At 39.0% G+C, this 144,179-nt stretch overlaps 3 protein-coding genes across 3 annotated transcripts in view; 1 reads left to right on the forward strand and 2 right to left on the reverse strand.

Moving 5' to 3' along the window:
- The window catches only part of MAP7 (microtubule associated protein 7), a 98,964-nt gene extending 91,389 nt beyond the window's left edge, over nt 1-7,575 (reverse strand). Inside the window, exon 1 of the mRNA XM_057379287.1 lies at nt 6,742-7,575. Coding sequence (XP_057235270.1) covers nt 6,742-6,871 — 130 coding nt within the window. The 5' untranslated portion in view covers nt 6,872-7,575. The remainder of the gene's footprint in view (nt 1-6,741) is intronic.
- Nucleotides 7,576-20,366: 12,791 nt separating this feature from the next.
- MAP3K5 (mitogen-activated protein kinase kinase kinase 5) lies at nt 20,367-121,129 on the reverse strand. Its single transcript, XM_057379283.1, has 30 exons — nt 120,724-121,129; nt 92,487-92,626; nt 89,760-89,783; nt 79,671-79,864; nt 79,260-79,428; nt 78,208-78,314; nt 75,640-75,810; nt 71,706-71,818; nt 64,371-64,530; nt 62,175-62,328; nt 59,551-59,658; nt 54,316-54,365; nt 50,176-50,271; nt 48,697-48,778; nt 46,938-47,071; nt 42,853-42,980; nt 41,075-41,211; nt 40,356-40,461; nt 39,233-39,390; nt 38,577-38,754; nt 37,731-37,751; nt 36,475-36,652; nt 36,206-36,374; nt 33,160-33,345; nt 29,538-29,643; nt 26,944-27,184; nt 24,015-24,127; nt 23,005-23,117; nt 22,026-22,102; nt 20,367-21,354 (listed from the first exon to the last, which is right to left on the reverse strand). Exons 1-30 carry the CDS (start codon nt 121,127-121,129, stop codon nt 21,294-21,296), a joined length of 4,080 nt encoding a protein of 1,359 aa, XP_057235266.1. The 3' UTR covers nt 20,367-21,293.
- Nucleotides 121,130-128,149: 7,020 nt separating this feature from the next.
- The window catches only part of PEX7 (peroxisomal biogenesis factor 7), a 41,066-nt gene continuing 25,036 nt past the window's right edge, over nt 128,150-144,179 (forward strand). Inside the window, exons 1-5 of the mRNA XM_057379286.1 lie at nt 128,150-128,337; nt 129,655-129,712; nt 131,127-131,277; nt 135,132-135,209; nt 135,502-135,610. Of these exons, the coding sequence (XP_057235269.1) occupies nt 128,214-128,337; nt 129,655-129,712; nt 131,127-131,277; nt 135,132-135,209; nt 135,502-135,610 (520 nt within the window). The 5' untranslated portion in view covers nt 128,150-128,213. The remainder of the gene's footprint in view (nt 128,338-129,654; nt 129,713-131,126; nt 131,278-135,131; nt 135,210-135,501; nt 135,611-144,179) is intronic.

A 144,179-nucleotide genomic window follows, 5' to 3' on the forward strand; every position in this document is an offset into this window, starting at 1 on the left:
GGGTCGGCTACATTAAATACTACCGTAACATGTCTCACCAAATAAACAAAAAAATCCCACTGCCACAAATCACTTCTGAAGAGACCGCTGATAATACTACAAGACTCTTTTGAGATACTTTCATTCAGAACYCTTAATTCTCAAATAACAGAAAAACTAGACTTCCAGTTGTAAAGWACAGGCTGAATTTAAAGAAGCAAGAAAAATTTTAAAAGGCACAAAAATTACTCTGTAGGTAGATTAGAAAGCAAAGAATGCACACATGTGAGTTTGTGCAGGAAGAAAAATCATGCATTCCCACTGATTCAGCTGATCCTAGTAATACACAGAGCTCCATCACCACTCATGGCCAGAAGCAATGCTCCAGGCCAGTGCTCATTAATTTCTCTGGAGTTCAATATGACAAGCAAAAACTTCCCCCTTAAAAATAAATCCAGACTTCTAYGTACCCAGATAACAAAGCAGCTTAGAAGGAGTGAAGAGATACAGCAGTTTCTCAGCAAGCTTTGCAAACRGCAGCAAAAGCACCAAGACTCTTAACAAAACCACAATCACAAAAATATCAGGAGATCAAACTGCAGCATATTTCYTTTAAAAACATGTGCTTAGTTATAGCCTCAATTTTTCACTGCAAAATGAAAACATGGTACTACCTAGGCATGTGTAATGCAGTACAATGGGACACAGAAATCCATTTCTTCTTGCTGTCAACTTATTCTAAAGGCATGTCACTKTGTAAAGTCCTCAAAAGAATATTATCTGCATATTTTCAGAGAAAAAAGAATGCAAAAAGACCTTAGAGAATTTCAAGATTCTTGGACAGATCTGTCACTTTCCAGGTTTCTCTCTCTCCCATAAGAAATGGCTATGAACCTACATTCCCTTTACATCTATTTTCCACACAGAATCATATTCCATGTTTTTAAAGTCATGACTTTTACRGAGGTAAAAGTAAATAAGGAAAAAWCTCCACTGCTTGCTATCAATCTTTCATGAGTGGTGTTTCTTGTACAAAGCTTTCTTGAGAGTTATCTAAAATAAACTGAACTCGTCTTTTCACWACTTCAACAAGCATCCTGTCCTGCAAGTACAGTATCCAAATGTTACATCCTGTTCACCCCAGGACAGTTCTGCTGAACASTATAGTATTGTTTAGATCTTGGTTGAAATATCCCTGTTTACTTACAAAAAAGTTATTTTGCAAAATTCAATCTTTCCTTAAAAGGAGTTATCCTCAGTTCACATACCAAGTTAAACTGAATACACTTTAACCAATAACTTAAACTTTCAGGACATTTTCTTTTTTTTATTTTTGTCATCAATGTACTTGATGTCAAAAATGCTCCCTGATCACATGAACAGACTGTTTCCCTCCCAAAAAGTAGTCATCAAAATAACTKATCACAATCATCAGTGGAAGCCTCTTCTCACAGAGTTGAGCTAGAAGTGTAAGGCGATTCTTACCGAGCACAGATAAGAACTGTCAGTAATCCCAGCACACACTTTGATGAACAAGCTATGTTACAGCACAAGACAAGTCCTCAGACCTTGGACTTTCACTCTGAAAGCCAGAGGGACTGAACAAATCAGATCTGCTTCACTGGTCTGCAGACATATTCCCTCCTATCCCCCAGACTTCCAGCACAGCCTCTTTGCTTTACTGCTAATAAATTACTTCATGTTACAATCTCTTTGTMATGGTTACAAATGCAATGTTTCCTGCTACCTGCAACCTATTGCTAGGAATGGGGAAACTCTAAAAACAGAAGCATCAGTTTCCTGAAAAAAACAGATGCTCCTTCTGTAACCCCAGCAGCAGCACGGTAAGCAATAAATATAGGGCTTTATTCAAAGAATGTACCTTCCAGACACCTTGAGAGTTGTTTTTAAAGACCTCATTGTAGTCTGCGGCTGCTGCATGAGGGGAAGAAGAGGGGCAGGCACTAACCTCTTCTCTCTGGTGACCAGTAACAGGACCCAGGGAAAGGCCTGAAAAGGTGTCAGGGGAGGTTCAGGTTAGATATCAGGAAGAGGTTCTTAACTCAGAAGGTGACTGGGTACTGGAACAGGCTCCCCAGATGAGTGGYCACAGCAYCAAGCCTGACACRGTTCAAGAACTACCTGAACAATACTCTCAAGGCCCATGGTGTGACTCTTGGGGATGATGCTGTGTAGGTTCTGAAGATCCTTCTGGGTCCCTTCCAACTCCCCTTTTTCTGTGATTTTGTAAAAAAATGTTCAGAAGAATCACAGATACTTTTGGACCCTTCTTCTCCYGGCCTTGGCTAGCAAAAGGAAAAGGGAAGCATGAAGAAGTATTAGCAGAACTCACTGGAAAGTGCAGGATGCCAAACCACATCATCCAGGTTCTCAGCCCTGCCCCTTTACACAACCAGCATCATAATGAGAATTGGGACCTTTCCTTCATTCTACTCACTCTTTCCTCTCACTTTGCCTAGAATGCAGATGGGCAAGATGAGGCTACATATTGTCCCGAAAACCTCCAGCACTTGATTTTGGTAAGCCAGTTCACCAGCCTTTAACAATTGCTCACTGTTCTGCCCCAAACAAACTGAGGTCAGCCTCCTGACTAGCATCAAGAGGCCCCACTGAGAACCACCATCCCAGGCAGTTTTGCTGGTTTAAAGTGTGGTGAAAGCCAGAGACTCAGCTGTCATTCTGGATCCAGCCTGAGGCACAGACTCTGCAGCATGGGATAAAATTACACTTCCACACCCCATGCAATACCTGTTTTGTAAGTATAYAGTTTCAGTTTCCAGGACTATCAGTTTTAATGCCCTTGAAGATGCCAAGTTCCCTTTTCTTTCAGGTGTCTTATGTTTGCTTTGGTTATAGACACACAGTAACAGACAACAACTGAACCAAAAATTCAACAATCTGAGTTTAAAAAGAAATATATATTTCACTTATATATGCAGAACATGAAGACTAAGCACTTAAACAGTCATGATAGAAGAAATCTCCCTCATCTCTCTGGAAGAMCAAATCTTTCTGTTGAAAGGAGCAGCATGCACACTGACCATCCACACAACAGTGGCAAAATCTGCTGGTGATCACTGACATCACCATCATTCACCAAAGTACTGAGAAAAGCCCTTCTCTTGTTTTCAAGATGACAAATAATCACTGCTTCTGTTCRGAAAGCTAAGACATCAGTATCTATCTTTGTATTAGCAATACTCACTCAGCTACCCTCCCTTGATCAGTTTTAAATAAGCAGGATGATGAAGAATTGCTAAGTTAATTGAGACTTTTCACTAATTTGTCATAAATGTCATAATTATTTCAGTTATTAAATATCCAAATCCATAACCCRGAAGGATGAGTAGTATTCTTCTAGTCTCTTCAAATGATAGTTTTAAAAACACATTATCAACAGTTAAAAAGATGTTGCTTCTAAGAGGAARGAAAGAAGGCATCACTTAAAAATTTCATAAAATTGAGTAAGGTTTTAAGACTACATCCAAGGCACACAAAATGAACAGGGYAGAGGAGGAAAATGCAAAGGCAATGTGAATTGTTTGTGCCTGAACTCAAGGAATGGCTGAGGCTGAATTTCACACACACAGAATGGATACCTGTAGCTAAACACTAATCTACTAAGTCAGATCTTTGTGCACACACACACACTATCTTTTGTCCCCAAAACAATACCTGTTTTACTGCGCATGATTTAAGGAAACATTGAAGCTGTTAAATGTGTGGTTCTCTTCAAGTTTTGTCTGGTTTCTTTGTGAACATAGCTGCAGAACTGCTGGAAAGCTGCTAACTAAACTAAAAACCAATTTGAGTGCAAAATAAACTTCTGTAAACCTATCAAAATARTATTTGAAGAGTGCACTATGTAGCRAAATTCCTGTAGAACAGGAAAAGTGACTAAATACCGTTAATAAAGAAAAAAAAAGGATACTCAAAGTAATTYATATCTGCACTCTTCTACTACACAACAAGATCTCAAGACCCTGCAATAGTGGGTGCCATACAGCTATATAACAAAAATGCAGGCCTTGTCCCAAAGACAAGAGGAGGAAAGGAAGTTAAAATATTTGTTGAAAAAGCAGTGAATGCAGTTCACATCAAAGGAAAGGAAGTATCAGGAGCACATGGCTATACAGATCACTGCAGGCTTTTAATATCTCCAGACTGAAAAGTCCTTAACATTGTCATTATTTGTTCACTGTAGAGAAACAAACTCATTGCCTACCAGACTTCTCCAATTACAATGCAGACAGTCAGACAAGCAAAGGAATGGCCAGCATCAAAATCAATTTACAGAAAACCTCACAAAGTCAGCCACTTTGAGACCTACATTAACGTTTGCTTCCCAGATCACAAAAACAACTCTCATAAAAAATMTAATCAAGTCTTAGTACTCTGAAAAGACCGAAACCGTGAAAAAACCTGATTATTTTAAACGTTTTGATGATATTCAAATACTCTTAATGGAAGAAGGAACTTCTTTACTTTGGAGCATCAGAGCTATTAAAGGCCTCCTGGGTTTTGAACTGCTGTACAAAGACAGGTTCAGCATGATAACAGAAACTGCWGATGAAGACACCTTTAGGCCATCTCACACAAAGATGACACTGACTTAGAATGTAGAAGAAAGAGAGAAAAAACATTGGAAAAGAAACATCTCAGCAGCTGCAGGTGCTTGCTGAGTGAACAGAATAGGTAAAAAACTAAGACAAAACAAACTCTGTAAAGTAGGAAGAGAACAACAGACACAAAGATTCACGAAAGCCCCACMTGAGTCCATCCATCACACAATCAGAACTGCACTTACTTGAGTGACCTTACTTGGTAGGTGAGAAGAACAGCACCCTGAGTACATGCATTCTCCATTACCAGGCATTCCAGCCTAAGCCACCTAATGACTGACAACATTCAAACATACAAATGTAGTTATTTACCCACTTCTATCAGTGTGCAAATGATGCTCTGTTCTAGAGACACTATGAGCCATTTTAAGTATTCAGTAAAACAAAAAGCAAATTAATATAGTTCCAGAATATTTTGTACCATTTCCTATATTATTTCTCACTAGGAGCAGTCAAGTTAAGCCAARAATTTTTTATCTTCTTAAAACCACATGCACTTGTTTGCTTGATATCTGTGCTACTGTGCACATTCACCTACTTACATTTCACAGCAACAAGAGAAAATAAAGGAWTAATCAAAAATCAAATCTCAGTTAAAACAAGAGAAACAAAGGATAATCACATTTGTATAACTCCTGCAAGTAGAAAAGAGTAGCTAAGTCAACAAGAACTTTTACCCTGGGAAACTATCAGTGCTATTGAACAAAACCAAGAAAATTATTGATTTTTAGCTTTATGGACTGTTGACTTTGGAAGCCATCCAGTGGGTAATAAAGGAAAGCAATATGCTTCTTAAAACATTAAGAACTCAATAACCTCACACTAGAGTTTAGATCTCAATTTTATACGGGCAGTTACAAATACACAGAAGAGCAGGTAACTATGTACACAAGACCCTAACACAATAGGCATGCTAACAATGACTAGCAATATATATTTTATCATGAGGCTCTAACCATTTAGTTCTTYACCATTCTGAGGAAAGAAAAAGTACAAGCTGCAAACTAAAAAAAACCCCAGCAAACAAAACTGGAGTTCTTAATTTGTTTGTACAAGCTACTGAGCTACGTTTTTCCTTCAGAAAAAGAAAATAATCAGTTAGCTGTAAATTATTCAGTTCTAATAAATACACATACTATAAATTTGCTATTTAAATGCTTTCTAGCTCTCCTGTTACATGGTAGAATGGTAACATCTGAAATTTAAAAGAGTGCCTTGAGACTACAAACTAACATTTGTTTTGTAAACAAAAACTGATCCATCCCTTCCCCCCACCAAGACCACAAAAAGGAGTGCTCATAGAAATAGAATCACTTGAACACAAAAAAAAGAATAAAAAATCCAGTCACAATTGTAAGTAGCAGAACCCCTGTCAGACCAGGAGAAATAAAACACTGGGATCCATGTGGGAAACAGTAATTACATGATACAAGACAGACAGTGGCTACACAGGCTTGACAGACCTGCTATAAATCAATGGCCATCAGCATCTCTCTGCCACTACTGCTTACCTACCTTAAATACCATAAATATTTTTCTTTAACAGTTTGTTTGGTTTGTGTTTGGTTTTTCTGTTTGTTTTGTTTTGTTATCAGACTTATGAAAGTCAGCATATTTGTACAATGTGAATTTTTCTATACTCTGCCAAAGGCACACTGCCCCTCCCACACACAAATGGAAGTATAGACAGTTTCACATCATCTTTGGTAAAGCTGTCTTCTATAACAGGCTGGAATTGTATTCTGTGCTCTTCACGCCTGCAATCACCTTGTATTTAATAGTTATTTATTCACACAGTGAACAGTAATCAGAGTAAACACACAGAAGCTCACTGACATATTTCTGATGCAGGACCCTTATCCCTACCAGAAGAAAGTGATTAATAACTAAAAAGTATGTTCTTCTTCATAGCCAAAGCAGCCGATTGCATAACAAGCCTGGGGATTTAAATACACCTATCATGCACAGCACATTTGTGAGTGCCAGCATGAACTGCCAAACTGAACCAGTCACTCAGAGACTCTCTGTAGCACACAGAAGAGCTAACATAACACTGCTGTGCTTGCTGTGCAGCATATCCCACACGCAGCCCTGATCGCACTGCAGAACAGAAACGTACCTTTCAGTCTTTGGGAATTCCCGTTTTTTTGCTGCTCATCCTCTTCATTAATGGTGAATAAGCCTGGGGGATTTGGCCTGGCACTTTTCTTCAGTCTCTCTTGTCGGAGGGCAGTAGATAAACCAGGCATGTTGCTGCAGCCTCTTGCTTATTAAAAAAAAAGTAAGAAACTCCAGCCCCTGATTAGCTGCTAGCTGCAACGCTGTCTGTTCATTTGAGCACTTGTAACAGATCCCCTATGGATAAGCAGTATGCAAACAGCTGACAAATACCAATATCCAGTCGGCAGCAAAAGGCTTGCAGTCGTTTCCTCCCGCCGCCCCCCCAACCCCCCCTTGAAGAAAAGCGCTAATTAAAGGCACATTGGTTTGGATGCTGCTGTTTGCTGTTTTAACCTGTTCAATCAGATCCGAGCCAACAGCTCCAGGCTCCCTGATGCAGCACCTTCTTCCCTACAACCCTCTTCCAGCTACAGCACACTAAAATATTCAGCACGCAAGAGGAGCAAATATGATATGCCGCTGTTAACAGTTGCCCTGACAACACTGACACATCCTAATCAAAGGAGGGTCTGTGAGTGCTGTCTCCTCAGCTGCAGCAAGCCGGCCTTGGGAACGCTGTCTCCCGCACGCTTGAGGAGAGCTGGAAGCACCTCGGCAGCAGCGGCTGCTCCTTCTTCCTCGCAAGGCAGCGGGAGAATGGAGCTGTGGTTGCACAAGCAGATGAGCATTGAGTGAAAAGAAACCTGGAAGGCTCCAGGCATGAACCWGCTTTTTGCTCAGCTGCTCTGCTTACTCAAGTTTAGAAATTTTAGCCTAACCTAAAACAATGAGGATGAGTCCTCTTCTATATTTGCATGCGTTGGGTGTCGTGTGCGCCACCGCCCCCCCGCCCCTTAATCACCTTCCTATACAGTACATACCTTATGCATTAGGAATGCAAACGCCCACAATTACAGGCAGGTGTTGGAATATTATTTTCCATGTGTGAAAACGCAAAAATCAGACCTTTTAGCTTGTGTGTACAGCATGGAACAACAAAAGTCTGAATATTCTGTACCATAACATTAGTTTACAGCACCAATCATTAACAACACTTTGCAAAATGAGCAAAGTCCGAAYAGCCCGGGTGGTTTTAGTTAATTGATTTCCCCTATATGCCGGCACTGTGGATTTTCTTTTGCCATTTATGACACAATGCTTGCTCACAAGTTTTGCASTGTGAATGTTCCATACTTCACAGCTCCAAATGCCACTATGCAACATGCCGATGTTTCACCTGAGAGACACCTTAATCTTCATCCGCTTCCATCCCAATTCAGTGTGTGCTCACCATTTCAAAATAATACCAAAGAAAAACTGCCAGCTAGAATCATTCTATAATGTTAAAAGTACATGATTTTTCCTCATTTCAGGGTTGTTTTGTTTTGGTTGTTTTTTTTTGGTTTTTTTTTTTTTTTGTTTTTTTTTTTTAAGAGAATCTTGCTGTAACCTGATCAGCCACCACAAGATGGCACAGACATGAGCTGACAAGCCCGTAGGTAGCTTATTGAAAACTGCAAGTTATACAGATGTATTTAATCCACTCAACGACACGGGTCACAATATTGAASAAGGGTCAGGGTTTATGACACAAACTATGTTGACTGTTGCAGTGTCCTGGGATGCTCTTTACAGAGGAGTTCTGGGTCATGCTCAGCTGGCAGGACAGCTCTGTTCTCACACATCACAGGCTCATGAGCCAGGAACAGTGCGGATGGAGAAGAACACAGCACCACCTGAAGGCTCAGCTGCACCCTTCTTTCTTCTCMAGCACAGGCACAAAACACCCAACCAAAACAGGAACATTTGCAAGAGGACACCGTTTCTGAACAGAGCCCAAAGCCCACCTCTGGCATGCATTTCCTCTGGGCTATATCCTGCCTCTTGGCTACACCTTGGACTCTGGGTGTACACGGAAGCTGAACACGATGACATCTGTCTACAGTTAGAGACGCTTTGTACTACAGGGTGTGGACAAAAGAGTAGGGAAAAAAAGCTCTCACACAAGCTGCTCTTTGCCTCAGCAATTTGCCGTCTGGCCTTTAGACAGGCACTACTCTTTATTCCATGAAGAGAAACAGCTTCATTCCTCAAATCCCATCCACCTAATGCCTCCCACAAATACTACRTAACAGAAACATAACACATCACCACAGAAAGTGGACAGTAGTTAGTACTATCACTAYTTTTTATACTTGCCAAGACTTGCCAACAGAACAAAAGTAACAGAAAACAATCTTTATATGACAGYTTAGTTAAACATCACTCCACCCAGTTTCGCTACTTTAAATCATTAAGTAAGGATTTCTACACTTTTAAAAATTATGTTTAATCATCTTTGATTGCTAAACTCCTTAAATAGGCATTTCAAAACATATAAGAAGTATGTAATGCACAAAAATACACCTGACTGGAGTGGCTCCCCAGCTTACRGGTGTGCTGACAGTTCAGCATCTCCACTTCCCTATTATTGAAGGAGTCAGGCAGAACTGACTTCCTCAGTCCTTGTATGATCCCCTACACCCATAAGAGTGACTTGTGCTCAGTACAAAAYGTAATAATAATGAAGTTTGATGCTTCAGCGGCTGGTGAAGATAGATTTGGGCAATGACATACAGGCAACTGAGGTGTTGGTACGTATTTCTTCCTGTTGACTTACTAATGCAGGGGTKGCAGAGGAAAAGTATCAACAGCACATTCAGCTTATGCAGCCAGATTTTATTTCAAGGTCCCTGTGGTTAAAAACTATGCCAGCTCACAACATGTTTCCAAATACCTAATAAAATGCAACCTATTACATATAAAAGACAGCTATTATAATGAAAACKACCACATAACTTTAGGCACACTTGGGTTTAGTTTGGTTTTTTTTTGAAAAACATTGCTAAAACCACTGTTTAACATACATTACAGGTAGCAACAGTGCATAAAAAAAAGACTGTACTGACAACCCCCCCACTTCAATCCACTGGTTGATGGCAGAAAAATAAGCTCCTGAGGTATCCCTAGCAGGAAAGCTTTGCTTATTTCAGCCTTGTCTCATCTACGTGGGAGCTTCTACACTAAAACTGGGATGAAAGCAACATTCCCCTGAGGGAACAAAGTGGTGGATAATTTTAGTAGCAAGGCTGTTAAATTATTTTTAAAACAAAAGACAAACCAAAAGGAACAATTTTGTTACATAACCCCTATTATTGATTTTTCCCCCTAACCATTAGTCATACTGTGTACTAAAACAATCACAGCTGAGCTCTCTTACTGATGGGGTGAGATTCTCGCAAGAGATGGAGTGAGTGCAACTGTGTATCTTGATGGCAGTGGGTCATTTCGGGGTTTTCCTTTTTCACAACACCTGCAAACTCATTAACAGACAAACCACTACACTTAAACACACCCACTTTCATCCACTAGATTCTGTAAGTATAATTACGTGCACAAAACATCATCTGATATGCAACAGTCTTAAATAGCAGCTTGAACAAGGACTATTAGGACAATTATATCATRAGATAGGAAATGTAAATATTTATGACAACATGCTGAGTGATGTTTCTGCTTTACCRTCAGGTATTAAGACTAGATACAGAAATGAAAAACAAGTGGAAGCCACTACTCATGATATCTACATGCAGTCTACTATGGGTAATCTGATAATTTGCCATGGGTGAACTCTAGATTTGTTATCTTCTTTCATTAACAGGATTGTTTCATTTCCTGTAAACTATCCCAACTGTAAATGAAGTTTGTTACTGTGATTTAGAGTAAAATGAGCTGCACRTAAGTTTATGTTCTACTGCCACAGCCTTGTGAAACCTTCCCCTCAACTTACATGTATTTTGTATCAAGAAAAAAGTCAAGTAAATATATTCCTTTAGCATACATTCCTTTACAGATTGCCACTATTTCATTGTTATTTCTGAATTTCTTAGAAATGAGAGGTTCAGGACAAGGTAGTTATCTATCTTATACGATGAGAAAGGTATGGAATTTTACTTTTATAGTCATGTTTTCCCTGCATGAAACAATAGGGTTCCATTGGGAACTAGGTTCCAAGTTAAGGTGCAGTTAAAATCTTCCATCCTGTTATGCAAAAACATTACAACAAAAAAATTTCAACTACTCAGCAAAACACACAATCGTATTTTGTACAGGCATTTTAAACACTATTCATCTACATGAACAGCTTTTTCTAAGAGCTCAAAAATTTATCATATTAGCAGTGCTAGATCATACAGTATCTCAAAATTGAAGGGATCCATAAAGATCATTAATTTCACTCCAGCTCCATATTTCTCATAGGACAATGTTGGAATACACATACACTAACTAAACTCCAAACTCAATCTATCCCTAGTTTCCTTCAGGAGTCATATGTCTGTTTACTTTCTACTTCACTAGGTTTTAAATCACAAAGTCAGGCCAAAAAGATGGAGAAAGTAGGACCTCCCCCCACCCCCCATGTGAGAAAACRGCTATTTACTCAGCATCAAAGGACTGGAAACCTTCTTTTCAATGGCATGTGAATCAAGGTTAAAATAAACTAGCATTAAAAAGACAGGCAGGATTCCACCCCACAGCTGCTTTTGTGGTTTTTAACTTACTAAGTTAACTTGAAAATAGCAAAAATAGCCACTGTATCAGAAAAAACACTTGCTTCCATTAAGTCAACTACTGTCTCAAACACCTATTTTTTTCCCCTACTGGTATTTACTCTTCCTTCTACATCTTATTTTCAAAAAAAAGGACACACAATAGGACACAAATAACCTTGTCATCACAGAGGTTTCTCAGTTTATCTTCAACAATATCTGTAAAGCCTCACTTTTACATGTATAATGAAAGACCTGCCGATAATTTCTACTTCAGTAATTGATTTTTTTAAAACAACTTTAGTACATAAACATCTGATATAATAACTGATTTCTTCTTTTCACCTTCTTGGAAGAACAAAATTGCCCCTTGCATTAATCAGTAAGTTAGGCTAYAAAATGCTAGAGAATAAGCAGGGAAACCTTCCCAGTTTGCTGTCCATCTGACRTGCACAGTGCCTACACTGGACCAAGGGCTGTTAATAACTCCTCAGAAGTGACTAGACAGAAAGTAAGTGTTATCCATTTTGCCTTCTGTAAAAGAAAGCTAAACCTGTGTGCAATTCCATGCATAGGAAAAATTTAAGAGAAGGCTGGAAGTCCTGCCCTATTCAAGTCAAACTCATTCATCAGCACAAAAAGGCATATGAGCACACGGAGTTCATCAAGAACTTAATCAAGAATCTCATTATTCACAAACACTTTGCACACACACACAACAATAAAACAGTCAAATACAAGCCTTACATTAACAAGTCTGTTACATTTTTAATTAAATTGATTTGCACAGTATGAGTAATCATAAACATTGCACAAGGCATAAAAAAACATATTAGATCATTCTTAGTCAACACTCTTTATTCATATATAACAGAATGATATTGGATCGGGCCCCACAGAGAATGTATTGTGTAACTTCAACCCATAGTCAGTTAAAGAACGAAAGGCAGGAAGGAATCGGAAATTCACAGGACGGTAGGAAACAGGAATTCAGTAGAAGACAGAGGTTATCAATTCTAATTGCCCTACAACCAACAGCCAGGGTAATGTTGCCACTGCTTCTGTCTAGGGGAAAAAGAAAAACCAACCAACTTGTTTTTTAAAATACCTGGATGTTACACACGTCAAGAGAACCAAGCACTTGTATAGCACTCAAAATTAAGAGAACTTATGTACATACTAAGTTTTCAGTAGAAATGTGAACTTCAAAGARAAGGCTCCAGGCTTTTCCATGGAAACACAGACATGAAAGAAAAGGCAATAGGCCAAGACCAAATTAAAATTGTTTTCCATTGTTGTATTAYTGACAGTATCTGATGGATGGAATCCTGTGAACTACCTCATGCCTTGTTAATTACCAATGCTTTCCTGACATCTTAGTTCCCAACGTTTCTTAGAAGGTGACCAAGATGTCTGACTTTTGGATAGAGGAGAATAGAGTTTCAGACTGAGACACAAGAAATATTTGGACACATCAGTACTTTACTTCTCCCCTTGACAATCACGGTGATGCTCCTCCCACAGTGTAAATCATTCCATCACCTCCCTGAAGAATCTCACTATCAACAAGAGTCAGGGTCTCAAACTCCATTCATCTGARCAGTGAGGCAGCCTAGTCCTGCATGCCATCTTAGCAGACAATTTATGGTTGTTTTCCTTGAACTCTGGCAGATCTCCTAGAATACATACTTTCAAGATTTCACCCTAAAGCCAGGGAGAAGAGTATAAATATACCTTCTACTTGTTTTCATGGAAACAAATATGGCATGACTCCAGAATCAACACTCAGGGAGAGCTGCAGAATTAAATTTGAACTAGTTTCACAAATACACCACTTCTCAGGCACGTATAGGGTAAAAAACAATACAATATACACCTAGCCTGTTCTGCCACAGTTCCTAGCAGGCCACTGCATTTCTCTAATAGAAATCACTGCAGGGTGATCACCTTTCTGAAGGAAGGATAGATATGCCAAGAGAGCTACCACAACAACAGCAGCAGCATATTGTGGCTTGTATTGTAGACTTACACACACTTTTTTCAAGTGGAAAAGAAAATATGTTGTTGCAAGGTTACWCTGTATTTACATAATTGAGGCAATTATTGCTCTGATCATTTAATTACCTTTAATACCACATATAATTTTCAGCTGTAAAGTATTAAATTTGTTTATCTGGGATAATAATAAATCATGCAAATAAAATACTAGCCATCTCAGACTACTGTCAATTTACAATTTTTTGCTGTTTGAAACAGCACATGCACAAGTACATCCCGTTCCAAAATTAAGCCCAAGGAATACAACAATGCATATTACTTTAACTGAATTAGTAGAAGTTCTCTTCCGGTACTGGAATTACCACACAAAACAGCTTCAGTATCACTTAACAGGCCTGATTTTTCATGAACTCAGATTTTTTTTTTTTGTGTATATGTCTTTGGCTTTCTGGGTTTTGGGTGTGTGGAAGTACCTTGGTTTTAAATCTTTTTTTTTTGCTTAGGATTTTTTTTGGACAGGGTTGGATTTTTGTTGTTGAGTTTGTGCTTGTTGTGGTTTGTTTCAAACACACCCTTTTTTTTTTTTTTCCCACTAGCAGTGCTGGGTGTGGGTGGGTGGAGAAAACCTAACTCCCATTACACAAGAAGCATATCAAAAGGCTTGTTCAAACTTTTTGACAGTGTGTAGGCCTTGCATACACTTTACTTGACCAATAAGAGACAGCAAGACACAGTACTTGAACAGCTTTCTAAAGTTGAGGGATGGCTTCTATGATGACTTTAACTTAAATTTAATTTAGTTGTATCATTTTCATTCTACCRGGTACTGATAAATCTGAGTCTCTGTGCATTCAGTACCGCTTCAGAAATTATCACTGTGGAGCCAAAGATACAATCATAAGCTCTGATACACAATTTCAAAATCTGAATAGGTTTAATGAAAGGGGGGGTGCCAATAGAAGAATTAGAGATGCACAATTTTTATGTTAGAAGATGGGAAGCATTCACAATGTACTAACGTTTAGATAATCATGGATGGAAATTAAGAGCACGCCCACAACACACAAGCTTCAACACTTCCAGCATTTGTAAGCACACGCCCATGGGGCAGCGTATATTTGGCTGCAGGTTCCCGTTTCCTCACGACACCTGGCAYTCCCACAGTCCCTGTTTACAGTATGGATGAGCATAAGGAGCYGTGGCCGGGGTGACCCTCGGGCGGTGCCACAGCCTGTGCTGGAGCACTGAGACATCCAGGCAGTGCTGGTGGCTGGGCATAGTCCATCCCCTCCCCTGGCCACAGCGACAYGGGAACACCGGTGCCCTGCACCTGGCAACTCCCCTTGGAAGGAATATGAATCACCTGARCTGGCCAGAGAGACAAAATCCTTGTGTCACAACACCATCATGTAATTCCTCCTCAGCAAAACATGCTGGCACTGCTGGGAAAGGGCCCTGGGGAACCAGAGCATACCTTCAGTTCCCACCCACTGCATGCTTTCTTTACTTTCGTGTTTTCCCTAATAACTTATATATTTGTTACAAAAAAATAACACAGTAAGATGAAATTTGATTTATTCTCAGACGGAGATAATACCAGTGCAAGCAAGCAACAGATATAAAGCCCCGTTAGCAGTTAAAGAGCAAACACCTCAAGTGTTCGGCTTTCACAAACCAGCTAGCACCGACATAATTTAAAGTGCAGATTTGTTTTCTGCAAAAAGAACAGAGTAATATTAAACTCCCKCAGAAGAGAGCACTAACTACAACAGTACACAAAAACATGGCATTAAAGCTTCTTTGCAGCACTGCAAACACGTTGCTTTCTCCGGTATCCCAGAACTTAAGCGAATTCTTACCTATGCACAGARCTGGCCAAGGCAGCCCAGAGCACGTGTGGGGAACTCTCACAGGCAGAGGCATGCCTATGTTTACGGATGGGCAGCCATAAAATGAAGTTCCTCAGAAGCTTCTCCGTGTGGCATTCCCCACAAGAGGGCCCCTCTCATCTCAGGAATCACTGAAGAGCTTGTTAGCTATTTGACGCTCGAGTAGCTGTGACKGAAAATTTCTGACTGGTATAAGTTAGTGTATCCCTGRAGCACTGTGCTCATTTTGCCATCTATACGTTTATGAATGGCAGACTAAAAACAAAACCCTTCACCCTGATAATTAAGCCAGTTAAGTACAGCAGACCATCTGCCCAGCAACGAAGGGAGCCACTTGTAACAGCTCCCTGCAAAGCCCTCTTGGTGTTGTTAAACCTTTCCCCAGGATCATCCCTAAAATATCCATGTGTGTAGCCACAGAAGGCAAGGACAGAAACAAACCAGACACATACCACAGTACACACACAGAGCTTTGTTTTTTAAACAGAGGCAATAGCTCAGCCACTAGGTAATTTCACCAAACATGGATGGGATGTTGACCTTCCGGAGGAGCCGGATCCAGACACAGGTGTTCTGCGTGAGGAGCAGACGGCAGCCAAAGCCATCTGYACGGCCCTCCCTGGGCACACACATCTGCTCACTCACGGGTGGACCAAAGAGCTGCGGAGYTCCCTGATGTGCTATGAGGTTGCTTCTGTTTGTGAACGCCTGGAAAGCGGCCCCTGTGATAATTCAGAGGCTTAAAAGAATCTCAACAGATGACAAACAGCTTCACAGAAGTTTAACTGACATTTCACACATGAGGAAGTTTCCAATGAACTTTAACAGCACAAAGCAATTTAAATTCAAAATACTCAAAAACTCATGCAAGCAGATCCTTCTGTCTACAAATGTGTCCTGATGGGTAAAAGTTCAGCAGAGCAGCATAAAATAAAACTATAAAGCAAACTCAGAATAAATCTAGGCACAGAAGTCCTTTTAAAACTGTACATATGTAAAATACTTGTCACCTGTTGGATCATTTCCAGTTTTGGTAAGCAATTAGAAAAAGACTGTTAATCCAGYTTAAGAAAAATCACATCAGCAATGTAAGGTAGAGAACTTAAAAAGAGTTTGTTAGAAACGGATTAAAAAAGATACTGACAGTCAGCTCTTCCCGAGGAAAGTAAAGTCAATACAGCTGAAAACTCTGAAAAACATAGGAACCYAGATGTATATCCTTTATGAAGCTGAACTTTAGTGATGCTGGGAGTGACTTGTTAGGATTTCTGAACAAAACCACTATATTTCTGTGTCTAATGAAGACAGCGCTTTTTCTGATGGGTCTGCCCACAGTCATTGCTTGTGACTGCATGCTTGCGTTATATAAAGCATGTATTAAAAATATTATACTGTCGAAACACAATCCATTAGCCAACAGCCATATGGCTTATTCATATGCTGTTTTGATAGAAAAGCTCACTCTTTGATTTAGAGATAAACTTGGACATATGYTAGTGAAGGACTAGCAAGGATGAGTGGAACTAGACTGTGGAAAAAACGGAGAAGACAAAGTTGGAACCAGACTTCACAGTCCAGCAAGCAGCAAAATCTGTGCCTGTAACAGTGGTACAGCGGTCGATCCGCTTGCGTAAGCCAAAATCTCCTCCCTGCACCCTCCTCGCCCTTAGGGCCAAAATAAAAGCGAGWTAAAACGCTTTCGCAGTGTATATACATCCCTCCTTAGAGGAGACGCAAGGACATCTCCCCGCTTTCCCTRTAGGAAATCAGGGCTTGCAGCAGCCCATCTCCCGCACGCGTTTGAGGCGCAGCCGAGCCCCGGGGCCCCGCAGCGGGCCTCGCTCGGCGCCTGCCGGGGCGCAGCACCAGGTACCTTGACCCGGCCGAGACGTCCCTCCGCCCCCACCGGGGCTCACCCCATCCCCTCAGCGGCGTGTTGCGGGTACCCACACACCTCACTGCGGGAGCTCAGCGCTGCCTCAAGCCCCGATCAGAGCCCGCAGCCCGGCGGCCGCCCCCTCCAGACCCCTTCCTCGCCGGGCGGCTCGGCAGCAGCGTTAGCCCCGCCGCGGTGCRGCCGCCCCGCAGCATCCGAGCCCTTGCAGGGAAGGTTTCAGAACAACCAGCGGCGACCCGGGATCGACRACGCAGCCCCGCCGATGCCGCTGCGCGGGGCCGGAGGGGTCTCGCTGCTACTGCGGGCACGGTTTGGGCGCGCTGCCCCCACCGGCGCAGCTCTGCCCGCTGCCCGGGCCGACTCTCCGGCCGCTCCCGGCCGGGTGTCGGTGGGTGCCCGGGGGAAAGCGGGGGCGTCCCGAACAGCCGGGCGGCCGCGGAGCGCCCCCGCACCTGTTGCGGACGAGGCCGCCGCCGAGCCCCGCCGCGCTCCCGCTCCGCACGGCCACTCGCAGCCGCCCGGGTGCGCAGGGCCCCTCACAGCCGCGGGCCGACCTTCACCGCCACCCGCCCTCCCCCGCCCGTCCGGCCGGCCGGCGGCAGCTGCTCACCTGCGGGACGCCGGCGCCCGCCGCTCCTGCCCGCGGCCTCCGCCATGTCTCCTCCTGCTCGCCGAGCGCGGCTGCTCCGCCCCGCGGCTCCGGGCCCGGGGCAGGTGAGCGCCACGTCCCCCGCCCCCGCCGGCGGCTCTGCCCGGCAGCAGGTGAGGGCGGGCCCCGCGGCCCGGGAGCAGCCGCCTCTCGCGGGCTGGAGGCGCTGGTGCGGCGGCGGTGCGGGGGCGGCTATCCGCACTCCCGGCTATCCGCACTCCCGGCCCCCGCGGCGACCCGGGCGGCCGAGGTGCCGCTGTTCACACAGGTGCGATTTTTTTTCTCAAAGCGGCTCCCGCCGCATTGGCACAGCTCGTTCGGTACCGGCGCGGAGAGAAACAACAGGTTTGGGGACGCTCGCCATCTCGACAGTAGGTGGGAGGAGTGGCGGCCGCCTCGCAAGCCCGGGCGATGCGCCGCATCGTGTGGGAAAGAGCTGCACTGCTGTAGACTCCTTCCCGCGGCACGTGCTCTTACACAGCCGGTTTTAAAGCTGCCTGCAACGCCTTGCTTCCAAAAAAAAAGGGCTCTGTGAAGAGCTGTCGATGTATCAGTTCTTTCTGTAAAGGTCACGGCACTGTCACCTTTCGTATGAGTTGCCTCAGCTTGCTTTATGCTTCTTTCCAGGGTCATAAGAGTCTTTCTCTTTAAAGTGTTCTAGTCTGCATCAAAACATAATTTAATTTTGTATCTGCTTGTAGGTAGCACCAGGCATCAGAACAACAGTTGAAGAAGAGTTAATGAATTGGGAAACTCATGGGATGCAGCTGTGGATGGAGGCAAGCAGGTGGAGRGGGGCAGTCTGGTGCGCTTGGATAAAGCCAACATCAGCCACCATGCAGAACATTCTCCTTTCACAAGCTGCCAAGTTTAGACCATGAGGTCTTCTAGAGTAACGGAAGATTAATATTTTGTTGCACCAAGAGCCATTTTGCTCTAAAACAAGCAGTTTGGGGCTTGGGTGATAAAAATGCCCTGTGGCTTGTGAGCAGGAGAGTGTCTSTAATAGAGGAATAGGCTGGGCTCTATGCTGAAAGGTGCAAAAGACAGGAAAATCAGCACTGCCTTGATCGAATCTTCACTTCTGTGTTTTCTAAGGGAGGTGTAAAGGTGTTTCTTGGTCAGCCTGAGCTCTAGATTACAACAGCACTGATCAAGGACCAAGAGCTTATCCAAAGTCAAACCCAATGGAATGCCCTATGGTCTAAATGTTGCCCTCAGCAAAATCCTGCACTAATGTAATCTCAAATACCTCACTTGTGCTCCATGTAGCCATCCACCCCCCAGCATATTCTGGGAGCCAGGATGAAGAATGCCAGACTGACCTGTCGGATGCACTCCAACCCAAAATGTTTTCTCATGTTTTGTCCAAAGAAGTAATGTGTCCGGCATAATCTACATATGAAGTAGCCTGTGTGGGGATGTTACATAAGCTTTGGTGCACAGATCTAGCACCTATATGGATAACCTGTGCTGCTCAGGGAACCACATTCAGACCAGATCACAACTGCTCAAGGAGCATGGCCTGGCCTGGGCATGGATCAGACTGGAYGGAGTCTCACCATGGAGAAGACAGAACTGATTGCTGAGCAACTCTGCAGAAGAAAGCTTGGGTCTGCTGAAGCAATGAGCTAGAGGAGTTAATTTCCAGCTGGTGCCAAGCTAGATCTTATGGAGACACTCAACTGAAACCTCGATCACACTCCCTCCTGTTATACATAGCTGGCATTTCTGAGCAGCCTGAGTCATAGAGAACAGGCTGCATGCTTTCAAAGCAAACAGAGCAATCCAAATACCTTCTATTCCTACTGCATGGAACCAGAGGTTTTCAAACCAGCACCAATACAGGATAATGCTTCACACAAAAATCAAATTAGGGAAGTTCATTSTCTTAGGGTCATTTTATAATGGGTAGAGTTTTTTTAAGTTGTTATGGGTTTTACAAGTCAACCTCCACCACTGGTCTTCCTAGCATTTAAAACAACCTTGAAAATATACTGTTTTCTGCTGTAATAGCAATAGAAATTGGTAAACAGGAGCTGTATTTCTTGGAGTGTACTAGTTATGTTTCRGGAAGGAGTTGAATATATCTGTGCCCAAAAATCAGTGGAACCATCTTCAGAGTAAACAAAATCTGACTAAAACTATTTTACCTACTGTTCTTTGTTTAGCTTATCCTTTTAATGCATAATGGTTGCATTTTAGTCAGCAAAAGTTACTATRTATGTGTTAGAACAACATGTTTATGTTTAAAGAAGTATTTAGTTTTCTTTGAAAATATCTGCCAGCCCTGAAAAACTAAGAGGATAAGCCTTTTACTGGTTACCAAAGCTTATGAAGAAAGAAGCAGCTTGTCCAGGCAAGTCTTACTCATAATGGAATTTTCTGCAGCTGCCCCAGAAGAATCTGTTGATACCCAGTGCTAGAATGGAGTGGTAATGACAGCAGATGGACAGGGAAAATCCACCATGTGGATTCCCATGAGAAGAATCATTGCGTAAAGAAAAAACCAAAAAGAAACAACAGGCCACAATGACTMTTTAGTGCATGGAGGTAGGACTTTTCATTTTTCAAGACAAGTAGAACACCCAGAGAAGAATTTTGTTTAASCTTGGCTTATTAGTACAGGAATCAGACTGAATAGAAAAACCAAGAAAATACTCAAWGTTATGGTTATCAGACTCAAATCCCAGTAAGTTTAGGATGTGTGAGAAAGGTTCCCTTGATACTCAGTATGAWTTTTTTCTTTTTTTTTTATTCCAATATTTTCCAGTTCTACACCATTATCATTTTAGRAGTTCAAAAATATAGGAAAAAGTAACTCTTAGGTTATTTTTATTTTCAATTGTRTATGTCAGAGATAGCTTTAGAACAAGCTAACATTACTGTGGTTCAGGTGTATACAACTGGTACAGTTCAGTAGTACATRAACAACTCTAAAACAAATGCACCATAGAACTTAAATTACCAAAAATAAACAATATTTAACTATGTAGGGCAGTAGGTAAAAACAATTACCTTTAGGTCTTGCACACTAGAAGAAAAATATCTAATTATGGTTGAAATTATGAAGCTCTACTACAGATAATATTGAGATATATTACAAAGAAATTGAAAAGTTGTTGTCACATTTTGGTTTTGTTCCAGTGATGTACAGTTACATGAAATCTTACATCAGTGTTTCATGAAATTAACGTCTGCTTACTTTAACTATAATGTATAATGAGTTTATAACTTTTTATGCATGTTATGTGTTTTCTAAAAATTTTTTAAAAACTTGCATGTAAAAACATTTAAAGTAAAAGAATGTTGCAGGTTGTTTACAGATTCCTTATGGATTATAGGAGTAAAAGCAGTCAGGAAGCTGCAGTGTTTTTAACRTCGGTAAACAAATACTGGATTAAAGTGCAACAGTCCTTCTGACAGCACACCTGCTCTGGCTGAAAGGAAATCTTTTCATCTGCAGTGAAGCAAAGAAAAATTTCAGTGTCAGGCRTGTTTCTCTCGAAAGTCAGTGATGGCCTTCCAGAGCGTACATAGCATTCCTCCTCTGTAAAGAAAAATCATAAAGACACTCAGGTACAAAGATACTCTCTAGCCTGAGAGCCTTTCAATTTAGGTGCTTTCTGATTTTCTGCTCTGGTTTCRATTAATGAAATTCAGTGGGAAGGCTGATCAAAGGTGAAATTCAACATGCTTTACTCAAATAGGGAACAGAGTCCTTCTCTGATTACAGGGCGATCTCYCTACTTGGCAGATGCCAGCTGTCTGGAATTCAGACTTCTGGTCCAAAGGACTTGCATAACCCACATCTGACTTCCAACATGATGCAAGTTGGTGACCCACACATCTTGGCATAATTAGGTGAAATGTAGTGATACTTGCAGTCCATGAGTAACCTTTCTGAAGTTTGATGATAATAGACAACTGAAAGTTTTSCTAGCTTTACCTTTTTAAATAAAAGCAAGACTCTAATAGGGATATCCAGTATCTCCAATCGTAAGGTAAATGCTTTACCATAAAATTTTGCCTTCAACAGGACAAACTTATTTTAAAATTTAAACAGTATCAGTTTTTTATCAGGAATGTATCAGCATACAAAGACATACTGGAAAGTGTTACTTATTTTAAATAAATACTACACAATATAATAAATAGAGGCTTAGTATCACTTATTTTTTCTTCTTACAAAGCACTGTTCATTTAATTGTGAAGCATTACCTCAGTCTCAAACATTTCAGATCATCTCGTGTAACATAGCAGAGTACATCCGTTAAGGTATAGTCTTCAGCCAAGAACTGCAGAAAGAAGTTTTAATAAACATTTTGTTAGAAATATTATTTAAATTCCTAAGCTTATCTTCCTAGGATCATCTCTYCCGAAAAGATAGAAGGTTAAATCTGAGAGAAATCTAAAACTGGGCTAAAATGTGCTACATGTATATTAATCCACATTGTTTCTACAAATGAAGATAAACTACTGAAATTTTACACTGTATACTCTGCATAGGCATACTGGGCATAGCTTGGAAGGTGTAATGGTTTTACAGCTACTCAAAATCTTTGTCAACTGGCATTTCTGTTGTTACCACTGGTATCTCAGAATCACAGACTTCACTGAGCACAAATTAGACAGTAAATAATACCACATTTAACCCATGAGGAAATTAAAAGCAACAGTTAAGACCTACCTTTTCAAAAATGTCATCTAAATTTGATGTAATTGAACTTGGAAGAACCTTTGATCTGATCTGTCTGATCTGTAGGAGTGATAACTACATGCAGGTATTCCTAAATTAGCTGAAATCCTGAGATGTTCAACACCTCTATGTTATATAATTTGCTGCAGAGCAGACTGATCTACTTCAGGGTATTTCACTATAGCACAGTTAACTAAGGGTGAACACATATCCTGTATCCAGGGTATCAACAGGAACTGCTGCAGTATGTAAAGACACTAAAAACCCAAGAGCATCTATTTACCAGGATATTTTATGGCTTTATTCATAATCAGATTTAGGAACTATTAATAGTACTGTATATTTAGGAAGGCCCTCATATTCATGGCCTTTTCCTAACCTCTGAAAACAAGTTAATCTCTCAAAATGTGCTAAAGTAATTAAAAAGGTTTGGTATCTTCTTAAACTGGGTCACAAAATGGTACTGCTACTGTGCCAGGCAGTGAATAGGATCATTGCTACCTTGTTTATCGTGGCCTCATCAGCTCCATGAACTCTCAGCCAGTTTATGAGATCAGGGTCTTCGGTCCCTGTGCCAGTGGAATGACGATGACAGACAGACAATCCAGGAATATCTGGAACAAGCATTTTTTAGGCAAGATTCTGTGTTGCCAAAGCAACCCTTGTCATTTTTSACTCCTCAAGCACTTTCGTCACTGAGCTCTCCCTTCAAGCTTAGGATAACAGTATCCCCATAAATAAAGATAAATGCCAATTCCCAAAGAACACACCTATTTACAATTTATGGACAGTTATGCACTAATTTCTCTGCTTGGTTAACGGTACAGTTAGAGTAGTGTGAACATTGATGAAGATAAGGTTTTTCTGCCCTCTTCTGAAAATGGCTTTACTAGTACAAGGCACGTGAATTTCACTGTCAGTGTTTCTACACTAAGGCTGGTGCATCAATTAACTGAACTGTTCAGTGTAACTCATACAATTGCTGCACAGGCAATGCCTTCAACTGAGGAACATCTGCTTTTGGGGAAGCATCATTTAGAAGCACATTACACAGAAACAGCAAACTGCATTAGCACTTGCACTTTCTTCAGAGCAGATACAGTAAACTCAGCTTCCCTCAGGAATCTTTAAGTTGCATTTGCATCTCACCAATTAGATCCTCTTGAACTTTCAGTGTAACAACTGGAACAGTGTGTAATTCAAGGAACACATACCTAAACAGAATAGCTTATCCTCTTTAGGAATAATATTTATTCAGTAGGATATGAGCCTTGTACTCTTCCATATAATCACAAACAAAAATATTTAAATCATGTCATTCCTTGTACTTTGAKTAACAAATCCAGTAATTTGTTTCTGCAATGTACATTGTTGCTTCAGAGCGAACCCTACCAGAAGCWGCACAGTAAAGCATCTTTGCTGAGAGTGGCTCAACAAAATGGACAGAAGTTTAGCTGGAACTTTTTTGTCTAAAGCCAGTATGRGAATTTTTCCTTAAAAATTCTTCTCACCTATTGGCTGTGACCTGAGCTGTAGGTTCCTGATCTCTTGATCTTTTTCTTCTATAGCTTGATGTAAGAGGACTTGAAATTCTCTCTCCTTTTGAACCAACTCTTCCAATAACCTGGGAAGTAATGGGAAAAAAAGTGCTCATTTCTTTAAGTAGCTTCAAATTTTCAGGAAAGGAAATCTCTTATTATACTTAAACTGTAATCCTTCTGACAAAGACAGACTTCTTCAGCTTTCAGGGGTATATTCTTTCACAATGGATTTATTATGACCTTTATCAAGATATAAACATTCATTGGTCCCTACAGAACCTCCAAACACACCAGCCTCCATATAAATATTCACCCACTAAACAAGTGGTATGGTGGAAAATTTCAGTGAAATTTCTACAGCCCATGCTCTGTTTTAAACAAAACTGGAACTGAGAATAAATACCGAAGTGGWTCATAAACTAAGGGCTAAACTTTGTAATGTAATCCTTTCTAAAGAAAAATGCCAGGTCACATTTCTCCAGCAGATATTTTCAAAGGTATGGAGAGGGTAGAGCTGTGATGAAAATGTGGTGAAAACATATGGCTGCATTTCTTGAATATGGAATATACATTCTCAACCACACAAGGGTTGTCCCTTCCTCACATACGAGGCATTTTGTGCYTGCCCTCCTAGGCTATATTAAGAGTGAGAAAAGAGGAAGCAACATTCTTGCCTACTCTCCTAAGCAATTACTTTTGAGAATGTCAAGCAGAAGTAAATTGAAACTCATGTTTGACCTTCTTCATAACACAAATCCAGAGAGAAACCTGGAGAGATTCAGTGGCCAGTGCCATTTAAGCTGATCAGAAGAAAACAGTCAGAATATAATGGAAAATCAGCAAGTAAAACTGCTGCAATTTGTTCTTTTAGAAAAGTGTTCTTTTCTTTTAGAAAAGTGGGTCAGTAAATTGCAAGATTTGTGAACATTATGTTGTCAGGAACTTGATCAGAAGTTGGACATGGGGAGCACATTCATAAACCTATGACTGACTTTTGAGTCTTCAGAAGTTCTTCCCTGGAAGGACTGCAGCATCTTCAACCCTTCCTTGAAACCTCTGCCAGCCTGAGAACTATGCAATACTTGTTCCATTTTAGCGTGTTTTCTTTTATTTATTCATGTATTCATTTTTTAAAAAATTTATACCAGTTGACCACGGCTACTTTTTTTCTGAGACACTGAAAGACAGGAATTCAGTCAGAAAATGTGCCGCAAAAGCCCCTGTCTTTGCACAGGGTTAAACTGAATCCCAAATGACTGCTTTCTGAAAACATCTAGCCCTACTTCTAGCTTGCATGCAGACCCACCAGCAGCATATTTGCACTGGAGTGCTTCCACACCAGAGCTAACAAACCACAACAAGTCCACCCGCACGGGAACAGAGCTGCTTTGGGCATCTACACAACCCCAGAGCTTGGTTATTCTCTGTGCAGACTGATATTCTGTCCAGACAGGTCACCTTTTCAGTTAATTTATTCCTAGTCTACGTATTCTGGTAGAAAAAAGCCTTCAGGACCAATAAAAGAATCCATTATTTTCTCCTGATAACTGCTTGCTGCTTATGCCAATAAAACTTTCATAAATATTTAAACATCTGTCTGTATTATTTATCCCAAAATTTGTGCATGAATGACTGGAAGGGATTATTTGGCCAAAGGTTTTGCATTTGAGAAATTTACGGAAGCAAAGTGCTAGCARGAAAGTATCTCTACAAAKTGATYACTTCTGAGGYTATTCCCCTCTATGAATTTGTKRARTGAAGRGASTCARTCTAAAATATTTATGTATTTCTTCMGATATATCAATAAGACAATAAAAATATTTCTCAGTGGTCACAATTAAAAAAATTAATGGCAACGTAATAATCAAAACCTAATGATACTTTATTAAAAACAGCTCAGTCCAATGGATTACTCTATGGCAAATTTCTTAGACACATTTAAAAGTAAAGTGCAATTTAACATTTCAATTTCAATTGGAACTGTAGCTCCAAAGAATGTTCTACCAGCATAATAACTGCCTTATTGAAGACGTGCTCTTTCTATCAAAGGCACATTGAAAATTTACTGAGGTCTGTAGGAAATCCAATGTCATAAATCTGATGCTGAAAAAGCTGATTATCTACTTTAMCCAGACTGTTTGGTATATTTTAATGAAAAGAAAACAAAATAAATTTTACAKAAGATCATTTGGATAAAATAATGGAGACAGATTTTTATCTGATGTTTCCTAAAAAGCTCAAACAAATCTCAAACAATCACTTTTGAGGTTTAAAGTGCAACATGTRTATTTCTGAAAAAAATACAATAGCCAAATTTCTGTCTCGTTTCTTCTTTTAAATAAAGCATCTGTTTTGTTTTYCCCATATTTCTGTGATGAAAATAACTCATTTAATAAAAGGGTAATGGCTACTGTAAGGACAGATCCTGCTTGCAGTAATGTCGGTGCACAAAACAAGTCTGAAGCAGTTTCCTTGTGGAGTTTCTGTGTGGCTGTCTATTAASTTGAGTTCACTCCCCCAGAATAACTCTATAGAAAAGAACAGCAAGTTCTGCCTTAATGGAAACAAAACATAACACCATTCATCAGCAATACAGAACACACCAAGTAGAGAAAAAGCAGAAGTTTGGCAGCCAGTCAGTTTTTTTCAGAGCTTCCTTGAAAGGGCACCTGAAATCAAGACTGACCTTAACTTGCATGACTATGCTTTAGTTGAAATTAATAAAACTATGTAAGTGATCAGTCACAGCTAAACAAGRATTGTCATTAAAATGAGCACCTTGCAGTGCTATGGAATTTTGGCACTGTCACTAGTATTCTAACATATTTACTTTAGAAGCTAAACAATACATATTGCTATAAGCAGGCAAGTGTCCCTGTCTCCTGAGGTGCAGGCTTACCTGTTTGTCTCTAATTTTAGCCTGCCCAGCTGGACACTCAGTGATCTGTGAGCAGCCTGGGAGTCATGGGACACCGTAGAGCTGAGTGTGCTTACACCTGAGGTAACTACTGCATCTTCCAAGACAATGCAAGGCTGCTGGATGGTTGGATTCTGAGGCTGTTCATCTTGATCTTCAACTTCTATATCATCTTGGTCAGCTGTATCACTTTCAGATGCAAGACTAAAATGTGGCCTCAATTCTATTAAAATAGAAGCAAAAGAAACAGCMCTGAAATGTTCAACATTCATTAAATATTAAAACAAAAGCACACCCAAGGGACTATTTACAGATGATCCTATAGCTCCGGTTACACAAGACCTGAAATTTCTGCAACAGAGAACAGATGATATTTTCATAGGGGTTTAAGATCATTCAAAATATAACAGCACCTTGGTTTATGCAGATTCTTATTCTGCCTATCAAATGTTCAAGRGCTGTAAAAAACAAACATCTGGATGAATATGGTATTATTCCAGATTTAGCTAGCATTTCATGCCATATTGTGCTGAAGCATTATGTAGAACAGAGTTTCTTTTGCTTAATTCCATCCYCAGTAGTTTGTATTTTCTTATATGTCTGACTTGAAACATTTTGTTAAACAAATAACCATTATTTCTTTTATATTCAGCTATTCCTGGTGTTGCTGTTCTGRCATATTTGGCATTCTATCATTATAAAAACACCATGTTTACCAAAAAATTGCTCTCTCCTCTCTTCAAAGAGASAGAAAAAATTACAAAAAGGCCCATCTCCCAAAAATTAAAAGCAGCACACTTCCCTTCTATTTTTCAGAGGGAACACTGCCTATTTTGCAATGATGCACATCCACAAAACTGCAAACAGCAGGCTATACCCTGGTTTCTGTTGTTGCRTGTTTAAACTACCTACCAGAGCATACCTGGTATGCAAGATACGTACACAAGATCTGACATTCCTACACAACGTATTATTTAACAACATCTGTTTGTTAATTCTAACTAATTAATATAAATCTTCCTTCCTTCCTTCCTTCAATTGTGGTTTCTTACTGTTAAGAACTCCCTCTAGTCTCCTCACCAGAAAGGATTTTTTTTTCCTGAATCACACTTGATTTATGCCCTTTCTGCTGAGTAACTAACAAATATGTTTCTCTTCTTTACAAAAGAAACATTTGCTCCTTGATCTATTTCATGTCTTCATTTCAATGCTACATACCTTYTTCAAGGCTGAACATAGTATAATCAACAGAACTGTGCTTCCTCTAAATTAAAGAAAACAGATTTATTATACAGCAGTTACCCAAATATTGCTAGGTAAACGTGTCTGAATTTGCTTTGAACTTCTGTTCTCATTAGCATGTTGCAGAAGTTCTTTGCCACTGTTCACCACCAGGCAGCATAAAATCAGCACTGTGCCATTCCTTAAATATCTCATAACTGTTAGAAGTGTTAAGACCAGAGACAAATCTTCACCTCATAAAAAAAGAAATTTAAAGGAAAAAAAAAAAAAAAGTGAGACAAAGGCAAGGGAAAGCAATCAGAAGTAGGSTAGGGCAATTAGGGAAGTGGCAGATGATCGGTGCCCGAAAGCTACTGGGGCACAGAGGCTTTTGTTTAAGGTTGACCATGTACAGTTAATGCTGACACTGAGCTGTATGGGGAAGAACAGACTATTAAGGAGTAATTCCACTTCTGCAGTTAGTCCTGTTACACAGCAATTAAGTACCTACCTGTTAGAGGTGTTCAGCATTCTAATCAGAAGATAGATTCTCTTTGTGACTTGAAACTAACACAGAAACCCTATTTATATCTTGCTGGCTGTGTTAGGGATATGGATAATAAGGAGAATAGGAAGAGCTGTAACTTYTGTTGGAATTTTCAGATCCCCTTATTGACAATTTAAGACATAACCCACTGCAGAAAACAGGAATGTAACTATTCTGACTTTAGACTTAAAGCATGAAATGATATATTTGAAAATATCACCATTAGTTCCAGTATTAGAAGTTAAGAAGYAGCAAAGAACTAACTCTGGAAATAGGTAAAGAAGTCACAGAATGGGCTACAGTTGTGTCTAAACAGACTCCTTCCCCCAGTGAAACCACAAATTCTCATTACACATTCAAAACAGTATACACAACATTCAAAATCCAGTATACAAACTGCAGGCACTGCAGACCCGTTTGGTTAGTATTGGCAGTTTCAAGGGTTTAGGGTTGTTTGGGTTATTTGGGTTTTTTTGTTTGTTTTTGTTTGTTTGTTTGTTTTTTGTTTGGTTTTTTTCAGACAGCCTCTGACCATAAGCAAGGGGCAACATTTTGCACCTCCAAAATTTAAGTCCCAGAGCACCTTAATCTATCACCATATTGCAGAACCATTTAGATTGTGGAAAGGTGCTTTCCAAAATAGATTGAACAATACATAGATTAATTTTTGAATTGCAAAACAGACAGTGAACAGGAAAAAGGCCACTGCTGATTTCAAAACCTGAAGTGAAGCATCATAATCACAACTCTAAAGCATGTTTAAAGAGATCAGCTGATAAACATTTGCTGAGTATTAAGAATGACTCACCTGGGACCAGAATTGTAATAGCAGTCTGCACAGCTTTTCTGATTATGCTGTCCAGTGCAAACATCCAATGTGGCTTAATATTATGATTTCGGAGAACTTTGTTGACCTAGTAAGAGAAAATTCAGTTCAGATATTACATATCCCACAACTTAAAAGGAGAATATAAGTCAGCATTATATAAAGTGTTTAAGCTTAAAGATGCTGTATCCAAGCAGACAAWTACAACTATTTCTTGATAGCAACCTTATTAGCTTCATCTATTTTTTTAGATGTCATGCAATATTTTGWATTTTTCATCAAGTACTAGCTCCTGTATTAGATAACTTTTGATSTCTGTGATACTTAGCCTACATGGCTGTGGAGAGAAACTSWAAAAGAATGTGAGCAAGACAAATAACAAGGACYATGTTATGAAAGGCTTGTAGCTGAAGCTAATTAATCTTGTTACTTTTTTGGCATCAGTTTCACTGCTTGCTCTGAGCAATTCTTGTCTTTTCTAAAATGCAATTGCAGGAAATATCAAAGAACTAATGTAATGCTGCTCCTACTTAATTCTGAAAATAATTAATGTTAATGTAAGAAATTAGGGGACTTCATTTGYGTGCTGTACAATTTTCTCTTTCCATCAACTTCCTACTTTGTACAATCAGATGGTTCTCTGCACTGGGTTGCTCCTAACTGCCTACAGGTMTGCTTTCAAATCACTTTTAGCCATATTCTCAGATGCCTCTATGAATGCTCCATGCCACTTGCACGTAYATCTTTACCACAGGGGAATTCCCAATTCTCAAATGACAGGGAAGAAGCAGGTGAGGTGACAGTGCTACAATGAAATGCCTTGTCAACAGCAAGCAGCAACAGCACAAAACTCAGTGCTGTTCTCCAGGCACAGAAGCAATCCAAGGCAACAAACTCTGAAGGAGCAGAACTGAAACGGTTGCTGGAAGCAATGAATATAACTGTGTTTATCAGTTATAGCCTCACAAAAAAAGGAGCAACTACTGATTGCCAAAAAGTGTGGCAAAAAGATATTATACTCTTCCTAAAGAAAGGATTAGTTCAGTTCCCTCATATTGTGATAACCTCTCTGAAAAAAAAAATGACTGAAGTTACACAAATGATGCCTTGAGAGGATATGTAAAAGTTATTAGTCATATTGTTTTTACTGCCAAGAAGSAATAATTTTCAGCAATGCAGTAATTTATGCAGATACCTGCACTAGGTTGGGTTGGGATGGAGTTAATTTTTTTCACAGCAGCCCAYATGGTGCTGTGTTTCARACTGGTGACTARAACAGCCTTGAAAACATAGGCATGTTTTAGGTACTGCTGAGCAGAGCTCACGCACTGCCAAGGCTGCCTCTGTTTCTTACACTGCCCCAGCAGCGAAGGGGCTGCGGGTGGACTAAAGGGTGGAAGGGGACACGGCTGGCACAGCTGACCTAAGGAATAGTCCCTTCCATTTAAGGCCATGCCCAGCAATAAACTAGGGGCTGCTTTCTCCAAAGGAGCTGTTGCTCAGGGATTGGCTGGGCACTAATCTATGCTAGTGACTGAGCGCTTCGGCAACACATGAGTTTCCCCCTCTCCTTCACTTATTAAAGTTCTTATTTTGGCCCGTAAGTTTTCTTAATTTTGGTCCTTCCAATTCTCTCCCTCTTCCTGCTGAAAGGAAGTGAACAAGTGACTGGGTAGGGGCTTTCCTCTACCTGCCCAGCCAGGGTCAACCCAGCACAGCAGTACCTCTGTCCCCTCAACTCTATCGCCAGTGGCCACGAGATGGCACTTGGACACTGTGTTTGGATTCGGAGAGCTGTGCCAGGGGAGCTGCTCTTGGACCTGACACCCGCACAGCAGCTGCCCAAGGGCCCCAAAGGTTTGCCCACTGCCCTCTGAGGCAGCACAGGTCCCTTGTGCAAGCACTTTGCACCTTCCCATAGTGACTGCTACCAAGACAGTGACGGTTTAGCTAAGTGCAGCCTTTYTGAGAACTGAAGAGGCATAATGTAACTTTGTCAAGATAACAACAATCCATAGTAATGCAGATTAGCAATTTATATTACATCACAAAATTACTTTTTTTTTGATTGGTCTRATGAGGATGTTGTGATTATTAAAGATGGTAACATAAGATCACCTTGTTAAGTCCCAAGAACAAGGCGACTACTTTCCCTCACTTTTAGCAATACAGTCTGTGCAGTGTCTGAGGTCTCGATATTGTTCTGGATTCCAGTGTAGTACTACAGAAATCCACTGTATGGCCAAAAGAATTAAGATTGTAATAAACATTGAAAGSAAAGTTTTAAAGTTTCTGTGGATTTAGTTAAATAATAGACAGAWAGTAATGAAAGAGACTTGTATCAGTTAAATACCAACAGCTTGTAATGATGAAGTTAACAGAAAGTAAATTTTTTATTGATCAGAATGCAGCCCAGRCAATTATCTCCAAACTGATGCTCAGCAACATCTCTCTCAGAACACCAATACAAGTATTTGTGTTATTAGTCCCTCCATTTTCTTGAGCTTGTATGCTTGTTTTTTTTCTTCCAAGTATCAAAAGAGTATTAATGTGAGRCTAACTACAAAGAGCTGAAAGCATTCTCAAAAGAATCAAAGAAAAAACTTCTGAAACTTCTTGTAGAAAGACCTCTTTCACAGATTCATTTCACACTTTTTTTTTTTCATAATCAGCATCTAACTCTTGTTAGTGTAGTCTATGCAACATTTTAYGTGCTATGCCATCCTTCCTGACAGCTCTTCTACTTGTCAGAGTGCCTCAGGTTTAAATGTTGAAAGAATCATCCATCTCAAATGGCTACCTGCATTGTCATTTCATTTTAATTRCATGACTTCAGTCTGGACAAGCGGTACCCAGCACAGCTGCACCCTCCCACGATCATTATTCATCTTAATCATTAAGCCTAACTGCCTGTGAAGGAACATTTAACTACATACCTTAAGAAGAGAAAATATTTGCTTTTCATAAACTACCTCTTTTAAGGCTATCCATTGCGTGTGTTTGGYTGCTCAGTGTAGGAAATGGTAAATCTTGCATTTATTATTGATAGAAAAGTAGCCATTTTAATTCCTTCTTATCCTGCTTATTTTAAATTGAAATGAAAATTTCTAATTTGGCACAAATCTGTTGCTAACCAAAAATACTAGAATAAGAATACAACAGATTATTGCAATGCACACAGACTACTATTGGGGGTAATGCATTAGTTTGTAAGAGAAGTTCAAGAGGTATGTATTATGTAGGATAAKCCTGACATTCCATGTTGGTCTTATTTACCAGAAAACCCTCCAAAATGAGATCTTTTAAAAAGGCTTTGCTGCTTTACTATTATGACACAATATTCACACAATTATGCCAAACCTGCTGTGTCTTTAATCAGCAAACTCTCAGTAGTGTTCAGGATCTGTGTCCTGCCAAAAGATCACAAGGCAACCAAACCAAGTCACTGCTGTGAGCTCAGATTTTGCTCTTACAGGTTCAAAGCCCTCAAATATAATTACTGCAGTAACTCTGGGTGGAAGGTAAGCAAGTTCTGTTTGCTCCTGGTTTGTTTAGGTTTTTTCAGTTTAAGTGCACAAATTTCTTAGAAAAAATGACAACTTACAGCATCTTGAAAACCAAACAGCACGAGCTGCACTTGACTGATACCATGGCTGTCAAAGTCTAACTCCAGCTTCAATTTTGAAAGAGTGGTTGCGATGATTTTGCGATCAGTGGACCGTATAAACTCTCTGAGGCTGGAAACAAGCGTTGTGATATGTTCCCATTTTAGCTTGGGTTCTTCAGCTCCCTGGTAGAAGAGAGAGGAAAAGAAATAGTTTTGATATTTTGAAAAAAACACCCAGAAGGACTTTAGCCAACAATGTCAGCCAGCAGTATGGATTTTCTTCAAAGCTCTGCTGCTATGGTTAAGGGAAAGGTGCAGCTGCAGATCAGGTAATGGTGGCAGCATAACTGCAGCATCACAGAGCTCTGTGGCTGAGCTCGCTCCCTGGTAATACAGGGAGTAACTCGATGAACAAGTAGCTGATCTCATTTTACATCAGTTGCTGAAGAATTTGTGCACCCTGTAGTGTGTATGTTTCTTTGTACAGTAATGAAAAGACACGAATAAATAAATATACYGTGCACTGGATACTAGAAATTACTCTTAATTGCAAACACATATATACTTTGCAGTGCTTCTAATTTCTGCATGTCCCTCAGAGACAATGTGCGAAGTCCTACAGCAGCATTTAAAAGAAGGGATCAGTGAAAGTTATGCAGGAGGTTCACAAAGGGACAAGTTGTTTCTTATATAAGTTCCTAATTTCCCTTAATACAGAACTTCTACACTTAGCTGTTCTTAGAGCAGGTCTACAAAGATCTCACCTTTCCAGTACAAATATTAATTTGCCTATTTTGAAAAGCTTTTATGTTTTTGCATGAGCTACCAAAGTAGCAAAAAGCTCAAAAGCGTTCACCAGAATAACCAGCCAAATTAACTAGGAAGCAGAGCACTTTATTTGCTTTCATAAGTAAAGTTACGCCAATTGAAAACAAATTTCAATTCCTAATCTTAAATTAAGCCAGACTTGTTGTTCAACATGAAGTATTAGATGCTTATTCTGAAGAAAGTTAAGTAAATATTTATACAGACTAATGATATCCAACATTGATTTCTGTAAGAGAGGGACATAAGGTGTTTGGTTCTATTGCATTTGCTGGTTTTATGCCATGAATGCTATGGCTGGCCAGAAACCAAGAACTCCTGCTTGCCAGTAATGCTGAGCTTTTAATGATAGTCAGTTAATTCTGAACAGGATGAAACAAAGAGAATTTGATTCTTGAGAAAGAAACTTGAAAATAAAAGCAAAAGTTCTAGAGCAGTCAAAGATACCACTGACTAAAACAACCACCTGAGATAAAAGATCCTAGCCTCTGATATTATCTGCTTTGGAGAATCCACCTGGTGATTTTCTATATGGAACAGGATATTTCACTGTCCTGCAGGAGCCAATCTTCTTTTCATGTAAATAATTAAAAAGCCATTAGGGCAGATATGTAAATACACACTGTAGCCCTGCAGTAGAAGATCCAAGTCCATCAAGGCACCAGGCACTATGGGGACAAGACAAACAGTATGACCTGCTAACTAGAATCAGGGACCCATTTTGTGAGGGGCATTTTCCTCCCCTAGCTCTCATATCAAATGAAATTTTTCTTGTGGAAAGTTTTCATGAAGAGAAAAACTCTTATCAAATCCTAAATCCTGACGATGCCTAACAAGCAAGCCAGGCTTTTTCTGTTAGCAATTTCTCACATTTCTCAAGGGAGAAAACAGTCTTTGGGACTCAGAGCTCTGCATCCTTTTGAAGGGTAGCCAGGCCCACAAACATGAGCTTTGAACTCTCTGGCTCTAAAATTTTATGTCTYTGCTTCTCTCTCAGGCTGTTCCAATTCCAGCTGAGAAAGGCATGAAATACCAAGCACACTCTCAGGATTTGTGATTGAGTTTTGGCCTCTCACAACCACTGATCATTACTTGCATACACATGCAAAAACTTGCCTGTTATAGCAACACTCTTGCAAAGCACAAATCAGAAGTTTCTCTCTCTCTCTGCCTTATCTTTCAATACTTTCTGTAGTTACAAGGACAACTGCAGGATATTCTCTCCCCACTCCCAAGAGTTAGAAGCTSTTTTTATTTGCATGGCAGCAATTTCCAATTACATTAAGTGTAGTGCATAATAATCATACTGGTTTGCATCAGTTTCTAAACAGTAGGATCTTTAGGATATGAGTTGTCTTGTTTTATACAAATATGCTTTAAAGCAGCAATATTTTGCCTTGAGAAAGAAGTGAATCAATTAACTACTAGCACACACACAAACAAGAACAAAAAATCCTGTCATCCAATTACAGTGTTGCAACATTTAGCAGTGTGGTCATGACCTGTTATTTATTCAGTGCTGTCCTGAGCTGATACATCATCATAATGAATCATGCCCACAAAGGAATGCCAAAAGGKCATTCTGCAATTATTTTGTTGTTTGCTGTAGCTCCTACCACTACTGTATATTCCCTCCAAATGAGCTCCCAAATGCACTGAAGAATAGCTGCCATTTATTTTCTCCTCAGCCCCCTCTTTCCCTTGTTATGGCTGTTGGCTGGAAGGCAATGGTGTATCCATCAGCCCCATTTTTTTTTTCTACACAATAGCCTAACATAGGGCCAGAGCAGGCCAAATGACCTCAACCTCCCTCTGTCAAACCAGTCAGCCAGAACACGGATCTTTAAAAGGGAGTCAAGATAATCTGCTCCTTGAGATGATCTATCTTAAATGAGTAGGCCTCAGTCCAATTCAAAAATCACTGGCAAAACAGAGTATCATGAAAACATGTTTTGCTGTTGTCTTGCCAGTAGCTAATACCCAGGTATACACATAGAAATTAAAAACAACAGAAGGCCTAGGTCATGCAGCATAAACAATTACAAAGCCATTTTTAATAGCCTAAATAAATCAGTAACTGTGAAAGGTGTATGCTTTCTAGTTTAATCAAACTTTATTTTTTAATTGCTTTACTATGTTTAATTTCAAGATTTCTGGGTAAATGCAGCAAAGTCTTAAAATCCCATAAAATTCCTGCTTCCCTCTGAAATTACTTTACCTGAGTCAAAGCTTCCATCAGGTTCCTCACYACCTGCTCTTGGTCCTCAGTTAATATTCTGTGAAGGGTGGCTCTCCTTTCACTATCCTTCTTCAGCATGAAAAACCCAGAATCTTTCTCTTCAGGTGAAGGAGGTGCACTATGATCCTCAAAATGTTCATCTGGGATGCTGAATGRAAGACACTCAGTGAAAAGAAACATAATAAAAACCATCCCAATGCGCACATTTCAAATCGACTGAGTAACAAAAACACCAGCTAGCTCTTTACCTCAGAAAAAGGGACCGGATTCCCTTCCCATCTTTTTCTCCACAGGATTTGGCTCTTGTTTTGAAAGAGAATGGATCAATTTTTAATTCTGTATCAGGTGAGACAGAACCATATTCACTGCTGCTACTCGTATCTTCCACCAGAACAGGGACAGGTAARGATATGCTCCGAAGATACTCTATTCATATAGGAATATTCAGAAATTAGAATTTAATAATACCATCAGAGTTTTGAAGTGAACACTATTTTTTCAGAGGAGACAGAAAAAACTCCAGTCTTCCTACACATCAATACAAAATATTAGAAAAAAAATTGACAAAAAACTCCTAAAGGTTATTCATCTGGAATAGAGTTATCTTTCAGTTATATTTTTAYCCCTGAAAGATGGAAATGCTGGGCTTCTTCCAAGTTCACTTACAGAACTTCAACACTGAAGTGAATGTGCATATCATGACTTTCAGCAGTAGCAAAATGTTTTTATAGCATAAGTCATCCAAGCACCTTCCAAGAYCTTAATTYTAGGGGTGTATATAAATAMATRTATRTSTMTAYATATATGTCTATATACACTRCATATAAGTATATATAACACATATAAGATACATTTCTTCATCAGATTAATTTGTACAATTTTAATTAGTTCATAATCTTTGAAAAATAATGATAAACATGCAGTTAAGTCAGAAGTTTTAATTTTAAATCCAAAGCACATATTACTGCTSCAGGAAACTACTCGTATCTATTTCKCATGTGCACATTTCAAAATGTACTTTGATACTTTGATACCAATTTAACATGAAGGTAACTATGTGTATSTTCAGTTCCCTCCTGCACTCTTTCCGCTCATTTCCTGAAACAGATGAGTGCCCTGTATCCTGCTCTGACAAGGGGTGTCAAATGCATTCTCATTTTTCAGTTAATAGAATTTAGTCTAATAAAAATCTAAGTTATCTTTCTCCACCAACCTTGGCTCTGTTGCTACTATATTGGTTTCCATCAAATGTCCCCATAATGAACAGAACAACCCTTCAAGCCTCTAACACCCACCTGCCTGGACAGTTAAGCCATAGTCTGGTAGGACTAAAAACAGCAGTTTAGATATGCACAAGGAATTAGATGTTTCTAACAGAGACAGGTCATTTTCATAACTGAAACCACTTCTCAACTTTTCAGTGATGACAAACTCTACCAGAATAAGTGATAACTGCAGTATCTACACAGGTATGTTTTTGATGGAGARGTATGTTAAAACTCACCGTTTGTGTTAGCTGAAAGGACTGTGTGAGAAAAGCAAAGAAAAAAAAAGAAAGTTAAATATGCTGAAACTAACTGAGAAAATAAGCATAGTCTAAAGGRTAACTTTCTATTTTTATGGACTATCTCAATTCTCATATTTGCAGTCTCCAAAACTTTAATTTATTGAAATATAATTTTATTCTGAGGGGGTGGAAACCACATTAAAAGTGATCCCCCAATAACATCTCCTTTACCTGATATTTTTATTTCTTTAAGTATGCTAAAAACATACAGAAGATATTTTCCTAAATATATATCCACACACAAAAGAATATGTTATTTGTGCTCTCAAAACTCSTTCGCTACTTTCCATAATTTAGAACACTACAGGAAATGAACATTTCCTGAAAATGAAACTTCATGAAACAAAAATAATGCAGCATATGCACATTTCTTATGAGAAAAAGGTTCCTTTTTTCATGTAGAAAACTCCATTGAGGTTTAATAGCATATTCTAGGCTTACATAAAATATACTCTATATAAATACTCTTTCAATGAAAACATATGCACACTAAAAAGCAAACAAAAACAAACAAACCCCAACAACCATAAAAGCTGCACAAAATCACAGACTTTTAGAAACCTTATTAGAAGTATTTACAAAAATTTAATTCTGTGCCAATATGATAAGAGAATTCTGCTACAGCATTGTTTCTTGCAGCAAGCTGCTGGTACAGAAGGTTACAACTGAGCATTCATCTGGGGTGCAGATCTGCTGTGTTCACCTTAAAGACTAAATCAACAGTTTCAGGAAACAGTAACTCAGGCAAGAGAAAACTTCCAGATTGAATTTAGCAGTGCTTACCTGAGAGCTTTGAAGGGGATTTTCTTTTCTTGCTTGAAACCTTCAAGAATTCATCTATAAGTAGTTCATGAGCAAAAGCTCGTTTATCAGGATCTGGCTCAAAGCAACGCAATATAAAAGCCTTGGCTTCTGCAGACATGGATTCAGGAATTTCTGGGTGTATTTTAAACATTCCCACCTGAGACAAATAAAGGGAGAAACAATGGCCTAAACTGTTCTTCCCCCAAACACTAGACAACATAAAAACCTGTTTAGATAGAAATGGTATATAAATCTCAAGATTTTGTATTAACTTTATACCACTAGTTTATTAATTCAGAGGAAAAGAAAACAACCCTATTGCAAACTGCATAAACAAGTACATTTACAAAAACCCAGAGCTCACAAAGCAAAAAATGGTTTCTTCTTTCGTTCAGCAGGTTGGTGTTGCTTTTGTCTTAAATACCAGGCTGCTGAATAACTGCTTTACTAATCCATTCAAAAGTACACAGCACTCCCTCTCAGCTGAATCTGATTATTATCCTTAACATCCTCACAATTGAAACACTTCCTTTATCTACTTTTCTTGCAACCTCTAATTCCAGCTTCTCCAAAACAGTCATCAGCTTCGTGTATGTACAAATACAACTCTGAGCTGTACAAGGAAGAAGTCTGACCTTAAACATGGCTGCCTGTGGCTCTCCCAGTTCATAAAACGGGGGTTTCCCTGTAGCCATCTCGATGATTGTGCATCCCAAAGACCAGATGTCTGCAGCCTTCCCATAGCCACGTGGCCCTTTGTCTATGATCTCTGGTGCCATATACTGAAGGGTACCTGTTTAAAACATATTCTCTTTTGTTTACTTAGGTGTATTAAWGCTGCAAACAGACAGCTAAAGAGGAACAAAATCATGGACAAGTGAGCAATATCGGAAGAGTTAAAAAATCCCCTTTTTATTATTCAAAATTCAAATTTTCCATATGCGTCCTATACAAAACTCAAAATACTACTTAAGATATTAAAACATTTGGCATCATCTACTGATCTGGATATTGCTTTTCAAAGTCAAAGACAATTATTAAAAGTTTTGATGAGCTTTGGATCAGATACAGCTTTCATTTACTCTTTTAGTATCTTAACATTAAAATATAAGACAGCACTCTGAATTGTACCCAGACAGGAAAAGGAAGAGAAGCCTGAAACCCCAACCTAAAAAAGCAGGTGATACGAAGATATGTATTTTTCTGAAGTAAGGGAATCAACCTGACACATCATTCTGCATTCTGTTCCTTTTACAGAAGCAATGGAACAGCAGAAGATGAAATTAAAATTACAGTCACTTCTCATTTTACATAGTTCTTCACTACAGTGCCACTGCATTTGGATTTAGCACCCAAAGCATACTATGAAACAGAAAAAGGAGCAAGTTAATGACAGGTTCGGTAGACAAGTGATTCTGGAGATGAACYCAGGATGTCCAAGCCAATCATGAAAGAAATAAAAATCAGCAAGATGAAAAAGACATGCACACAAAGGAAACAGACTCAAGTAAAGCACAGGAGAGACACAGCTCTTCTGTTGCAGGGGACTTTGATGTCACAAGTGGAACATCCAAAACGGCATTCTCTTTGAACAGTGCACACAAGTACAATGTATATCTGAAGATTATGTATCCAAAAGTTATTCTTCCAGTAACCTTTTATACTGATTTAAAGTCAATGAAARTTCAGTATTTCTGGATTCTGACCCCACACACACAGTTCGAGTGAGGATAAGAAAAGTCTGCTCTGGGAACATACCAGTGAAAGTTTCAGTACAAGGATTGATTCCYGCAAGTCTCTTTGAAGTTCCAAAGTCCGAAATCTTTAGCACTCCACTGTAAGTGTTGATAAGCACGTTATCACCCTGAGGAACAGAACATGCAGAGCAATTATTTTTGTCTGCAGATCCTTCATCTATGACTTTTTGCATAACCTGTTCCTACAATGCACTCTAAGCGAGTGACTTCTTAAACGAGGAGATCAAAGAGAAATCAATAACGTTCCTTCCTTATGCAATCCCATTAACATAAACTTCATCTCAAAGTGAACTTCCCCTCTTACTACAGGAGACTACAGGAATTCAGTTAAAGAATACTAAGAGTAAAAAAGCCTTTTTTTAAAAAAACAACCCAAACACTTTTCATCTAAAATCTCCATGGAAAAGAACTTGCTAATTATCCCATCCACAATCTTCTTCATTTCTATCAGATTTTATGAAAGTTTGTTCACATCTTTGAAAACAGAAAAAGAGATATCTGCTTTGTAACATTTTAAGTTGTTATATGTCAATTCTCCTAAAATAAAAAAATCCCAAACATATTTTGTTGGTGCAAATTGAAAGCAACAATGGCTCACCTACCTAACCCATGGTTCAGAATAGCAGAGAGCTATCAGAAAAAAGTTTTTAAATTACAGGACAAATAAATGGTTATGCAGTTACATAACACTATCAGGCTTAATTATCTGCAAATTCTTACCTTTATGTCTCTATGTACTATTTGATTATCATGGAGGTATTTTAATCCTTCAAGAATCTGCTTGGTGTAAAAGCCAATTGTCTGCTCATTATTTTTTAATGGTCCCCATTTTGATCGTAGAAGAGCAGAAAGACTGCCTATAATTTTGGAGAGCAAAGAGAGAGAATAAAAATCCAATTAAATTCTGCTTTCTCCCCCGAAGGAAAAAAGTAACAACAAATATAAATCCCAGTACAAGATTGGGCATCTCTTTATTACCAAAGTCCTCTCCAGTTAGATGCTTACTTGGATCACCACTAGCCTGAACAATTAAAGAGAGAGTGTGAGTATCATCTGGCTGCTCTGAGTTCTTCAGTAACAAACAGAAGCACCAATGACCTATCTCCTTTCTCRTGTTATGTACCACTGGAGACTGCCTGCAGTTGTTCTGGTGGGATGAGCACAGGCCATTTCTATCTTGTGTTGGATTTGCAGAGAAAGTGCTTGGTAGCAGGAAAGCTATCGGGGGTTGGGTGGGGGGAGTCTGTGAGAAGCAGCTGGAAGCTTCCCCTGTGTCCGACAGAGCCGATGCCAGATGCTTCCAAGATGGACCTGCCACTGGCTGAGCCCATCAGCATCGAGGCAATGCCTCTGGGGTWACAGATGGGAAAGATGTATATGCAACAACAATCACAGCCAGAGAGAGTAGTGAGAACATGTGAGAGAAACAGCCCTGCAGACATCAAAGCCAGTGAAGAAGGAGGGGGAAGAGGTGCTTCAGGCACCAGAGCAGAGATTCCCCTGCTGCTCATGGTGAAGACCATGATGAGGCAAAATGTCTCCCCGAAGCCCACAGAGGTCCCTAAGCTGCAGCAGGAGGCTCCAAAGGAGACCACAGGAAGCCCACATGGGAGCAGGTTCCTAGCAGGACCTGTGGCCCTAAGGGGAGAGGAACCCATGCTGGAATAGGTTTGCTGGCAGGATTTGTGACCCACAGTGGACCCACACTGTTCCTGAAGTACTGGACCTCAGGAAAGGATCCACACCTGGGCTGTTCATGAACAACTGAAACCCATGGGAAGGTCTCACATTGGAGAAGCTCATGGAGAACTGTCTCCCTTGGGAGGAACCCCATCCGTGCTGGAATAGGGTAAGGAAGTGAGAAGTCCTCCCCTTGAGGAGGAAGGAGTGACAGTGTTTGATGAATTGACCRCATTCCCCATCCCCCTGAACCACTGGCAGGAGGAGGGAGAGAAAATCCTAAGTGAATTTAAGCCCAGAAAGAAGGGAGGTATAGGGGAAAGGGGTTTCTAAGATTCAGCTTTGTTTCTCATTATCCTACTCTGACTGGGTTAACAATGAATTAAATCAATTTCCCCAAATCAAGTCCATTTTGTCTGTGATTGTAACTAGTGMGTGACCTGTCCCAGCCTTACCATGACATATGAGCCTTGCGTTCCATTTTCTCTCCCCCACCCAGCTGAGGACAGAGTGACAGAGTGGCTTTGGTGGGCACCTGGGATCCAGCCAGGGTCAGTCCACCACTGATCTGCAGGTAAAAGRAGCTCACCTGCTACAGCAATGATCTGATCTCTATCTGTAGCACAGCCTATCTGACTACTGCAGGAGATACATTTTGAAGACACAGCTTACCCCACTGATTTTAGAAATAGACATTAAAAAATACTACACCTGTATGAAATATGTCTCGTGGCCATATTATAGGTTTTTATACTTTTAAAACGCTAAAAAAACAAACAAACCTCTAAACCACCAAACCAGTCTCCCCCAAAACTTACCACCTGGCACTTGTTCCATGAATATTTTGATGAAGCCATTCTCACTAAGAGAACCTAAATACTGGACAATGTTCTTATGTTTGAGATGCTTATGCAAAGCTATTTCTTCATGGAGAGGTTGAGAGTACCTGGAAAGCAAAGAAGCAGTTTATTCTTCATCTTAGTTAATAAAGCCTTGAAACAGTTTACATTGAAAATGACTATTTGTTAAATGAGTTTAACAACAATGGTTGTGACCACCATATCATGAAATATTATGTAATCATATGTAAATAACATATATAAAATTTATCTATTATTGTGTATATATACATGGCGGTATTGCGTATATATTCATAGAGTACATAGAGTACAACAAAATGTGTGGAAAATAAACTCCACTCTAGTCTAACTCCAAGAGAATAAACAGTTGTGAAAGTGATTGGATTCATGTTAGTGCCAAAGAGAACTAGTAAACTATAAAGCTAGTATATAAATAAAAACACCTCAATAATTAAAATGAGTCACCATTTAAATTTTAATTAAAGCAGAAGTCTTTTCTGAAAGTAAGATGGGATATCAGAGCAAGAAAACAGAAAGCATTTAAAGGATAGATACTTTGAATTGACCAAAACAATTTCATCAGTTCAGTTTAGTCCAAGGCAAAATATTTTTAGAGATATGCTTTTCAACAGCCTTTTTGCCAAGAAAGTTTTAAGGAGTCAGGATCTTTCTCCAGGGTGGAACACCACYAGAGCTCAGCAGCTGATGTGCGGATCTGATGTATAAAGTCCACCCTGACGCTCTTCCTAACTTAGGCCTGATCTAACGCTTCCTCTTGGAGGTGGGTCAGCTGCCAGATTCTGTGTATTTCAGGCAAAATGTAGACAATATGCTGACAGTCTGTAGGCTATCTTCTCTAAAGGACTAACATCTGTGGCCACACTCTCAGGGTAGCAGAAAYAGATGAAGGACACAGATTTCCTTCTGTCAGTCCAGATGTGAGAAGCAGCTGCAGCATTTACAGYTGAAGTTTACAGAACAAGTACCCGTGACTTCTACTCCCTTTTGGGAGCAGGCAGCTATCAGCTCTCCCTAACAAAAGCATCAAACTACCAGAGGAGGCTGAACTCTTAAAGAAGTGGAGGAAAAAGAAAAAAAAAAAAAAGGTCATTTGAAAATCCCACTGGGGAACAACTGCTGCAGAAAATAGTCTGATTATCTGGTTAATGAAAAGTATGATTATGCAACTCTGAGTCTATTTGCTAAAAATTAATTTGAGTTTTGGCTTACATCTCCACATTACTATAAAGATTCTGACTACATGATTAGTCATACAGAAACGCAAAATCAAAGACTGTATTCCCGAGTTCWGTTAATGAGATTTTAATTCTGAGCAGCAGCATGACCATTATAATTCTTCCTGCACTTTTAAACTGCAGAGTTAATTGAGACTTGAGCAAGTAAAATAATTTTGCCAATAAAACAGAGACATAAAGAAAGTTTTTAGTGGGATGAAACATTTGTTGTTTTAGAACTTAATCACTAGGAAACTTTAAATGGTACAAAGAAAGACAAATTCTAAATCATCCTCATAAAATCGTTTGAGTTAAGGAGAGACTTTAAAGCTCCAGCCCTCCTGACATGGGCAGGGACACTTCCCACCATACCATGCTGCTCAAGGCCTTATCCAACCCGGCCTTGTCAGTCACTCTTAACTTATTTGCCACTGCTGTAACCCCATCACAGAAGGCCACCAAATTTGTTAGGCATGATTTGCCCTTAGTGTGGCTGTGCCTGCTGTCACCAATCACCTCATTATTTTCCATGTGCCTTAGAACAGGTTTAAAGAGGATCTGTTCCATGATCATATCCAGCACTGAGGTGAGACTGACTGGCCTTCAGTTCCCTGGATCTTYCTTATTCCCTTTCTAAAAACAGGGGGTTTATTTCCCTTTCCAAGTCAGAGGGAACACATGCACGAATCTCTTCAGCCCTATGGACTTGTGCATGCTCAGGTTTCTCAGATGGTGTCAAAGCTGATCTTCTGCAGTGGGTGGTTTTTCACTCTCCCAACCCCTGCCTTTGCCTCCTGTGACTTGGGCCRTGTGACTGCAGCACTTGTTGAAGACTAAAGCAAAAAAAGCTGTCAAACACCTCAGCCTTCTCCATGTCCTGGATAACCAGGTCTCCCATTTCCTTCTGGAGAAGAACATTTTCCCTAGCCTTCCTTTTATCACCCACATACTCATAGAAAGTTTTCATGATGTCCTTGACATCCCTGGTCAGATTTAATTCTATTAGGTACTTGAGCTTTCCTAACCTGATGCCTGACTGCTCAGACAATATCCAATTTCTCTGTATTCTTCTCAAGCTACATGTCCTTGCTTCCACCCTTTGTAGCCTTTCTTTTTGTGCTTGAGTTTTCCAGGAGACACTTGTTCCTTCATRCAGGTATTGTTTTTTTTTCCTGATTTTCCCTTTGTTGGAATGCAGAATGTGTCTCTGTAGTCTAACATTTCCTGACAAGTAAATTATTCAATAGCTTTTATTCAACATATAGCAAAATTGCAGACTTACTGCTTTTTGCATAGAAATATTTTCATTTCCAACCCTGCTGTGACTCAGAAYTTGAATATTTTTTGCAAATTCAAAATATGGTAATTCTTACTTTTAAAATGATASAAATTAACTTCAGAGAATGTTTTCTTTCTATAGACTTCTTTCAAAGTGCAAAAAGATCAGGTTACAATTAACCAGAAGTAAATTAATAAGTATTTCTTACTTTGCCGCTAAAAGAATACTTGAAGTTCATTCTGAAAGCCTCTAAATGTTTTTGAAAGCTCAGATGAAAGACTAACAGCTTCCTAATAATGTCTTTCACGCTATGCTTTGCATACTTGACCTGAAGCCTATTCCATTGAAAATTCTTTCAAACTGTGTATTGGAGAAGAAAACTCTAGATTTTTTCTTTTTWCTTTAAAGTAGTTACTACTCTATTCAAGTCATCTTTCTATCAACCACAGTTGTTTCAAGTGAAATTTCTTCTTAGCACATACTTGGTGTAAATTTCTACTTACACACACAAAACTTGCAACTATTTTGAGTCCAGTGACTGTTTTATGTAATGGGGCCGTACTTTCCAAGGAATTACTACATACATTGAAGTTTAATTTGGAATAACTTTATAGAGGATGGAAGGGTTCCCCCCTCCATAATCTAAGTTCTAGTATCTTTAAAATACAATGAGTATGGAAAAAAAATATTAGACCAGACACACATCCATTTGAACAGCCAATCTGTAAATGAATTCCAAAAGGCTTAGAGTGTTAATTTTTAAACACCAAAGAGAAAAACAAGTCAGCACAGAATAACCAAAGCAAAGCACACAAGACAGACCCATAAAAAGACACTGAGCTAAGCTCAACTGTTTAATAGTCAGTTTCACTTGAAAACTCTTAACTTTATAKTTCATATCACTTCTATCAAAATATTTGTGGAAAGCTATGTATAYAAAATAGGATATACTGGAAGCTTTCAGATACACAAATACTAAGGACATTAGGTGCCTGGTCCTTACATGGCACCCTTTATAAAGGAGAGAGGGTTAGAGATCATTCCACAAGATGTACTCTAATGTTATGAGGCTTCAAAATAAATGGCTCAAAACCAAGAAAATAAAATGTCTTTATYAGCAATTTAGGCTCAGAATTTTACAGGGCTGCATAAATCATGAATTTCAATAGGTCTTTTATAAGGACATGCCTGAGAATGTCTAAGTGAACAGGGATCATCACCAGTTATTTGAGTGAGATTCTGCACTTCACTTTTTTTTTTTTTTTTGTGTTTGCCTTACATATTTTTAAATTTAAAATAGTAGTATCAAACCCAGAAAATATTTAATATGTCAGTTGCGATCACAATCTACTCCACAACTTGGAAACATCTAGTTACAAAAACAGGGAATACCAGTATATATAACAGACAGGTAATTTATTGGCAGCTTTGTAGAAGAGGCACCCCTTGATCAGCAAATTGATTGACCACATTAATGATGAAATTATTATGTAATGCACAAAATTTGTATTYAGCCACAGTGACTATACCTGCTGTCTCTCTCYGGGATTTCTTTAATAGCAATTCTGACTTGRTTGCTCAGATCTCGTCCTGCATACACAATGCCGTAAGTTCCTTTTCCCAGAATGACTCGCTCACCATTCTCATCATACTCATAATCATACTGCAAAGCAAACAACAACATGAAATGCACCAGAAGGACAACATTTATTCCATCTGACTCTGTGATCATAACTAAGGCATCTAGGATGCTAGTAGCTTTCTGCAGAACRCAGAGGAGAAAGAAAGAAAAACACTTCAAGACGACAACACCGTGCAGGTATTGGGATGCCGTGGGATACCGTGCAGACACGCCTGTGTTTGCCCACTCTAAGGCAGCTTTTCAGGGAGGTGCTTAGCCGGGCTATGCTGGCCTGTACCTGCCAGAGCAGCTCCCCTTGTGTCCCCGGGAGCAGCACCCGCAGCTCCGTGGGCAGGCGCTGCACAAGCAGAGCCGACGGCAGAGGGCACTCYGCGCCAGACGGAGAGTCCGGCTGCTTCTCGGGCACAGGGAGCACGGCAGGACAACGCTTCATTCGTCCCAGGGGCTCTCCTGACCTCCCCACAGCTTCCAAAACCAACACAACCTCAATTCTGACACTGCCAGGTCTGCCAGCAGACCGCGCCAATAGAGGTTAGTCAGGACTGCGTGGTTTCGGCTGAGTTTGAATCCAAGAGAGTTGAAGGCCAGTCCAAAAACACTTGTTAAAGAGATGACCTGATCTGTCCTCTTGTGCAATGCAGGCATGCAATTTCACAAGCTCACTCCTGTGCTAAACCCAGTAGCTTATGCCTAGTTAAAGTATTTTTTATTTTCTTCTGTATAAAGATGGTTATTTTTTTAAATAAAGGAGAGAATACACTACTTCTTTCAATAGTTTGTTTCAACAATTAATTATTCTCGTGGTAAATTCTCGCCTCTTAATTCAATTTTTCTAGTGCCACTATTTAATTAAATTTTTATTCAACAGATTAGAGACCATTAGCACATTACTATTTTTCCTGTAAAAATACTCAACCACTGTGATGAAGCCACCCACTGCTTTTCTTTTTACTAAAATAAACAAACAGGCACCCTAAGGTTCTCAATAGATGCTCTTTTTCTATGCCACAAGTCACTCTGGTGGTTTCTCTTTGTCTGATCTCTGATTTCAGACGCGTTATAAAATGTCARTATCAAAACTGGGACAGAGGGCTGTCTGTACTGGTTACACAGCACTCTCTCAGTTAGCTATGGATGTCTCTAGAGCTTTGGGACACACAGATTTTAACCTGATAGGGGTTTAGGTATTCTCTCTTGTTCCCTCACACCTCAAAGAAAGCCTGGACACCTTAAGTGCTGCATTGAACCCTACCTACTAGACGTTTGTAGGTGCCTCTACTCCCTTTCCAACCTTTTAACGTGAACCGTGTGTGCTCAGGTAAACTCCAGGTGAGAACACAGTGTGCGTCAGTGCACAGCCAAGCTGTAACCTTGCTGTAGGGGCACCCAGAGCTTCAGAGGGGGCTTGTGGGATAAGGGTATGAAGACTCTCAGCAGCACCAACATCATCATCTGATGTTGTYCTGCTCTTCATTGCCATGCTGCCTGCAGACAGTCACCAGCCAGGAAAATTTTATTAGAAGATAAAACTGTGTAAACAATAAATTTACTAATTTCTACCAGAAAAGGGGTGAATAACTTCAGTGAAGTGCCACACTAGAAGCGAAAAATTTTGTATTTTGGGGGGGAAAAAAAAGCACAAATACCTCTAGAGAATCTCCATCACATTCCCCTTCCTCTGTAGTCTTCCCTATTTCTTCAGTGATACTATTCACCATGTCAAAAAATCTGTACAAAAAAAAAAACAAAAAAAAACAGGAGTGAAGAAAAGCAAACACACGCTCGAGACAGTAACCTGAGACAGTTTAGKAACAAACAGAAGGCTTGTCTCTAAATTAATAAACAAACCAAGAGAGGACTCAAGTACAGTAAGTATTATTTTATATAATTACATATTATGGAATAATACAGTGTATATATAAGTATATAYATATATGTGTAATTTATACAGTAAATACAAATTCAGTGTATGTTTGCTGGTCAGAAGAAAAATTTACATGGAGATTTAAAACTAAAAATCTGCAGTTTTTCTACTTCTTTTGTATGTATAAGATATCCGTGATATCTGAAATTATTAATGGAATTAACATTTTAAAATCTACAGCTTGTTTGAAATCCTCATCCTATATCACCATGCCTTTATATCCATTGAAAGCACTGAAGCATCATGAGAAGTGCAGGAAAGCCGGGTACATTTGGAAGTTTTTGTAATGTAGGAATGCTAGCTCCAAGTTTTTGCTTGAATGAAAAGGATGTCTATTTTGTAACTTTTCATTAAAAAATACTCTTATATGTGACTTCTATCCTTTTGAAASAATGCAAGTACAAAACCCATGTCATGCTAAGGTACTGCTTATGCATCTCCTAATAAGAACTCAGATGTAAAAGGGAATGAACAAGGTAAAAGAACCTGTATGAACTAGAATGCATGAAAGAACAAGCTAGAGATTGGGCTGTAAGAGGCCCCAGTCATTAACAGAGTGTACTGCAGTGATTTTAGGCAATTTTTCAGCCTTTTTTAGCACAAAAAGATAGGACATTTTCTCGGTGAATGCCTCCAGGATCATCTCAACACCACAGCCTCAAGCTTATGGGGCAGAAAATGGGACATCCCTAATTTTATCCAACAAACCCTTGCCAAATTTCCTGCAGGGACACAGGTACAATCTTACTTATGTAAACACATTCTATTGTAAAGGAAATCAAGTGTGCTTCTTCATAATTGTAAATAAAAATGTATTTACACTTATAGAATAATCTTGACCACACCTTGTTACTCCAAATGTTTTCACCTCAGAAAGTCCTTCTAAAGTTTAGGATGCTTTGTTGAATTGGGGGCACACATTTCTACCAAGCCTTAATATGATCAATACCAGAAAACTAATCCCAGAAAGGYGTGTATAAAAAATAATGATATTTGTAATTATATTTGTTTTTAATGTTTGCCTGAGCTTGCTCTTTAACCCTTCCTACATCAAATCCTCAGGGAGTTGTGTATTAAGCTTTCATACAAAAGATGGTGATCACTCACRACACTCAGACCAACTTTCACCCTGYTGTGCATGCAGACACCATCTATCCCATCACAGGCCATGTTCTTTTCTGAAATAACAGCAGTCACCCACCTTCTACAATGAAGTTCTGTGCAGAAATAGATTTGAAAGTCATCCGAGTTGTGCAGCACRTACAGGAAACAACATCGTTCTTCAAACTTCGAAATGCTGAAAGAAAGGCCAAGAAAGTTTTTGGAAAGATGCATTTAGACTTCTGCCAGCTTTGTCAAACCATACAGATCAACCCATTTAACAAAATCCGATAACCCACAGTTTTTCCTCATTGTAAAATCACTSTCTTGTACCCTCCAAAGCTGACATTCTAATGTTTGCTATCATTCAGCTTATCCATCACCCAAGAGAAGAGCAGGAGCAAAGAAATTCATACGAATATTTCCATTAACTTGTGACATTTTTATCTCCAGTGCATTTAGAAAAGGCCCTTAATTTTCWCTCCTGCAGCCAGACTGAAACATCCTTTCTGGATCATATTAGAAAGCTGGACTTTGAACCCAAATGAGTTCTTCCTGCTTTAGGTATCAGTCACAGCTCAATCTTGAACACAAAATTTTCTGCTCAGTTCCTTGTTAATAGGTACATTGATAGTATGTTGGAAAAATATTTTTAAATTAAGTCAGCATCTAAATATGAGGTGAACWAAGTTACTACCCTTGCCCACTCACATCTTTTTCAGTTTTGGTTTTATCTGCTATAACTGTGGAACAAAGATAAAGAGGAGGCATGTGTGCCATTTTCTTATGGATGCATAGATGTCTTAGTGGAAAAACAAAAGAGGTACAAACTCTTGCACAATTGTCAGTTTTCCACCCCAAGTAGGCAKCAGTTCGTGCAAAGGTATTAATCCACCAGAACTGCTTTATATGCATGCCATTACTCTGCTCTTTGTAGAAAATATTAAACATTATTTGTAATAGCTCTTTCTGTAACTTAGTCATTATTGAGTGCCAGCTGTCAAGCTGATGCAGTATAATTGATTCTTACTACATTGGACAAGGGCAGGAGGAAATGGCTAGGGGTGTTACAAGGGAAAATAATGCACTATTTGAGAAACCAAGACAAATTAAGTCTCCTTATTAAGCTTATTCATATACTGGACAAAATCCACAGTCCTAGTGAAATCWATCTATTTTAGCTGGATCAAGACAGCCACCATGTTCCTACTTGATTTGTATCACAATAAAGTAGAATTATGTATTATGCTCTGCCAAAGCATTGCCAGTTTGATTAACGTAACAGTTCTTCTTTAAGTATCAGGAAATACTTGGAATTTTTCGCCTTTAATGGGTGACTAAAATTGACTGATCCTCGCTCTCCTTTATGATTCTTSTATTGTAAAACCCTGTAAGTTTTGATAAAAAAATGACTCTTTAGACAAGTTGGGTGGTCTACCTTTCATAAAGCTATTATGAGAAGAATAAGCTCCATTATAAGAATATTTATCTCTGGGTGGGGTGACTCATTTATTTTTAAGTTAGGAAAATTCATAAGTGCTAAGTAATGTACATGTTTGGGAAGACAGTCACTGTCTGGAGTTTATAAACCAACTTTTAATTCAAGTTTTTCAAGCATATAAGTAAACTCTAGATATGGAGTACCTGATATGAACAGAATTACTCATTCAAGTTCCACGCACAATTAAACATTTTACTGACTAAACTGTCAGTTGAAACCTGACATGCCCAGAAACCACTGACTAACAGAGCAGTGAATAAAAGGGTAAGAATGTGGAGTGTACACAGAGGCCAGGCAAATTCATAAATATTTAAGACCTTTAAATGAGAGTTTACATTGCTTATATATTGCTTTCCTCCCTGAAAAAAAAACAAAATGTAAAGCTAAAAAAAGACAGACTGAAAACCACCCAAGTTATAAAAAGAGWCAGGGTAATTTGCTCAGGAAATGCCTCACTGACAGTGCTCAAGCAGAGCTAGTACCCACTGATGTCAGCAGAACYGGGGCTGAATTCGCCCCAGTTTTTGTTTTTTCCAAAAACAAACAGGGAAGCACAGGGTAGTGCGACCTTGTGACCAGCTCATGTACATCCAAAACTCCCCTTAGTCAATAAGAAACACTGCAAATGCTGTAACTACTGATTACTTGTACTTCCAGATAAAGCCGCAGATGGAACAGGTGAACACTCGCAGGAATCACTGAAAAGCARCTGTGTGGAACTTCAGTGTATTTTCTAGAAGTCTAGCAGTATCTAGCAGACATCTCTCATTGTTTTAATTATGTAAATTCCAAGCTCCAAGAACGTGGGATGGAAGATAAATATCCTCGTCTCAAGCTTGTCTAAGTTCTCAATCTATGACAAAAACTGGATGCTGATCTAAATCAAACCTTTCCACTGTTTCTAACACTACATTAATCAGGATGACCTCTGAGGCACTCTTCCATGGAAACAACATGAGCAGTGGTTATTTYATAATCCAGGACTTCTGAACAGTGAGTAAAAGCTAACTTGCAGTCCAGCAAACTTGAGTCTGCCACTACAGCTTTTGTTTATAAGTAGGAAAAATAAAGATGGTATCTTCTTGCTCATACGATGTCAACTCTGCAGAACAGGAGGAACTTTTCTTGATAACCTAAGATACAAAGTACCTTGGGGAAACAGTCATGTTCCAGAAGCTCTGATAAATCCTTTAAGAATAACAGCACTTTCTAGCCTGATTCAATAAGAAACAWTTTTATCTAAGAGGTCAAGAAGGCATATGGCAAAAGCCATATTTACCTTGGCACACAGATCACTCATCAATGARTTTCTTACGCTAAAGCCAATTCTTATGACTTGTTGCAGAGAGAGTATGATTTAGCACAGTACTGCTCAGAGAGCTCTACATACTTGCCAAGCTGCTTTGCAGTTCTTGAGAGCTGAACCCTATTATTTGTGAAACAAAATGCTGATTACACTGGCTGTTGCACAGCCCACAGAAGTGACCCTCTGTCGCTGCCATGAAGTATTTACCAAAAACTTGAGCCATTTCAATCCTAGGTGTCTCTTCAGACCTGCTGTCTCCTTACAGAATGCCATAAATATTTAGGGTGGTCTTTCTTGAAAAAGCCTCCAAGATCATGTACAAAGATTATGTTTTGTACATTAAGGCTGCATTTCTAAAGCTGACTCTTATTAGCCAAGAAGGGCTGAGGATCCTCATAAAGCTGGGAACTCTGCCYTCCTAGATTGCTTTAAGTCTAGGAGCCTCAAAGTAGCCAAAAATAATCTTGATACAAAAATAGATGAGAAGCAGGCCTAGTTCTGAAGGCTCAGCCACTCCAAACAATACTTGCCTTCATAAAACTAGGGAAAAAAACCTCATAAAACACTGAAAAAATAAGTGATCAGAAACCTGCATATATTTAAAAGAAAAAAATATCCCAACTTATTCAGCTTCATGCTAGCATAAGAGAAATCTTTCCCTCTTGCAGCTCCTCATGGAGGGAGCCAGAGACTTCTCTAAGAATTCACAGTGACTCTTGGCTCACTATAAAGTCATCTGAGTTGTTTTGGACATCTGTTCAGATGAACAGATTGGAAAACCAATTGACAAATCAAATTATAATTCACAGTTTAAATAACAAATGCAGGAGATTACACCAGAAACAGTACTGACCACAACACAGTTTAATAAGGGGTAGGAGAAAGGAAAACTCAAAAGGACTGTAAATAAATAAATTCTTTCTTCCCCTCTTTTTTTTTTTCAGCAGCACACCAAAACATACTGTAGCCAAAACCCAAACCAGACTGAACTAAGCATATCATTGCAATTTTTGCTTAAAATAAGCTGAATCCCACAGGATTTCATTTTTGTGCCTATTGATAGTTTGATGTTTTTAAGTTACTTTTTGGAAGGAAAAAGAATCATCCATCTATGCAAAAACATCCTGCAGACATAGCAACAACTCTGTATGGAACAKTTATTATTAGAACAGAGCAATGACTATTTAGAAAACTAAGTTTTCTGGACCATTTTTTTTTTTAATTACACTGAAAGGAAAGTGGAAAATCACAGGATAGCAAATATAGATAAATCTTAAGGAAAGGAACAGAAGAGACTAAGATGAAGAATAAATGTGAAGAGGTTACAGTAGTGATAGAATATCACTGTCACTCCAAGGTCCACAGCAGAAGCTTAATACAAAATTTATCCAATTACTCCTTTCATTTTAAGACAAGAAAGGGAAACAGCTTACCTTACTCCCCTGATAGAAGCAGCACTGAAATTCCACTCATGGATACCTTTCTGTAATACACAGTAAAAAAAACACAAATAAGCAAAACATTCCTTCTTATGGATGAAGTGCCAGTAGGAATATCTTCCAGAATGAAGCTCACGAGATGGAATGGGTAACACTCAAATTACAACAGTCTATTTATTACCTGTTAACAGCTATTTTTCAGGGCATTCTTTTTCACCTGAAACCAAAGCAACRTAAGTCCTAGAGAGAAGTTTTGGGTTATTTCTTCACTGTTTATGCTGCAAACACAATTTATTATCTTAGAAAACATTGAAAAGAGCAGATCTGAAGAGATGCCAGTATAGTCTTGTTTGGACACTGAACTTGGAATCACATGTGATGCTCTGGAAAGGAGGGGGAAAAATATTCCACCTCWGAGAATAACAAGAGACTGCCCTGCACACTCAATCCCCTAGTGTGTGGGAAGGCCTGGTGGAGAAGCAGAAAGTGTAACGCAYGAGAGCAAGAGGGAATTTCTTGAAAAGTGGGAGGAATTGTTCAGGGACGGAGTAAATCTGAAGGCAATGTGTCCAAACAAACAGAAAGGAGACTATTTCACTAGGAATCCAGAAGAAAGCAATAAGAATGTACCAAAACCCCTAAGAGCTGCTGGAGTAAAAACAGAATGGCTGGAAGAAAGAAGTCACCCTATGAAAACACAAAGGTGCAGGTGTCCCTTATTTTCAGATCTTTTAAATTTACAGCTGTCACATTGAGCAGAATTAAGTTCTCCATAGACAGTTACCTTACTCTTTGTTCATGTTCTAATAAAACTTTACTGTAGCAAAGAGAAGCCTTTTGTATCTTCTAAAGAAAATGTTCTCCTTTCAGGAAAAGGTGGAACTACACCACCTCACAGCCCTGACAACATTGGGATCCCAACACAATGAGCCATGTATTTGAAGAGCCTTTKCTTTCTGCAGCTGAATTTGGCATTTTAGTGATCTGAGCAAGGATATAGTGTCAAACAGAAACATAATCAAATGTATTCCAAAAGAAGACTCAAAAATGCGTAGCTTATAAAATGAACAGTGAAATATACAGAAGTCAGAGCAGATACACTGCTGAAGTAGTTGCACAATGGGCAAAAAATGACAGTGGAAATTACTCTCCCAGCTATAACAGCTTTCTATAATGAGTCCTACATCATTTTTTTCCTCCTCTGTAACACTTTTCTTTCTGCTCAAATCACATTAAAAGTTGTGATGCTAATATGAAATGCCTAACACAATGTACCAAAAACATGAGCAAACATGTTTCTTGATGCACAAATTTCATAACTATTRTAAGTGTGAAGTACAAAGCAGTAACTTCAATCTCTCTTCAATGTTAAACAGGGTAAGGGTTTCTTTGGTGGGGTAAAGGAACAGGAGAGTAGCCCAATATTAAGAGAAGCTGGAATTGCATCTTGCAGTGGAAGTACTGACTGATGACTAGTTATGGTGTGTTTGTGAAACTACTACTTGAGTTGCCTGGTTCTCTTGCATGGAGGAACATCAACTCTAGCCCTATGCAGATGAGGAGGGGTTTCTGCATAGTCTTTTACTACTCCCTTGATATACAAAATCTGCTTTTCCATGCTTAGAAACTCTTCAGAGCTTAGCTATTGGTGCTTGTCCAATTCCCTCTATTGGGAATAATCTAAAAGTTAAATAAGTTTAAAATACACATCCTGAGAGGCAGAAATGCTCAAGAAAAATAAAAGAAGCATAAGTATTGGTTTTCTACCTGTCATCTACACTCAACTAATCTCTTACATCTTAATTAACATACGAAGTTCTCAAGCGATGAAATAATATACAAGCTATGTCCCTTGATGGTCTTGCCAAGTTTTGAATACATTGGAGTAAATATATCAGGCRTGCTATCCAAATTCAGCATCTGTTCCTTGGTTAGGGAAAAAAAAATCATCAACTACCCAAAACAAAACTCAAAATGGATTCAGAAGCCAAAGCAAAACAGAGACAGGCTGTTCTATTTCAAACTTACAAACAGCACTGCTGCATTCCTCTAACCCCATGCGGGAAGGGCTGCTAAAATTAGGGAACTGCAAGGCAAAGGTAATGTGTATTCTACAAAATAAAATGCTGTCTGACTTTTCTAGGCATTTGTTTATCTTGAACTCAGTATTATTAAAGAGATAAATGTTAAAATACATTGSTAAAAAGGAACAGGCTTCATTATTTATCCTGGTATTAACTGTCATTTGTTTAATACAAAAGTGCCAGCTGCAGGCTCCACTGAGTTTCAGCTTGGATTTGAAATGGAAATTCAACTTCTTTGTGCATGAAAGGAAGTTCATACACTCACAGACCTTATTCTTGGAGCACTGACTGAATCCTGGAAAAGAAGTAGAACCATTAATTGATGTGCCAAAATGAACTGAAATCTGAAGCATGAATTGCTAAAGCTCTGGCAGACCTATGGCTGGTAGACTGAACCTGGATAGATGAAAAGGTTTTCACACTCTGTGGTCTAACATGCTTTGCAGTAGAGATAGGTGACCTTTGCTTGGCAAACAGCCCCTAAAATGCTTGTTTTCAGGCTACTAAGGATCAAAGTATGAGTCTTCCTCTGTGCAGTAGACTGACAGATAATACATCTTTTTCCTTCACAAAATCTCTTAGCAAAGACAAATATTACACTGGTTATATTCAGCTGAAAAGGAAGCTGGTGCCTCCAAATTTTTCTAGTCTTTTTTCTCCCTGTAAGGTTTTTGATGGATTCTAAGGGCTTTGACAAATTGCAACAGGCTATAATTGTACAGCTGAAGGGGTAACTACCAAATTGCCCAGTGCATTCTTTTGATSGGTCTGATGGCTCACAGAGCAAGGATGCCTGCACAGAGCATCAGTCAGATTCCTGGCTACTCAGTAAGTTCACCACAGTAAGGATTCTGGCCTGAGCAAAAGTATTAGGGAGTGCACTTRGTGTCTAATGCCAATTAGATTAGAATGAGGAAAGAAAAAAAGGAAAACACTATTCTGCAGAAAATACAAAGATAAGCTCGTCGTATCAGGAAGGAGGAAGGGAAAATGGAAAGAATTGTATAACATGCTATAAAGAAACACCTATCTTCTGAACACCRAACAGGTATAGACCAATACATCCAAATCCCTTTCCCAGCCAGAGGGTAACTGGCCAGTCAAGTGACACAGCTGTGAAAAATGCCACTGATGAATGTACMAAGCAAAACACCCCAATAGCTAAAYSATAAATGGATGCAGCATGGAATACACTTTTTGGAGTATGAGTGCACATGCCCAAGTAAGGTTAACTCAAACTGGAACATAGAAAGTCATGGCAATGAGGTGCCCTGTGTCACCAGTATATCAAGCCTAAAAAGAAACTACACAAAACCCCCACACTAAGAGATACCAAAATACTTACAAAACCTGTAAAGTAAAAATCAGAGAGAGGAACCACTTAATATAATCACTTTGTTAACAAAAAAACAAATGTGTATGAAATGACAACAAAATTAAAATTGAAAACTAGAAGATTTAAAGTAMCTCTTTTCTACTTCACCAGCAATATTTCACTCTTGGCTCTTCTAGACTTGCAGTGGAATTCTCAAACCACTTTTCTGCATAATCRGTCAACTGTGAAACCTACACTAATATTCAGACAGAGCTTGATCACTTTATGTGAAACATTATATGGGGAGAGTGTCTGCAACAGAGGTGAACAGGACTCAACAGTCCAGAAAATTCCTTCTAGGCCTACGTTCCTTCATACACTGCAGTTAACAGAATGGAAAGTATTGTTCAGAAGTGAACTAAATATACACACAAGAGAGTCCACAAAAGCAAAAAAAAAAGAAAAAAAAAACCATGTGCAAGTAGCCTCTAAAGAGACTAAATTCTGAACACAGAAATACTTTGAGAACAGGTATCTTAGAATAGCAAGAATAAATCTGTAGTACTGACAAATAATTATTTACTGTATGGCAAATTTTTATTTTGCCCAAGAATTGTGTAAATTTATTTTTTAAATTATTCTCAGAGGCTGAGTCTAGTTCAAAAAACATCAGTCAGAATAAACCATAAATAAATAGAAATGTATTGGTCTAGGCAAACATTTCAGTTTGTTCTCCAAATACACTATTTCAGCTGCCATTTACATTTGCTCATGTACTCCCAATAAAAATTCTAAGCAGTACAGCCTGACTGTTCACAAATGTTCTAATGTTCTAAGTACAGCCTGACTGTTCACAAATGTTCTAAGCAGTACAGCCTGTGTTCACAAATGTTTCTCCTTTTACAGACTACTAGCAGGGAAGCTGAAGATTACACTTGGTGATCTCTAAAATCTTTTTCAAACTGACCAGTTCTATGATAAGCTGAAAAACAGGTGTTCATTGTCTTATCCTGCAGGCAAACAAAATGCTGCCATGGAAGAATGAACAGTGCTAGTTGTCACCAATCACAGCCTCCCCCAGTGTTTTGCCTCCAGCTGTCTCAGTCTCCATTCACTCTTCATATACTCCCTCATGTTCCTGTGCTGACATCCTTCTCCAAGGTTATGACATCCTCCCTGTCTTCCCTCTTACCAATATTTTGTTCTATAAGCATCCCAGAATATAATAACCATTCTAGGTTTTCCTCTCCCCTTCCATCTCCTGATTTTCTAAGCTCCTTTCCAAATATGTCTGGCTATCTCACACCTTGACATATGGACTTCCCAGATTTTTCAGTTTCTAGAGCATCCATCTATGATTCTGCCAAGTACTTCTTTGGTATTTGATTGATTCTGCTCCCATTTGAAAATACCAGTCTCTATTACCTTCCTATTAAAGGACTATTTATCACAGCTGACACATAAAACTGCAAGTACAGCAAGAAGGTAGTTCTGTTAGTGCAAGCAATTCTATGCTATATTATTGGTATGATGACAGCAAATTGYAAATTACTCATGAAATCTTAAGCAACAGACTTGTTTTTTATTACACACCAGCTTAAAACAACCTGAAGGAAGATGCAAGTTATTTTGAAAAATGATGGGAGACAAAAGTTCCATTGAAAATCAGGACAATCCTAAGCATGGCAACAAATCTCAGCATCTTTCTGTGTTACTAAAACACTTTTCTGCTTTCCAGAATCATAATCAGATGCAACTGGTCACATTTTACATGCCTTCTGTACCATGTGTAATTTAAAATTGTGAAAAAAGTTACAACTACAGACATACCTTGTCATCAGGCAGCACATGCCAGATCGATATTGTGTTTTCCTCTGCTTCACTGTTGATGGAGAGATATGAGGGCTGATAGATTTTTGTTGGTTCTAATATTAAAACCTTGTAGAAAAACAATTTTAATAGTTAGTGCAAAACCTGTAGAACTTCAAAAGGTKCTGTAATCTGTTAAAACTATTCTTTAATCATACCATAGTGGGAAAAACAGGGGAAAACAATGAAAAGCACCATTTTAGGTACTGGGCTAGTTTAGCATGGCTGACAGTAACTTCAGATTAAAAATAAACAGCCAACTATTGGGTGTCAATTGGTACAMAGCATCAATTTTACAATTTTTTTTTTAAACTATCAGGTTTTGAAATCTTTCTGTCACCATTCAGGTAATCTTTCTGTCACCATACCACAGTGCCACTCCAGAATGCCTATCTCTCATGTGGAGAAGCCTCATGATATACCTTTATCATCTTTTGGTAGAAGCATATTTGGGCAAAGCAGAGACACAGATTATCCTAGAGCTAAACTGAATTAYGTTTGATTTAGACGACCATGAACTGCAGCCACCACATCAAATKATTTTCTTAAAAACTACAAGCACCACTGCAAGCGGCTGACAGCTAAAGAATACAGAAAATTATGTGGAATAAGTGAAACAAAAACTAGAAGCATCATTTAAAAGAATGGGATGCAATGATGATACACTAGGGCAAGGTCTACATCTATTTAAAAAGAAAAATATAAACACCCAAGTAAAAAGACTTGGAGAGAGCCACAGCTTCAGAGCAAAATCGAAGCCCTGTCTCCTCCTTCAGAGGAGACAAGCACATAGCTGGAATATACACTGGAAGAAGCACAGGGCTAAATTCTAAAAAGTACCTACACATTTAACTCTGTAAATGATAACCAGTGTGAATTAAAATATGTTACTTGGCATCTCCAGACACTTAACATTTGTAAAATCTGGTTAAAATAATTTCAAAAATTAGTGTCTTTATCCTATAACAAGTTATCCATGCACTGTGTCATTTCTCCCTCTAAAGGCCAAAACCAGGATGATGACACTGATGCTACCAGATAAAAATGTAACTAACAGCTAAGCTAGTGTCCATGGACAGTAGAGCTCTTAAGTTCAAGCTCTCAGAAAAAAATCACAATAAGGAAATATGAGAAAAGCTTCTTTAAGAATAAATTAATTGCAATCTGGGAGAAGGGAGGGAAAAGAAAGTTGCTACTTTTCATTTTGTTGACTTGTTGAACTGTGTGATTTTCATTCTGAAAAAGCACAAATAGAATTTTTGTATTATGAGAAATCACACATGTCTATCTGCAACACCAGTGTAGCTGAGTGAYGGAATAACAGAGTTGTCTGAGTTGGAAGGGACCCAGAAGGATCACTGAGTTCGTACAGAGATTGAAGCCACAACCTTGGCATTAACAGCATGGTGCTCCAGCTTCTGTACACCCTCAAACCATGTAGACACTGGGTTTATCTTTTGACTTATGGTATTGCCATTATTAACTCTGGATTGTCTCTTAATAGTAATAAAAATTCAAACCATTTTGCTTGGGCAATTTTATAAATCAGAGCCTACTTTAATTATCTAATTGAAGTATTCCATCATTTAAAACCTATAAGGATTATGGTCTTGTCTCATACAAAACCCAGAAGATTCAAAACATCTTTTGTTTCCCTGCAAAACTTTCTCCTCAAAAAAGGAAAATCAGGCTCCATAGACAGTCTTATGTTATTTTTACTCCACAGCCTCAAGGTCTTGCTGTTTAACAGTGAAATCTTCCTGATGGTTTATTATCACATCTACAYGTGGAAGGTAAAAACTATACAAAACGACCTGTATGCACTTTAACTATCTGGGAGGCAAATAGAAACTGCTGTTTAAAGTAAAAACCTGTTTYTGCTGATAATTAGCTAATAGGAATACCCAAGACATTATTTCCTGGACATATATAGTTAATATGTACAGAAAGCATAGATGTTTTTACAACACACTTTCAGGACATGGTACAGCACTGGGGCCTTTAATAAAAATTCTCAGCAAAATTTTTGTGAAGGAAATCAGAAATAGGCGTATATATACACACTTATAGTGCAATGTTGTTGAAATGCCTTTTCTAGTACCTGGAACAACAGATTTCTGACTGTTTGGGCTGATTTTTAACCTCCAAGAGGGCACAGTCTTAACTGGCAGTAGAGGAGGCAAAGCCTGATGAGCTAGAAAAAGACTKAAATTAATGAAATATCTTTTCTTCAAAACATAGTATAGTTAATGTATTATCAGGTGGAGTACACTTGCAAATGTTTGCTTTAGAAGTACATCCATTGGTATAGAATTGGATAGAAAATCTCTGTCTTGACTTTTTTCCTCATTACTTTCATATGGAACACACTGTGCAGTCCTGTTGTACCCTCATGCTTTCATTTAAAATCAATCTAATATGCAGGCCAAACACACTTCTGGACAAGCAGTTTAATGTCTGGCCACGTAAAAAGAAGCAGCGCTTTGTGCTCATTTCYTTTACATCACCATTTGTTTAAAAAAAAGACCCAAGCTCAAAAAAATTACCAAAAAAAGTCTTCAAGAYCCAACAAAACAACCACTTACTGGAAATCGAACTACAGTCACATCTGTCTTTGTGGCTTCAACAAGGAAGTCCATCCAGAAATCCACAAGTTCCTGTTTGGCCGTATGCTGCTCTGGAGTCAGTTTCTTAAAATGTTGATATATTAAAAAAGTCTCTACAATAGACTTCAGGTACCTGCGATCATACAAACACACGGAGTAAATTTAATACCGCTTGTAAGTAATAATGTCTCTACTCTTAATCACAACTGAAATATYCACCATTTTAACACCATGGTTGCCAGTAATATTTTGCTTCTCTCAGATTGCATTTCATAATAAAAATTCCTAATTAGAATTGGAAACATAGCTGCACATATTCCTGATATTATATAGTGTCTTCTATTCTAAACCGTTAAAAGTTCAGGAAATAGCTAAATCTGCAACCTAAGGATCAAATTGAGTCTATGTCCAACCTGTTTCAGTAGTGACCTACCTCAAATAAAAACTCAGGTGAAAAGCCCATTAGTTGAACTTTCTGCACTGTTCTATCTTCTACATTGAAGGTAATTATTTAACATAGACTTCTAAAACATGACGCTTCTAGAACTGATTATCCTACAAAGGTGRCAACAGTTAGACTAAGGTCCTTTTGGCTTTGCTAGGGAAAGACAATAGCAATGGTGAAAGTTTCCCCTAAATGCAGCTCATTGCTGTCTGTGCTGTTCTACTTTTTTGGGGACTGATTTATGGGGCTCCTTCATAACGTTTTCTCTTGGCATTTTTTGGGGAAAGAAAAAGTAGTCGTAAACACAATCTCATGCAATTTTCAGGTATACTACAGCAATAAGATATACATGCTAAAAGAAGATTTATTATTGCTATCACGTTACCACAATTAGGCTATTCATGGAAACTTGTTTCCAGGAACATGACAAGAAGATACAATTTAAACTCAGAGGGTCTTGGTGAACATTTCCATAGCTGTCCAATTTCCAACCATCCTTCTGAGGCTATCAGGACCGCTAGCTTAAGGTACTGTGTCTACTCCCATTTTCACTGAGGGAGCCTTGCTATAAAGCAGCAACAGACTGGGAAGGAATTGCTCATAGGAGAAATTCTTCCTGAAGCACAAATGAGTAGGCTGTATTTTCAGAGTTTAATCCACAGATTTAAACCCCAAAGGCACTGAGGCACATAAAATCCTCACAACCAGGCATTCATAAAGTCCAGAAAATTCTATCAAGAGAATTCCAGAGAGTGCTATGCAGTCCTTAGTAAAACATACATATAGTAAAAATGGATAACCTTGCAAATAAATAGATTTTAAATAATATTTATGAAATATTTTGTCAGAAGATTAGAATTCCGAATTTTGACAGTTTCTATGCTATATTAATGCAGAAGTTTAGCATTTACATGTTTTAGCATCCCTCTGATCACCTTCTGGAGACATTTTCCAGCCTTTAAAAAAAGATAAGAATACATGGGCTGTACATTCATCTTTCATTTGGCAGAATGACAACTTTTTAGTCAGAGTCTTGATTCTCCCCAGCTGAGACAATCCCAACCCTTAACAAGGAGGAGACGGGTCCTTAATTACTGCCCATATCTAAAGCAGGAGCTGGGAGCCTGCTGTCAGAGYACACATCCCTTGGCCTCTGTATAACAGATCTTGAATCTATGGGGTTGCCCTTAACCCTGGATTTATAGCCTTTCTGTTAATTGGACTTTGATCTGCAGTCTTCTCAATTATTATGAGATGCAGCTTGCACAATACAGCTCATGTGTATTCAATTCCTAAAAAAACAGTATTTGCCTACCTRTAACAACATTTAAAGGTATATGAGGCCTCTCTAGGCATTCCCCAAACCTCCAGGCAGTTATGACTAAACTCCCAAGCCACTACCACTTCTCGCCAGCAATGTAGTAGTATGGTGCCTATAAGCAACTCCTCCTTTCCTCTTTGACYTCGGAAGAGCCTGAGGCCAGCAATGAACCTGCCCTTCTCACACATCAAATTAAAGACCCATATCAGATCTATCCCTGCATAAAGACAAAAGGGGAAGAGAGTCCCTTCTCTGGATAAAAGTGCAYTGAAACAACACACACTGCAAAATCTGTTTAAAAACCCCCAAACATATCTCTTGTCAGCTAAACAGAGAGACTAATTTGAAAGCTGAAGGAGCCCAACATTTTAAAACACAGCAATGTACATGGCCTTATTTATCACCTTACCATACTGGTGCCTTTAGTCTAAACAGCTTTTCTGAAGCCTGGATCACTCTTAGATGATCATTAGCCAACATACTGGCCCCCAGGAAAGATCCCACTTCCCAATAGCTTTGCAGTTTCTCCAAGCTCCCCTTTTTMCCAAGCAGACTGCTGATCTTTACTCCTGTAGTGAAGAGAATAACAAGTCACAAGAATTTGTATTAATGTAATTTGAAAATAACTATATCCCTTATTTGAAATCTATTTTGCTTAAATTATTATACCTTCTCCATTTTGATAAAATAACATGGAAATCATACTTACCAGTTAATGTTATATGCCTTCTGAAAGCCCTAAGAGGTAGAAGAATTTTTTTTCCCCACCCCCTCTTCCTACAGGCTTCTCAAGAAAGGGACTTTACATCATCACTGTCAGGACAAGGCCACAGTCGGATTACCTATGTTCTTGCATGGACCTCATCTGTAAAGGTAAATAGGGGCCTTAGGCTACACAACATAGCTGCAAAAACTTAACAGATGCTGAATAAGGCACCTATTATGTTTTTTTCTGCTTTGTTTTTTTGACTTACAAGACCCAAGCCCCAAACTTACCTTTATAGACAAGGTCCCATGCAGAAGGAACAGATGATCCACTGGGCTTCTTCCAGCAGTGATGCTCTTTTAACTGCCGCAAGTCCTACCCCAATGAAAGACATCTATTAATATTAAAAAGTCCCTCAGCAACTCAAGATTTTGGAGAGCCTAGGTGGGACTGCTGGGACTCTCTCAAGCTTAAATCTTGCCCCTACTAGCAGCTTGGCACTGAGCCAAGAGATGCTCATCACCAGAGGTGGCACAGATGACAAAGGGTGCAGTTGGCAATGTTGGCACCTGTTAAGCACTGGATCCTGAGATCCAGGGGTTTAGCTCAAGGTTGTGTTACTCTGYCTTAGTGCAAAGGAGAAATGCCCACAAGGTAGACTCAAGAGGTGAAAATCACACTGAAGTTTACTGGCAAAAAATACTAAAATTGAATGACAAACTCAATGATCTTTGCCAAAGGATGAAATACAACACTTCATTCAACATAAACCCACTTCTCATAGCACTACGTAGTGTTAATTTAGCATTTACATAGCATAAACTGAGCCCAAACATTCCAACTTATGAAATGCTATGCTACCCAACAGTTCCGGGACAAGAGATTTAGGGAAAGAAAGAGAGGCAGAGAGGAAGAGGCATAGAAGGAGAGAARAGATCTAGAAAAACACACAGAGAGCTCCCATCTCCTAGGATTCCAGTGGGGGCAGGACAGGAACTGCATGCAGGGTTCTAGGTGGTGCTGACCATGTGCTGACCTCATACTCTGTCCTTTAAGCCCCACGGCCATTGTGTGCTCTCCCCTGAGGTGGGACTGCCCATGGTTTCACCCAGGTAGCATCACCATGCCAAGAGTCCCTGACTGACAGCTCAGGCGGGGCTTGGGGTGCATAGCAGGGTGTTTAAAGCCTTCCCTTTAGCAAAGCCTGGCCAGTCCCTCCCAGGACACACAGGCATTGGCATTGCAAGGTGTTTCAAGACATGCAACATCCAATCTCTGACAGCAGCCTGGCGTGCTGGCCTTGCAATGTCTTGTCTAATGCCAGTGTCCCCACAGCTGTAGGTTCAACACCTCTCTGAAGCCTAASCCTAACCTGTAAACCTCAGGTTTTATTTTGATTTGCTAAGTTTGCTGTGAACTATAGGCTTCCCTTTGGCCTTCAGGAAGAGTTTTAGCTCATAGGAGCTGCTCATATAGCTAACATGAGATACSCTAAACCATCCCCTGCAGAAAAACCAATTTACAGCTTACACAAGAAGCYTCTTCACCACTGTAGTCTTTTTTTCACTTTTCCCACACTACTCCACTATGACAGTTTCCCTCCTACATCATCTTCCATTGTCCTTGATATTCTGGCTGAGTATTCACGAGAAATTTCAATGCAACTGTTTTTCTTGTTTTTTTCTTTAACCTTCCTTGAGTAGCTAGCAGACTACACTTCATGGTGGAAGCAGCAACAAATATCAAAATGGGTTCATTATCATTACATAAGCAACATTTCAGCCTACAAAGTTTATCCTGTTTTATCACATCGTTCACATTTTTATGACATCAATGTCAGGTAATAAAGGCTTTTAAAATATGAAATTGTATCCAAGTGGCCTATAGCTTATTTCACATCTGTATTTTGTACTTTTGCTCTCTTGCTAACAAGAAATTGTCATGCTTGAGTAACATACAGAACAAAATAGTCCTTTTATCATAAAAAACATTATTTGGTTGCCTCTTGGGAAATAGGTTGTTGCTATTCCTGAAGAGAAAAACAATGCCATAGATGTTATGAAACGTCTCTGATCTGCCTGAGAAAAGTCATAATGTACATCACCTTTGTCAACTCCACAAGAAACTGTGGTGACCRTCTCTGCAAAGCTTTAAGCCAGGGTGTTACATACATTCACACTCACAGAGAGATTCCTTGAAGATGTACACCTGCACTAGTCAGTGAAGGATAGGGAGTGGGAATTTGTGTTGAAAGTGCTCAACTTTAGCTGGGTTCTAGAGARCAAAACTGAAATATCCACAAAACATAGTCACTGGGAAAAACTAATCTCCCCCAGGACTTTGGAGTAACACTCCTCAGCAATATCTTCAAAGGCCAAAGGGCTCTACTATATTATCTAAAACATTTGCATGTGTGGGATAGCACACRCAAGGAAAGACAGACACCTACTAACTTCCACAGGTTTTTACTGTGACCTCATCACAAGGGAAGTAAGGAACTGGTATCACAGGGATACAYGGATCATTTCAGTTGGGTATGCCTTTGCTGGGAGGAAGGGGAAAGGGAGGAAGTTACTGTGCAAAGGGCCTTTGCTAAGCACTGGGTAGCGGCACACACAGTTGCAGTGGCCACTGACCAGCTATCACAAGCCATTTGTCACAGCAAGCAGCAGCAATGGTCTTGGGTTCCCCAGGTGGACATGCCCTGCCCTGCTCCACTGCAGCTCCAGGAACACACCCATCACAACCCTTCCRTGCTCCAGATGTGGGAACAGAGCTAAAGCGAGGTACAGACTGAGTGTGGGTTTGATGAAAAGTACAACCCACATGGGGAGGGACTGGCATCACTGGCATGGCAGGGAAAGGTGTTTATCAGGAGGGTAGGACTGGTGACAGCAACCGAGTCCTGGCTTAGTAAGGGAGACTTACAAGAAGATAGTGGGAAAAAGGAYGGATGTGTAGCAGTAATGTTACCTGAGGACATGGAGTTTGAGAATCATCACTGTTATGTAACCTGGATAAAATGGACGTTTCACCCTAGTATTCTGTGAAATGGATCCTATTACCTTAGAGAAGACAACATCACCCTCTCATCAAATTCTTCTGAGAAAGGTGAAGTACTTGGTGCTAAAAGTCACTTTGGTTTGCTGMCCATCCTCTGCGAAACTCTACAAAGTTGCTCATCCCTGAAAGGCAAGTTACTTATCCCTGAAATGCAGCTGCTATGTTATGACATTAGCAATAAGTTCAAAAGACTATAACTCCAGTTTAAAGAACTGGGGGGGAGGGATTGTTTTGAAAACTTGCAAAGTGAACCTTCATGAATTTAATTCTGAGTCTATGGTCTCCTTGTATAATTTCCCTTTTCTAAGTTTATTTTTCTTTCACCATCTTTAAAAGATTTTTGAGAGTATAAGAAAATCCAGGCAAAGTCAAGACATTCTCTCTCTTTTCATGATAAACTAGGCCTTCACAAGGGGAGAGAAAAAAGCAGCAGCAGAATTCCAGTATATTTTATCAAAAATATTTTGCCTTTAAGAGAAGTGAGCCAAAATAGAGGAACCATTAACTACAGAAAAGCCATTGTTTTTGTAACACCAAGAACATATACACAGCTTGTGACAAAAATAACATACAGTAAGTAGATATTACCAGTTAAATATTACCATAAAGGCTTTATAAATAAACTGCTTTCCTTGCTCMAATATTGACAGAACAATTCATATTACAGGATCCTTTGTATGTCAAAATTGCACAGCCTGCAGAGATCATTACTATCAATGCAGAACACTGCACTTCTGTTCTGGTCTCRAAGTTCTTTGTATGGTTAAGAAAGCAATACTGCCCAAAAAACAGAAGGAGGATTTTCGTTAATGCTGCATTTGATCATTTAATTGTGAATTATTATCTGACAAGTACAGGTAGGAACTTTTAGAAGGCAAATTTTCTGATCTGATGCAGATTGGTAAAAATTCTCTTGGATTTATTGTAATTTTTACTGGAGTTATTACAACATTGCCAATGTAAGCGGATATGCATCTTCCAAGTATAGTCTCATGCACGCTGTGAAGAACTGCTAGTGCCCACATCCTTTCTTCAACTTTCCCAGCCTAACAATATAATTTCCATATAACCTGGACTGAACTTGACCAATTTGGTTTTGCTTCCCTCCTGATCTCCCACCAGAAAGCATAACTTGTCTGATTTCTATGTACTACAGATAATGCTGTTCGGGGGACACCAAACTGAAAGCCTGGCAAATCCAACTGCTGCTAAAAGAAAGAGGTGATATCAAAAGAATTACACACATGTAAGAGATGCTTAGGACCAGAAAAAACCCAAAACATTTTCCCATACAATCTCTGTGATTTTGCCTGGTTTTGTCTAAAATGTTAACTTTAACACTGGACAAAGAAAATACTGAATTATCCTCAGAATCTAGCACAACTCAAACCATCTTAAAAACCTCATACAAAGACCACTGTAAGGTCTTGCACCTGGGGAAACAAAATCCAGGAGTGGAGCACAGGCTGGGATCTACTCCACTGGTGAACAGCTCTGTGGAAAGCAATCTGGGAGTCCTGAAAAACAAGAAGCTGAGTGAGCAGTATGCTCCTTCAGCAAAGAAACTGATTGGGATGTTGGGACGTGTCAACAGGGGCATCACCAGCAGAGATAAAGAAGCCATTATCTATCCCACTCTGTTCAGTGCTTGCCAGGACACTCCTGGAATACTKTGTTCAGTTTTGGCTCCCACTATACACAAAAGATACGGACAGGCTGGAGAGGGTCCAGACAATGGCCAAAGATGAACAAAGGACTGAACATCTGCCATATGAGGAAGAGCTGGGTTTGTTCAGCCTCGAGGAGCAGACTTAGGGGAGGTGTTATCACCATCCAGTGCATAAAGAATGGCTACAGAGAAGATGGAGACTCCCTTTTGACAAGGAGTCACATGGAAAAGACAAAGGGTAATGGGTACAAGTTACTATTGGGGACTTTCCAATTGGACATAAGATGAAAATTTTTCAAAACTTGAAGAATCAGCCCTTGGAATCATCTTCCAGGGAAGCAGTGGATTTGCTGACATTGGACACATTTAAGGTTCAGCTGGACAGGGTGTTGGGCTATCCTGTCTAGACTGTGCTTTTGCAAAGAAAGTTTGTAGCAGATGATCCTTGAGGTACCTTCCAAGCCCATGCTCCATAATAACTGTGAATAGTGACTACAGTCTCATCAACAAGAAATAAATGACCAGTGACACACACAGAGTCTGTACTATAAATGTATTTGAAAACATAATTCAAAATAGCTGAGACAGTCTGAAACTGAAAGTATTTTGACAATATTCCCTGGGACACAAGCAGCTAACAGGAGGGGTTGCTGTATCAAGAGTTTCCAGCAGACACCAACTACATGTTAACATAGGGMAGGCAAATAAATGCACAAACAAACCACCAAACGAGCAGGATACTTCTGCACTAAATAATTCATCAGCTGTGGATGRAGTCTTATGTAATAATGAACATTAATTTCGTAATGTTCTCGATAGGGAAAACAACACTGGAAAAACRAATAATAAGATGACATCAAAGAAATACCACAGATTTCCTCAGTAAAATTAATTTGTACAGATCTAGTTGGCTGTAGCCTGTATGCAATTGAGTAGTTTCTTTAAAACTGAAGGATTCAAATTAAACTACACAAAAAATATAGCCTGGCTCAATTAAACTATCTAGTTTAAAGTCAGGCCAGCTAAGTGAGTATTTGTAAATGCTATGCAATATGTAGAACACATATTTTTACCTCCTACTCTGGCACAAGAATTCAAATTTCAGTATAGGATGTAAAAGTATTCTACGTGAACCATAAAGCAAAATCTCACTCACTCACAGAAGTGCAAACTCAGTAGTTGGGGCAACTCTATGCAGCCTAACACATCCAAATTAATACCTTCATTCACACCTGAGAATTTAAATTTCACTTTCGYTATTTATGTGAAAGTAATCATCTCACTCTGACCTTCATACTCAAAATTACCCAGGAAATTACTTCCAGACATACAGTGCACACCTAACTTCTGAACTAGAGCAGAGCCTGAATACAGATATATTCTGTGGCATTAAAAAAATTGTTTCTTTCTCACTTGACAACCTTCTCAGGAGAAACAAAGATACAAAAAAACTTTAGAGAAAGTCAAGAATTATACAAATTCACAGAGAACACCACCAACTCCAATGCATATTATAACATTCAGTCCTTTTTCCCAAACCTTCCCAGAACGTATTACTGACTAATCTTGAGTTTTTGCTCTCCTCAAATCAACAAAATCGCAAACAAAATCACGAACAAAATAGTCACCTTAATTCTTCCCTCTTAAGTAAGATACCTTTTATGGTGAGGGTGGCGAGACATTGGACCAAGTTGCCCAGGGATGTGAATGCCCTGTTGCTGGAAGTATCCAAGGTCAGTTTGAGCAACCTGATCTAGTGAAAGACATCTCTGCCCACAGCAAGGGCTTAAACTAGTCTTTAAAACGTGCCTTCAACCCAAACCACTCTTATTCTATTTTTCTATTAATACAGACATTCAGAAACCTCTAAGAATACATAAGAAGCGAAAGATTCTTCTTTCAACCCAACCCAAGCTCAAGTCAAGTGCATTTTCCTCCGTCTTAGGATAGACTTCTTGTCCCTATTCCCTACAGTGGTTTTTGTTTGTTTTAAAGAGTGCTGGCTGGAACTGGATTCCCCCTTCAGGTGTTCCAGTTTCATACAAACGATGCCTTCACCAGGAAGCTTGGTTTTCACTAAGCTCTGATAACCATTTRAGACCTTGACACTGAAACCAGGTCTTCATGACAGCACTCACCTGCAGTCAGGTGGGATCAGAAGTGGTGCRAGAGACCAACTTAAATAATCAAATGCTCTCTATCAAAATCTTTCATGTACAACCATCAGATTTTTTCCCTATAACAGTGGGTGGTAGTGTACTTTCACAAGAATGTGATTTCACTGTGAATTTACAAGTTATAATTACCAACTTTCCGCAGCTCAAAAGAAGTATCAAAGCAATGTCCAGCTGCCAGGAGGAGCACTGCATAATTAATTCCTGATTGCAATGTTGGCTCTGACTCAAACGCTTTCTTGAACCTAGAAAAACAAACATTCAAGTTTACTTTCTAAATAATGCAATCTAGTTGGGGCATCATTACAGTTTTAGGTACTTTAAGTGCTTATCTTTTGTTTACACAGCAAGAATCMATGGAAGCAAAAATATTTTACTTTTTTCCACACATTCCTTGTAGTTATTTTTAGGCATCTGCTATTTATACATCCTCCTCCCATTTCYCTTCTCCCCACACAACAAGAACAGACCCTATCCATCCACCCTAGTAAAGTTATGGTATCTTACAGTATTTTTTTYAAGATCAAATAAAACAGAATAATGCTATCAGATTGTGAAAGACCTGTCTCGTAGTTATATTTATTAATAAGCTCATTAATTTGTTCTTTAACATATGAATTCTCATTGTCTTGAAACCTTAGATTATATTGCACTTTCTGTACAATAGAATCTGCGACAATGGCACACAGGGATATCAAAATGTATAAGCACAGAAGCAAGTGATATAAGAATAAACCTCACAGTTAGCTATGGTTTCAGCTACTCCAAATTTTATTCTTTACTGAGTGTCTTATTGACACTGTCCTTRTGAGTCTATTCAGATAAAAAAGGCCTATGACAAATTTCACTCTCCTCAAGAAGAACTGAGCAATCAAGAGAAATGGCAGAAGCATTCACCTATTCTCAACCTTGTCTTGAAAGAAGTGGAGGTGCTTCACACCAACACAGCACACTCTATCCTCATGCTAGCAATGCAAGTAGTTGTGACAACAGCAACACCAGTTCTAGAGCTTTAAAATTATTCCTCAGAATTGGAACACCTTTGGTTGCACATATAGACACACACACCCTCTGTAAGGAGAGGCAAAGACTACTTGTGTATGTGAGTTAAGAAGCACAAGAGATTCAGTCAACACAACTCACTACAGTAAAAGAAATGGAATTAAAAATTACTTTCTTACAGACGATAAAAATACAGACAAAAAAGGGAACACAGAAAAAAAGTATTAGGCTCCAGGGTTAGTATATAAGGAAGGAAAGAAAAATAACCTATGCAAAACCTAAGGATTCTAGACCATGCTTTGACATGAAAGCAAAGCTAAGGCATTTTGATCCAACTAAGCCAAAAACATGGCTGGTTTTTGTTTGTTGTTTTTTCTGCTCTAATGATTCATGGCTTTCCATCCTTTAACATAAGCTCTGCTCTCCAAAACTGTAAGTCAGGCTTCTCTTCAATCTGCTACATATATTCACTTTTTATAGTTCAGTTGCCCTCCTCCAAGGACCTTAATCATTAGACAAGAGTCTAGTCCTCCTAAAAAACCCAAGAGAAGCAGAGAGTACTAGATTCTTTTTCTTCCATCATCTGTACTGTGAATTATAACAAAATGAGGAAGAAAATACATACGAACTATTTTTGTCTCACTTAAAGAAACCCAACCAAAATACACATACATACACACAAAGAACAACCAACCTAAAAACAAATTAAAAATCCATCCATATAAATTTGCCAACCAAACAGAGCAGCAGTCTCATTGATTCTAAGTATATACATCTAAGAGGAGCCCTGTATTGGCATTATCTGTTTGGAGACATATTGATGTTGGGAACCAGACTACCTTTTTTGCCCTAGAGATCTCCCATGTGGAAATTCTCATGCAATAAGAAAAGGAGAGAGAAAAGATTGACAGACGAAGAAAAAAAATCTTGGAAATGAGTAGTTTTGTTCCAATACAAGAAAGACAGTACTTTTGGAAAAATGTTGCAGTTGCTGACATTTGAGAAAACGTTGCAGTGCAGACACTGTATTAGGGAGGTAGCAATGAAAAGATGTGAATAAAGACTTGGTAGCTTTGGTAAGTCTGATTCACACTGTCAGTGYGAAACAAGAAAGTGACAGTTAATTATTACACTTTCATCTACTCTYTCATATTTATATGAAAGTCTTTTATCCTGTTTTCTAATTGTCAGAAAAGCACATTGTTGTGTTTTTTTTTAAAAAACTGGAATAGACCAAAGTACCTTGACATCACTAGTTGTTGTATGACCAGTGCTTTGGTTCTCCTGCCAAATTCTCATTATCTCATGCACTTCACTATACTTCTCTGATCCTCATTTCTCTGAGATAATAACCTTTATCTCAACATAATGTAGTACTTCCACAGAGGCATTGTTCCTTCACACACCTTGTCCTGTTGTGGCCTGCTGGAGTAGGCCTGCTCCTTTCTAAGAGCTTTTCACTGAGTTGTGAGTCAACATTTCATCATGTCAAGCTTGCTGTATGACTAACACTAGAAATTCAAATCAATATCCAGTATAAAGTTCAAACTAAAAGCAACTGGACCATCCAGTACAGCTTCCGGCCAAACTCCAGCTTGATTCAACAGAGATGCCTTGTTCTGGAGGCAGCAGGCACACAGAGCTTTCTGTATTGGATCTCATTTGCCAGAGACATCAGGGATTATTTAGGGGCTGGCCAGCACCCTTCCCTGCGCAGGAGCTATCAGCCTCAGCCCTTTCCTAAACTCAAATACCTGTAATCACTGTAAACTTGCTGAGATGCATCTATCTGAAGTGTGTTAAAATGGCTACATGAACTCATCACTGTTATAATTATCCTCAGCTCAACTATGTTTGATAATATCAAAGTTTATCTGTTCATAAGGCACTATGAACGAGGAGAAAGAAAGATCARCAATAGCAAAAGTAATTTTTATTTCATTTAGCCTGTAGTAATGCCYAAGTTTTCTTGTTATCTTGTTCATGATATTAGCAAAATACAGTGTTTACAAAAGACCCCTGAAAGTTTTTATGGGCTTTGCCTTACAGGAAGTGCAGCTTTTCTTTAACCCAAAATTATGCGGGGAGGAATGATAATAATATATTGCATTCCTGTTATTTCAACATCTTCCAGAATTCCAGTAAGAACTGCAAAATTGTAAAGCATGACCAGAAATTATCAACTGCACTTGTATTGTGAGGCCATAAATGGTAAGCAATTACATCTTATCTTTTACAAGAGACAGCTCTAAGCTGAATTTTACTGAAAACATGTGATAAATGACAAAGGAAGAAGAAAGTTTTCCATTCTAAACATTTACTTYAACAGGCAGCTGATGAGCACAAGACCAGAGATAAGATGTGATGTGCAGGACACATAAACACAGCTTGTCTGTATCCTCATCTGAAGGCAGAAAAGCAGCTCATCCTGACAGAAGTCTAGGATGGCATCCCGTGTCTTTTTTTTTTTTAACCTCTTCCACATAATAGTGAATCAGTGCATTTCAAAAGCAGTAAAAAAACCAAGATTCTTGTGTCTAACATGAGGACAAGAACTTATCTATTATTGACTGTGTGCTTCTTTGACTACTGCTGCCACTGAAATCCACTTCAATATTCATATACTACATGGTGATGCTGGGCTGATACGTTTGGAACAATCACATTGCTTCCGAGTTAAACCTCAGCACCTCTAAGCCTACCTAGCTGATATCTATCAGATTCCAGACATGCCAATYGATTCATGACTGATTATTATCTGGCCCACATTCCTAAGAATAATAMAGTAAATACAAGACTTCATATTGGAAAAAATGAGGAAAATGCACTCTGATGAGATACCTAAACTACTAAGTCTCTGAGGCACAGCAGTAACTCTGCAGAATGAGATGTGTGAACAACACAGATCTCTCATTCGTGACAAATAAGCAAGGAAGTTTGGAAGATTCGTTCTATCCCCTAAGGCGGTCAAATATTTGGGAAGAAAAGCTGTTGTATATATTCTTGTTTGAGGAATATTTTCCCAAAGCTAACAAAGGACATAGACCAGGAAAACAGTACTCACCAGAAYGTTGCTTTGTCCCTGCTTTCCGTATCTATGAACCCAGATTCCAAAAACATGTCCTTGTAAATTCGACCAACCAGACAGTACATATCTGAAGCTACTTGGTCTTCTTGTTCTACAAGGGGAATCATAATTTCTAGAGCTTTCTGTCTGTCTCCAGGCAGATTTCGTCTATTGAAAATAAAAATTTTTATTAAAAAAATGAAGTTAACAAGAAGTACTTTTTTATGACCCCATTTTAATACAGACGTATGACTTTATCCATGTAAAATGATGGATAGACATAATGGACTAAGTTATTAAAACACATTTACCCTCTCCTTCCTTTTTTTTCCTTTTCTTCACATCATGGGAAACCTTTAAAAAAGCCCCCAAATATAATTTCTCTCTCTCACGAAGCATCTGCTAGAGCAAAGCACTGAAAACAGCAAGAGCCTCCAAGGAAATTCTCAGAAAGATCATGTGTTAATTCCTTATAAAATAGAAAAATATGAACCTTGTTTTCCCATCTAACAGTTCTTTCATGCTCTAAAGGAAAAAAGATTCAACCTTGTCTTWGTGATTTTTCCTTTTATACACATTTTGAATGTGAAGCAAAAAGTCCAAAAAGTGCAAACCAGATGGAACTCCCATGATAGGGAAGGTTTAGGAGTAAAGCCAATAAGGCAATATTAAAAGAAGCACTTCAGACAAATAAACCACGTAACTGCAAGCATTAGACACTTCCTGGTGAGTCATAGTTTGGATACATACATCATTCAGTATCAAAAGTTTAGAATTGTAATGTGTTTGTGTACTGAACAATCAAATTACTCCCTTTTCAACACTTCCACATCTTGTATCGACTATCTCTAATCCAGATTAATGAATTTAATGAGAACAAAACCAGTACAGGAAATAACGCTTTGCAACATGGATTATTTACACTTAGCTAGTCTTCAGACACAGAGGTCCCTACTTTTATTTCTGTTTACTTTTCCATCATCAATGCCCTCACACTTTCTTGATTTAGGTCAGACTAATCCTGACTAATTGAGCCGCTCCATCCTTCCGTACTAGTGACCTGGATTAGAAGCAAGAGATACATTCTTTTTGCAGCAAAGATTCCRAAGTGCAGAGTATTCGACACCTGCCTTAGCTCACAAAACATCCTCTATACTCCCAGTAAGGAGAAAGTCACAATTAGCCAAAGTAATTCCTTCTTGGCACACTAAAGCATGAACATTTTCATGCCTGTCATAGCTTCTAGTGTTATGTTCAGTCTGGAGAAGAGAGGAATTGGAAAATCTCATCTGAACTCCTTTGCAGGTACTGGGTACATCTTTTGTCAGACACCCTCAAAGGCCACATCTTAGAGTCACACCTATGCAAAATTTCAGTCTGCAAGAAATCCCAACACAACCCATGAAGTATAAGGATATGCCTGAAAAGATTATACTACAGTTTTGCTGTCGTAAACCACATGTTAAAACTCCAAGGAACACACAGTGAACCTTGTGAAGGCTCTGTAGAAGTGGCAGATAGATCCTGGATTATTTTAATCTGCAAAACTTCACATATTTATATCAAAGTGGAAAACAAAAAGGGAACAATATTTATACCGTAATATAACTGCTATAAAAGCACTAGAAATTATCTGGACATTTTATTCAGATTTTAAAAAAGGTCAGACAGCTAGTTTTGGGGGGTTTTGTTGGTTTTTTTTTTCTTCAAAATTCGAATTTATTTTTTCAACTAATTACTTGTGACATGTTTTGACATAATTTTGACATGATATACAGTTTTAAGCCTCCTCAGTGAACCTGAATTACAAAATTCAAATCTGTGAGAAGCAGAACCATCTGTAGACATTGTCTATATTTGAGAATTTCAATACCTGCCGACACCTGGTCTACTTCTCTAAAAGTCAACAGCAAATTGTTCACTCTGAAAACAGCAAGGGAGCAGAGAACATGTGTAATTTCCTCTGAAAAAGCTCCCCTTTTAGTCTCTTGCCTAAATGCCAGTATCCTAGAAAGAAAATCTAGGCTTGTCTTTCATTTAATCCACAGAAGCAGTGTGTGTTGCTCCATGTATGACATTTTGTCCATGTTATCAGAGAACATGAACATTAGTTTATTATTATAATACAAGAAAATCTTCTGATGGACATTTGATTAACAGTCTGCTACTGTCTCCTGACATATCAGATCTCAGACCTGAATATGATGATGTCTTTGCTAGCACAAATGATGCAGCACTGTCACTCACACAGCAGTGTTAAGTGTATTTTACAGAAGGAAAATAGCTAGGTCTTTATTTGCTCTAATTTAGGTACCGAAACAAAAAACAATGCAAACCTATGGAAAGACAAATGTGCTAAAGGAAAATGAATAAAATTTGACAGTATGAGATAAAAAGAAGCTTAGATTTGTCACAAAGCTCAGAATCCCCAAAGCTGCCTCCGTCAAAATCACAGAACTGTGTATAAAGATTCCAGTAGGAAACTTCACACAGGATTACCCACCCTTTGTGAAGTGTGACGTTTTGATTTACTGTTCCACAGCAGAAGGAAGAGTAGATTCTTACCTGTTTAGTGCAAATGCATAATGCAACCTCACATGGTGGTGGGAAGCCAAGTCAAAGGTGGGCAGTTTTTCTAAAGTTTTCACCAGTTTCACAATGGAATCATAATCCTTCCAAAAAAGGGAATAATAAAGTTTTAAGTGGCTGTACTGAGGTATATCTATATAAACCCCTCTTYGACCTAAGCAGATATTATTTCAGACTAAGAAGTATTTTCAGTCCATTAAAAGTTTTATGGTTTTAAGTTTCTTCAGTCTCAAACTGTAAATAGCGGGACACTAATCAGAGATGGGAATATRCACAGTATTTAGCACAACTGGGATTCCTGTGCTGCTTCAACATGGTCCTGTGGAAATACTAATGTATCTGTTTCATGATTGAAGATGACTTCAAAAACTAAACACATATYGGTGTTCATATTGTGCAGACATTATAAAGTTAACTGTATCTGAATTAAGGCATCCCAAACCTCTGAGGCACGTATGAGCAACAAAAAGAAAAGACTCTTCAACACCTCATTTTTTAAAGCAGCTTACTCACTGACATATTAAAGAAAACAAGAAAAAATTTAAAAAATCAAACTCATACCACTTCATAATGTTAAGGAGTAACAGCAGAAATTATGGATAACRAAGTAAACAACTACTAGCATCATTCCAAAAGCTGAAATGCCTGTGAACTATTTATATTTCCATAAGAAATGTCACAAGCTTTGGTGACAAAGAAAACATTTGCCTGTCAATTGGAGAATGCTACCATAGCCTTTAACTAGGACACACGACAGGATGTTTGCCACACAGCAATGCTGAGATGGAGAAGAGTTATTACGTGTCATGTACTTTTTAGATACTGTATAAAACAGCTCTATGCTATGTAAAAGCAAACAGTGAAGCTAGACAACAAAATAAAAACATCAGAGAAGACATCATAAATGATTTTTATTAGTGTGCTTTATCTACAGAATTTGTTAATAAAATCTGTGCAAAATGCACTAAAAAATTCTGTGAGAATGTAATTTAAATGTTTTTACTCTTASCAGTGAACAAAACTCCTACCTGGATGTCTCTGTAGGACAGCAGCAGGTTTATTACAATGTCAGCAGACAAGACTTCAACGTTATCTACCCGCTGTCGAATCCTTGCCAGCTCTGCTGCAAGCTCTTTGCCCGTGTAAAGCGTACGGGCTTTCCTGATGTCATTCAGAATGGATTCCCGGAAATACTGGCTGGAGAGGAACAATTTCACATCAGCAACTTCAGACAAGTCCCCTGCATTTTTTTTCTGGCCCCACAGCTCTCACACAATGTGTATGCAGAACATGTGTTAATAGAGCAGTGTCAATGGAGATATTTGGTCAAGCTAAACTATTAATTATCAGCTGGTCTGAACAGAAGGTGAACGAGCATTACATTTACCTTGCCAACAGGAATATATGTGTTTTACTGGTTGTACAAGAAGACAACTCACCTTGAACTGGCCTGTGCCACCTTCAAGAGCTGAATAAATCGATCCACCAGAGGTAAGCAGATAGGCCCAAGCAGAGACTCCAAACCGGGCGGCATCAGCTCTGTGAGTCCCTTCATGAAACTGCTGTCACAGCAGTACACCTTGTTATGTGGAGTTATCATGTAAGGGACAAATATGTAGTTCCCAGTGCACATCTGCAGGGAAACAAGGTGCAATACTTAGGGTAATTATGGCTTGACAAACCCAAGTATGAAASAACTGCATAAACTACCTGCAGAATTCCACCTGTTAAAGTCAAAGGGAGACATGCTGCTTACTTCAGCAAGACTAAATTTTGACTCATAAATTCAGTTTCCACATGAAATGTATTCTTTCAGGTTTCTGATCTGCTTCCTGTAAAATCAGTCTTTTTAGAAGTATCAAGTTGACTTTCAAATTGTAATTGGCACAAGAGCGAAACAATTCTAAGGTTACATCCTCACCACCCCGAAGGGGCAGATGGAATCAAATGAAGCTGAAGTGCACTCTTCTCAAGGTGGCAAATGATCAGAAGAAAGCAGTACGGTTTGGCTCACAGATATTTGAAACAGTAACACAATCTAGTTGCTCCACAAAAMGAAAACCAGAGAAAACTAATCATCATATGGAATACAAAATTACTTAAATAGTTTAGCATAAAAAACCAAAATRAAGTCCCTACTATGTAGCAAATATTTGTCAATAGGACTTAAAATCATACATAGTTCAGAATAATCATTTATGGAGCATCTTAGCATTGCTAAACTGTATTGATTTTTAGGTATCAATGTACCAGACATACTTCACCAAAAAAAAAGAAAAAAATTAAGTATCTTCCAAGAAAGAGGGAGGCAAGATGTTTGGTAACTGTGGTATGTGTGTGAATACAAATTTATACACAGAGAAAAAGTTGCTGGATATTTGAAGTTTAAAAAGTCTTAACTATGAGACCGAATACCAGCAAAATCAGGAGGAGTTCCTTCATTCATCTCTCAAAGCTCAGACTTCATTACTGAAGTGGCCCAACAACAAAAGCCTCAAGGCAGCAATTCTTGAGATTCATAATTTTGGTACCCCTAAATTACTTCCACAGTTAATTACTTTCTGGTCAGCTGCTTCTGCTCTCCCAAAAGTCAATATAGCAATGCCAACATCACTTCAGAGACTCCCCTGCCTAGGTGAGCTCCACCCACTGAGAGGGCAGTGACTGAATAATTTTGAACGCACAATAGCAGCTGTGTGCTGAAAACATGCATTTTAACATTTTTAAAACATGGAAGGATTGACTCAAGTATGCAAAATGTATCTGCACAGATATGTCAGTAAACACGTCTGTGTACTGACGTGTACAGGAATTATTTCTAATTGCACCCATCATACATGRTTTTCTTACATGAAACTGTAAGACTTCAATATAAACGTTATCCCATTGCAGCTTCTGAGTGATTTGTACAGTCTCTGTAAAATTTAAAAATAATTGGTGCAGACATTTACATAAGGTCCATTGAGTTCAACTGACACAGAAGTTGTTTGGAGATTACTGCAGACAGTGCCTTAAACAAGGGTTTAATTTAGTCTTCTTTTCCCAACCATTGCAAACTACTGCAGCTGAAAACCTAGGGAATATTTTTCTCTATGTGACTGCAGCAATTCCAAAGGAAAATTGGGAACTGGGAAGCATTTGACAAATTTTTTAACAAGTAAGTAAGGAGTGGGATGCCAGAACCCAAACTGGTTGCCTGTGCAACAGAGAAGAGAACGGATACTTCTATTCAAGAATATCTGAGCATGTAAGGCAATTACATGCATTCAACAGTGAATGGATGAACTTTTTATCCTGCTAAAATCTAATGAGCCCCACAGTCAAAGGCAGAGGGAAAATTATGAATTTGCTGGAACTGGTTTCAGCAATTACAAGAGATGGGTACATAGTGACTGGCACAAGAGTCACCATTATGCAAGGCAGACAATTCTCTGACTTTCCTTTTCTAGATAAAAGTGAGAAAGTCTGGGAAGTCAGAGTCAAGAAAAAGGGTGAAGATATCCAGAGGCAAGCACTTTACTTCCTAATATTTATTCAGTGCATTAAAAATAAATTCCAGACTGCTTACAGGAAGGCCTTCTCAGACCTCTGGCACACTGTTTCCAGTGCTCAGGTCTTAACTAAAAATCAACTCTGAAAATGGATGTTCCCATCCTTTTAAATTCACAAAAGCCAAAGTTTACCCTGGCAAAATGGTCAGGCCACCTACAGAGATAGAGCCTTAATTTTTAATTCTACAAGCAGGAAAATTACCCTTCCTGCAGAGGCCAAGTGCCCAGGTCCATTACTGAGCATGCGCTCTTAGAAACTCATCCAGAACGCATCCTCTGTAGAAGAACATATCTATTTCAGTGAAACAAGAGAGCCAGCAAAAGTTAGTTTCTATGCATTCTTCCTGTTAGCTGAGGGGGGAAAAAGAAAAGTTGGTTATAATACAGAGCCTGGTATAGAAGACATGCAGACTGTTGGGTCAAGCAGTTGGAAGCAGTGGACAGGGAAGAACTTAACCGTAAAAGACAGGAGAAAACACTATGTGGGAAGAGAAAAAAAAAAAAAAAACCTCACAGTTATTCAGAAGGCCCCCAGAGATCTCAGGGAACTGTCTCAAGGTACAATCTCACCCTCATATTCAGTAACAAGTAGTGTGAGAACACAGCRGCCTTTCCCTCAGCCAGGGCATTAATTTGGTTCTTAACCTAGATAGTTATCTTTTGTGGGAGCTCTGTATCTCTGAAACCTCTCAAATTTGGCTGAAGTTCATCAGACAGACAAATAGGCAGATGCAGAACAAAGGTGGAGGATAAAAAAAAACAGTACAAGCTCTAAGTTTCATTTCCTTAGGAAATACACTTAAAAAAAAAGTAGAAAGAACACACATGCAATAAAGCTGAGAAACACAAGAAATATTGACCTCAGTTTCACTTCTCTAGCTAAAGAGTACAGGAGATAGGTATTTAACAGCTGAACCTAACAAAGGCAGACATGCAGTAGCTCTGGTGTCAAAAGAAAAACAAAAGAATCAAAAGTTATACATTATTTACTAAAGGTGGTGGTGGAAAAAAGATAGCAGTGACGGCAAAGCTGCTTTTGTGTAACAAAGTCTGTAGTCTCCTACTGTGGAGAAACATACTGTGTCACCATCACAAATTCTAATTGCCAAGAGCCCAACTCCAACTGTACTTGGGCTGTGATTAGGGTGGGAGCCCAAGAGGACCAAGTTGTGGGAGAAGCAGCTGTGGAACTACTCTAAATGTCAAACAACTCTAAACCATTTTCCACAAAGCAGTGTGTGACTTGCTTCTTTGCTCATTCCCAGGCAATGCAACCTGTCTCCATTACTTATACTTCTTTCTTGTCTTTTTTCTTTTGCCAAAATATAAACTATAACTTAAGTCAGAAAGGATCAGGTGGTCTTCCTGACCTAGGCTTCCCATCTGTTCACACAGTGCTTCATATTTTGACTTAGTGCATATTACTACACTTGAAAGATTAAATATATTACATTTATTCTATTAAAATCTGCCCAGAAACACTCCATCCCAACTCTGATCCCACATAATCTGRTATTTTTCCTAAACCTAAATGACTTCACTCTATATTTTAAGTTTGTTAAGCACACAAGACAAAATTGTAGGTTTACTTGATCCATTCTTGTGACTAACCATCTTATATATAATGAAAGTAACAAAAAGAAGCCTTTCAATAAAACCAGGATATTTTTGAAAGAGTAGCATCTTAAATCGAATTGTTATATTCCATTACATCAACTCCCTTTAAAAAACATGGGTTGAATACAGGGGCTTCAAAAGTGGGTGGGAACAGACTCCCTAATCAAGAACAGGTGCTGCAAGTTTCATTTGACAACCCTCTTTACAAAACCCTCATTATTTAAAGTCCAAAAGCCCAAATTGCACTAGTGAAAGTTACAAAGGGCTCACAGGGCACCTAASTTGGATGTTGAAAGGCATTACTGAGAACACCCAGGGCTGGGACAGCCCAWAAGTGTGCATACAGAGTTACATTAGACAGGTAATCCTGGCCTCAGCTCTCAGATCAGCTGAACTACTTTTATCTGGAAGATAGAAACATCTTTGAAGGCCTTGGGCCAGCACACTCAGTACCTGGCAACACCAGGTCATTTTGTGACAGACTATCCATGTACGCCCATTCCATCAAATCACTCAGAAGGCAGAAGTGCTGGCTGGCACCAGTTATACACACAAATGCTTACAACTAAGTGACAGAATCTATAATTCATTTTTGCGAATGTTTTAATTTTTCTGTATTTTCCTAATGCGCATTCCTCACTTACTGAGGATAAGTTTAACAATTCCAAAGTGTGAGTAATTTCAGTTAAATTGAGATGTAAGATCATCTTAATAGCACTATAATTACAGAATTTAAGACAAGGCTGCTTMTAGCTAGACCTACTGATTACTGGAGAACTGAACACCTCTTTCTTGTTCAATATAATTTCTCAGCTTCTGAAAAGAAATTAATACAGCACCTACCTATGTTCAAGAGATAATAAAAAAAAATAGCATATAGTTATATTTTAATGATCASAGTAGGAACATAAACCAGCCCTTCTTTCAATATTGCCCTCTTTCTACAGAACTGCTACTTGTGAAAAGGGCAGCCCTTTTGGACTTGAATGTGGAGACCATGTCTTCTTAGAAAGAACATCATGCAGTATGATAAACACTGTTCCCTTCCTTTGCAAAGAAGTCTGATTTAATATAAAAGATTTTTTTTTTCTGAAAGTTGCACAGATTAAAAAGACAAGGTGCTAGACTAAGGGGCATTTGAGTTCTGGCCAATTCATTCTCATAYCTTGAATTTTTCTTCAAAAAAAAGGGAAAAACTCTAAAAAATCCCAGGAAGTCAGTGATGCACAATCCTTTCAGTTCCCTAAGGCTCTTTACTAACACTGCTCCACTGGAATCATTTAACAGTCAAATCTGCAAAAACAGAGGAAAACTGCCTTTAAAGTCAAGAAATGTCAAAGAAAACAAAAATTCTCCCCCCCTTRAACTAAACCCATTACACTTTAGCCATGGATGGGACAATCTAGCACAATCCCATCTACTTGCCAAAGCTTCAGGTCAGCAGCTAATATAACTTTAAAAATTTAAAAAATAAAAAAAAAAAAAAAAAATAACTTTAAAAATTAAAAAAAAAAAAAAAAAAAAAAAATCAGCTGAATTAATAAAAATAGCCATATCTCTCACAGTAGGAACTGTTCTTCCTGCTGACACTCCTCTAATTAAGGGAGCTTTTTTCTGTTTCTCCCACTCACCCTTTTGAGAAATATCTGCTTTTATTTCACTTCTTCTGGGGAAGTTRTTTAAGTAATTCTCTGATGGCACATGGTCTTACATGTAGCAGATGGGAAAATCTTAAACCAAGTTATTAAATCTATTCCTTCCATGCCCCAAAACACAGTAAATCAACATGCGCTGATGTTTCAATGAATACAGACTCAGTTTGGGTTTACTTCAAATCCTACTCACATGAGTTATAGCCTTACTACTGATTTCAAAAGGAACTTAAGTCAGCCTCACACCTCAAATGAACTGAAGTACAGAGATTGGATTTACTCTGACAAATACAGCATTCTACTGCAGCCATGCTACATCCTAAATGCTTGTTAAAAAACACCCTATATGGTCCTTTCATCATATTCACATAGGAAAAAATGGTTACCAACTTTTTCAAATRAAGGTATGTGTCAAATATATTAGTSAAGAATTCAAAAAATTAAAGAACAAGGAAGAGATAGTGTTGTACCATAAATAATAAATACTGCAGTTATCATTATCAACAAAACATTTACTGAAGGTTACTACACAGCATTTTTATATACTTGGATATCAAAAATCAAACAAATCTCTTGTTGGCTAGATGAAGAGTATTAAAAATATTTACCCCTATTTCCATGGTGAAAGAAAACATTAGTTAAACATACCCTATGGCACAGTTCTAGCAGCAACTATAAGGAGATTGTGAGCTTGCAGATGCCTCCAGAATGCCTCATCTGGAGGCACAGAATAGGTCAGGCTGGATGGAACTACAGTGGGTCATCTGGTCCAACCTCCCTGCTCAAGGAGGGTCATCCTAGAGCACATGGCACAGGATTGAATCCAGGCAGTTCTGGAAATTTCTCCAGCCAGGGAGACTCCACAGCCTCTCAGAGCAATCTGCTACAGTGTACGGTCAYCCACACAGTAAAGAAGTTCTTCCTCGTATTCAGGTGGAATTTCCTGTGCATCAGTGTCTGCCTGTTATCTCTTGTCCTGGTCCTTGGCACCACTGAGAAGAGCCTGSCTCCATCCTCTTGACACCCTCCCTTCACCTTCAGACACTCATAGACATGGATGAGGTCCCCTCTCAGTTGGCTCTTTTCAATGCTGAGCAGGCCCAGCTCCCTCAGYCTTTCCTTGTAAGAGATGCTTCCGTCCCTTCATCATCTTTGTTGCCCTTTGCTGGACCTGCTGAAGGAGCTCCATGTCTCTCTTGCCCTGATAATCCCAGACCTGTATGAATTCTCGCACTCACATTAAAGGAGTGCTACACCACACTGTCTCCCAAGCTACACCTTAAACAAGAGGCAGTTACGAATGGCAGTAAAAATTACAATCATAGAATCATAGAATGGTTTGAGTTGGAAGGGACCTTAAAGATCATCCAGTTCCAACCCCCATGTCATGGCCTGGACACCTTCCACTAAACCAGATTACTTAAACCCCCATCCAATCTACTTTAAACACTTCCAGGGACGGGGCATCCTCAGCATCTCTGGGCAACGTGTTTCACTGTCTCACCACCCCACAACAAATAATTTCTTCTTAATATCTAATCTAAATCTACCTTCTCTGAGCTTGAAGCCATTGCCCTTTGTCCTAYCACTACAATCTCTGGTCCCTTCAAGTGTTAGAAAAGGAAAACACTACTAAGGGTGCCCAGCCATGAAACACTAACCCTGTTGTTAAATTGCTAATGCCTGCGAGTCAGCTGCCCAGCAGAACAGTTTCCCAGTGCCTCCAAGGGCCCTTCTGATCAGGCCAGCAGCTGCACTGCAGTCTCACACCATCCACTGCTCCAAACTGGTGCAAGCAAGCAGCCCGAACAGAAAGATGTGCACTGTGTCAAGGTGGAACTTACTGCGATGGATTGCAAACCACACATAGAATACATGCACATTAAACACTCTCAGATTCATAAAGAAGTCAAATTTAAAAAAAAAAAATATTTAATAGACCTGAACTGTCCTCTAAAAGTGGTAAAATTTAATCTGTGGAGAAATATGATGGCATAAAAACTGGTTAGCTAAAACTAGCAAAGTAGTCATGAACTGTAACCTTTATAGCAACATGACTGAAACTCTTTACTAGTAATTTCTAGAATGCCTCTGCTGCTTGACTAACCTCAAAAATCAGATAACAGCAAAATCATAACTTAAGCTTTCAACCAGCAAAGTAACTACCTCCTGTTAAGGTGTCACTCCCTGTAAAAATGTATGTTTTTGGTATTACTGGAACATTTGGAAAAGGTCCAACTAAATAGCTATAAAACCACATATAACAGGAAATGAGCCTATCTTATCTTGTACTACTCTGCCCAGACAGGCTCCAGGCAGCTTATCCTAGCTATACAACATTGTATTGACTATTATTAGGAGCCACAAAAATCCAATCAGAAGAACAAAAGAGGTGGCAATGATGGGTTTTTTTAATCCCACTTTTTTTAGGGATACAAGGTTCAGGAARAGCAAACACAAGGCATTTCAGTTAGACATATATATATATAGATACACACACACACTTGTTTTGCAACCTTTTTAATCCCTGGTCCTGCTATGGGTAATGTTTGCRTGCTATTAAAAAAACATATTCTAGAACAGCAAGACTGAACTCCTTGTATATTCATACATTAATTTCTTTTTTTTCATATTAGAAACCTCACAGGACTATTTTTGGTAAGGGTTGGCATCAGAATCACGACTTCTCAAGAAGAGAACCTCTGTCACACCCATTTTTCTAAGAGTCTTATAATTTATGAAGAAATACGATTTTCATGAAGCAGGCATTATATTCAATAGTTAAGCATGCACCAACATTGTAAAAGTCTACTTCCAGGTAATTTGGCTGACATTATGCCAAGAAAATGAGGAAAAAGAGAAAAACAAAATCAGTTGCAGAACTGCTAAACCCGTTTCACTGATTTCCCTGTTCGAATCCCAGGGAAAATACTTCCTCCCAGAAAAGATGTTATGTGGGTGTGCTTGAAAACATCTGAGACTTTCAAGGAACACATTCTTTTTCTGGCATGCACTGAAACATTTCTAAAAGTGATAAATGACAGTGTCACAGTCACCTATCCAAATTTAAACAGAAAACAGAACAATCCTTTCTGAAACAGAAGAAGACCAAGTTATCACACCACTCCTTGAGCTTCAGGGACTGTCATCTAAAAACAGGACAGGACGACATCTCCCCTTCCATCTATTATACCAATCATCTCCTGCTGGTTTCCTGCTAAGAGAGCTCTTCCCCCTACCCTCCCAGGAACATTACATTAGTCASACATCATTTTCCCTAGGTCCTGGGCCACCAGAACAAAAACACAGAATGTAATACATTCATTTACAAGAAAGGCCTTACTGTTCTCTTTCATTTTATGTAAAAGGCCTAACTGATCATTTATCCCACTTCCATTAGAGAAAGGCAAGATATTTTTTTGTCTAGCACATCCTTCACAGCCTTCTGTGAGTCTCTGAAAAGCAGTTTTTGGTTAAGAGCTATACAGAAATTCTACAGGGAAACCACTTTGCTTTTTTGGTTTTTTTTAACCAAAAAAAAAAAAACCAAAAAAACAAAAAACCAAACTGTAATTTAAAAAGCAGCATTAGACCAAAGCACAGACTGGTTTTGAAGCCATCTTTAGAAACCCCATGCAGAGAAAAGTTTGCATCTTTTTCAGAGAGTCATATTTCATACTGGCAGAAGTATTTACTTAATCCATTAATTTCACTATTAAATAAAGAAGTAAAATCAGGAATGCTGTAGTTTTCATAGCACTGTGGAAAATAAAACCTGGCCAATTTCTGAAATAAAATACTTCATATGCCCCTTAGAAAATTTTTTTCAAACATATGGAATTGTACAGCATACAMATAGCACCTCAAGATTTCGGCACAGCACTGACTAACCTCTATGAAATTATATCTTAGCAAATGTGGCTACCAGTAAGTCAYGAAGTGAAGCCAAGAACAACTCTACATGCCAGATATATATTCTGACATGACTGGCCCTGCTGCTCCAGAACAAACCACACTGAAAAACAGCGTTCTCCCAGCCACAAGTTTGCCTCCCTTGAACTTGGGAGTGAAAAAGGGAAGGGAGAATCGCACGGTCAACCTCAGTAATCGGAGAGATGCCAAGATGCAGAAACCTACAGTTTAATGATTGGCAGTCAGACAGACCACAATCTGCACTGCACTCAGATTAATAGGCTCCAGGACTCAACTTGTAGAAATGAATACACACATATTCTCCCTTTATAAATGTACTTTATACACATGTATATACATACATATAGATATACATATGTATTTTCATAGCTACAGCCATTCTAAAAAGAGCAACAGTTTCCAAATAACTCCACTTTCTAACAGGCTATTTCTTAAAAACACCAAAGAACATTGTACAGAAAAAGGCAAGAGAAAAAAAATATGTAATCAAAATGAAAAATGCAAATGRGTGCGAAATAATATGACAGACAAGTAAAGGCAGCAGGGAAAATATCACTGATAGATAGAGACAAGGTAAGAAGTGAGCCTGGTACCTAGCAACCAAGTGATATACTCAGATTTGCTGCTAGAATTTCCAGAATTTTGCACCTAACTCTGCAAAATACAGTAGGAGAGTGTTAAATGATTCAAGTGGAAAACAGAATATAAACAACATTAAATGAAACAGAAGCTTGGAATGTTTATAATTCAACTGAAATCCATATATCATACTTACATTATTCTTCTGGCAGATAATTTCCTGAAACAAAAAAAGAAAAAGAAAATAATGTTGATAGCACAAGGGAAAAAATCTAATTAGTATGACTTTCTAATCTTAATGTTTGCATACATAACAAGAAAAGGTTTGTTGACAGATGTTTTCTATGCCTGTCAAATCAACATAAATGAGGTACTGTCTCAGAAGAGACAAAATTGCTATGGAACCAAGTAGATAGATACAACTTATATATACATAAGAGCATACATACTATCTGCATGGGTATGTACATATATATACATATACACATGGCCCTCCATTTATAAATTTTCCTAGAGGGATGATGTCCAGAAGTTGTCTATTAATAAACATCCATTCAGATTTCAAAAGTCAAATATAGTAAGTAACATTTTGCTACCAGAAGAAGCAACCAAAAAGAACAGTAAAAGCAGCATTCATGCAAGGTTTTAAAATATTCCAAAACTGCTTGAAATTCATTTGGCTCTAATAATCAGATGCAAAGAACATATCTTCACATTTTCAATGTGAATTTTCAGACAATGRGAAGCACATGCAGATGGAAAGAGCTGATTCCTGCACATTAATCCAGGTAGTACAGGACAAGTGTAAACCACTTCTGAACAATAATCCTATTTCTGGCAAGATTTCTCAGCAAGTTCTGATCCCAGGAATTGATAACCATAACCGATTTATCAAACAACTATGCCTCTGCCACTGGTACTGGTGAGCAGCTTTACCAGCAGAAGARCATTAAAAACAAGAACAGCATCAAACCAAGGCTCCTCAGATTTTCCATGTTGCTTAAGTCAGGCTTCAATAAAACTGCTCTTCTCCATGTTGAGAGGGCCCGTTTCACATATGACTGTTTCTAGCTTTCCAAGTGTCRATCATAAATATCTGGTCTAATCCCCCAGCACGGGCAGGGACRTCTTTGACTAGATCAGGTTGATCAAAGCCCTTCCCAGCCTGGCCTGAATGTTCATACAGAAGAACATTTCACCAGCAGAAATTTACTCACATTGCTTTGCACCCTAACTAAACCATGTGCTGCAGCTCTATATTTCCTTAATTTTCAGTTCTTGAACCACCCCTTCTATACCAGATTAACAGTGCACATGCTCTCCTGCATTGCTTCTACTCTTACCTGCAGGCTGTAACAAACACAGGAACAAACACTGCCTCAGAAGATGCCCTGGCATGCCCATGACTACCTTTCCTCAGGCAGTTACTAGATAGTTTGGAAAGGATCTTGCTCTTTGATGACTTTTCTACAGACTATCACGAGCAGAAACACAGGCCCAGTTCAAAGCTAAAGGAAATGGCAGGGAGCCTTTCAGYTGGCAGAGTACTGGCACCTGTGACATCCACGGCTCCGTGCACAGAACCGGGCTTCCACTGATGCCAGTGGGAATCCAGAACGTGACCCATTACAAAGTCCAGCTTCCAAACTAGTAAAAAGTTCTTCCAAGTGCCCAAGAAAGCCAGCTGCCTCACCCCAAGTGATTTCTCAGTGGGAGGCTGGGTATTTGGCTGGTTGCCCAGTACAATAAAATTCTTCTTTGCATATACTGTAGAACATTGTACTTACACAATTGAATTCAATTCCCAGATACATCTTTTGTCATTCGCATTATTTTGGGGGCTTTTATCTGTATGCTCTTTGTGTTGCAAAAAGAAAGGAAATAACTGTATTGCAAGCAGTCCAGTTGGCTGAGAATATTTGGAGGGAAGAGCAGGGGGAAGAAAGTGAGTTACTAAGCATGTCTCTCCCAAATAGAGAGCCAACCTGGAAAAAATAGGGACAGAATCAAAACCAAATAGCCTGCACTTGCCAGAAGCAGTGGAAGCAAACCCTTCCTGAGAGCTGGTGGTGCCCAGACTGCAGTGTGACTCACCAAGCTGCTCACTCCAAATGTTTCTTCTCAGCAAAGCCCAAAAGGGAAGCGCAAGAGCACAAAGCACCTCCTGAGCAAAGCCATCTGAGAGAGTGGAAGCAACTGAAAAGACTGCCATCCAAGTTGTCTATTCTTTCCCATCATGGAAGTTACTAAACCTTTTGGATAGTTTCAGCAGGAAGCAAGTATCAACTCCTTGGCTAACACAATTCACAGTCCCATAAGATTATCTTAAAAAACCCTATTGCCTTAAACCAAAGTACCATTCTGTGCACTGAGGCACGAGTTCTGTTTTTACTGACTCCATTATACTGCTGGTAATCTCCAGCACAGCAATCCTGCAGGTACTTGAYGCAAACAATTGTAACTCAGCAAGACCTAGCAGAGGGTATCTGGGGGCCCCATAAGGTTTGGCAGAAAACTCCTAATTCAGACAGAAGCTATGCCTAAGGATTATTTTGCTGCCTACACACTACCACTCTCACAAGATTATTACTKTAACAATTTACTACAAACACCAGTAATTCCCCTGAATGACAAAGTCACGCATTTCCTCATCTCAAATTTGGCAAAATTCCGTTTCAGTAAACAGCCATTTAACATGTAGGTTTTTAACTGACTGTGATGAAGTAATCTAAATCTTCCCCTTTAGAAAACTAAACCGAGTTCTACAGCATTGCATTGAAGAGATCTTTGCCAGGCTCAGAATATTTTTGCTATTTTGTTCTTAACCATAAGTGATATCTGTATTTCTTCAAAAAATAACTTACTTCAAGAGTTAGACCAGCTGTGACTTGCCCCCCAAGCCCCCTTTTCCACCCAGAGCTACCTTCAGTGACTGCAGAGACTCAGCATTGGTGTCACAGTAGAGGATAATGTTGTTAGCCATGCTGAAGCTCTCCCTGACTCCCAGGTGGTAGAACAGGGAAGGCTGACGGAAMGCGTCACTCATCTCTACAACAGCAATATCTGCAGAAAGAAATGAAAAAAATTGTTGTCAATGCCACACATTTCTGACAGTCAAATACTTTTGCGCCATAATTCTTCACACTATTTATTTTTATAAGATGACCTGGCTTTAGGTAGGAAATATGAGATCGGAGGGATTTCCCCATTTTAGCAATTATGCCTGAATTTTGAATATAGTCAGCAGGATGTGGTTTAGTTTTTTTCTATTTCACTATTACTGCTCTACTTTTTTTTTCATTGAATGAGACCTTAAAAGTGGTAAAAAGGGATGAACTGCTAATCAAGAAAAGGAAAAAACTGAATTTGCTGTCTTGAAGAAGAAAATCTGCCTGGTAAATCTAAACAATGGTGACCAATAACCTTAGGGAAAAATTAAAGAAAAAATCTACATATGATGTGTTTTTACCCTCTGTGCAAGTTGCAACAAAAACTCATGTAATCTGTGTACATCACTGTGGAACATACTGTATAGGTCTGTACTAGCACTTCGGAAGAAAAGAAACTGAAAGGTAAAGTTTCCAATATAAATTACCATTCGGATCTGTTTTGATTCATATAGAACAGTAAGAGACAGAATGAGATAAGGACAAGGTACAGATGAAGAGAAGCAAAGAGGGAGTGAATATGTAAAGCCAAAGACACCACTATATAAGTATAAACTTTACTGTGCAAAGAATTCTGTTCATAGTAWATTTAATTTGCATGAATAAAAGCAAGCACATGTACAAATGCTTACTGAACAAGGAATGTAGTCCACAATTTCTCTTAAACCATGTGTTTCTCTTGATTCACAACAATGTCAAAGTATAACAGAAGATGACTTCTGCTGACTCTTTGTAAGACTTCTGTTACACCTAGCAGCATTATTTCCACTGCAAAAATCTTGTGGAATCAAGAGAGCAAAACAAGAAAACAGAGTCATCTCCACCTCTTCCACAAACACTTTYCTGTCTTTTCACCCAATTAATTTTTTTCTTTTCTTTCAGAAAAAAAACAAAAACACACAAAACCAAACCCAAACCAGAGAAATATGCTTCTGTTAAGAGTAGAACAAGAAAAGCAGCCTGGTTTCCAGTATCTCTCTATGCTTTCTCTTTCCTTTGGATGCTTTCACAACTGAAAACATARATAGCAAGACAAGCTCTGCAGGGAAAAAGCTTGTGTACACTCAAGTTTCTCTAGTCTAATTAATCTAATAAGAGATTCTACCTCTAACCACAACTTTTCACCTCACCTATTTACTTAGATCATCAAAACTGAAATGAAGATATTCTATAAAAGATAAGCCTTGTGGCTATGCTCTCAACTGGGGAGGCAGTGTCTCTCCAACTTGTTGAAAAGTAATACCTTGGAGACATCTCCTCTTCAGWAATGTTTTCCTGTAACTGGTCTACAGGCTTATAAATTATTAAAAACCTGAAGGAAGGATAGAGACACTCAGGGGAGAGAGCTAACGTTTGCCTATACCAGCTTAAGCTCTTCAAGAAACAAGACAAGAGAGGTGACTAACATGGTACAAAAAAAGAGATACTTTTCCCCACTTAAAAATCTACTATTAAATTATGTTTTCTAAAAGATTCATAATTTGTGTCCTAAGCATCTCCCTCTGTCCAATTTCACATAAATATCTGAACTATGGATTCCATAAAATTTTCTTGAAGTAAAAAAGGCAGTGCACTGCTAAGACTACACTCACTTTCATTAATTCTAGGAAACTGAAACATCACTGAAGCCAAACAAGAATGACAACACTGCTACTATACTTTGTTCCGGTGAGATTAGGTTTATTTYCTTCAGAAAGTTGCCATAATACAAGTTATATTTTTAACTGCTCTTATTCACATAAAATTCTAATCTTGAGCAACTGTACATCTATGGTGCGTATCTGTTACATCACGCAGGAGGAAAATTTTTACAACTTGCCATGACTTAATTCTGCAGTCTTGCAAGACAGTGTGCTATCTTTAGAGCAGCAAAACTAAGATTAAAAGAGAAATACTGCTTTAGATGGAGCATGTTAAAAAAAAAATCACTTGAGAAATTCTATGTTAAAATGGTGAGTTCCCATATCATGATGAAGAAAATAACAACTAAAATAAACGGTACGTATGTATATATACTACTGTCAAGCTGGCCAAACCCACTGAACACAGTCTGACTCAGGGCCACACTGTAAGAAACATTCTTGGGTCCTGTACCATCCCTTTCATAGTAATATTTTTTTAAAAACAGAAACAAAAACAAACCATATAAAAACCTTGAGTTACTTACACAGAAGAGGGAAAGACCATCATTTGTAAGAAAAATACACTGAGATACTGGTTGTATTTCTTACATAACTAAAGAGGATTTCTTTCCTTTGCATGTCAAGACTTTTGTAAAATCCATGTCTTCTAGATAATCTCATTGGATAGATAAAGCAGTGTCTTCTGTCAAGTTTTCCTGCTCACTCTAGCAGTTATGTATTTTAACATGAAGTCGTCACTCAGAGTACAAAGAGATCAGATTTCTAAGATTAAGGTAGGTCTCAGGGCTGGTATCACAAGTTCCAAGGGGAACAGCCCAAACCATACCTGCAATGCCAACAAGCCACAAAAAGAAATATGCACTTTTGGGATCAGGTGTCTACACAAGTGAAAAAAAAACCCCACATATCCTAAATTAGCTATTCTGAAAGACCTATTTTTATCTTCTTTTACAACATCAGGAGCGAAAGTCCTCTGACCAAAAACGGATCAGTGTACAGTGCACCTGACAAAAGTATAGAAGTCAAATACTATGTAGCAAATAGAAGCTCATTTGGGAGGGGAAAAAAAAAAGCAAAAACTCACCACCAGAAATAGGAGTGGTAATGACTCCTATAAAGCACCTGAAGTGTACTGTCAGGTGCACTACAAAACAATCATATACTATATTCAGTTACATGAAATATCTTCAGAAGTTTAGGAAAGATGAACAAGACTGATGATTTTTAGCACAAAACTAAGTAAAAATATCCATACCTATATCAAAATTCTCTGTAGTTTGAAAGAGCCAGGATTCAGTTAAGCCCAAAAGAACTGTCTGGTCATCAATACATAAACAGCCAGAATCCTGTTTATCAGGTTCTCACTCTCAATTTCCCCCAGATGAAATTAATCAAACATTCTAATGCAAGAGAAGATAAGTCTTCCATTCACTGGAAAACCAGTTTCATTAAGTATTTAAACGGTATTTCAATACAGGTGGACAAATCAGCTCTACAGTTACACTGGAACTACCCCCCTTACCAAAACATCTGGTGGTTTGAGTTTCAGGACAAGTAAAAACCTGATCAAGCACAGGAATCAGAGTAGAGCTCTCTCAACACCTAAGCACTCAGGATGAAGCACTGTAAAGACCAGGAACTGACAACTGATCTCAAACGCTCTTGCACACCTCCAATGATGCAGCAAAGAAACCCTGTTCAGGCTCCAGTAGARTAATGGGTAGGGTGGGTATGAAAGCACACTGTATAAAACAGGAAATAAAGACAGAAAAATGGAAGAACAGCAATTTTACAACYTTACATGTTGCATAAAAGTGAAATTTTATCTTGTGCCCAAGACCAAAGTAAGACATAAAATCTACTCTCTCTCAACTTTCTCTCCCAACCCTTAGATGACTGGCATGCCAAGTGTATTGTGAACATGAGACTAGAGCTTCCTTCACTCTGCCCTAGGTAGCAAAACCAGCATAAACACAGCAGCAGGCAGTTAGTTCGGTGTCCATGTCCTAAATAACCCTGAGCTCTGCCTGCCTGCTGACAGCAACCAAAGTGCCTCTCATGAAGCTGCCTTTGTACACATGAGCTGAGTAACCACACACTAAGCTGCAGACACACCAATGACCACTGAGCTGCCACAATCAATGTCATCAGGCTAACTAACATCTACACCAACAATAGCTTGAAAAACACTGCCATTCAAGGGATCAAAATATCACTACAGTAGTAACTGGCTTCTATTACCCTAAGAAACCAGATTTGTGAGATGGAATTGGAGGCAACTCACTTGACCCTTTTTGCCGGAAAAGCACCAGAGAAGCACACACCTCTGTGAAGTCTGGCATATATTAAAACTATATTACCAATCATTCTTACTTGTGATGTAAATTGGCTTAGTTCTTTTTAAGCTATCTGTGCAAAGACTGAGAATCTTACATATAAAATCTCTACTAATTAACTTGTCTTTTAGAAATGGTAAAAACTTAACAGTATACACATCAACACAGCCAAAAAAGGTTAAGTGTCCATTAGTGAATATGAAGCCCTTTGCTCTGGGCTATTAGCCGTGCCTTTAGTCACCATGACAGTGACAAATGAAATGCAGTGGTCAAAGTTCATCTCCTATTAATTGTTTTAACTGTAACAGGGCAAAGAAGAATGTTTAAACAAGTGCTCTGAGATTTCATATGCATACGCCCTACTTTTTGATACTACCTGCTTACTACAGTGCCGCCAGRAAAAACAATGAATACAAACAGAGCAGCTATACAACCAATTAATGTTTATGTTTGCTATTATCTTCTGATTAATTGCTATTAAACACATGGCCATTGCCTTACATTCATTGTCCAACAATTAATCAGGGAATAAAGGAAGATGAGAACGGCAACTTCTGAGACCAGGATTTTGTGTTATTTTCCACTTGAGGGTTAGAAGAGTAAGRTACTGTACTGACAGAGATATAGAAGAAAAGGAATAAGGACAAAATTTATTTCAGTGCAAGTCTGAACACTAAGTGTATTTCACACTGCAACAGGAGCTCTCCATCCAGCATGAGAACAATGATATGATGATATTTGCTATCGGGCAAACTTTCAGAAACAAGYGAGGAATATCCTTGTCTACTTCAASTTCTGCATGGTTCTCYATGCTTGGCATAGATAGCTTCCTGTTTACCAGACACTGCCTGCATGAGGTAGGAAACCTGCTTTGGCAATCCCAATGCATCAGYACAACTTGGTATTTCTGGTTCAACCGTGCAAACCACAGTGTCACTGACTTGTCAGCAGCACTGGAAMCAGACATTTCCTGTCAAGAGTGTCTCACACGGCTCCAAGACTGGAAACTATTGATGTGAGCCACTGAGGTGAGAATACCTAAACACAGGAGAATGGCTGACCTCCCAGGAAACCAGTCCAGCCAAGCCAGTCTRTTGGGAGAGGCTAACCAAAAAACCACCAAATTTATAGGGGTGTCTGAAGATTGAATATGGGGAAGGAAAAGCAGGTAATGATGGTACAGGCAAGTTAAGTATGCCATAAACAAGAGGAAAAGCAGGGTTTTTGTAGAAGCTAGAATTGATGTAAAGTAGGTTTAAGGGCACCAAGACAAAAACATGTGATGGACATGGGCTAGCTCTTATCTAGTGAAAGGCGTCATGACTTAGGAATCTTAAGTAATCTTGTCTTGAGAAGTCTCATTTTTATGCAATGGAAGCTGAGATCCAGCACCAATGAAGTACAGATCAGAGCCTCTCCTGAAATCTACTCAAAAGAGAACTTCTGAGCACGAATTCCCAGCAGATACAACACAAGCCCAGCTGTCTGGTGGGTGGTCCCTTACCAGATGCTGCACAGCACCAAATAGAACTAGAAGTAATTAGAGAACTTAATACTTGCCCAAAAAGCATCTATTTACCTTTAGATGCAACAGCACCATTTTGTTGTTATGCTCCTTGAAYAGCTAAACTGTGTTGAGTTGCTCTTGAATTTCCAAGTGAACTTGTACACCTAGACTTATAAGGAAAATGGTATGATTTCACTTTAGACAAACTCAACAAACAGCTGTTACTGTCTGGGGTGGCCCTGACCCTCTCCAATGTTTGTATCAGACCTAGCGTGGTCAATACCCAGTGAGACAGCTCAGTCTGTTTGCATGGAGGGCTGGGGTGAGCGTGCAGGATCAGTTCACTCCTGGATCAGTTAGATGATCTCACTTTCTACCCACACAATCACTAGGTCCTATATAAAGAAGGCACCAGACACCACAGTATCGGCAGGGATGCAACTGAGTACCAACTTACTTCTGCTTGAGAGTCACATATTGTTCCAGTGAGCAAGTAAATTTTAATCTCCATACAGACATGGATGCAACATTCTCTTGTTCAGGAATTCCATAAATTCCATAAACTCAATAAGAGTTCCTTGAGGAACAATACASAAAATAAACACACTACACAAGCCAACTCATTGCATTAGGCATCTATAGCCATACTGATAGACCATATGTGACTTAATAGATGCTGATTTCTTTCTAGTTAAGGTAAGAAAGAAGAACTACTTAAGTTAAATGACAACAATGTGCAAGAGCAAATGTAAGTTGTCTCTGTACACTCTGTCCCCAGAAATCACAATAAAATTCATAATCTACAAAACACAGTGTCCTGGAGCACTCCTCCCAAATGTTTAACTGATTGGTGGTGAACTGCTGTCACATAGGAGCATTGCAAAACTTGCACCCTGTCCCACAATACATCAAGGTGCTCCTTAGTAAAACTTGTGCAAATTGATTGACACCAAATTTTRTAGCTAACTGGCTCAGATCATTGTCACAAACTCAAATGCAAGAGTTCACCAAGTAGAACCATCCGAGCAAGGAGGAGAGAAAAAACAAGTTACTTTTTTGTTACAACAACAGCATTTTAAGACCAAGACCAAGATCCTCCAAAAACTCTGGCCTTTTTGTCTGTACTGTGCTTCAAAGATCCGGAGGGAAAAGAACCTCTTGCTTCTGTAATCAAAAGCTGATGGAAGATAAGCCCAGGGCAATTACCAAAATAAAACAGCAGAAGCCGGCCACGAACTGGTAATGGAAAACAAGTTATAACAGATGTTAGAAAAGGAATGAGACAGGAGAATACAGATGACAAAAAATAAAGGGTTGTGTAGGAATGAATACATCAAACTCTACATCAAAACCTATATTACCATGTCAATGATCTGAAGACAACTCAAACAATATAAAAAGGCTAATGAAGAAAAAGAAAAGAGAAGAAAGCTTGAGATTCAAAAAATCCACTCTCTCTTGGCTCCAAAACAGAATTGTAATGTTATCACATGATTCCAACCCCCAACAATTCAAAAAACCCACTTTCAGCTTGATGCATGTGGGAGGAACTCGGGATTAGGCAAGAATAAAAGATGACAAGCAAACAAAGAACCATTTATTTAAAAATAACCTCAATATGTTCAGGCTCACTGCATCTTTATCAATCCTAGTGAAACAGGCTCTAGAGTACTAATAACACCAAATACTAAAGATTATCTTTGAACTTTGCATCAGAAAAAATACTCAGACCTCAAAGGGGTAACTACTGAAGCTAAAATGAAGGCTGGAGCACATTACAGGGCTAGTGTCAGAATCTGTAATTTGTACCAAATGTTATTCAAGCAATCTACAGACACAACAGCAGAAGTAGTCAATGAAGACATGGCAAGCTGTAGCAAATCAGTACTCCTGCATTTAGAGTTTTGATCAGAGGATCTTCATCACTGTGACTTTTTACAAAGACTAAACACTTCTTTGGCCTGGACAGAATCGTAAGCAGGCAAACCTCCCTAGATAGATAGATAGATAGATAGATAGATAGATAGATAGATAGATAGATAGATAGATAGATAGATAGATAGATAGATAGATAGATAGATAGATGATGTGATCATATTTGTGCGATTATTTTGATTTATGTTTCCATGTTACGTGCCTTTGAGATGCAAGATGAAAGAGTAATTATTCATTCTCTAGAGAAGTGACTGAGCTTAGCTAAGAAAGAACTTTATGAACACCGGTGTGCCAACAGGAGAGTTCAGAGAAGAAAGCAGAGTCCTATGAAAATCAAACAGCCATGTCTCGGGGTGGTGGAAAATTCTCCTRAAGTCTAAGTGAACTTTAAAGTTTGCTACAGTTTCAAAGTTGCAGAGTTCATTAAAACCAAGGTAGGAAAGAACAATCCACCTCAAGTACAGGATGTGCAGGAAAAAAGCTGATCAAAAGGGCTTCWCATTCCTATCTTTTCTGTTCTGTTTATTTCTTATTTAGTGAACTGAAGTTTTCTCCATCCAAGAAGTCTTCCAGTTTATTGGTTGGTTTTTTTTTTTCCCTAAAATCTGACTATTGTCACTTATAACACAGTTATATATTTGGTATCTTTGCTCAGCTCACTGTGACAAAAATGTCTAAGGCAGATCACCTCCAAGCTTCTTAAAACAAGTCTGGGTTTCAATGCAGCAGCTGGAGGGAACAGATGAAAACCGTGTAGCTCAGTATTTCTTCTCTGCCAGAAGCCAGGAGGCAATGTTGCAGAGAAAGTAAGAATGGGGCAAATAAAGAGTGAGCTTTATTAGACAACAATCCAGACACATTTAGAGAAAAATGYTGAGCTACCTAGAAAGCTAAATATCAACAACTAATTTAGTGCTCAATATTATGTGAGCAATTAGAGCTATTTTTCTTGATATTTGTTACTTTGCATTCACTATTAATAAATTTCAGCTGTCCTTTACCTGCTCATTTGCCTGGTACTGCAATTCTTTATTGCATATTCTTTTAAGTTTTGACTAGCCTGCACATTAGCAAACTTTACCATTACCCTTTTCACCAGCAAGAAATTTCCAGACCRGACGTGAAACTTCTGGAAAACCCAATTCAAAAAAGAAAGTACAGAACAATCCTGCTAACAGACTTYTTTTCTATTGACAACCTTGCCTTATTGCAAAACTTATCTTCTGTTCCTTTCCTTTAAGAGTCCACTTATCTCAAGGGTTATRAGGATGTCATCTCCAGTCATTTTGTTCCTTTAACAGTATTTGGTAAAGTATCCCATTCCGACATCTCAATATACAGTCTTAAATGGATCACCCTTAAGTACAGGCTCATAAGAAGAGTGCGATTTCCTACAAAAAAAGCCACTTCAACTCCTCCCTACKGCCAGATTTTACCCATGAGTAGCAAAGAACACAATGGATTCTTTATTTCTATTTTTAAGCCATTTGCCCATACRTAATACCAATATCATCTCCCTCTACTATGCTGCCAAAATCAACTRAAGTCAGAAGTCACACACCATAATTATCATCTCAGCTTGTTTCAGTCAGAGCTCCTTGAGAACTTTTGAGTCATCTTCCCATAGCTCCTGCAACTTGCTACTGTTCATTTTATCAGGTTTTTTTAAAACCTCTAATGGAAATTTAAGTCTGAGGTAGTTCCTTAGCTTTATCCCTTTTAAACAAAGTCCTTATGATAATATCAGGAAAGATGCATCATTCTCAAGTCTTCTTTTTTCACCTTGACTGCTTAGGATCCCTATTTTGCTCCGTGTTGAAGAAGCATTTGAGAAAGACAAAAAAGAAAAAAGAAAAGCAGTCTTCAGCAGGTATTACTCAAATTCTTCTGGAAACTGTCTTACTAAGGTTTACATGTCTTTTGACACATTTTTTAACTTGCTTCCTTATCTGAACAAAAGTTGGTCTTTCAAAGGGCATCATTSCATTCCTTCATGATCTTAGCAATGCCACCTGCTGTGGATCACTTTAAAATTTCTGTYRATAAATAGCATACCTTTTCTGCAAAGGAGTTTTCCTTAAGATGTCTTTATGCTACCTGAAAGCTCTTCCTCTTTTTAGTTAATCCTTTCAATTCATTGTTAAGAAGTTTGCTCATTCTTACACAGGTTCTAGTAGAAATGTGGCCTGCACCAAGACAAGCTAAGTCGAAGACTGACTGCAGACCCTCTCAAGAAGGCCAGAGCCATGCCCATTAAGCCACTGGAAAAATTCTGGAAGTGTTTCTAATTCAAAGATGTACAACTATTTCTTATAACATTATTTTCACGTCARGAGAGTTAATGTTTTCCAATTCAGWSATACCAAAAATGGTTTAAACTTAGAAGATTCATGAGCAGCAAGTACAGACTGAAAAATAAATACAAGCATTTCAAGGTTATGATGAACAGCATCTGGAATGCCTGTAAAAAAATGGGAATATTCCTAAGCTGSTGAAAATTTTGAGGCAGAATTTTTTCTGAGAGTTGTAAACAAACACATTTTTTAAATGTCTTTACTTAGTCATGGAAATCTTTCCATTCTAAGAAGAAACTATTCTTCATAAATAATATAGCACTTGAGAATTTTAGACCTCAAGTTTCATTATAATCAAAAAAATACACCGACCACTCCTGGTTCTCACTATCCTCTCCCATAAAAAGCTCTACATTGCAGCATTTTCACTGCTGTGTCCAGTGCTTTCCCATGAACAGAAAGGCACCCAGAAAACTAATTGCCCAAAGGCTTTGGAATCCCACATGCCATGTTTTCTGATAAAAAAACATCATTGCTTCTTAAAAAGCATGCACATTTTTGTGAAAAGGAAAATAAAGCAACTGCAAAGCCACATGGTACATCCTAAAGCATCTGAAAACTCAACAGACTGAAAAGTCTGCAGGTCATTTCATACGTACACAATATATAACAGGTTTTAGAAAACCCATCCCTCAGGATTGTTAGTCCTTTGGAAGAATATTTAMCTATGTCCTTGTATGGAAAAATGCTTCTTTTAACTTCTTCTAAAACTGACTATAGATAAGAGACAGAATGTCAAAAATAAAAAAGGAGTTATTACCCCTCAATAAATCTTTCCATTACTAATTTTAAATTACATCACCTTTCCCTTTGCTTTTTTTTTCTGTAAAGACCATATCTGATCAGTCTCCATCTGCATCGGAACAATTCCATGAATGATTCAGATAATCCATTTTTCCCTTGTCTGTGTCTTCCACCAAAATAAAAATTCAGTTTTTCAAATGTGACAAGCAGAGATGCATGTAGTGAAGATATGCCCCATCACACATTTATACAGCAAATGACTCTTCTAGTTTTTCCTTTCTTTATTTCYGTGTGACTCCTGACAAGTTTATTACCCCAGTGAGGTTTTCAGAAATTTATTCAGAATAGCTCTAACCTCTATTAGACATCTTAATAGATTAAAAAATAAGCATACCTTGCAGTGTTCAGTTATTTTGCATCTGTCTATTCATTTGGTTTTAAAATTGATCTAGTGAYAGCACTGACCAATATTTCCCAAAACAAAGCACTAGTTTATCAAATTTTTAATTGCTCACAGATTTCTAGGTAGCAATGCACRTTCTTTTCCTATGAGCACAGCAATAAATTTGCTGTGGATCACTTTAAAATTTCTGTTAATAAATAGCATACATTTTCTGCAAATTCATTGCCAGCACCTGAATTTATTACTTATKGCATATGTGCAATGTCGTAAATATTTGTTGTTTAAATTTAAAAGATTATGTCTACTTTGCCTATTCATCCCCACCTTGCAAAATCAATTTATGTCCTGCTTCAAAGAAATCCTTGAAAAAAGAGAAACACATATCAGTATCTGCTTCCATCCCTCATTTACCTTATCCACTTCCAGCTCTTCCTTTTAAAAAACAAAATGAAACAAAATCAAAACAAAAACAGAAACCACCACCACTTTCTTTCATCAAAGCAAACTGCAGAMTTACAGTTAAGCTGCTTTTTCCACTTAACACTACTACTAAGGCTTCACAAGTCAAACATGATTTGAAAGCAGTTAGGACAATCTTCCCAGGGTTTGGTCAGACCTTAGTGATCTGTAAGTCACAAATCCAACACTTGCACGCAGACCTCCTTTGTATTTAGCAGGAAAATCCCACCTGCAGCATTSAACCGCACAAATCAATTTACTTCAGTCAACACAGGTAAAGTGCAGAGTAAACAACACACACCTGATTACAATTAATTTGAAAGATTCCTGGGCTCCACCAAAACACAGCAAAAAAATATTTACTTCACACAGAAACAAAAGGTATAAATTTAAAGATGGRACTATAGTTTGGAGTATTCAGAATTTCAAAAAGCAACCCTCTGTCCAACCAGACATATGTCACTAACAGGCACATGTTAATTTTCTTCTATTGCAACGATTCACAGAAGGATGAGCCAGAATTGGTGTCCTGCTTTGCAAAGCACTCTACAGCTTGGATTTAGGTAATCTTGCCCTGTAATACAAAAGTTTCAAATACTTTTTAAAATTTGAAGTGCCCTGTTAAAAGGTAACAAGGAGGAGSAGTTTATCTCCAGCAGAAAGAAGCRAAGTTGCAGCCTYGCATACAGCTGCAGACATACAAGATTACAGTATTGTTGCCACGAGAAAGTGTATAATGGCTGTCCTTTTGTAAACTTTATGTATCACCAGTTCCCAAGAACATTAATTCCAGAAGTCTAGGATAAAAGTTCAGACAGTCACAGATTCATCCACGTTGCTTTATTTATCTGAAGTTCATCTCCCTTTTGGACAGACCAAGCTTGAAATTAATTTCACAATTTGAGCTATGACTCTTTGCTTTAGCCTACTGGAGCACAGATCCACAGATCACAGAGCTACCTCTCACCTTTCAAGACTGTCAGAGTAACAGTGAAAGTATCAGTAAAGGGAAGAGGAGGTAATACACAAATTATTCTTATTAAAGAGGACAAAACCTCCCACACTAGTTTTCTACCAAAATAATGACATGTGTGCACATAAGTAGTTACTTGGGATTTAAATTACTGGAATGTCATGCTCAAAATTCCTGACAAGCTAAAACTAATTTGCAAATTAATACAGAAAATACTACTGCTCACACCACCCCACCGTCTGCCTCTAAGACAGCACAGACTGCCCAGCCTCACAAGTAAGTGCACGGTTGCATCCCACAGCAGAAAGCGGATATGACTCATCTGAGTTAAATTCTTTAACGCTTGACATGATTGCTGCTAATTGTTGCAAAACGAGATTAAACAGATCTGATAAGCAGGTCTGCCTTTGGCTTTGTCAATGGTAACTCCAGGTGGCCTGTGATAGCTATGATTCCATCCTCATTAGGTCCAATTTCATAGCAAAACAACCRGCCTTGGATTATTGTTGCTTGTCACTCTCTGTATTAATATAAGATGCTCAAACTTTTCTTCCAAAGGCAACTCATCTCTGCATAGGATTCCAGTACCAAAAACTACTTTTATACRGCTACAGCACTTCTTTAGAATTACTGCAGTACAATTTAATATCCAAGCACCATGTAAGAGTGTTTTAAATTTCTGATTTGATGTTAACTATAATGGATGTTCTTGTCTTCTTAACAGTAATGAGTCATATTTAAATCACCAGTGATCACAACAGCAGCACATCTGATCTAGCCAGCAGCTCACAAACTTAGGAAACCTGTGTTCTCTCCTCACCTTTAGCTATGGTCTACTGCCAAACCTCAGACAAGTCACTTATGCTCTATCCTTCTGGTTTGATTCTCCTGAAAATGATGTGATTGCTATCTATTCYCTCTATAAAGTGCTTTAGCATCTCTAGATGAAATCCAAAAGTAAGCACATTATCCAGCTGGCAGAAGCAARATAAAAGACTTCAAGGTAAAACAGTTGGAGCACTATAAATGTTGAATTMGATTCTGAAGTATTTTTATATGGACATTCACCAAGATGTGACAGTGCTGTAYTCCATGTAGAGAAAAAAAATATATTGTACCAGTAGCACTTTTGAAGCAGAACTAGCACTACAAATGAGGTTTCATAAGTCTTGCATAGGATCATATTTTTGAGTAAGAACAAGGACTACAAAACAGAAATACAGTCAAACATTTTACTTTAAACATTTTACTTTAAACATTTTACTTTAATTTACAAATTAATCCATTACCTAAATATCTTAAATCACAGTAGACAGCAAAACCTCACGCTAGCTAGCCAAAACAGAACCAAGAAAATTATATTAAAAGAACCTTATGAATTCCAACTGCCTAAATCAGTGGGGTAAGAGACAGTTTGATGACTAGCATGGTTTAGTAGAGCCAAAGTGGTAGGAATTACCATCTGCATATATAGCAGGTGATTTACTTAATCTTATATTCCTATTCCTTGTGTACTCTACGTACAGGTAAAAATGTTTTCATTGCAAGTAAATTCTGGAATTCCATTAGTGTTCCACGTGTTCTAGTATCATTTAACTAAAGTAACAGTACACATGAACTCACTGCAATAATCAACATAGGCTTCAACCTCCATTCAACCWGCAGTGCTGATACGGTAAAGATAACAGTCATTTATGCTAAAAACAGAATACTTTTTTTCCTAAAGCAAAAGCTACAGGAAAGCTACACAGATGTAAATCTAAATAATTGCCATCGAAATTAATACTCAGCTTTACACAAACTAAATAACCCACACAGATGGTAGGAAACCTAGCTCAGTGTGCATTTGTAACATATAAACCCTTAAATTCTCATGCTTCAGGCTCTTCATCTTCTATAGAGGAGAAAAAKAAACATTTAGGATGAAGAAACACTTGAGACAGTGGGAAAAAAGGTGACAGCAGCTATCATCTACTCATACATAGATTTTTAGCAGAGTAATCACTCTTAAATTTAGCTCCTGAAACTTCATTTGTTTCTTTTGCAGTCAACCTTCTTAATTTTCCACTGCAGGGTTTTCAGTATAACTGCAGGGCAGTTACATTTAAGGAGAAACTAATAACTGAAAAATATTACATCTTTTATCAAAAAAAAAGGAACTGTGATGCGCTCTGTGAGCTATGCATTAGAGTTTGACTGAAAATTCAAATGTATTAAAACGGAAAATGAATTTTTTCCATCACATTTAGTCATGACATCTTGTACATTTCATGCAGGTACAAAGAAACTGATGATCCATGCTGGAAAAGATGCGCAAATGCTGTACTTGCAATCTAGTTCTATATGATCAATCTGAAAGATTCTTTTTAACACACAGCACATATTAGCAGGTTATTTGCTGAATGACTATTGAGGCCCAATACTTGCAATAGCTACCCACTGCCCTTCACTCAGTTTRAGGGCCTCAAGAAAGGCTAAATTTGGAAGCTAAAATAGATGCTGGGGGAATYGTGCAGTCACAAATGCAGTATCTTTAACCATATTCCTGAATAGATACGGCACCACAACCACACTTCCTCAGYTCTGAACAAAGGCTTCAAAGAAATACACTTCTTACACCTAAACTGGGAAACCAGTAAAGCAATGCTGACTGATTAAACATGCCCCAGGTCCTACTTCTGCATGAGGACCAAGGGCTTGGAATGGTTTATATCCATCTTAAATTCTCCTAGCCTCAGGTTGCTCCCTTCAGACTGGTCACTGGGAATGCTGCTCACTCATTGGCACAGGCCAAAAGCATGCCAGAAGTGATAACAGCTTAACAGCAGAGGCCACTGAACTCTGGTTTCCATGTGTAGAAGCCTACAAGATAAGGGGACTAATGTGTATGTCTCCAAACACCAATAGCCGGATAACTGTGGAGCCAACCAAGGATTGTGAGAAAGAACAGRATGTGGCTGGAGAAGGGGGCCATATAGAGGTAGGGCAGCACKTTTCCAGGACAAATGTCCTCATTCTGGCTCCTGGAGATAAGCACAACACYGTAYAGTGCAAGACCAGGAAAGAGGTCAAGAAGTGGGCATGTACTGTAGGGGGAAAACAAGACCACCAAAGACCTCCAAAGCTCTCTGACCCATTTCGAGAAATGCTAAAATGAATGAAYTGTGCATTATAACTAATCTGCATAGAAAATAAGAAACTTATCTCCAGGGCAGGAAAAACTTATCTACAGAAAGGTACTCCCTCAAGTTCAGGTGCATGTGCACCCCAGAACCTTGGCCACACTATCAGCTGGATCAAGACTGCTGATCTCTCTTCCTTTCTTTCTCTCTCCCCCTCCTTAACCCATCTTGCTCTCTTCCTTTTTACTCTATCCCTTTATCCAAAACGTCCTACTAAGTGCTCATACTGGGAGACAATGGACAAACGTACCAATTCTCATTGGTATATCAAAGTGTATATATTGGCAAGTGTATAATCTAATAAAACTTCGTAAGCTTTTGTGGACCCTCTGACTTCTGTCATTCTTTTTGACTATGAGCACCTATGAATCTCGGGTGCTCCCCTTAACAGTGGGATACCACACCACAAATACTCATTTGCTAGCAAAGATGTAGTCAAAATTTCAATTCAGGTGGCARAATCTTTGAACTTTCAGATGATAAGTCCTCAAGTTTTTGTTCCCATACAGAGCAAGACTCACACGATCTTTTCAAACCTTCCTGTAAATTGCAAGTATGTGAAAAACATCAGACCGAGAGAACAAACAGCTGGCAGAGCCAACGTGAAATATGTATCTTAGCCACCCTGACCGGAAGAGGRAAGGATATGAGGCAACCCACAAGGAGACAAGATCAAGAATAACATGAAACCACACCTTTAGGCAATCTCAACAGAGGTTCCTGCAGTCCTGCCTTCGGTCTGTTCTCTGGAATTCATGCTTAGCTCACAGAACTTACTCAACAGAAAGCTAACCAGAAGAAAATTAAGGAGTGAGTTAGCAATCAGGCCAGCTCTCTGACCTACCTCATCACATAAGCCTCTGAGCACTGAAAGCAGCACCAGGGAGAAGCGTGTTAGTCCAGTTTCTCATCCACTTAAGCTGCCATGGGACTGCATCTCAAAGGACACAATATACTCAACTCTTCCAGGAGTCCTACTTAATGAGAGTAAGTGCGTGGAAAAATTGATTTTATTATCTTCTTAGCCTACTTAGCACTGCAGCTACAGTGAGGCAGCAGTATACTCTTAGTAGGAGGGTAATTCTCTTTTCTGATATTGATTTGCATATTGCAGTAACTGTCACTGTGCTTGTACTCATTTACTGGCATTAAAATTATTGGGAAATATGCCATGTCAACTAGGCCTTTCAGTGTTAGAAGTCTGAGACAGTTCTACTGCAAAAGGACTTGACATTACTACAGCAGTGGCTCTAAATCACAGAATCACATAATGGTTTGGGTTGGCAGGGATATCAAAGATCACCTAGTTCCAACCCTGCTRCCCTGGGTAGGGATGCCACTCACTAGATCAGGTTGCTCAGGGCACACTCAATGTGGCCTTGAAAACTTCCAAGGATGGGGCATCCACAACCTTCAGGCAATCTGTTCCAGTGATTCACCACCTGCTGAGTAAAGAATTTCTTACTCTAAACCTGTCCTCTTTTAGTTTGAAAACCAGAATTTCTTATTCTAAACCTGTCCTCTTTTAGCTTGAAAACCAGTTTTAACTTCTCAGTTTAAAAACAATCCCGCTTTTCCTGTCACTATCTGCCCGTATAAAAAGTCCTCTCCCTCCTTTTTATGAGCTCCCATAAAGTACTGAAAGGCCGCATTGAGGTCTCCCTGAAGTCTTCTCCATGTTGAATAACCCCAGCACTCTGTGCCTGTGAATCAGTATCTTCAATTCATAATAAGGAATACATAATTTCTTATGAAGTGAATTAAATCTTGAATACAGGCATCTGCCAGTTTGCAACCAGCCACAGCCTAAAACGAAATCCRCTAAGGTTTGCTAAGTCTGCCTACCTGGAAATTTTTCAACTGAAGCTACTATCAAAGTACTTGAACAGAGAAGATACAGAGACGAGTATCAGGTTGACAACACATTGATCATTCAAAGCAGAGACACTTCTGGGAYGCTGCAGAAAACAGACGAAAATACAAGCAGTTAAGAAACAAAATAGACTGGAAGTTTTCCAGTTCCCACCCATTTGGCAAGGCTTGCTGAAAAAGCTCTTGCTTTAGCTCAGTCTATTTTCCCAGTGCTTTTATTGCATTTTGGCCCTCTTGCATCAGCTGGAAAAGGGAGATCATGGTTTCTGGTAACAGAATTACTGGCAAGAATCCTCATTTTCTTGCTTCTTTAATGGAATGTTTTTAGAACCCATACTTTTAGGACTTTCTCCATTTACCTCAGAATTGTGAAATACACCCAAATRTGTTGAAGTATTTAAACCATGTTAAATCCACTTCATACTCAATGACCTCCACAAACTTCTGGTGTTATTAAGCCTCAGTGGAATAAATATATTTGAGTTAATCTTCAACATGAGCTCTTTGAGTGGCTGTTAAAGCCTGAGACATTTCTCATCTGCAAACAGAGCCTTCTGCAATACACCCCAAGACTGATCCAGCAAAAASCTGTGAGCACAGCTGTGCTGGGCTGCATCACACAGTCTCAACTCTGGGCAGCGCTGCCCATACAGGCTCCAGCTTGTCCAGAAACAAGCATACACCACTTGTGCTCAGCTCTAGCCCAGGTCAAAGGGCTTCCTTCCTTATCCTGAGAGGCTGATGAAGTACCTTCTCTCCAGCAACAGATCCACACTCAGCAAAGCCTTCATGAGAAGTTCAGACTTCACYACTGGAGGTGGCCTTTTATGGCTGTACCAAGTCAGAGTACCCAACATGCTGCCCTTGGCCAGTGGCAGCAAGTAGAAGAAAAAAAAAGCCACCTCTCCTCACTCTGGTAAAGGGGTAGAAAACAACATAATCCCYCAAGAATAAACCAAAATTGGGACTGCTGCAAGATCCCAGCACTTCCTTAAAGATAACAGCAYTGGTCTCATCAGGCTGCTCTCATGGCAAAGGAAAGGCCTTTTCTCCCCTCCTCCCATTAGAGGAGTGATGTGCTCCTCACATCACTAAAGAACACGCTCCTTCCCCCTTTTATAGACATCCTTTCAAAGAAAATAATAAAAACTGCTTGTACAGCAATGATATAACTGTACAGGATATTTTGGAAGGGATACTTTTTTTCTGGCTTGCCCTGCAATCTCTGCCATGCTTCATTTGTGCAACATCYACTATACACAGAGCTGTTCTCCTAGTTAATAAATCAGGAAAATTCCAAAAATAATAAAAACTCTGAAAGACATAAAAGGAAACTAGGTTTAGAGTCACAGTCCCAAAACAATTAAAAAAAAAAAAAAAAACCCCAAACCTTCTTTAAGAAGTTCTGTTCCTTTAACATGCAATCATATAAAATAGTTGCGGAAATTGGAGTCTTCACAATCTTGAAATGTAAATAATATACAAATATCAAATGAGTTAATCAGGGAAGGTTACCTCCTGAAATAAGTTTCATCATCATCAGCAAAAGCAAATAGTTTCTGCACAGCAATTTGCATGATTTGCAAGGTCACTGAAAAACCGTGTAAGAGATGACGTATTGAAGGATTCCAAGTATCATACGAAGTATATTTATTTTTACATGAATTAGCAGTTAAGTTCAGCTCTGCAGAAAACAAAAATTGAAACTGATCTCAGGGAAACAGAACATAAATACACAGGACTTCAGCTTATTTACACAAGTAACAATCACTTCTTTTCTATTGAAAGTAATCAGGATGGTGTCACTGAGCCTTTTGCAACTGCATTTGACCCAGGAATGATGATGACATTCAGAACTGACAAAATTCCTCTCCCAAGGAGATTTGGAATGATGCTCTGCTCTTCATACCAACTGCCTAGCAACAACTTCTCATTTCCAACTGTGATCTGGAAGACAAGGTTACAYTCAAGAGGCAAATGGCTTCTCCCCTTCTCCACAGATGCCACATGTCACTTCCACTAATGACAAAGAGCTGCAAGGTGTGAGTGAAGACAGGATGCAGCACACATCCAAAAACCTGGCTTTCATGATCATGCCACATTATTGAAAGCATAACCAGTAGTCAGCACACATACATTTAGGTTAAAGCAAATTAATTTCATGCAAATTAGCAATAATGCTCCTGGAAGAAGCAATGTCAAGAAACCTTACCTGAGATAACATTGACCATACTGAAAGACAGTAATAAACCAATAAAACACAAAATTATGGCAGTCACACTAGGGAAAAGCCAGTACTGTCATGCTTTAAAAAGTGTGTGTAGCAGTAAAAATCATATTGAAGGTGGAGCAGTGGAAGTAGGATCATTTAATCTTATGGGTGTGCCACTATGGTGGAGTTTAAAGCACTTTGCTACTGTGTCAAGATAAGAATAAATTCATCCCACGCAGGAGGGSCCCACTGCAGAACCACTAATTAATTCCTACAGTGGTACAACTGTTTCTTCTGATACATCACTGAGTCTTCCTTGTTTACATCAAGGTCTTCCTGGGCTAGTCAGATGAGTTACTTGGGCACTTGTGCACACAGCAGAATAGAATTCTGCTGGAAGTTTAACTTGCATCTTCACACTTCATAGACTGCGGGTCTCAGACTACAGTCCCTAGTAAGTTAGAAAGACTCTAATGAAAGTGCATTAAAACTTCATCAGACAGGTATTGCCTGAAGAGAAGAAAACCAGATAAAGTCTGCAAGAACTGCAGATAACTCTTCTTTGGAGATATCACTGAAAAACTGTCTTCAACACTGAAAGCACCAGATGCTTACTCACCCAGAGTGCACTYTCTGCAAGAGACACCCACTGGCACAACCAGCAAGAAAGTCCCAGAGCAACTCATTTACTTTATTACAGTAAGGGAGAAAAGCAGAGCCAAATTTTTATAAAAGGACGTCTAGCTCTTAAATCAAAACATACATTTCTTGTGGGATTTGAAAGAGCACTGATTCCCACTGGCTTCAAATGATTCAGACTGTGGGAAATCTAAGTGCTATGCTGCATCTAAACTCATCCCAATGTTTATGAGTARAAGTAGACACAATTGAGAACATAATTCAACTCTGGCATGCCGTTGTTAATAGCTGATCAGCAGCTCTTCAAGAGCGAAATATTATATCTGCATCACTCAAGGCATAAATTTGGTCTCAGATGAAAAAAGTAATATAAACTAAAAAAGCAGCCTGTGCTTGTGTGTCAAGCTGAGCCTGAGGTTTATGTTCCCAATTACAAACTTTTTACAGAAATCTACCCATCAGTGATTAACAGAAAATTCTCCAACTGTCAAAACAGATTCTTCTGTCCTCTGTCACATATACATGTTCTGCTGTATGGGATGGCTTTGCTGACTKCTACAGATGTTTATCTCATTCTAAAAAATGCTGTACCTCTCAGTGTGTCTGAGTTGCTGAGTATAACCCCCCCAGAGAAGCCACACCAATGCAGCAGTAGGAGACTACAGCGGACAGTGGACGTCTGGAGAAAATCTAGAGCAGGGAGCATGAAAGATATGAWTCCCAGCAACAACTTCCATTTTATTAACCACAGACTTGCAAAATCCCTGCTGTTGTAGAGCCACAGAGGTTTTTCAATTCTTTTGGGTTTAACTTACAAATAAACTTGCAGGTTACCTATGCATGCAAAAACAACAATTACAAATAAAGACCACTCCTTGGGAAAAAGAGGAACAAGTTTTAAATTATCAGCCCAACAGAACAAACTCAAAATTCAGCTGTTCTGTACTGAGACAAAAGAAAACAAACCACCATAAAACTGAAATTTTCACTTYTTTAACCTAATTTTACTTAAGATGCAACAGAGGGTGAAATTTTCAGGACAATGGTGCTAAATTATATGTATAAGGCCTCTTCTACTTTTCACTTGAACCTTTAGGCTTTGATACTGCTTGTTTCAGTTGTTGTCACTTGCCACATTTACCGCTTTTTGTATCATGCTTCTTTACTTTAGAAAGCTGCTAAAAAGAGAAGCCAAATTATTATCATGACTGCAGCAAATTCAAGAGTCATTTCTTTATGACACATCCTGTTCAGAGTTACAGAAATGCAAACTGCAGAAAAATCAGTCACAAGCTTCCTACTGCATTACTCAAAAAGCATTCATCTAGCTCCATTCAGCATTTTTGCCAGTGGGGAATACACTTAGATGATGTCTGCTCATACAGATGCCTCATGAGTTTTACATCTTTATTGTATATTTTGAGACCTACTGTATTTTTTTTCATAACCTTCATTACTCCCACTACTTCAAATACCATGAAATATTTCTAAACTAGCTCTATTACCCTGATGTACTTAACAGAGAAAGTATCCTTTCAAAATCCAGCTTCTAGTAACTTCCACTAACTTCTAAATAATCCARCAAAAGCCTGGATGTGAACTGCCTAGTTAGCTGTTTCACTGATAACACTTTAATAAATAAACACTGCAAGAGCGTACCCTTAGTATTATTTATGTTACAGACATGGCTGGAAATTCACACCCATGGCACCCATAGTAGATGCTGTATAAACCTTTCAGCTGTGGGAGAGGCCTGAGAAAGCTCTTTCTGCACAGCAGAGCTACAAACTGCTGTGACAGGCCAGTGACAGAGTCTGAAAGAGAACTCAGCTCTCACAGCCCACATACGTGGAGTGGGTGTATCTGCTGTGCTCCTCCTCTTACAGACAGAAACTGATGGAATATTTGTTTACCAGTCACCTGTTGAAAAGCAGCCTGATGAGACCTGTGCAACACAGTACCAATATTGGAATCTGGTTAYAAAAACCTACAGCTGGTCCAGCAATGGAAATGTTTGAGAATATGTTGTTTCAAATCCCACAATTTCTTCATAAATTAAGTTCTCCACTAGYACTATGAACTCACAAACTTTTTATCAGGATTACAGATTATTTTCAGACTCATCATTTTTTTAGATGTAGATAACATTCACATGCTTCAGAATTAAATATTCTTCTGTGTTGAAGCATTTGGTTTGGGTTTCTAATGCTGGTTCCTTAGAGAGTCTGGAATCAACATCCAGAATCAAAAGGAGCTTTATAACCCACCTGACCTAAACATTACAATAGCTGCTAAGCATTTTGACACAAAGATTCTGTACTCATAATACTTCACATCCCTGACATGACCATAGTCATACCCCCAAGACAGCCATGAGCTCAAGTCTGCACACCACTACTAACTTACTTGGCATCTCATGCTCCAAACCATCACTGGCATCATATTGCTGCTGAAATACAGAATTTTTCAACATGAGTTCCACTGGTAGCGGGACTAAACTTCTTTTTATTTTTTTAGTAGTTGTCCTGGACTCTGAAATTGGGCAATAATAATGCATCAGTATAATTTCTCCTGCTACACTAATAAGAACTACCATTTGATTCTCCAATCACGATGCTATTGAAACTGTAGTGGGGATGCAGCAGCACCTGGGGAGCGGGGGGGGGGGGTTGTTAAAAAGAAGTAAAATAAGGTATGAATGTATGTGCTGCATAATCACAGAAAGCATGTGCAGTATTTCAAGCGTATGACAAAACTCTGCCAGTGAAATTAAAAAATGCTCATCAGGAAGTACAGAGAAAAAGGTGGTGAAATACACCTAATCGTTCTGAGGGACAATRTGGAATAGAATAAAGCTTCCAGAATACTTTCTGATGTAATGTTGGTTTTGTTTTGTTTTTTTTGCTCCTACAAGCAGTTAATATGGCAGGACACATGCTGCTTTTTATCACAGAAAATTCTTCCACCAACTTATAGAATCAAGAACATCAGTTTTGAAAAGAATATGACCTCCTGTGGGTTTAAGGGGAAAGTCTGCATTAGTGTGTCACAATCTCAAACTTCAGGAAACTTATACAAAGGCATAAATCCCACTTTAAAAAAATAGCATCATAGAATTTATCGTATTTAGAGGAAGAAACCACAAGAATGCCATTGAGCCCTGGTACTGCTTTACTGCATTTCTGCATGCCTGTCAATGTTTCTAAATGCACAACCCACAAATGTTCTGGAGAATCTGCAGAAAMAATTTAGGTGCAAAACATCTTTAAAGCAAATTTCAATTTCACACAAGGGACTGGTGGTTATCTGAACTTTTTGTCATTTTGTATAACCAGAATCCCCCCAATCACATTGCACACTATGTTTCTAAACCCAGTAAGCCAACACTGACAATCTTGAGCCCAAGCCTACATGAATTCTGAAAGCAATAGTGCTGAATTCCAGAAATAAAGATAAGATACTAAACCTACTTTATTATCTCTTATTTCATGAACTGYATTTTAGTCAATCATTGCTGTTCAGGAGAATTATCTCAATAGCCCTACAACAGTGTTAGTAGAAAATGCTATCCTAAGGGCCTATTGGTTGATGAAACYTGAGTATAAGAAACTTATGAAATGGAAATTCCTCATTATAAGACAACATAAAAGTTAGAAGGACAGTTTTATATGAAAAGCACGTCAGTCAAGCTATTTAGCTTGAGAACCTAAAACAAGTAATTGCACAGATTAAAAAAACCATATTCTTCTAAGTCACTGTCTGTGTGCTTTCTTATCTTCCACCAGTCCCTCTGAGACTGTATTTAAAAGACAGAATGCACAATACCGTGCATCTGGCAAATTACCATACAAATCCCCATCTGATTCTAAAACCAYGTGTGAAAAGATTACCTTGACTTAGAGCACCTCCCTCCCATGAAGAGCTGACTCAGATTACTGATTCATGCAACTTTTTTCCTTTTATGGGACTTTTACCTATTTTGTTTTTCTCAAACACTGTTCAGCCAGACCTTGATGCACTTATGTAATACAAAGAGACTATGTAAAGATTTGCACAAAAAGAAAATCATTCTAACTCCAACTGCCAAAATAAGTTGGAAAAAGAAAGAAAAAAAACAATGCTTACCTAAGCCAAACAAACTCCAAGTACTCTACACTCATTTATAGCTGTTTCTGAAAGRAACTAAGCAATTAAAGGAAAATCAACAGGATATGCAGATCTGGTTATTAAAATGTAGAAAAAAATACCATTTAATTACAAATATCAATGGTTTCAACTTTKAAAATACCATGATCATCTACTGCACTGTAGAATGGTGTCTCTGATATATTTTGGCATATTTGTAATTGCCCAACTCGTAAAATATTCCTGAAATGTTTAGAAATTAAATTGAATTTAAGAGATACCTGCAATTCACCTGCACCAGCTTAAAATTACTTGGGGGAAAAAACCCAAACCAAAAAAACCTCCAGTTATCCTCTTTACAAAAGAAAAGTGCCCTTAAGACAGTTGATCAAATGCAGATACATCAAGTTTTGCAAGAAATTTAATTTTCCTATGTTTTCCTCATCTTCCTCTTTAAGTRGAAGAAAATGTGATAAATACTGAAGTTTCTGTTTTTGTCAGACACTTCTACAACAGTTCTTCATTTAACACTTGTTTCTCAAGAAACAATTTTTAATTTTTTTGCTGAAATCAAGTGTAATTTAAGCCATGCAATCAAAAATGCTAGACTAGGCTCATTCTTAATATTTGGTGCATGCATAGTTCAATTATACATAGCTGAGACTTACMCACTAAATATGCACTGCTAATTATGTCTCAGCATTTAAGGGCCATAGTTGACTGAAGCTGGCAGAAGGAGATTATTAGTAGGATAATCTACATTTAGAGCGGATGATGAGTATTTTCATCTAAGATATTTTACTTAATACTCCTTCAGGTTCTCTTTGAAGCAGTGAAAGGCATGAAGCAAACCTACATCAGAAATCACCAAGAGTTCAGACTATGACATACAAAGCAAAAATAAGGCTTTAAAAAGGGAAGCCTTAATGCTTTAAAAAGGGAAGCCTTAATGATGGACAGTATGTTATACTGTAGGTCTATCCCCCTAAATCATATTTGATTTACTTGCATTATGAGAGTTGAGAGGTTTAATGTTTTATTTTACTTCATACAAACACAGTTATAAGCTTGATATTCCAAACCTTCATGAAATCACATAATTTCTTACTCCTGTGACTTTGTTGGCCTTTACAATGAGTCCAGGAAGACTTCATACCCCAAAATATAACCAGTTAACTATCATGAAATTTTAAACTTTCACTGTTGAATTTTTATTTCATRCTCAGTCATGTTGAGCTATTTTCATACACTACTTTTTTAAGGTAACATAGTGCACAGATATTCTTTTATGGTATTACTAATATCACCTTTGATCACTGAAAGCACACAGCAAAAGAGGACAAGAAGGGTAATAGAAAAGGAGTTTAGGTCACCTACAAATGTTTKGTCCCATCATCCCGTTAAATCAGTAAAATTATATCTGTGCAATAGCTACACACTCCATGGCCATTTTGGTTTTGTTCCCTACACTGTTCCCCATTTGCATTCTACTACACAGCTTCTACTCTTTAATGTTGTCCCTAATCTGAGCAGGACTTTTTCAATATTTTATAGYTTCTGGAGAACAACTAATCCTTAAAAATAGAGAAAGTGTAGAAAGTACAACAGGGAAAAAGAAATAAGTATGAAAATAAGTATGAAGATCCCTCGAGACCTAAGAACAGCAGCATAACCCAGCTTTGGGACTGTGGCTGGTTTATCACTGGTCAGACAGTAGAGTATATGTGGAGCAGACAAACTTCTRCACTGAGCTCTCTTCAGTCCAGGCACTGGAAGTGATCAACACTCCTAGTTCTTTACATGTTTATTGACTTTGCTACTAAAGCAGAATGACAAAGTATTTTTTCTGGTTTGCAACACTTTCATTCAATTCCAGCCAAASAGGACAAAAGAAGAAGTAATGTTTTCACATTTTCAGTTTGCTGAAAAGCCACTGAAATAAGCAAATGATATTACATAAGYGTGCAGTTATGTAGCACTATAAGCCAGACGCCTACTGCCAGAATTAAAAGGGGCCCACTTCAAGTCAAATCTCCCATTACAAAAAAAGTGTCCATGAACTACCAAGACCCCGCCTTTTTGCACAGCTCAGAGTCTAGAAATTAACCAGCATAAGAGGCACAAAAACAGCAAGGATAATTCAAGTTCGTGAGCGTCACTACACAATAGCTTCCAAAATAGAACCAAAAGACTCTAAGGTTTCACCTGCCCTGGAATGAAGAGATRTCAGGGGGCTTGAAATTTCTCCAAGAATGCAGAGAATATAAGGTCTATAATGAAACTCTATGGCCTTCCTATTTCCACCTGTAAGGACAGCTCTTCAGACTTCTGAGAATTGTTACTTCTAAGGACACGGCTCTGCACCGGGCAGAAGGATTAAGCTGTGAGTGCACACTTCAGAATCGCCCACCTCACTGAACTGAAAGCAGCAGTACGTGAGGCAAAGCTTGCAATGTTTCAAAGAGGACACGGGCATGTGCATGCCTGTGTTGAAGTCTTTTGTGGGAACTAGTTACAATACTGCCAGGAAGGTTTTGCTTGTTTGTTCGGAGTTTTTTTCCCTTTTTCTTCACCCCTCTCCAGGAGAGGACGGGAAGAAACTACAGTATCTGGCAAAACTTGTTAAATGCTTWTTTTTAGCATGTATTTCATATACACTAAAGCTGCATCACACAATAAGCCTAAAATTGCAGGTCAGGTTAATTTCCTGCTTCTGATTTTTTTTAAGCAAAAAGCCATTACTTCAATACTATGGCCTTAGTTGTATGCAACTTTTTCTTTGAAAATCTAGCAAGCAGGGGTATTTTTTATTCTACATTCACATGTATCTGTCAATCAAATTTTAAAAAAGGGAAAAAAAATTTGTTAGCATTTTTACAAATGGCGCCAAGTACATCACAACATAGAACCTCAGGCCACCACACCTTCAGTTGAAGGGGCTGTACTTTTATCGCCATGCAGCTGATAAACTGGGGTGCAAGGATGCAGCCCTGGGTATTCCTGTCAACTAACTAGATCGGTGTGTGCAGATCTGTGTTCAAGCACATCCATCGTAAGTATCTTACACAACCAATACCAAAAGCACAAACTTCCAAGCACAAACACATGGAGCGCCCCAGATACTGTGTCAGCACTAGGAAATTGTCCAGCTGTACGTCTGGTGTCAAATCCGCTTTTCAAAGCTCCCGTGGCCTCGCGGCTCCTGCCTGTTTCTGCCACACTCGTCGTACTAGTACAAATTTGCATCCCTGCACTCTGTTAGACACCGAGAGAAAACAGCYAGGACACAGTTTAACCCGCTGGTASCAGACACAAGCGCTGCTTCACAGCACGCTTGCTGRCATAGGGGTTTCTTCTCCAGAACACATAGCGCGGGGGACTAAAGCAGGCTCTGGAGCACTTTCGCCTCCCCAAGAACCCGTCGTGGCCACCCGAGAGGTGTCACTGCAGCCGAGGGCACCGAGGGGACCCGGGGCTCAGCCCCCGTAGGGGTCAGCGGCCGGAGCTGCTCCCGCCGCCCCGCGGTGAACCCGGGGCGGTGACGGCGAGCCCGGGCCGAGGCGGTCCCGCGGCGGCGATGATCAGCCCCGGCCGGGCGGTCGCTCTCACCTGCGTTGTAGAAGCGGTCCAGYACCGCYGTCTCGCCGAAGTCCAGCTTGCCGAAGTGCAGGGTCTCCAGCGCGGCCCCCACCGCCTCGCACGCCTCCCGCAGGCTCTGCAGGGCGCCGCTCTCCGCCGCCAGCAGCGGCCCCTGGCTCGCCTCGTTGATCACGTAGGTGACCGCGGTCCGCCGGCCGCCACCCTTGGCCCGCGCCGCGGTGCTCGGGCAGGCGGCGGCGGCGGCGTCCTCAGCCCASAGAGCGGCGGGCGGCGGCGCGGCCAAGTCGGGCGGGAGGCTGCGGGCGCCGGCGTCGGCCCCGGGCGCTCGCCTGCCGAGCACCTCCTCGCAGGGGGTCCCGCCGCCGGGCGTGCCGGGCACCGGCAGGCTGACGATCCCCTCGCTGCTGTCGCTCATGCCGGCGGCGGAGGAGCAGCCCCGGGCTCTGTTGCGCTGGCCGGGGTTAGGCGGATGCCATACTGCGCCGCCCGCCCCGGAGCGGTCCCGCCGAGCTGCTGGAGGGAAGAGACAGCCGGGCTGAAGCGAAGGACTCCCACTCGGGCGCTAGCGCAGGCTGACGGAGACGGGGAGATGAGCACAGCCTCCCTCCGTGCCTGCCGCCGGCACCATGACGCGCCGCTCCCTTCTCCCCCGCACCTGCAGGGACTACCAGGCGCGCCGACCCCCGGCAGCCCAGCCTCCTTCTGCTGCCTCCCCCGACTCCCCGCTCTCCGTCCGGCCGCTTCGCTACAGAGAAAGTCCTCGGCCGCGAAGAGGAACCACTTGTGGGATCGCTCTCCGGCGCCCCGACTCTAGCCGAGCGACAGCTGCCGAGCCACTGGCAGCGCGGGCTGGGGCGGCCCCAGCTCCGAGCGCCTCCTCCGGCCCCGCCTCCGGGCAGAAATAACCTTTACCGCCCCCCTGCTCAGCCTTGCGGCCCCGTCCCTAGTGGGAGTTCTCGAGGGAGTCACATTGTGCCCTCATGGGCTTGCCAGGCTGGAGGGGCCCCGCACCCCTCGGGAAGTCCCGGTCCGAGCACCCGCGTTCCCCGGCGCGCCCCGGTACCGGCTGTTGGAGAGGGCCGAGGGCAGCCCTTCCCTGCCGTTTCCTGCGGGGATTTATTTTGTAATATCCTCCCCCCTAACACAAGCGCACGGTCGGGCTTCAAATCTGTGGGGTCAGGCTGCGCCTCCCCGCCGCTGACTCGCCCCGCAGCCTTCAGAGGTGCTTAGGGTTCACCTGAAGGAGTCTGTGTTTGCAAGAARCTAGGTCCTGTGGGCAGTTCGGCACTGAACCTGGTCCTGCTAAAGGGATTTTTATCRTTTATTGCTTTGTTGTTTGTTTTTACTGGCACACATATTCTAACTAGCTTGACAGGAGTAAATGCTTTGAGTGTTTGCAGTGAGTTGAGAGCAGCGTCAGGATTGAGTAATCATTAGCCTTTGCCTTCTGCTATTATCCGCCACTTAAACCTGCCTCGCTCTGTGCTCCCGAACGGCTTCAAGTTCACTGAAGGGTTGATGGCTGCTTTGAGAAGGATCAGCCTTATGCTCTGCAAGTGCTGCACTTGGAAACTGGAAAACTACCCCTGTATGTTGATTAAATATGTCGGTTTCTTGCATTTACCTACAATTTACTTGTCAAGAATACTTGAAAGCTTAATAATTATCAAAAATATTACCTCACAGAGAAGAAAACTAGTAGGAATAACTAGCACATAGCCAAAAGATGTGCTAACTTTGTACAGTATAGCACCTAATAGAGGAAGAGATCCTTTGGCATTTGACATAATACATTGTGTGAAGAAAAGATACCCCAAAATTTTGCAGCCCAAGAGGGAATCTCCAGGGACTTCAAAATAGATTGGAAAACAAAATGGTATTGAGACTTCTGCAGTCTTTATTGGAATATAAATACTGTGAAATTGGGTGATTTATGAACAATCTCTTTTTTAGAGGCTTCTATTAAACAGGTACAAGAGAGAAGGAAAAATAGCATTTATGTTTATATGTTATATYAATAGGTCTTCTCCTGTTAAAATTGATGTTAAGACTAATCCACTTGTTGGCATGAAGCCTCCTCCTGTATCATTGTTTTCCATTACTTCTGTAGACAAAGGATCAATTCTGGAATAATTAGAAAAATTAGTCACTGCAGTAGCTTCAGTAGCTCTGTTTGCTTTTGCATTGAGCAGTCCCCTTTCCCAACAAGATATGCCTGGCATTTGCTTCTGCTGATAAGGAATCAGTAAATGGGGTGGGAAGATGACAAGCAAACTAAAGACTAATTTACAGGGAAAAGTTAATATTTGCTCATCTGCCAGATACAGTAGGTTATTGTTTCTTGCTACAGTCTCAATGGCAAACAGTGTTTTTCTAAATTATGGTATTTTCCACAAAATGCAGAATTGTGTTAATCCATTCAGCATTGCAGTTACATCACCTTACAGGAAGCAAGAACAATATGTCTCTGTTGTTCTCGAGAACAGCCCGTGTTTGTCAAGTGCAGAAGGAAGTCATGGACTCAAAGGAGACGGAAGAAGCATGCTATTCCACTTAGCATTACTGACTCGAAAGGTTTGCTTCGTTATTAGCATCATGCCTATTCCAAATACAAGTTAGTTCTACTGAYTTGGCTGTGAGTGAGGTTGGGTGCTAAACTGGGAAAAAAATCAAAAYGCTGTTGAATAGCAAAAACAAATTGCTGATGTTTTCATAAAGYGAAAACATATCTTTCAATCTGTTAACTCTCTGAAGCAAGCAATCAGGCATTTAGGAGCTCTGGTGTTTTCATGTTTGATTAGGAGACAATTCCRAAGATTTTTTTAAAAAACTGAAATAACAGTCCATTTATTATTAGAAGTACTCTTACCTTGTTCACTTGTTTGTCAAGGGCTGTGAAATTAACATCTTTAACACCAGATGGTTTGTATATAATCACGATTCAGTACCATCCTGTTCCAGCTCTGTGTTTTTCCGAGACAAAACAGACAAAAACTTGTAACAAGCAATTGGCTGTAGACTTGTTGAAATAATGACTCTCTCTTAATTATGTATTTCTACAGCTATAAATAATTTTCTTCTGGTTTTAACCATAATTGTGATTTTAACATCCAAGACTTTGCCAATTTTATTACTTGCAAATATAAGTGCAATTTTTGATGAGTTACAAAGAGCACATGACAAATGTCATAGGCTTGATTTAGCTGATACAAGTAGTGTAAACAAGATSCAAGACGAAAAAAGACAATTCCATTGCATCCTGATTTATAGAGATTAAATTTAAAACATAACTGTTCAAATGATATTTTTCATGTATTGTGGCTGTCAGTGTCCAGTAGGGGGAGAAAAAATATTTTAGACTAACATGCATTTTGAATTTTGTTTATGGTAATGTGGATGTAATTCACAGAATAAACTGAAATCTGTCTCCACAAATACTGGGTTTAAAATGGATGTTAACTTCCATTCATCATTTAAGGTGCTCTTGTTTAACTAYCGGATAATATATAGGCATGAGAGATCAGAGATTCAAATGCAAATTCTTCACTGATAAACAGGAAAAATAAGTTTTCAGGAGACCAGCATGCTTCAATTATGAATGTTTAAAAAAATCCTAAAGTATTAAAAGGAATTTGCAGATGTAAAATTTTGAATGAGACAATAAAAGTAGATAAGTTCATGTAATTTTTGTAAGCCGTTGGTCAGAACTCTCTCAAGCAGTAGAAACAGTTTAACTGAAATATAACACCTTGTATAAAAACACCTTGTTTCTAAAAGCTATCCTAAAAAGTTAGATTATGTGTATCACTGTAGACAATGAAAAGTAGTTTTTAAGTGCAAGAGAGAAGGCAGTATTTTAAGCCAGCTGGAGTCCTTAAGAAAGGATACACTTATGATCACACTTAACATTTAAAACAATATTTAAGTAGAAAAGGGCAGGTAAATAGAGGCTGGTGGCCATTGTGTAGGGATGCAGCTGATCATGGAATAGTTATAATATGGGGAATCTGCTCACCAAATTATAGCATGGTGCGCATGGGTGGCAGCCAGCAAAACCTGACCAAACAATGTGGATGCATTGTCAGGGATCAATATTTCACCAGTCAGGACAGTCCCTGTAGCCCTTTTCTCGTGAGCWTAGTGAAGATTGTGTTTTATTTTTTTAAACTTCCAGAAAAGCCTCCATGCTAGCTGCTTCTTCCTTCCAAATGCCATAACCCTCAGTTTTGCCATTTGAGGGGAACCTTTTCCCTTTGCATTCATTCCTGTAACCCCGTTGCTTACTTTTATTTGTTTAAAGCTGCAACACATTCCGCTTTATGGGGATTTCAGCTGGAAATATCTCTATGTTTCTATTAGTCAGTAAGCATTTGCTTCTAGAAGAAAATCTTGATGGCATGGAGCCTGGTGAATAGTTCAATAGTTAAAAGACAGACAAAAATTAACTGCAGTCCTTGAATATTTTCAGCATTTTAATCTACCTGCCCTTGCACATGAGGAAATAGCTCACATTCTACTTTCTCTGGTAGAAAAGAGCTTTTTATAACTTGTTCAAACACTTGCACTGGAGCCTTTCTGATTATGGTTTCTGCTGACCAGCAAGGGTTTTGGAAGGATTTGTGCAYACAGCAGTGATGGTTACCAGCTCAACTCACACCTACGCTAGATGTCAGCTAGGATAGGAAATAAGGCAYACGTATTTGTAACAGAGCAGAGCTCTTGGGATTGAAAGGGTGGAGATATTTCAGTAAGTATTTTAACTATCTATTCTGATGCTAACGAGGGGTATGGCTGCGAAGAGAAGTGACAGCTGCATAAACACAGCCTAAAACTACATAGTAAGCATCTTTCCTTTTTTTAATTTAAATTATGTTGTGTTAGGAAAATAACCATTTCAGTGCACTCGGGGATTTTCTCCCTTCAACTGAGGGCTCTCGTTTTTTGCATGGATCGTGGCTGCCATCTACTGCTGCACGCAGGGTTCTGTTTGGAAGAATCCGTCTGATTCTTCCCCTGAMCTCTGCACTGGTGAGGCCACACCTCGAGTCCTGCGTCCAGCTCTAGGCCCCTCAATTCAGGAAAGACATTGAGGGGCTGGAGCAAGTCCAGAGAAGGACAACAAAGGTGGTGAAGCCTCTGAAACACAGSTCTGACGAGGAGCAGCTGAAGGAGCTGGGGGTGTTTAGCCTGGAGATGAGGAGGCTCAAAGGTGACCTTATTGATCTCTACAACTCCCTGAAAGGAGGGTGTAGCCAGGTGGGGGTCAGCCTCTTCTCCCAGGTGACTATTGACAGTGGATGAGCAGAAATGGCCTCAAGCTGAGCTAGGGGATGTCTAGGTTGGACATCAGGAGGAATTTCTTCACAGAAAGGGTGACATTAGAATGGGCTTCCTGGGTAGGTGGTAGTRTCACCATGCTTGAATATGTGTAAGGAGAGACTGGACGTAGCACTGAGTGCTGCGGTCTAGTTGACTTGGTGGTGTTCAGTTATAGATTGGACTTGATGATCTCAGAGGTCTTTTCCAATTTAATTAATTCTGTGATTTGGTGTTGATTGGAAGGAGTTGGCTGGTAGACCATTTAGTTTCAACAGCTGCATATAAAATGCTACTATGATTGGTGGTCCTTTATGTTTCTTGAATTTACTCAGCTGCCCAGAGGCTGAGGAAGAAATAGAGTCATATTTAGCAACTTTGGTCTTTGGGCCCTTCTCTCTTTTCCTGTAAAATAGCTTTTATTCCTTTAGTTGTTATTCTCTCTGCCTTGAAACCATCCATATTTAAATACTTTCACTGTTTGTACTATTCTGCTTTCTACTTCTAAGAGTCTTCAAAACCTGAATTCACAAGTTTGTCTGTGAAAGAAATGTTYGAGAACACATCCTTCTCTTGGGAATTCCTTGTAACCTTTTATCCACTTCTTGATCTTTATGTCTGCAAAAATTCTTTTAATCGTGTCTTTAAAACAAAGCTGGGCCACTGATAAGAACTGGTTCCTGTTTGCATAACCTCCTTGTGGAATTTCAGTCATCACGAAAGATCAACCAGCTTTGAAAAAATGCACTTGATGAAATCTTTCCAATTCAGTGATAAATTCTCCATAACTGGACTTTACACCATCAAGCACCTGACTCCCAAACACTATGCAAATGGCAGTGTTGACATTTACTTACTGTACCACTGTGGTGGCCTTGTGTCTTTTCAAGCATTGTTAYTGACATGCCAGTCACAAAGAGCGATTATTTGAAAAACACTTGCTCATAAAACTTGTAACTTGCATTTTAAAAAGATAAATTGATGCAAAAAGATTCCACAGAAGCTAAAATTGGTTGAATTTGGCCTGGAGCAGCCAATTCTGTAAGGTACTCTTTTGCCCCAGTAAAACATCTGATCTCAAATGATGTCAATAAACGAAGCCTATAAATTGCCACTTATGARGCTTTGGGAGCTGCTGTCATAATCCAAAGGATACATTAAATTGAGCTTCACTTGCACTGAATTGGAACTGATTTTATTCTAAAATCCTGGAGGTATTTGATAAACACATTTGTTTTTATTTTTTACTACAAGATTGAAGAATGAGTAGAACTGCCTAATTCTGAATCTGAGTGCCAGTTTAAGGAAATAGACATTTTTGTGGCTTTACAATGGATTGTAGTCAAGGTTTAGTTTTAAGTATAAGACCAGGTAGCAGGAGTATGAAACCATGGTCCCAGTTCCATGAGRTAACTGTGATTAAATAATCTCATTTGCCTTTGCTGTAACTTCTGAAAGTGTCAAATGATACTTTTTCATTTTCCTCTTTAAACACATAGATGGGTAATTGTGATTAATTAGGGTAGTCTGTGTCCCACTGGAATAATYTCTGTGTCTGCCTTTTAAGGGATATCGATATAGATCTAGATAGGATATTATATGGCAAAACCTGCAGTGCTGGTCTACTGAAATAYTTAATTTTCTAAGCCTGAACACCCCCTCCCCACCTCTTCCTTTCAAAGGCAAAATTTCCACTGACTTAAACAGAAGTTGTCACACGTTTAAGAAGTTTATTCACAAAAGAACCTCAATAAATCACAATTGCATAATGAGAAGAATGAGAAGATATGCAGTTCTATTCAAGAAATGAAGACAATGACAAGCTTAGAAGGTCTTTTTAAAAGGAAAAATGAAAGCTAATGTCCATACTTATGATTGAAACATGTCATGTTCTCAAGCTGATGTACACTAAACAAGCTGATCTATTTCCTACGTGGCGTATAAAAGAGCGGATTGTCTCTGARATCAGGAAGCGATTCCTCCTGCGCCGAAGGTGATTTTGAGGACTCGCGTATCTCGAGCGGGCACCGGCAGCGCCCGGAGCCGCCCCCTGCCATCGCCAAAGATGGCGGCTCCGGCACCGCCCGGCGGGTGGGCGCTTCCGCCGGGGCTGGGGGCGCGGCGGCACCTCCGCGGCTTCTCCGCGGCTCCTCCGCGGCTCGGCGGAGGCCCGGGCGGGGGCCATGGGCACGACGGCGGGCGCGGGCGCCCTGCGGCTGCCCGGGCTGCACGGGTACGCGGTGGAGTTCTCGCCATACTGCCCGGGGCGTGCGGCCTGCGCCGCCGCGCAGTACTACGGCATGGCAGGTGCGGGGGGCGGCGCGGCGGGGGTGACCGGGAACGCGGCTCCTCACGGGAGGAGGAGGAGGCTGGAAACGTGGGTGTGCGGAAGGACRGACGGCGTCTGCCGAAGCGTTTGGGGACGACTTCCCTTTCTGCTGCGTTTGTTTTGCCGTGGGACAGCGCCTGTGCCCCGCGGCCGGGCTGGGGGTGGCGCGGAGCTGCCCCCGCCGGGATGTGCCGCTTCCCAAGTACCAAACCCGCTGTGCCGAGTGCTTCTCAACGCCCTCGCGGAGGCGCGCTCATGTGACAGGGTCGAGAATAAATATGGTAGTAAAGACATACACAGTGTGAATAAAATATCAAAGTAACTTTCTGCGGCGACAGGACCCGAGGGAATGGCCCGAAGTTGTGTCTGGGGAGGTTTAGGTTGGRTATTAAGAAACGGATCTTCACCCACAGGGTGGTTGGGCACYGGAACAGGCTCCCCAGGGARGTGCTCACARCACCGAGCCTGACGGAGCTCAAGAAGGGTTTGGACGATACTCTTGGGCACAGGGTGCGACTCTTGGGGATGGTGCTGTGCAGGGCCGGGAGTTGGATTCGATCCTGATGGGTCCCTTCYAGCTCAGCTTGTTCTGTGATTCTGTGGCTTCAGCCGTTCCTGTCTCAGCCCCAGAGTGTCCAGGCAGGCCCTGGTGACCCTGTGGTCCCTTGAAAGAGCCAAGCTGCGCGTTCCTCAATACTGGCAGTATTTTATTTCCAGTGCAAGTATTGCTCTCTAAAACATTAATTTGAAACCAAAAATTACATGTAGAATTACTTTGACAATATCCCTGTCAGATAAGAAAGTAGAACCCATGTGTATTTTATCAGAACTGAATGATTTGTTTAATTTCTGGTGAGCTTCAGTGCTTGTATTACTATATTCAGGAAGAGGGGAAAAAAGTGTTCTGTCTGCCGTGTAATCAAAATGACAAAAAGGAGCCCTGCGTTGGTATGTTTGTCACATGAGGCACATGGGGAAAATGCACTTTTATGCTCTATAAGCAAGTCTTTTTCAACTTCACCTACAGATATACTGGAGAAAAAACAAACAAACAAACAAAAAAAAACCAAAAAAAAAAACCAAAAAAACAAAAACAACACAAAATCAAACCAGAACAATCTGATGTAAGCGAATTACTGTTTCAGAGAACAGGAGACCACAAGACATTTAATTATGCAAGTAATGGTTTGGCCTTTTAAAGTTCAGTTGCCCTTTGTGTTTACATGCTGGAGCTATCTTAGTTTCCTTTGGCATTGGGGAGCTAGTTGTGATGTTGTGTTATTTTACTGTTTTAGGTTGTGGAACTCTGGCAGTGCTGGAACAAAATGAAGCTGGGATTGTTCTGCTCAGGAGGTAACAGGTTTASCTTTTATTTTTGTAAGTGAAAAACTTACTGTGTACATGGCACAAGTGAAATATTTTAGGTTGTTGTTAATGATACTGAGTACTTTTCCTATGACAGAATATCTGCTGAATACAGGTCTTWGTATTTACATACAATTAATGCATTTGTATTTACGTGCAGTACAACAGATGTTTACATTGCATTGATTTTATTTTGGGAAGTAATCTGGCCTGCACCATTTAACCATTTTATAGAAAACTGACAATGTCAGTTAAGAGCAGCTTCTCTGTCCTGTCCTAAAATTATAAGTTCTAGCTTTTTTGGAGCAGTGCCTTGACACCTAGATTTATGTCCTTATGATTGACTTATGCTGGAAATAGAACAGGAAGGTACATCAAGTCATGGAAGTCCTTCTTAGAAGATACATYTTTCTAAGAGTTTGAGAGGAGTTTGATTTTGTTGTGGATGGAAGGAGGAGAAAGGTTAGAAAGGAGGTGATTTAATACTTGACCATTATTATCCTAAAATATTTTGAGGAAAGTCTTGAAACAGCAATTGTTTAAGAGGGCTGACATAGAAATGCTTAAAAATAGGTAATCATATTCAGATAAACGGTTTTTCATTCACAATTATAAAACAAGATGCTTTTGAAGATGTTCAACACTCTGTTACTGCAGCTGAGTGCTCTTGTTTAGTACTGTTCATTTTTCTTTCCAGGGAATCCACTTATTTTGTGGTAGAAAGTCCTCTTAAGTTCGTGATCCACAGACTGTGTTGTTTTCTCTATCAAAGTGTTCCATGTGCATGCCCTTCCCTTATCATTACAGCAGAGTCCCTTGACCTTTGACCTAAGCTTAGGTGAAGCTTCAGTGAAAAGTATCAGATAATACTACAGTCATTGATAATTGTCTCAGAGTAACTAATATATGGTATCAGATTCCTTGTGGTGAATTGTTGGTGTGGTGAAATCCTTTTCAAAGAAGTGTAGAGATCTTCAGTAAATTCATGATTGCGTTTCTGTTGGATTTTCATTGTGACTTAGATTTGTAATCGTGTTGTAAATTGGATAGGGCTCTCCCAACAGAGACTTTTTTCTTCCTTTACCACAGTTGTTAGACACAAAGTGCTCTTACATCCTGGAGAAACCGTAGATCAGACTGAGGCGTGTTGTACCTCTGTCTTAGTTTGCGTGGCAAGTTTAAGACTGAACATTTTCTGTGTGGAAGGTCCTTGGCTTGTTCATGCTTTAACTTATCTATTCTGGCATACAGTTGTAGAAATTTGCATTATAACAAGTTAATTGTGAGGATGTTCACTTGAAACTCAAATACATAAAGATTGGTAAAAAAGATGATTAAAGAAATATTTTCTTTGCATRTAACTAGTCAAAACTCACAAATATCTTCATTTTTTCCATTTTAGTTTTGACTGGAATGATGGTCTGTTTGATGTGACCTGGAGTGAGAATAATGAAAATGTGTTGATCACTTGTAGTGGAGATGGATCTCTGCAAATCTGGGATATGGCTAAAACCAAAGGTCCGCTGCAAGTGTATAAAGAGCACACTCTGGAGGTAAATCAGGCAAACTTAAAAAATTTAATGGATGATCTTACATTTGAATAATTAAAAGTTTTATTTGTGGTTTTATAACCAAAAGCAGCATTTTGTTTTCTGTCTACTTTTTTCTGTTTATTTTTTTGGATTTGTGGTTTGAATTAGTAACTTGAATATAAAGTGATTTTACATATTCTTGTGCATGTTATACACTGTGGTAGGTACTGCTTAATTACACCAATCTAATACATTCAGAACTAGCATTTGTGGTTCCTTATAGGCTAAGTAATCATTGTGATGCATGAAATTGCAGCAGTCATGCTGTGATTTTTAGAGAGTCTTATTGGATAGGACTAAATCAGACAGTTGATGTATCAGTCTTATTCTTGAGGTTATAGAGTGATACACATTATGCAGACTTGGTTTGCACTCACATCTGCTCATCCTTTTCCCTCCTAGCATCTGTGAGATCCTACTCAATTAACAGTAGTCAAATGTTGGGACAGTATGTGTGTTTCTTCAGCCTTGTTTTGATACTGCTGCCTTTCATTTTCTTAAAATCTCAGTTTCTTTATGCAGTGCTGTGTGGGTGGAGAAGAATGTTATATTCAGGTTTATAACTGTATTTGCATAGTTTTAAGGATATTTATACTRTAGTACATATATTTTTCCTTAAGTGATTTTCCTTCCTGTTTTTAAAGCTTTTCTTCTAATGCTCCACTCTCCTGTGTCAAGTCCTTGAGCTTTAGAGCAATCCGTTTTAGCCTGGACTTTTGATGCTTTATCTGAATTACATCAATCTCAATAAAATAAACTAGTAGATATGTAGCTAAAAAAAAGATGGAGGAAATTCAATTTTGTTCCCAAAACCCTCAAGTTTTTTTCAGATATGAAGCACAAAAGCTMAAAGCTGAGTGACTGCAGTTACACGAGAGTGCAGCTTCTGTACCTCCTTTCTTTGTTGTTTCTCTACTTTGGTTTAATACATATACTGTGCTAACTGAGACTTTTGAGATAGGAATTTGTAGTTGTGATCAGGATTTTATGATGGTGTTCAAAGGCTGATAGTAGTTACAGAAAGAGATAGGTGAACCATAGTACCAATTTTTTTTTTGTTTGTTTGTTTCTGTCATTTTCTCATTGAAATTCTGACAATAAATTAAATTTGGTTCTGCTACACCATCTGTTGTTTGTGAAATAAACATTTCTGTGTCCATGTCTTAGTTGAGCAGGTAGCATGGAGAAGTGGACCTATTCAACCATGCTTAAAGACAGTCTAGGAAACATGGACTGAGTGTTTATTATGAGATATGAATAGTTCGTACTGATTCTTTATAAACTAGTTTTAAGGGGATCTCAGAAGGAATTTACCTAGTAGCTTGTGGTAAACACTGGCAGACTGTTCTCACTACCTTTCTGATCCTTAATCCCTGACATTTTTAATGCCAATTTTGTCACTGCATTTTATATTATTTCTAATGCAAGATTGACACAGATCTGTTTCTTTTTTTTCTAAATGAGATCGTTGTCCCTCCTCAAAAAGAATGTGCATTTTWAATTTAAAAGTGAATTTGTATTATCAAAGGACAATGAGTTTTATTCCAGCACTAACCAACTGCTGAATCTCATGAATAAATTAGTCTAATTTACTTTGTTTTTGACAAATTCTCACTGGATTGTGAGATAATAGAATGCTTGAATTAAATTTGTCTTGTAAAGTGAGCCTGAACATTTATTTTAAGCTATTTTTTGTTTTTACATCTTTTTTCTCCTCATCTTTTTATCTTGCCTGAGGCATTTCTTGCTGCTGTTTAGGCATAAGCTAGGGTTCATTTATTTTATGATTGAAGATAAAGCACTAAAAGATTAACAGCTAYGGTTTATGCTCTTAGTCTTTCCCAGTTGCTCAACACAGCTTCCATTGAAACATCTATAAATTTATGTTGGAATAGGATAGTGTGGAAAGGAAAGAAGAATGAAATTGAACCTTACTTGGTTCCTCACTGTATCTTCCATTTCAGCCTCTTTCTATTACCTAGACCTGTCACATGCCAAATGGACAGTATCTCTTGTTTTTCCTGAGCCTGCTGTCTGTTCTGATTGTCATTCTTGCCTGAAGGAGAGTTTGCCCAGGTCCCTTTGCCTCCACTGCAGCTGCAGAGCGCTGAGCAGTCCCAGCCCTGTGTGCCATATGTGCCCAGGTCTGTGTCTGAGCACGTGCTCAGCAGATCTACGTGCGGATAGCTTGGGAGTGAGCTGGGAGCTCCATGTGTGCTTTGCCTTATCTTGCAGTAGATCTGATMTATCCCAAGTACAATGTATTAAATATGGGCTGCATGAATAGTGTGGCACAGGTGCACGTTTCCCAAAGATCTATTTTTCTCTGGAAAATCAAGAGTATGAATATGAGAGCCAAACACTTACTGAGCTGTGGTGTGAAAGAGGCATACTGTGTATTGATACAATTAGGGGCATTTCCAAACAGCAGCAGCTTAGGAGTTGAACTCAGGCCATCACAGAGATTCAGGAGTAAAAGGAGAGGTCAATGTTTGTGAGGAGCTTGGGAGCCAGTTTGGAGAACTGTCATGTCTTCCATTCTTAGAATATGTGGAGAGGTACTCGTGTCTCCTTTGTTACTATTTTAATAGAGAGAGTCGAGTTGGAGAAGAGCATGTTTTACATGCTTTTCTGCAAAAGTGGAAAAGTCAAGAGGTAAAGGTATGGTTTGGCAAAAAAAAAACCAAAATAATTACCTTTCAGTTGGTTATATGGCTTTTGTCTAGTACTGTCCCAATGTCTTGGGCATTTGGACTATAAACTCCTCATGGAAGAGAGTTTGTACAGAATGGTACTAAGGGCAGTATTGCTTTCAGTATATGGAAAACAGGACTTTGTAAAATAAAAAAAAAGCAGAGCTGCAGATAAAGCGCCTTGTTTTTCTCTGAGCAGTGATTGCTTTCCACTTATGGAAAATAATGAAAACTAGTTCATTTAAGCTGGATCTATCATAGACTGAAATATTTCTTGGGAAGGAAAATGCCCAGAAGTAACTAAATATTACCTCAATTTCTTTTCTCACACAGGACACTTTYCATAGAAGATTTTGGCATTTGCTGGATTTCTTTCCCTTTCAGCTTCTCTGTTTTTTTTTTAATTTGGTGACACAGGTCCAAGCATTTCCACCTTCAAAACAYAGTTGCTGTTTTTTAATGCACAATTCCATCTGTCCAAGACAAACMCATCTAGTATGTTGACTTGCAGACCATATCCAGTGCTGCACTAGTTTTTTATTTATTTTATTTTACTTTACTTGTTTGAGGATTTGGATGTAGAAAARGAATCTGGAATAGAAGAAAATCAGGAGTATTTTATGACATACATTTCTTAGGAGAATTWGATATAATAAAAAAGCATTTTCAGTCAGCTAAAACCTCGAAGTCAGCTCTGAAGAGATATGACATTTACAATAAGAGATGGCTAGCAATTGGAAGCTGTAGATCTTTGAATAAAATTGAATCTATGAYAGGAATTCAAGTCTGAATTATGGCTTTTAAAGTACACTTCTAGTGATGGTGGACGGATCTGGGTTTTGTTATGACATTTATTTTTCCTATATTTTGGCTGTCTTTGCTTTTTAAGATGCTTTTCTTAGCCTGTRAGTACCTTTCATGTCTGCCTGAGATGCTAAATTTAATCTTTTTTCAGATAAATGGCATTGTTGGCAGTTTCATTATGCTTGACTGGTGTGATTTTTTTAGCTGACTAGGATGCAACCTGCAAATCCAAGTCTATTTTGTGRAACTCTGGTTAACTGCAGTCTCAAATTTGTATTCTATTGCTCCTTCTAAACTACACTCTTATTTAATTTATAGGCATATAGTGTTGACTGGAGCCAAACTAGAGGAGAGCAGCTAGTGGTATCTGGTTCATGGGATCAAACAGCCAAGCTGGTATGTTGGTTTTCTGCTGAAGGTGAAAAATGTGATTTCTTTTGGATCTGATAGTCCTTTGTGTTAAGAGACAGCATGGATGCACTTTTGCTCTTTATTTTTACCCTGAGGCTGAAATTCTGCTTTGACTGACATGTTGCTTAAACTCTCAGTTGATATCCATTTAAGCCTACAAATGCTTTAAGAAGTTCATTTAGTCCTTTCTGTATGTATGAAGTTTTTTTTTTTCAATGTGTAAAACCCTTTATTATTGAATGTGTATCTGAACAATTTTCCTTTTTCCTTCATTTAGTGGGATCCAGCTGTGGGGAAGTCATTATGCACTTTTAAAGGCCATGAAGGGGTCATTTACAGCACTATATGGTCTCCACACATCCCAGGTTGTTTTGCATCTGCCTCAGGTACGTGTGATGGTAAAGAGGTTCTCAGGACCAAGCCCCAAAGCCACCTTCTATGTTATTGGATTAGTTCTTCACTTTGTCCAGCAGGTGGTAGTGTGTATCACACACACTTGTTTCRTAAAACAGGAACAAGGAAAGGTAAATGTATTGCTGCAGCTGGATTTGTAGGTTCWGTTACAAGCAGTAGATCATCCTCTTGGCCATTTAAACAGGATCAGCAGTGTTCTAGCAGTGACCTTGTGGTAATTTTTTTCTGTTATTTTATATAGCTTTCTTCCTTTCATCTCACTCTTGTTACTGACCTCCAAATTGTGTCATATGATTTGTTTTGTATTTTGGCCTATGTTTTTGTTCAAATTATCTCAAGTGTCAGTAGACTATTAACTCTGTGAGAAATATAGTCAGTTCCCACTGAGCTTTTTTAAGTACTTTTGTAGATCTCTGTGCCTTGTTCTCCAGGAAAGGAGAATAATCAATTTTACTTTCCTGCTTTGCCCGKTTCTATGAGTCTTGCTGGTTAATAGAATCATAATTGAGTTGGGTGTACCCAGAGGCAAAGAGAGGTGAGGTGGCAGTGTTTTTCAAGCACTGCTTCTGCTTCAGAGGCACAAGGAGAGCTCTGGAGTGATACCTGGARCCCAGCTGATGACTAAGTGCTGAGGTGTGCTGTGAGCCACCGAGTTTGCCTGGGAAATAGAAGGGCTGTAAGACACTGTCTTAATACAAATATTGATAGATTAATTCTGGTGGCCTAAATTTCTCTTAATTTTAAATCTGTTGTACTTCTATAGTGATTTAAATAGAAATTGTCTGGCTCTTAAGATGGTAAGCTCGTGTTACTATATTTTCCTGTTACTGAAGTTAGGCAGTATGTACACACAGATACTGGTCTTCCCTATTCTGTGGAAAGTCAGATGARAAAGAACATGTGGCTTTCAAAAAATTTCAGTCTGCCTATTTCCATGAAATTTCAGTCTGGTTATTTCCATCTGATTCTGCCTGCAGAGTTTAGCTAGAATGATGAACAAGTAACATTTATTTGTTTTATCATAGTAGTGCTTGCAAGCCAAATGTTGCAGCACAGACTTTTCTACATTATGTGGTGGATACCTTTGAATGRTATGTGAATGCAGATGTGCAGAAATTTACAGGATTGAGCCCTGTACACTGTATGAACAGTTCTACTGATAAGCAGTTATCTATATACTGCAAAATACTAGCTAAGTACCATTTGGTCAAATTTAAGTGCTTAGTATTTTTTGCAAATTCTAAAATTTCTGGCATTCTAGATGAACAAAAGGGCTTTGATACAGCTAATTGTTTCAAATTTGAACCTCTAGGACATGAAGCCAAACTCTCTTGTAATACATTGCCACTTGAACAATTTTGGGAAACACTGATTGTTAGATGCTGTTACGTCATGGTACTTAAATTGGATACAACAGTTGATCGGTTCTTTGTGTGACTTAGTGGGTGCAGCTGTTGGAAGTTTTGACTAAAACCCTACAGAGTTCCTATTCTTTTGTGAATTTTTACTTTGATTCTTGAAAGGGGCTAATATGCTAATGGAGCCTAAAGCTAATTGCAGTCAGTCCTCACTGACTGAAGGAAAAACARCACACACAAAAGACAAATTTTTCTTTTCTAAGTACTGCTCAGGTGTGAAATAAAAATCTGCTATCAGTACATTGATAGTGTAATGGTGGGTATAAAATCATTAGGTAAGAGAAAAAGAAGTGAATTTTCTTACTGCTCCCAAAAGAAAACATCTGGTGTGCTTCTAGATGAAATAACATAGAAATCATGACATRCTGATATGGAAAAGGTTTCTGTGTTTGCATTGTTTACATTGAAATTTTTCTGTTTTGATTGGATTACTTCACTTATGACTTGGGAGTMATTTCTTTGGTCAGCAGGACTGTGGATGATAGAAGGATTCATAACCCTMTAGCTCTGTGTATAAGTGCCATTTCCTTATTGTAAAAAAGGTGTGTCACACAGTTAATGTTGGGAGAGTTTACTGTTTAGTGCTCAATGACATTCTACTCTGTCAGTCAAGATACATGATGAAAGTAAAGTAGAACTGTTCAAGGAGGCTGGTTGTCCTTGTTTAAAACTTGTTCTGATCTGCATACTCTATAAGGRTGACAGAAAATCATGGGACAGAAAGCTAAATTTTACTGATGATTCATCTTCTATTGAGCTAAAGTTGGAGCTGGAAAGAAACTTGAATCTCAATGGGATAGTACTGTGTCAGATTTAGAGCTGTTCCCTTCTTTGGGTTGTACATCCTGCAGTTTTGTGGTCTCTTATTTTGCAACTTTTTGTTGTCTTGAAAATTAGTAACTGAAAATGTGTCTGGAGGGRAAGTTTTTGTACTTCTTTTCATATCTCTTGGTATTTTTTTTACTTTTTAAAACAGTTTTTTTTGGATGTGGTTGTTGAAGGTTACTGAARCATTCCCTTGTTGAAGTTTGTATTACTTTGGTATTGTAGGCTGTCTGTGTTTGTATGTGTCTTTTCTTTCTCTGTTTGGCCCCACCTGTCCCCTTTCTCTCATTTCACCTAAACATACCTATCCACAGCCATGTATTTACTGATAGCTTAATAGTATTAAGTCATAATGCTTGAGAAAGGAACTGTTGCATGTTGCAGCATCTTAAATTTTGCATGTATTAGTAAAATAGGTTTACAATATATTGTAAACCATAGATTGGAAAAAATATAGGTCTTCAAATATTCCTGATTAAACTAAATATAAGTGAAGCAATGTACTCTTTTTTTTTTCTTTTGAAGTAAGCAAGTGGAAAGAAGGTTTAAAAACATTTTGTATGCTGCACCCCTGCCATTTTTCTGCCTTTATTTGAATCCCCATAGAACACAGCAGAAGTTTAATTTCCATGTAACTAATTAGTTTGTGAATACCGAAAACAGAAAACGAAGCAGAATTGCAAGCCACAGTAAAATAGCTGCTCAGAAGGATCCACTTATGCCTGAAGCTAATATTTGATTTTGATGTATGGCTCTTTCTCAAACTATTATGAGACTAGAAAAAGAATACAAGTGAAGAAAATGGGAAACCTGCAAGGACAATATAAAGCAATTGAAAAAGAATTTGATACTAGGTATAGCTTTTTTGCTTCATTAAGTCTCCATTCTGAATAAGAAAATTTAATATAAGAAAAAACTGAATATAAGAAAATTGAGCTTGTCTGCACTGGACAATAAAATGCAATTGAATTGCAAAAGATATATGTGTCTGATGCTTCAGTTAAATTAGGTTTTATTCAGCATCTAATAAACTTCCATTTAACATTTACAGGGATGTGTGAGGTACTTTACAATGCTGTTATCTTAATGTACAATCATTTGTACTCTCAAAAAGAAAGTAAATGGCCAATCCTTTTTTTTTTTTAATTGAGACTTAATAGTAAAAGAGAAAACTGTAAATTCTGTATATGTAAATAAGCTCTGTTGTGATGTCAGTAACAATTTCTGAGCAGATAAGCAGGATGTCCAGRTGTACGTGCAGCACCAAACCAGATCCCTGGTAAATGTCGGCCTTATGCTGGAAACACACTGATGTGGAAAATGTCATCAAAGAAGTGACATGAATGTTTAACAGCATCTCCATGGCTAAAGGGGTTTTGTGAGTCATTATATCACTTGCCTAGTAGATTTTTTTATGTTTGTAWCCCAGAGAGCAAATTTGTGAGAACGCACGCAACAGTAATATTTAGTCAAATGTTAATCAATTCTAAATGATTCTCCATGACTGCAGAGCAGTGAGCCTTACTGAGTCCAGTGGTTTATAAAGAAAGCATCCTGGGTTTATTGTCCTTTAAGAGTAGAAAGTATTTAATGAGTACCATTTTACCTTTGCATAAGTGCCGTTTTCTTCTATACAGATACAACACTGACAAATGAAAATATGAATGACTTAGAATGACTGATAGCTATTTTCTTAAATACGGGGGTCTCAGTTTTAATGCTGCTTTCTTTTTTAAATCACTCCTTTACTGATCAGGGGAAGTACAAAATTTTAATAACATCTTAACTCCTGAATAAGAGAAAGAAATTTTTTTGCAACCTGCCTGACAATGTCTGTATTCATCAGAATTTAGATCTATTCATTGTATTCTTTGCTCAAAGACTTATTGTGCAGACTGAAAGCTCAGGACAAGAAAAAATCTTGTACCGCAACAAGGTGTGATAATTTCTAATAAATTTTTATTATGTTGACAAAAGTGTTGGATGGCTGTAACTTTGCTGCTTTACAAGTGAATTCATAAATCCATGTCCCACTCTCGTAAGCCCTTGCACTGAATGCTAGACTTCAGTGCTAAAATTGAAAAACATTGTTTCTGTGATATTTTGTTTTATTGCCAGCCCTGACTTAGTGAGTCACCTTTTAAAAAGCCTCTTCTTGGTTGCTGGTCTGTTGGTGATAAATGTATGTAGTTAAGGGKTTGTCAAGCTATAGTTTCAGAAATCAGGCTGGCATGTAGTCTTGGCACACCTTCCTGTGCTTGGTATTCAAATTGTAAAAAAAAAAAGAGAATAGCTTGGAGTGCARCTTCTCAGTACAGGTGTTTTTCGTGTTCCTGGTCCAAAATTTGGGGTTGTCAGCTCACATTCTTGCATCAGAAGTAGCACAAGGCAAAAGAAGAAGCTGTTGGAGAATAGGGCTTGCAGACAAGTAATTCCAAAGGTGTTTATGTTTCTACAGGTTCCCAAAAAATGGAAGAAATTATCTGCTGTTTGGCTGTGACAGTGGTTTCGCATGAGTTCCAAAGCATTTTTTTTGCTAGAGGTTTATATTCCATCAGTTTGTGTGTGGTRTGGGTCCTCTTTTTGTTTCTTATGACTCCTGGTTATTTTCTTGTTTAATGTGTTAGAAGAAATGCCATAGTGAACAAGGGGTTCAAGGCTTTGCAAAATTTTGGTAATTTTTGGAATCCAAACCCTCAAGGGATAATGGAATAAGGTGYTTCAATTTACTGCATGGTTCATTGTTGTGCAAATGGAGCATCCAGAGAGGAAGCTGATTGTGGAGTTACTGTGTCTTGTTGCAGTTCAGTTAAACTGCTATTTATACTGGAGGCTTTTGAAATGCAATTTACTTGCTTAGTTTGTTGTGTCAAATCTGTGTAATGAAGTGAGGTGGGTGTTTTCATTTGCAGTCTGTAATTTCAAGATAGCACAGTATTGAATTCATCCAAGTTTYGTGCTCCAGTGTCATGATTTAATCCAGCCCCCAATCCCCACGCAGCCACATGCTTACTCCCCCACCAATAGGATAAGGGATAGAATAGGTAGGGTAAAAGTGAAAAAACTCGTGGATTGAGATAAAGACAGTTTAATAGGAAAGCAAAAGCCATGCACACAAGCCAAAAAACCCAAGGAATTCGTTCACTGCTTCCCATTGGCAGGCAGGTGTTCAGCCATCCTCAGGAGAGCAGGGCCCTGTCATGCATAATGGTGACCTGAGAAGACAAATACCATCTCTCTCAAAATGTTGCCCCACTTCCTCCTTCTTCCCCATCCCCTCCTTTATATGTCATAGGTCTGGCATATCCCTTTGGTCAGTTGGAGTCACCTGGCTCAGCTATGTTCCTCCCAACCTCCCATGCACCCCCAACGTCCTCACCAGCAGGGCAGTAGGAGGAGCAGAAAAAGCTTTGGCTCTGTGTAAGCCCTGCTCAGCAATAACAAAAACATCTCGATGCTACCAACCCTATGCTCAGCACAAATCCAAAACCTGACTCCATAGCAGCCACTGGGAAGAAAATTAACCCTATCCAATCCAAAATCAGCACATCCCATAAGCTTTACTAAATCGACCTCTAATGTCCAAGCTGAAGTGTTTCTCAGGAAATGAGTTTGTCCCTTAATTTATAGTACATTCTAACTAGTCTATATARAACATGCTATGACATAAGGCACTTTCAGGTTATAATATTTTGTATTAGAATCTCATATTGTAAAATGGTTTAGTGTTTAAAAGAAATAAGCAGTAATAGGTTTTTTACCATAAATTAATTTGGTTTGAGTCCTTTGGGTTACAGGTAGATATCTAGCCATATTGCCATCTGCTGAAGAATGGCTTAATAATAAGTCATAATTTTGATCAATTTTGAAACGGAAAGTTTTGTCYGAAGATTTATGTATAATAATCTTGAGAAACACTAGAATAAAGATTTCACTAACTTTTGTTTTTGTTTTGTTTTGGGTTTTTAATTGGTTTTTGTTGTTAAATGTATTCTTTCCAGAAAAAGAATTGGTTGGACTCTTCTCTGAAATAGCTTCAAACTATTTTAATTTTTAGTTTGAGAACTTCTTGTATCAGACTAAAATTGACCACTTAAAGTATGTTTCACTGGTAGTTATATTTGCTGTGTAAGTTCTGCTACATAGAAATAGATTTTGTGCGTTCAGTTGTACTCTTGGATGATTTAAATAAATCTGCTCTTCATGTCACTCTATTTCTGTCTTTTTATGTGGAATCCCTTGAGCTTTATTAGTCCTGCTCTAGGTTTTCTTGTACAGTTGTTTGGTTTAAGTTGAGAGCTCAGCCCCCCACAGTTGCTCGGTTACTTCCCCATGGTGGGATGCAAGAAAAGAATCAAAAGGGTCAAAGCTGGAAAACTTACGGATTGTGTTAGAGATATTAAAATATGTAAAGCCAAAGCTGTGAATGCAGAAGCAAAACAAAGAATTAATTTATTGACCACTTTCCATGGGCATGCAGGTGTTTAGGCACTTATTGAAAAGCACAGTTCAGTCATGCATAATGGTTATTGGAAAGACAAATATCAATATTCCCAACATCTCTTTCTTCCTTCTTTTTCCTCCAACTTTGTATGTTAAGCATGCCACCATATGTTATGGGGTATCATTTTCGTCAGCTTTGGTCAGCTGTTTTGGCTGCATCCGCTTCCATCTTCTTGTGCCTTCCCAGCCCCTTCACTGGCAGGACACCATGAGGAGCTGAAAAGTCCTTGACCTAGTGTAAGCACTGCTCAGCAACAGCTAAAACATCAGTGTGTTGTCAATGTTATTCTCATCTTAAATCCARAGCACAGCACTATACCAGCTACTCGGAAGAAAAATATCTGTGTTTCAGACAAAATCAGAACAATTATCTATGATAGAAACAATCAGCTCAATCATTTTAACATGCATAAAAAGATTGGTTTTGAGAGTCGTGAGATTTGGGTTCTACTTTTAATTCTCCCACAGATTTTCTGATCGATTTGGGCTAAATAATTTAACCTGGTTYAGTATTTAAAAATACATATAAGTAAGTAATGTTAGCTTAGATCATTCAATGGCACTGCAGAAGTACTTCAGTTGAGATGGTTTTGACTTTTTACAAGTGTGTCTAGTGATAGAACAAGGGGTAATGCTTCAGACTGAAAGAGGATAGGTTTAGATTAGATATTATGAAGAAATTCTATGCTTAATAGAGGGTGATGGGGCACCAGAACAGGTTKTCCTAGGAAGCTGTGGATGCCCTGTCCGTGGAAGTGATCAAGAACAGGTTGGACAGGTCACTGAAAGTTGGTTCCTGAAAAACATTGTACCTGTCCTAGTTAGAATTCTTTTTCCCTTCAAATMGTGTTTAAGGTTTCCTGGGGTTTTATTAACCTCCCAAATACCTAGCTATTTTTTATATGTTATACCTCTACATTGTTTGGCCATGACTAGTTAGCTGGTTGTTCTCACAAAACTTCAAAGAGGATGATTTATGGATTTGGGTAAAATATATCTGTAAGTGAAAAAGGTAGTATAAAACCTATATGAAACTTAAACCTTAAATAAACTTCATCTTTTCATAATCAGATATTGTCATTTATATCAGCAGTGTTTATCTTGTATGTAAGGATGATGCACTTGTAGATTAGCATCTCTTTGAAAAATTTTGAATAGATGAGTGTATATTGTGTAGTTTTATTGATTCGTCCAAGATTTCACAAATATTCATTAGAAAGAAAGAAAGCAAGTACAATGTATAAACAATTCTGGAATCATAATTATCCAATGGACCAGCAAAAATCTGTTGCCATAGAGAAATTGCAATTTACAAAAATAGAAGTATTTTATGGGGGAAATGTTGACTACTTTTGTGATTGCTTACTTTGGGCTGTCAACTGGAAGTGTCTGTTAAAGCATATGAATGTACCAGGTGTGCTTTCCTTGTACTTGGTACTATTAGCCTACTTTTGCTTTACTATGTGGAAGAAGTGCATCCTCTGTATTTGTAGTATTCATGGAAATGTGGAAATTGCAATATTTTAACTGCAGCTTTTGTTGAAGTTAAATATAAATGTGTATATGTAATGAAAATAAGTTTGAGGCAAAAAAAAACTTTGCTAAAAGGTGCAGCATGTCAGGCTTGCCCTGTTTATCAGGTTTGTTTTTTTTTTTTTAATTAATCTGTTTTTACCACTTAAATGGAAAAATTAGATTTGCCTTTGGCTTTAAATCAGTCTTTTCTATTCACAGGAAGGTTCCCTTGTATGTTGTGTTACTCCATTGAAAACATTTCATAGTGCGAGCCAGAATT

This window comes from Malurus melanocephalus, unplaced genomic scaffold (genome assembly GCF_030028575.1).
Source record: "Malurus melanocephalus ecotype Western Australia unplaced genomic scaffold, MMel_1.1 scaffold_400, whole genome shotgun sequence".
NCBI classification, from domain to species: domain Eukaryota; kingdom Metazoa; phylum Chordata; class Aves; order Passeriformes; family Maluridae; genus Malurus; species Malurus melanocephalus.